This window comes from Lampetra fluviatilis, chromosome 27 (assembly GCF_964198595.1).
Source record: "Lampetra fluviatilis chromosome 27, kcLamFluv1.1, whole genome shotgun sequence".
NCBI classification, from domain to species: Eukaryota; Metazoa; Chordata; class Hyperoartia; order Petromyzontiformes; family Petromyzontidae; genus Lampetra; species Lampetra fluviatilis.
In genome coordinates this window covers 4,852,354-4,988,153 of record NC_136301.1, presented here as the reverse complement: position 1 = coordinate 4,988,153, position 135,800 = coordinate 4,852,354, and the positions used below count along the sequence as shown (strand labels likewise).

Here is a 135,800-nt window from a genome sequence, read left to right as displayed (position 1 = left end):
CGATCCGCGCGTCATTTACGGGAGTACTGTCCACGTTTTTGCCCGCCCTGTCACTTGCAGCCTGCCTGTATTCCTCATTGAGCTTCGGGTTTAATACCTCGGCGGGTGGGGCGCGTGTTGGCCGCTCGCTCGCGCTCACTGTGGGTTGTTTATCATGTCTTTGGACCGCATTCTGTGTTATTCCTCTATTCCCTCCTGGTATAGCCGGTGGAGGAATTGGTCGGAATTGGATCGATTGTGTTTGACCTCCCATCCTGCGATTCCTCTGAATGTTCGCATCCATACCTCCGCGGTCTGTGTAACACCTTCCCGCTAGGTGGTTATCTTGCCATCTCTCTGCGTAATTTGAACCTGGCGTGTGTCGTGGGATGGGGTGTTGGTATGGTTCTGTTCCGAACCTCCCCCTCCTGCGATTCCTCTGAATGTCCGGCTTTATGCCGCTCTCATTCTCGTGCCAACCTCTCTCTGGGTTATTTTGCCATGTGTGCGTGCGTGTTTGCTCCGTCCTGCATTGTGGGACTGCTCGGTGATTTTTATTCCTCTCTGAGAGGCTGGGTTCTTTATCCCTCTCCTTGTGTTCTGGATCCGAATTATGATTCTTAGCTCTGTATAACCATGCCATGTACGCCTTGCTCTCTATGCGGCGTAAGGATGCGGTTTCTGGATTCAAAACCATTCTCACCCTTTCTGTAATCTCTGGGCTCAAGGATTCAAAAAACATAATTTTGAACATTTTATCTCCTTCGTGGTATTGATTCACATCGCCTGCGTAATACGCTCTTTTAAATTGTACGAGGTAGTCACGTGGATCTTGGTCCATGCCCTGGGTCATCGATTTTACAGCATAAAACCCCTCAGTGAGTGTCGAATATTCTCCAAACTTCCGAATCACTGCCAGGCTCAGTTGTTTGAAATCATTTCTAACCTTGTGTGGTAGTGACTTTACCCATGGGATAGAATCTTTATTTAAGCTTCGTTTCAACAAACTCGCTTTTTCATCCCGTCTCATCAACCCTCTAATCATTGCCTCCTCTTCCACTGTCGCGATATGTGTGTGGATATCCATAGTCTTATTGTGGGGGTCAAAATTGGGAATTCTGACTAGAGCCTTGTCCATCAATTTAAGGGTTTTACTGTTGAATCAGTATTCCGAAAGTTGATCGCCGTCAGCGTCATCATCAAACAAGTTATCATCAGGCAATCTGTCACTTTTATCTGTTCTGTGTGGGGCGTGATTAAGCGGTGTGCATTTTCTGTGTGCGCGCCCAATGCCGTGTCGCTCGTGTTGCCATTTCCCTTCAGTTTTTGCCTCTGCCCTTAATGGAGCACGTCCTGTCGACTTTACTTTAACATTTTGCTTCCCTCTATCTGTGAAGTTGTCAATCTCACATGTTTTTGTTTGCATATGTATCTCTCCATCCCTTCTCTCGAATGAGTGTGATTTAATGTTACTTCCATATTTATTCTGTGGATCCACGTCTGTGAGTTCCGCTGGTGTCGCGAGCCCTGATTTCTCCTCCCTTACGATGGTGTGAGGACATTTTTCCTCGTTTATTAGAGACGATTTCTCTCCTGTTTCCTTTCCAAATTTTCCTTTATTCCACCATCCCTGTCTGTATGCCTGTGTGAGGAGGAATGAGTCCTGTCCTGCCTTCTCTGCAGCTTTTGCATCGTGTTCGCCTTTGTTACATTTTATCCAGTCAATTAGTTTCCCCCGAGGTGTGTTCGTGTTATCGATACAGCTCCCTTCCCATATGTCTCTCTGACTGTACTGCTTTGTAACAGATTGGTCGGTACGTTTTAATACGAGTTCCCCGTACACCGTCACCCATTCAAAAATTATTCTTAATCCTATCATCTCAAGTGGCAGGAGTTACTTTGACATTCCTTTTCAGAGTACTTATACACAATTGTATCACAGGATGCGTCAGTTCAACTCGAGCAAATAATCTCAGCCCAGCTGTCTTTGTTATACTCTGCTACTCTGGTATTTCCCTTCAGAGCGCGTGTATACCCCCGTTTATAATCACAAGGCAACGTTAGTTCACAACACTTTGATTAACACAACAGTGATTCGTTCCTGAATTCATGCACAAACTGTCTGCGAGAGATCCCGGACCCGAGCCCCCATTATGTTGTATATGTTGGGTATGAAAATTTTGATATGTTGTATGCGTGCGTGGGTGAAATTATTATGTTGTATGTGTGGGTTATGAATATTCAGTGAAAATAATAATAATCAATTGAAATTTGGCCAAATGTGTAATTATCCGGAAATATTTTAATTTATGTAATTATGCACATTTAATTATGCTAATTCGAGAGGTAATTGTAGTAATTATGCGAGTGGGTGTAATTATGATAATGCAAGTCGTTATGATAACCAGACCCCGCCTCGGTGACGAGGGTGGGTTATCGATCGGAATAAGGCAATTAATCGTATGCAGTTATGCAGGTGTGGTGTAAGTATGCAAGATTAACTTAGATTAACTCGGCATCGTTGTCTAGGTTCGTCTCATTCTCGCTTATATTTTTAGGTCCCCGGTTCACCCCGTTATCGCTTTAACATTTACTGAGTATGTATGTGTGTTTATTAAGGTCACCAAGTTCAGATCTCAACGCAGAAGCAGATCTTATGCATAGACTTCAGGAAAGAATCACACAACCACTTCTGTATTAATCAATTTATTACTAATTCAACCTCAACTATGATATAGTATGCGAACTCTCAATCCCGGAACGTCAACACGGCATCAATACAGTATCATCAATGATTGTCTGATTTCACTTTGACAACGGCACATGGATCCTGCATAACGCGATGGTTGTTAGTGAGAGAGAGAGTCGTTAAAACATGCAAATATTATGCTAAGAAAAACCTTAACTTTAATGAATGATTATACTCAATATTGTTCACGCAGTACCGCCCTCCTTATTGATCATACGCAACCCTTATCACGTTGTTAGCACCTTGGGTCACGGGACAGTTGAATATTCTGTAGAGGATGCGAGTACGTGCGGCGATTATGACTGAAAGATACTTGAAAGATTATACGGCGATAAAAAAAACACAATCAAAAACAGTTATTATTCTTAAAGGCACCAATCTCAACAGATACATCGGCAGGTTATCTGACAACAGAATGGCTCGGAGTAAGGGCCTGCGACGGTGCTCCTTTTCCGAAGATCGTTATCTTATATCAAATTTACTAATTGGGGACCAGATCACCTGATAAGGATCTGGTGGGCCACCACTCCCCACGTGAGCGTGGCTCGGCGGAAGGAGGTGCCAAGAATCAATTCGTATTGATGGATCTGTTGGGAATTTATGCGATTAAGAGTACAGCCCACTAAATATTAAAGATAAAATTACGAATACTCTTATAAACGACGGATGGCCATCACTCGGTCTCGAGTGTTCTCTTCACAGCCACGGATGGCTTATGGGTTCGAGTGTGTTTGAGTGGTAAGAGTGGTCTTGAATAGTCAATGTTCGGAGTCGGTTCTTTATGTCAAACAGACGCCTGGTGGTCGTGTGGTGAGGGGGCGGTGCGCGTCATACGTATTAGTCGCTCCTCTGTCACCGTGGTGAATTGGTTGGATGCCTGTTGATACGCTGTCGTAGTTCGGAACCCGGTCGGTAGGTGGCGCCCACAGCTCGCTCGCAGCGCGCAGTGTTGGGTCGTCGCCTCGTCGCCAAAACCGCGATTATCAGCTGCAGCAGAGACCTCCGACTCGGCAGAGGTTGACCCACGCAGGCCGAGTTGAGCTGTCAAGCGGGTCTTGCCCGCCTGCAGAGGAGATGGGGAGCCGCTTGAGTCGAGCCCCGAGAGCCGGCTGGACTCGGCTGAGTCCCAGAAGCTGAAGAGTCGAGCCGACCCGTTGGTCGCAGCTCGCTCCTGAGTCGACCCGCTCGGTCGAGCTGAAGATGAGTCGAGCCGACCCGCTGGTCGCAGCTCGCTCCTGAGTCGACCCGCTGGTCGAACTCCTGAGCCGACCCACTGGTCGAACTCGGCTGATGAGTTGACACTCCTGGTCGAACTGGTTTCCAATGCTCAGGGTCCTTTCTTTTATGCCGAAAAATCCCTTTGGGTCCTGCCCACAAGGCGGGGTTTCTTTCGATTTTTGCTGTGTCAGGATCTGTCCGTAGGTAGGTGTGTCCATGTGTGTGTCCGCACGTCCGTGTCCTTGTGTGCATCACCCACGGTATATTCCGTTGTCATACTCCCTCCATAAAATCCATGAGCAAACAATCAGATGTTACAAATTGCCTCGAAATCGTCTCTCTGTCTGGGTGCAATATTATCTCTTGTCTGGCCTTCTTCATGAACCAAAACACAGACGTTACAAATCGTCTCACAGGCGTCTCTGTCCGTGTTGCACGACCTGGAGGGAGGGGCACACTCCCTCCGATCCTCACAGCACACAAAGACATGGTTAAAAAGTTTTAAATTAACATTTGTCCCTTACCATTTCCCAGTTATGATTCTGTATGTAACCTCAGGTGTGTCGTTTCCCATCGTGGTGCTTGACCCAAGTGGAGGTGCCTCCCCGAGCACATACACACTCCCATCCCGCGCTGCGGGGATACAAAGACGGCCGGGATCTCTCTTTCTCTCCGACCCTGGGTTTAACATCGCTCTTTTATTATGTATTTTATTTCGACCTGGTGGTGATTTATCCCGCTATCCTGGCTCTTCATAAGTTTTACTTTTGTCTTTTCATGCATAGGCTTATTATTATTAATTTATTTCCGATATCTTAGGTTAAGGGGTAAGTTTCTTGATCCTAGGAATTCGTATTCCTTGGTGTCTGCATGGTTATATAAGCGGAATATAGTTTACGGTGAATAGCGTTAACATTGATGTTATGTACGATATTATGTATTGTGATGTCTTTAACTTAACTTGTTGGTCAGGGCTTCACTGACATGAAGTTGCATTTCATAGCCTCGCAGGTTTTTGCCTCACTCTGTCTCTGCTCGCCGTTGTTGTTGCTGTCCAGCTGACGCCGTTAACTCAAGGCCTCATTAATTTCCGTCACTCCTTGTAGGTGAGGGCGGTTGAACCTTGGAGTCAGTTCTGGTTTTTGTCTGCTTGCTTCTTCTGATGTCCCCTGACCCCGGGAGTTATTATTTCTACTTTTATGGCCTGTCGAAGCCCGACTCGCTGTTGCTGGGCTGGTGGGTCGCTGGGTTGGTGTGTTGTTCCCGGCTTTTTGCTTACGTTTGCAGTCCGCCGTGCTCTTAATTTCCTTCCCTCTTCAACCTTATATCGACTATTCGCTCCTGTCTGGGTGCGATTCAATTTTGACTTAGGAAGGTTCTGATTGTCATATGCTTTGGGTCGAGTTGTATAAAAAGTATTAAAGTATGGAAATAACATTTCATATTGACTTAATGATGGTGATGGTTCAGTAGGCGTAACTTGTGGCCTGGTTTAATTGGAGTGGGTGTGAATATCGATAACTTTAGCCTACCCTGTTGTTAAATTCTGACTTTAACGTTACTTTAATAGCAATACAGAATAATTGAGCTTTTCGTCTTAACTAGGCGAACGCGAACTTCTGGTGACCTCCGCTTCTGGTGACCTCCGCAGCCTTGTTATTCAGCTGAGTCTGCATCCTTGAGATATACAACGCTCTTATTCGTCTCACTGTGGCCATCCAACCTTCTGCTCTGGGAGTGTTATTCTTAATTTCAGGTCAAAGGCCCCCTCACGTTCAGCCGTGCAGGGTTGTTAATCAGCTCCCCCCCCTGTGTACACAACCTTGAGCTGACCCACTTCGTTTGACCACTCACCCTGGATTTATCTTTCCTTGAGGCAAGGTTGCAAATTCTGTCATCCCAGCCCTCCTCCAGTTCATCACTTAACAACACCTGGTGTTTTGCAATTTGCTGCGCTTTGGGGTGTTTTCATTCATTATATATCAATGATGGAAGAAGGCTAGAATACAACACCACTCACCCTCCCCACTCACCACTCACCCTTCCTACTCACCACTCAACCTCACCACTGACCACTCACCCTTACCCTCACCACTCACTCTCACCACTCACCCTTACTATTCACCACTCACCCTCAACATCAACACTTGCCCTCACCACTCACCATCATCACAAATCCTAACCACTCACCCTCACCACTCACCCTCACCACTCACTCTCACCACACCCTCAGCACTCACCCTCCCCACTCACCCTCACCACTTAACCTCACCACTCAACCTCACCCCTCTCCCTCGCCACTCTCCCTCACCACTCACCATCACCACTCACCCTCACCACTCACCCCTCACCATCACCACTCACCCTCACCACTAACCCTGATCCCTCACCACTGACCACTCACCACTCACCCTCACCACTAACCCTCACCATCACCACTCACCCTTACTACTCACCACTCAACCTCACCACTCATCCTCACCACTCACCCCTCACCTCTCACCCTCACCACTCACCCTCACCCCTCACCATCACCACTCACCCTCACCACTCACCACTCACTCTCACCATTCACCCTGACCATTCAGCCTCACCACTCACCCTCACCACTCACCCTCTGCCTCACCACTCACGCTTACCACTCACCCTCACCACCACCACTCACCCTCACCACTCACGCTCACCACTCACTCTCTCCCTCTCCACTCACCCTCACTACACACTAATCACCCTCACCACTCACCATTCATCCTCACTACTTACTACTCACCTTCACCACTCACCTTCACCACTGCCCCTCACCACTCACCCTCACCACTCATCCCCACCACTCACCCCTAACCACTCACCCTCACTACTCACCATCACCACTTACCCTCACCACTCACCACTCACCCTCACCACTCACCCTCACCACTCATCCTCACCACTCACCATCACCATAAACCCTAACCACTCACCACTCACCCTCACCACTAACCCTCACCCTCACGACTCACCCTTACTACTCACCATTCAACGTCACCACTCTTCGTCACCACTCACCCATCACCATCACCACTCACCATCACCACTCACCCTCACTACTCACCCTCACTACTCACCATCACCACTCACCCTCACCACTCACCCTCACCACCACCAATCACCCCTCACCACTAACCCTCACCACTCACCCTCACCACTCACCCTCACCACTAACCCCTCCCTCACCACTGACCACTCACCCTCCCCACTCACCCTTCCTACTCACCACTCAACCTCACCACTAACCCTCACCCCTGAACACTCACCCTCCCCACTCACCACTCACCCTTCCTACTCACCACTCAACCTCACCACTGACCACTCACCACTCACCCTTACCCTCACCACTCACTCTCACCACTCACCCTTACTATTCACCACTCACCCTCAACATCAACACTTGCCCTCACCACTCACCATCATCACAAATCCTAACCACTCACCCTCACCACTCAACCTCACCACTCACTCTCACCACACCCTCAGCACTCACCCTCCCCACTCACCCTCACCACTTAACCTCACCACTCAACCTCACCCCTCTCCCTCGCCACTCTCCCTCACCACTCACCGTCACCACTCACCCTCACCACTCACCCCTCACCATCACCACTCACCCTCACCACTAACCCTGATCCCTCACCACTGACCACTCACCACTCACCCTCACCACTAACCCTCACCATTACCACTCACCCTTACTACTCACCACTCAACCTCACCACTCATCCTCACCACTCACCCCTCACCACTCACCCTCACCCCTCACCATCACCACTCACCCTCACCACTCACCACTCACTCTCACCATTCACCCTCACCATTCTGCCTCACCACTCACCCTCACCACTCTCCCTCACCACTCACTCTCACCATTCACCCTCACCATTCTGCCTCACCACTCACCCTCACCACTCACCCTCACCACCACCAATCACCCCTCACCACTAACCCTCACCACTCACCCTCACCACTAACCCTGACCCCTCCCTCACCACTGACCACTCACCCTCCCCACTCACCCTTCCTACTCACCACTCAACCTCACCACTAACCCTCACCCCTGACCACTCACCCACCCCACTCACCACTCACCCTTCCTACTCACCACTCAACCTCACCACTGACCACTCACCACTCACCCTTACCCTCACCACTCACTCTCACCACTCACCCTTACTATTCACCACTCACCCTCAACATCAACACTTGCCCTCACCACTCACCATCATCACAAATCCTAACCACTCACCCTCACCACTCACCCTCACCACTCACTCTCACCACACCCTCAGCACTCACCCTCCCCACTCACCCTCACCACTTAACCTCACCACTCAACCTCACCCCTCTCCCTCGCCACTCTCCCTTACCACTCACCGTCACCACTCACCATCACCACTCACCCCTCACCATTACCACTCACCCTCACCACTAACCCTGATCCCTCACCACTGACCACTCACCACTCACCCTCACCACTAACCCTCACCATCACCACTCAACCTCACCACTCATCCTCACCACTCACCCCTCACCACTCACCACTCACTCTCACCATTCACCCTCACCATTCTGCCTCACCACTCACCACTCACCCTCACCACTCACCGTCATAACCACCACTCACCCTCACCACTCAACCTCACCCTCACTACTCACCATTCATCCTGACCAATCACCACTGACCAATCACCACTCACCACTCTCCACTAACCCTCACCACTCAACCTCACCACTCACCCTCACCACCCACCCTCACCACTAACCCTGACCCCTCCCTCACCACTGACCACTCACCCTCCCCACTCACCCTTCCTACTCACCACTCAACCTCACCACTCACCCTCACCACCCACCACTCACCCTCACCACTCACCCTTCCTACTCACCACTCAACCTCACCACTGACCACTCACCCTTACCCTCACCACTCACTCTCACCACTCACCCTTACTATTCACCACACACCCTCACCACTCACCCTCAACATCAACACTCGCCCTCACCACTCACCATCATCACAAATCCTAACCACTCACCCTGACCACTCACTCTCACCACACCCTCAGCACTCACCCTCCCCACTCACCCTCACCACTCACCCCTCACCATCACCACTCACCCTCACCACTAACCCTGATCCCTCACCACTGACAACTCACCACTCACCCTCACCACTAACCCTCACCATCACCACTCACCCTTACTACTCACCACTCAACCTCACCACTCATCCTCACCCCTCACCCTCACCACTCACCCTCACCACTCACCCTCACCCCTCACCATCACCACTCACCCTCACCACTCACCACTCACTCTCACCATTCACCCTCACCATTCTGCCTCACCACTCACCATCACCACTCACCCTCACCACTCACCACTCACCGTCATAACCACCACTCACCCTCACCACTCAACCTCACCCTCACTACTTACCATTCATCCTGACCAATCACCACTCACCACTCTCCACTAACCCTCACCACTCAAACTCACCACTCACCCTCACCACCCACCCTCACCACTCACCCTTCCTACTCACCACTCAACCTCACCACTGACTACTCACCACTCACCCTTACCCTCACCACTCACTCTCACCACTCACCCTTACTATTCACCACACACCCTCACCACTCACCCTCAACATCAACACTCGCCCTCACCACTCACCATCATCACAAATCCTAACCACTCACCCTCACCACTCACCCTCACCACTCACTCTCACCACACCCTCAGCACTCACCCTCCCCACTCACCCTCACCACTTAACCTCACCACTCAAACTCACCACTCACCCTCACCACTCACCCTCCCATTCACCCTCAACACTCACCCTCACCCCTCTCCCTCACCACTCTCCCTCACCACTCACCGTCACCACTCACCACTCACCCTCACCACTCACCCCTCACCATCACCACTCACCCTCACCACTAACCCTGATCCCTCACCACTGACCACTCACCACTCACCTTCACCACTAACCCTCACCATCACCACTCACCCTTACTACTCACCACTCAACCTCACCACTCTTCGTCATCACTCACCCTCACCACTCACCCCTCACCCTCACCACTCACCCTCACCACTCACCCCTCACCATCACCACTCACCCTCACCACTCTCCCTCACCACTCACTCTCACCATTCACCCTCACCATTCTGCCTCACCACTCACCCTCACCACTCACCCTCACCACTCACAACTCACCGTCATAACCACCACTCACCCTCACCACTCAACCTCACCACTCAACCTCACCCTCACTACTCACCATTCATCCTGACCAATCACCACTGACCAATCACCACTCACCACTCTCCACTAACCCTCACCACTCACCCTTCCTACTCACCAGTCAACCTCACCACTGACCACTCACCACTCACCCTTACCCTCACCACTCACTCTCACCACTCACCCTTACTATTCACCACACACCCTCACCACTCACCCTCAACATCAACACTCGCCCTCACCACTCACCATCATCACAAATCCTAACCACTCACCCTCACCACTCACCCTCACCACTCACTCTCACCACACCCTCAGCACTCACCCTCCCCACTTACCCTCACCACTTAACCTCACCACTCAACCTCACCACTCACCCTCACCACTCACCCTCCCATTCACCCTCAACACTCACCCTCACCCCTCTCCCTCACCACTCTCCCTCACCACTAACCCTGACCCCTCACCACTGACCACTCAACACTCACCCTCACCACTAACCCTCACCATCACCACTCACCCTTACTACTCACCACTCAACCTCACCACTCTTCGTCATCACTCACCCTCACCACTCACCCCTCACCACTCACCCCTCACCCTCACCACTCACCCTCACCACTCACCCTCACCACTCACCCCTCACCATCACCACTCACCCTCACCACTCACTCTCACCATTCACCCTCACCATTCTGCCTCACCACTCACCCTCACCACTCACCCTCACCACTCACCACTCACCGTCACAACCACCACTCACCCTCACCACTCAACCTCACCACTCAACCTCACCCTCACTACTCACCATTCATCCTGACCAATCACCACTGACCAATAACCACTCACCACTCTCCACTAACCCTCACCACACAACCTCACCACTCACCCTCACCACCCACCACTCACTCTCACCACTCACCCTTACTATTGACCACACACCCTCACCACTCACCCTCAACATCAACACTCACCCTCACCACTCACCATCATCACAAATCCTAACCACTCACCCTCACCACTCACTCTCACCACACCCTCAGCACTCACCCTCCCCACTCACCCTCACCACTTAACCTGACCACTCAACCTCACCACTCACCCTCACCACTCACCCTCACCATTCACCCTCAACACTCACCCTCACCCCTCTCCCTCACCACTCTCCCTCACCACTCACCGTCACCACTCACCCTCACCACTCACCACTCACCCCTCACCATCACCACTCACCCTCACCACTAACCCTGACCGCTCACCACTGACCACTCACCACTTACCCTCGCCACTAACCCTCACCATCACCACTCACCCTTACTACTCACCACTCAACCTCACCACTCTTCGTCATCACTCACCCTCACCACTCACCCCTCACCCTCACCACTCGCCCTCACCACTCACCCTCACCACTCACCCTCACCATTCACCCTCACCACTCATGCTCACCACTAACCCTCACCACTCACTAATCACCTCTCACAACCGTCACTCACCCTCACCACTCACTCTTACCACTCACCCTCATCACTCACCCTCACCACTCACCCTCACAACAACCACTCACCCTCACTATTTATCCTCACCAATCGCACCCTCACCAATCACCACTCACCCTCACTGCTCACCCTCACCGCTCACCACTCAACCTCACCCTCACCACTCACGCTCACCCTCACCACTCACCTCTCACGAATCACCACTCACAACTGCCACTCACCCTCCCCACTCACCCTCACCACTCACCCTCACCAATCACCACTCACCCTCACCACTCACCCTCACTATTCACCCTCACCACTCACCCTCACCATTCACCCTCACCACTTTCCCTCACCACTCTCCCTCACCACTCACCCTCACCACTCACCAATCACGCTCACCACTCACCCTCACTACTCACCACTCACCCTCACCGCTCACCACTCACCCTCAACACTCACCCTCACCGCTCACCACTCACCCTGACCACTCACCACTCATCCTCACCAATCACATCCTCACCAATCACCACTCACCCTCACTGCTCACCCTCACCGCTCACCCTCACCACTCACCCTCACCACTCACGCTCACCCTCACCACTGACCCCTCACTAATCACCACTCACAACCGCCACTCACCCTCACCACTAACCCTCACCACTCACCCTCACCACTCACCCCTCACCACTCACCCTCACCACTAACCCTGATCCCTCACCACTGACCACTCACCACTCACCCTCACCACTAACCCTCACCATCACCACTCACCCTTACTACTCACCACTCAACCTCACCACTCATCCTCACCACTCACCCCTCACCACTCACCCTCACCACTCACCCTCACCCCTCACCATCACCACTCACTCTCACCACTCACCACTCACTCTCACCATTCACCCTCACCATTCTGCCTCACCACTCACCACTCACCCTCACCACTCACCGTCATAACCACCACTCACCCTCACCACTCAACCTCACCCTCACTACTCACCATTCATCCTGACCAATCACCACTGACCAATCACCACTCACCACTCTCCACTAACCCTCACCACTCAACCTCACCACTCACCCTCACCACCCACCCTCACCACTAACCCTGACCCCTCCCTCACCACTGACCACTCACCCTCCCCACTCACCCTTCCTACTCACCACTCAACCTCACCACTCACCCTCACCACCCACCACTCACCCTCACCACTCACCCTTCCTACTCACCACTCAACCTCACCACTGACCACTCACCACTCACCCTTACCCTCACCACTCACTCTCACCACTCACCCTTACTATTCACCACACACCCTCACCACTCACCCTCAACATCAACACTCGCCCTCACCACTCACCATCATCACAAATCCTAACCACTCACCCTCACCACTCACTCTCACCACACCCTCAGCACTCACCCTCCCCACTCACCCTCACCACTCACCACTCACCCCTCACCATCACCACTCACCCTCACCACTAACCCTGATCCCTCACCACTGACAACTCACCACTCACCCTCACCACTAACCCTCACCATCACCACTCACCCTTACTACTCACCACTCAACCTCACCACTCATCCTCACCCCTCACCCTCACCACTCACCCTCACCACTCACCCTCACCCCTCACCATCACCACTCACCCTCACCACTCACCACTCACTCTCACCATTCACCCTCACCATTCTGCCTCACCACTCACCATCACCACTCACCCTCACCACTCACCACTCACCGTCATAACCACCACTCACCCTCACCACTCAACCTCACCCTCACTACTCACCATTCATCCTGACCAATCAACACTGACCAATCACCACTCACCACTCTCCACTAACCCTCACCACTCAACCTCACCACTCACCCTCACCACCCACCACTCACCCTCACCACTCACCCTTCCTACTCACCACTCAACCTCACCAATGACTACTCACCACTCACCCTTACCCTCACCACTCACTCTCACCACTCACCCTTACTATTCACCACACACCCTCACCACTCACCCTCAACATCAACACTCGCCCTCACCACTCACCATCATCACAAATCCTAACCACTCACCCTCACCACTCACCCTCACCACTCACTCTCACCACACCCTCAGCACTCACCCTCCCCACTCACCCTCACCACTTAACCTCACCACTCAAACTCACCACTCACCCTCACCACTCACCCTCCCATTCACCCTCAACACTCACCCTCACCCCTCTCCCTCACCACTCTCCCTCACCACTCACCGTCACCACTCACCCTCACCACTCACCCTCACCACTAACCCTGATCCCTCACCACTGACCACTCACCACTCACCTTCACCACTAACCCTCACCATCACCACTCACCCTTACTACTCACCACTCAACCTCACCACTCTTCGTCATCACTCACCCTCACCACTCACCCCTCACCCTCACCACTCACCCTCACCACTCACCCCTCACCATCACCACTCACCCTCACCACTCTCCCTCACCACTCACTCTCACCATTCACCCTCACCATTCTGCCTCACCACTCACCCTCACCACTCACCCTCACCACTCACAACTCACCGTCATAACCACCACTCACCCTCACCACTCAACCTCACCACTCAACCTCACCCTCACTACTCACCATTCATCCTGACCAATCACCACTGACCAATCACCACTCACCACTCTCCACTAACCCTCACCACTCACCCTTCCTACTCACCAGTCAACCTCACCACTGACCACTCACCACTCACCCTTACCCTCACCACTCACTCTCACCACTCACCCTTACTATTCACCACACACCCTCACCACTCACCCTCAACATCAACACTCGCCCTCACCACTCACCATCATCACAAATCCTAACCACTCACCCTCACCACTCACCCTCACCACTCACTCTCACCACACCCTCAGCACTCACCCTCCCCACTTACCCTCACCACTTAACCTCACCACTCAACCTCACCACTCACCCTCACCACTCACCCTCCCATTCACCCTCAACACTCACCCTCACCCCTCTCCCTCACCACTCTCCCTCACCACTCACCATCACCACTCAACCTCACCACTCACCATCACCACTCACCCTCACCACTAACCCTGACCCCTCACCACTGACCACTCAACACTCACCCTCACCACTAACCCTCACCATCACCACTCACCCTTACTACTCACCACTCAACCTCACCACTCTTCGTCATCACTCACCCTCACCACTCACCCCTCACCACTCACCCCTCACCCTCACCACTCACCCTCACCACTCACCCTCACCACTCACCCCTCACCATCACCACTCACCCTCACCACTCACTCTCACCATTCACCCTCACCATTCTGCCTCACCACTCACCCTCACCACTCACCCTCACCACTCACCACTCACCGTCACAACCACCACTCACCCTCACCACTCAACCTCACCACTCAACCTCACCCTCACTACTCACCATTCATCCTGACCAATCACCACTGACCAATAACCACTCACCACTCTCCACTAACCCTCACCACACAACCTCACCACTCACCCTCACCACCCACCACTCACTCTCACCACTCACCCTTACTATTGACCACACACCCTCACCACTCACCCTCAACATCAACACTCACCCTCACCACTCACCATCATCACAAATCCTAACCACTCACCCTCACCACTCACTCTCACCACACCCTCAGCACTCACCCTCCCCACTCACCCTCACCACTTAACCTGACCACTCAACCTCACCACTCACCCTCACCACTCACCCTCACCATTCACCCTCAACACTCACCCTCACCCCTCTCCCTCACCACTCTCCCTCACCACTCACCGTCACCACTCACCACTCACCCTCACCACTCACCACTCACCACTCACCCCTCACCATCACCACTCACCCTCACCACTAACCCTGACCGCTCACCACTGACCACTCACCACTTACCCTCGCCACTAACCCTCACCATCACCACTCACCCTTACTACTCACCACTCAACCTCACCACTCTTCGTCATCACTCACCCTCACCACTCACCCTCACCACTCGCCCTCACCACTCACCCTCACCACTCACCCTCACCATTCACCCTCACCACTCATGCTCACCACTAACCCTCACCACTCACTAATCACCTCTCACAACCGTCACTCACCCTCACCACTCACTCTTACCACTCACCCTCATCACTCACCCTCACCACTCACCCTCACAACAACCACTCACCCTCACTATTTATCCTCACCAATCGCACCCTCACCAATCACCACTCACCCTCACTGCTCACCCTCACCGCTCACCACTCAACCTCACCCTCACCACTCACGCTCACCCTCACCACTCACCTCTCACTAATCACCACTCACAACTGCCACTCACCCTCCCCACTCACCCTCACCACTCACCCTCACCAATCACCACTCACCCTCACCACTCACCCTCACTATTCACCCTCACCACTCACCCTCACCATTCACCCTCACCACTTTCCCTCACCACTCTCCCTCACCACTCACCAATCACGCTCACCACTCACCCTCACTACTCACCACTCACCCTCAACACTCACCCTCACCGCTCACCACTCACCCTCAACACTCACCCTCACCGCTCACCACTCACCACTCATCCTCACCAATCACATCCTCACCAATCACCACTCACCGCTCACCCTCACCGCTCACCCTCACCACTCACCCTCACCACTCACGCTCACCCTCACCACTGACCCCTCACTAATCACCACTCACAACCGCCACTCACCCTCACCACTAACCCTCACCACTCACCCTCACCACTCACTAATCACCTCTCACAACCGTCACTCACCCTCACCACTCACTCTTACCACTCACCCTCACCACGCACCCTCACAACAACCACTCACCCTCACAACAACCACTCACCCTCACTACTCACCCTAACCACTCATCCTCACCAATCACACCCTCACCAATCACCACTCACCCTCACTGCTCACCACTCAACCTCACCACTCACGCTCACCCTCACCACTCACCCCTCACTAATCACCACTAACAACCGCCACTCACCCTCCCCACTCACCCTCACCACTCACCCTCACCACTCACCCTCACCACTCACTACTCACCCTCACCACTCTCCCTCACCACTCTCCCTCACCACTCTCCCTCACCACTCTCCCTCACCACTCACCACTCACGCTCACCACTCACCCTCACTACTCACCCTAACCACTCACCACTCACCCTCAACACTCACCCTCACCGCTCACCACTCACCCTCACCACTCACCCTGACCACTCACCACTCATCCTCACCAATCACACCCTCACCAATCACCACTCACCCTCACTGCTCACCCTCACCACTCACCCTAACCACTCACGCTCACCCTCACCCCTCACTAATCACCACTCACAACCGCCACTCACCCTCACCACTCACCCTCACCACTCACCCTCACTACTCACCACTCATCCTCACCAATCACACCCTCAACAATCACCACTCACCCTCACCACTCACGCTCAACACTCACCCTCACCACTCATGCTCACCACTAACCCTCACCACTCACCCCTCACTAATCACCACTAACAACCGCCACTCACCCTCCCCACTCACCCTCACCAATCACCACTCACCCTCACCACTCACCACCCTCACCACTCACTCACCACTCTCCCCCTCACTCACCACTCTCCCCCTCACTCACCACTCTCCCCCTCACTCACCACTCTCCCCCTCACTCACCACTCTCCCCCTCACTCACCACTCTCCCCCTCACTCACCCCCTCACTCACCACTCTCCCCCTCACTCACCACTCTCCCCCTCACACACCACTCTCCCCCTCACTCACCACTCTCCCCCTCACTCACCACTCTCCCCCTCACTCACCACTCTCCCCCTCACTCACCACTCTCCCCCTCACTCACCACTCTCCCCCTCACTCACCACTCTCCCCCTCACTCACCACTCTCCCCCTCACTCACCACTCTCCCCCTCACTCACCACTCTCCCCCTCACTCACCACTCTCCCCCTCACTCACCACTCTCCCCCTCACCACATGTTAATGGCGCTCCTAAAGGAATCTACAACCTTCGATGATTCCTTTGCGCGATTCAAAGAATCGATTCCTGGCATGTTGGGGGTTTACATTTTGAATGACAGAGTTTTATTTTCATTGATATGTTATGTTTTAATGTTTTCAGGAGTTTTTAATAACATTTTTGCCCCGGTCAACGCCGGATATTTCCTGTTCGTAGCAGTTTATATCGACTTTAACCAACTTATAGTAAACGGGAATCGTCCGAATCTAAAGGAATCTACAACCTTCGATTCCTTTGCGCGATTCAGAGAATCGATTCTTGGCGCGTCGGGTTTAAAAGTAATTACACACTTGTATTTTCATTGGTATGTAATGTTTTAAAGTTTTCAGAAGATTTTAAATGTATTTCCCCCCCGGACAACGCCGGGTATATCGAGTTTATACCACAAAGTCGTCGCTTGACACGGGTGGGGTGTCGAGGCCTAGTACCGTGCAGAGCCTCCGGCCTTGCCTAGATTGCCTACCCAGCTGAGGCTGGGTACTGGGGCCGTTAACCCCCCCCCCCCCCCGCGCTACAATAATACTGTCTAATCGCTATAATTGTGTTATCTACCGACCCTATAATAGTAATTGCACACATTGGGGTGGGGGGGGAGTGAAGAGGACGTGAAACTTTGATGAATTTACCTCAGAATCGCGTGTTAATGCGTGCGCATATTTTTAATGGTATGTCAAAATGGCGTCCACCCCGCAGCGAATGCGTCTCTACCCGTTGCCAGGGGCAACCGCCGTGGTCCGCGCCAGCCGGCAAGAGTAAATAAATAAATAAAGCGTTAAATAAATAAATAAAGATAAATCGCACTAAATCGATAATCGGTCCGATTTAAAGTTTAGAGACGAAAAATCGGAAATGCCTAAGTTTACCGCGGGGCCGGGGGCGTGCCCACCTGCAAAATGTAATCTCGCCGAACCCCACGGTCCGAGAGCTAAATCCCCCGGTAGGGAGCGTACGCGGACGGACGGACGGACGGACAAAAAATTAATTATATAGGTTAGATGTTTCGGCGTGGGTCTAATTGTCCACGCTCAACTAACGTTGGCTGTAAATGACCACGGTTCCTTATGTTATGGCAAGCTTCGGGGCCACTTCCTGGAGTCGTGAAATTCTGCCATTACTCGTACGGTACATTTCATTAAAGCGTGTTTAAAAAAAAGTTTTTTAAAAATATTACTTATTTTAATTCGAAGGCTCAGTATTTCAAGAGCCCTAATGCACACGTGGTGAATACGAGACGGTGGTCGTCCTGAGTCAAGAACGTCACGGAGCAGTGCTTAAAGAGCCAGGCTCTAAACTCTTGTGGGTATACGTTGTGATGTTCTGACCTGCCCCTACTGGACCTTTGTAAAAACAAATAGCTTTTTAGATCATCGGATTTCCCCAGGATAAATGAAGACTTTGATTCTATCACGTCCAAAGGACGTGCGGTCTGCTCGTACTTTTTTGGAAATTCAAAGTTATTCTCAACATTGGAACACTTTTTCGTCATTCTCTACTAAGGGAGAGGGGGGGTCAAAATAACGTGTTGATACATTCTTGGTAATGTGGCTCCAATTTGCGTTTCTTATGCAGTGTTGAATACGGACGAATAAACTTATTTATGAGGCACACACTGTTTATTGTATTTTCTTCGACACAGTCCCTAACACACAAGGAGTATACGGTCCCCTTACCCGATACCTAGGGAGGTATGGCCTCCGGACTCGACGGGAGCAAACTCACAAGTTACCCGGTCACACTGAGCCCCGTCCCTTAGAAGGGCTGCAAGGCTTGGTCCAGGATCCTATCTATCTTCAGCCCGGGCTTCGGGCTTCGGTCTTCGTGTGGGGAGAACTGACTCGAGCTCTCAGCGCTCTCCCTTTTATTAAATCCTTTATATTAAGTTCACTTGCTTGCTTGCGCGCTTACGACCGTGCAAATATTTCGGTCGTTTTTTAACCCACTTCCCGTGATCCAATCGAGCTGACATTGTGCACACAGACTCGTTGTGCGTGACAATTTATTTTCGTGAAAAAAAATTCCAAAATTTTTTACTTTTTAGGAAAAATAAAATTTCATATTTAATTTAAAATACCAATGTGATAAAAATGAAACTCTTACTCAAGAAAAACAGAAATGAATAATAAAATAAAACCGATGCCACGCATATAAAGGATTTATAGTGAAAAACTTTGTTTTTACGGGTTAATTTTACAGGTTCGTGGCTGACTCTGCTTTCTCGTGGTACCTTCTGATTGGTCCTTCCCAATCGGCTTGGTACCTTCTAATTGGTCCATCTCAAATGGTCGTTCTAATCTGCCTTCACCTTTACCTGACCTCGGGAATTTCCCCGAGCAGGAACTGTCGTTTTGATCCACTCTCACCTCGACCTGACCCCGGGAATTTCCCCGAGCAGGAACTGTCGTTTTGATCCACTCTCACCTTTACCTGACCCCGGGAATTTCCCCGAGTAGGAACTGTCGTTTTGATCCACTCTCACCTCGACCTGACCCCGGGAATTTCCCCGAGCAGGAACTGTCGTTTTGATCCACTCTCACCTTTACCTGACCCCGGGAATTTCCCCGAGCAGGAACTGTCGTTTTGATCCACTCTCACCTTTACCTGACCCCGGGAATTTCCCCGAACAGGAACTGTCGTTTTGATCCACTCTCACCTTTACCTGACCCCGGGAATTTCCCCGAGCAGGAACTGTCGTTTTGATCCACTCTCACCTTTACCTGACCCCGGGAATTTCCCCGAGCAGGAACTGTCGTTTTGATCCACTCTCACCTTTACCTGACCCCGGGAATTTCCCCGAGCAGGAACTGTCGTTTTGATCCACTCTCACCTTTACCTGACCCCGGGAATTTCCCCGAGCAGGAACTGTCGTTTTGATCCACTCTCACCTTTACCTGACCCCGGGAATTTCCCCGAGCAGGAACTGTCGTTTTGATCCACTCTCACCTTTACCTGACCCCGGGAATTTCCCCGAGCAGGAACTGTCGTTTTGATCCACTCTCACCTTTACCTGACCCCGGGAATTTCCCCGAGCAGGAACTGTCGTTTTGATCCACTCTCACCTTTACCTGACCCCGGGAATTTCCCCGAGTAGGAACTGTCGTTTTGATCCACTCTCACCTTTACCTGACCCCGGGAATTTCCCCGAGCAGGAACTGTCGTTTTGATCCACTCTCACCTTTACCTGACCCCGGGAATTTCCCCGAGTAGGAACTGTCGTTTTGATCCACTCTCACCTCGACCTGACCCCGGGAATTTCCCCGAGTAGGAACTGTCGTTTTGATCCACTCTCACCTTTACCTGACCCCGGGAATTTCCCCGAGCAGGAACTGTCGTTTTGATCCACTCTCACCTTTACCTGACCCCGGGAATTTCCCCGAGCAGGAACTGTCGTTTTGATCCACTCTCACCTTTACCTGACCCCGGGAATTTCCCCGAGTAGGAACTGTCGTTTTGATCCACTCTCACCTCGACCTGACCCCGGGAATTTCCCCGAGTAGGAACTGTCGTTTTGATCCACTCTCACCTTTACCTGACCCCGGGAATTTCCCCGAGCAGGAACTGTCGTTTTGATCCACTCTCACCTTTACCTGACCCCGGGAATTTCCCCGAGCAGGAACTGTCGTTTTGATCCACTCTCACCTTTACCTGACCCCGGGAATTTCCCCGAGTAGGAACTGTCGTTTTGATCCACTCTCACCTTTACCTGACCCCGGGAATTTCCCCGAGCAGGAACTGTCGTTTTGATCCACTCTCACCTCGACCTGACCCCGGGAATTTCCCCGAGTAGGAACTGTCGTTTTGATCCACTCTCACCTCGACCTGACCCCGGGAATTTCCCCGAGCAGGAACTGTCGTTTTGATCCACTCTCACCTTTACCTGACCCCGGGAATTTCCCCGAGGAGGAACTGTCGTTTTGATCCACTCTCACCTTTACCTGACCCCGGGAATTTCCCCGAGCAGGAACTGTCGTTTTGATCCACTCTCACCTCGACCTGACCCCGGGAATTTCCCCGAGTAGGAACTGTCGTTTTGATCCACTCTCACCTTTACCTGACCCCGGGAATTTCCCCGAGCAGGAACTGTCGTTTTGATCCACTCTCACCTTTACCTGACCCCGGGAATTTTCCCGAGCAGGAACTGTCGTTTTGATCCACTCTCACCTCGACCTGACCCCGGGAATTTCCCCGAGCAGGAACTGTCGTTTTGATCCACTCTCACCTCGACCTGACCCCGGGAATTTCCCCGAGTAGGAACTGTCGTTTTGATCCACTCTCACCTCGACCTGACCCCGGGAATTTCCCCGAGTAGGAACTGTCGTTTTGATCCATTCTCACCTTTACCTGACCCCGGGAATTTCCCCGAGCAGGAACTGTCGTTTTGATCCACTCTCACCTCGACCTGACCCCGGGAATTTCCCCGAGCAGGAACTGTCGTTTTGATCCACTCTCACCTTTACCTGACCCCGGGAATTCCCCATAGCAGGAACTGTCGTTTTGATCCACTCTCACCTTTACCTGACCCCGGGAATTTCCCCGAGCAGGAACTGTCGTTTTGATCCACTCTCACCTTTACCTGACCCCGGGAATTTCCCCGAGCAGGAACTGTCGTTTTGATCCACTCTCACCTCGACCTGACCCCGGGAATTTCCCCGAGTAGGAACTGTCGTTTTGATCCACTCTCACCTCGACCTGACCCCGGGAATTTCCCCGAGCAGGAACTGTCGTTTTGATCCACTCTCACCTTTACCTGACCCCGGGAATTTCCCCGAGTAGGAACTGTCGTTTTGATCCACTCTCACCTTTACCTGACCCCGGGAATTTCCCCGGGGAGGTACTGTCGTTTTGATCCACTCTCACATTTACCTGACCCCGGGAATTTCCCCGAGCAGGAACTGTCGTTTTGATCCACTCTCACCTCGACCTGACCCCGGGAATTTCCCCGAGTAGGAACTGTCGTTTTGATCCACTCTCACCTTTACCTGACCCCGGGAATTTCCCCGAGTAGGAACTGTCGTTTTGATCCACTCTCACCTTTACCTGACCCCGGGAATTTCCCCGGGGTCAGGTAACGCTGCTGCATCCCGTTGACACTTAGTGTTACTGCAGGCTACTGACTGGTGAGTGGCGATCACCTCTACACTTACAAAAACAGAAAATTATCGGAGCTGTATCGTTTGGGAGTTGATGTTTTGTTTCAACCACTAACATCCCACACAATATTTGTACGTAACAGTCCGTCCCCTCCAGCCAGCCAGCGGAACAATCAATTTCTAATATACGGTAGTTATGGTAGAAAATTGCCTCAATTTATACCAGACAAAAAGTTAAACTTTTAAAGTCAAGTTTACATGGTTTTAACATCAGATTTCTGTTCATCATAAACAATGGAATTTAAATAAATCCATTATCACAGAACACAGCAACAAAGTGACTTAAAGATCTAGCAATGGAGCATAAATGTAGCCCAAAGGGAGGTTGATGATTTACAGTTCACAAATGGTAGGAGCCCTTGGGAAAAATATGTTGGAACCGTAGCTCAAAATAGAGGTAACTATGCAGATAGGCAGACGGTATGTCTCCATAATTATATCTGTCTGCATAATTAAATCTTATAGTTATAACCCATGGGCTCGACAACCTTCCAAGAGTGCATAATATCAACAGTATTGATCAAGACGAGCAAAACTCTGGACCGGTTTTGACAAGCGGCGTCTTGTCAGCAGAGTGACGGTCGTCTTGAATCAATGTTTGGTGAACTGTCTAAATCGCTTTTAACTGAATTTATAATACTGGTAGGAACCCACTGGTTCCACCAGCCCACAGGGGATTATTGTGTCCGTCCGTCGTGCAGGGAGGGGCTGGGTGGGGAGGGAGGGGCGGGGCTGGGTGGGGAGGGTGGGGCTGGGTGGGGAGGGGAGGGTGGGGAGGGGCTGGGTGGGGAGGGTGGGGAGGGGCTGGGTGGGGAGAGTGGGGCTGGGTGGGGGGTGGGAGGGGTGGGGCTGGGTGGGGAGGGGCTGGTCACCCCGTGGTGCCCTTATAAAACTCAACGTTTAACCTACTCACGCCGGCTTGTGCCCGCCCTCACAGTCGGGCATATTTGCGGAATACACAACGCCGCCGTTGACCCTGGCCATTGAAGGAGCAACCCAATGCTCCTACCAGCTTCCTCCGAAGGAATGTGTTTCAACCGGATTCTCAGGTGTCGAGTCACCACTGACTAAAACCGCAAACAGAAATGTGGTTTTGCGGTTAATTTGGCTAAAATTCGTTCTTGTTTTTGCAGCTACGCAACAAACATCATGCAACAAACAGCAGGGCAGGTGGGAAAGTGAACTTAGAGGTCACTTGAATGGATATCAGGAGCAGTTATTTGATATCTGCTTCTGTGAGCCATAACCTCATGTGAAAGATTGCACTGGTCTGCAAAATATATGAATGGATTTTTCGTCTCGTAACATAATGCCGATAGCACAACAGGAGGTAAAACTTGAGATTTTTTGTTACAACAAAAAAACGCCTCAGGGGTTGTATGTTGTATCACAAGTCAATATTGTAAAATTAGGTAAAATTTTTGTTTTACAAATAGGATAAGTTCACATTCATCAAATTATTACAACGTTCCTGCATGCTACAAGCTCAGATGAGTACCAAATTCCACGTTGACGTTATATCAGAATGAAATGTATTCTGCAATGAGAACACCATTTAATTTGGGCGAGGGGGGCTGAGTAAAAATTATTGGAGGCGGTTGGGCAAAACACAAAAATTAATTCAATTAGGCGGTGGCCCTCTCAGCCTCTCCTCATAAACACGGTGGCCGTGAGCTCGAGCAGAATGCATACCAGACAAATGCAGATCACATCAGTTACTCGTTTTTGTTTTGGCGCTCAACATTTGTTTAACATACATTGTGTCATATTCTTAGTTCTTTCGGTAAAGTCACGTAAAAGGGAAATAATAAAATAATACAAATATAAAACAATAAAAATTCTCACGACGTTTCGACTGCAACACAAGCAATCATCATTTATTGTTTAATATTTTTCTTATTTTATTATTTCCCTTCTACGTGACTTTACCGAAAGAACCAAGAATATGAATCCCTGCAGTCACGAAAGCTTTAAATCTAAATATACATTGTGTCATCACCCCCCCACCCCCCCCCCCCCGATTATAGTCGCATCATAGGCTTGTTGCCATTAAGTGTAACTCAACGTGTCTCCCAACTGAAAATGTGGAGCGGCTGTAATCTGCATTGGCAGCCCTGAACCAGCGGTGAAAATGATGGAAGTTCCACTTTCCCTAGGCCAAGTGGCCAGTCTATCTAAAGGACGACCATTGTTGAGATGGCAAAAGCCTGTGGGTGTTAATTTAAACTCAACATTCCATCGTGTCTGCTTTACAGTCCAGGAAACTCTTGCGCAACTCTACAACTATTGAACGCGTGTTTCAGCTACACGCGGTGTACCTATTGCGGTCTGTTTTCCGGAACACGAAGGCGACGTTGCGGCTCAACGCGGTTTCACGCTGCTAAGACTTTCACCTCCACGTTGAAACAGTAGTGCACAGTGAGAGTGCTGCATCCGTTGGAAGGTGCGAATTAATCGACTGTGAGAATGATTTACTTGCCGTGGAGGTTTTTTGTGTGATAATGTAACACTCAACCCACACAACAGCACGAGGCCAATGTTAATACATTATGCGTGCATCTAGCCGGCCAGTATTTGACGTTAGTCGTTCGCGTTCAAGTGTTATGGGTGACCGTGGGGCTGGGACTTCAGTGTGAGGGGCGAGCATTGGGCATGAGTGCAGAGGTGTGGGAAGGAGTGAAGATGGGAGTTTTGTGTTGAAGTGAAGTTGAAAACTAAAAAGTGTACGCACACACAAGGAACGGAGATTGACTCAGCATCCTTTAGTACAATAACAAGGGCGTAAATCATGTAGAATTCGTTAAACAAAGAGGGAGGTGATCATTTTGGACCCCGGAAAGCAACTCTATTTTTCCCATGAGGTCTACTAATTTTCAAATACGGCTTTGCCCATCACGGAATTTTCCAGGTCTGCCTGTATCGTGTTTGAGGTTGAATATAAATCTAAGCATTTTGTAATGGTCGACAATTTTTACGTAGGTTCGTACATATTTTGTTAAAGCAATTATGTTTATGCATAATAGATTTTTTCAAAAATTTAAACGTTAAATGATTGTGCACATCCAGTATTGATCATTGAGTCAAATAATAATGCAAAGGTGAAACATTTAAAAAGATTGACATGAACATTAAAATGTTACTTAATACTTCCCATGTAGACTTGTCACATCAAGATGACATCGACTAAGTAACTAAGCCATGACAGATCCCATGTGGGCATGCTGAAAATGATCTTTGTTGCAAAGAGCACTCATCATTTTATAAAAAACATTTTGTGATATTTTCACAAATCCTTTTATCATATCCCAAAGTGTATTCGCAACCTTCTTGAATACGCTGCCTGTGAATTCCGAAACATTTTTAAAAAGTGAAGTGATTGCTGTTATACCTCGTTTTGCAAAAGACACCACAACATTGCAAGCAAAGTAGACAAAGGCTTCCTTTACATATTCTGCAAATGGCATTAAGATTACCAAATTGCAGGTGTTGTATATCTTGAAGAGGCATCTGTAGATTGCATCTTTGATAGGCTGAAAACAGGAGTGGCCATCAGACTGTGTCGTCCCATCTTCATCTCCTGTAATTGTGTTGGCACCCTCATTACCTCCTGCCTCATTTTCTGGAGGAGAAATTCTTCGTCGCACATTTGGACTGCTCTCAATGACTTGGTCATCTTGTTCATTGTAGTTTGTGAATTGTTCTGCAATTTCTTCAGCGCCATCCTTCACTGAAAAACAATTTTAAATAATGAACACATTACAAAACCACATTGCATTATACCTGATCCACAGTCTTTTGTAACTCTCGTCTTTTAGGAGAAGTCTGCCCAACTTACCCTCTTGTGCCAGTCTAAATCTTCATGACCTACAATTTGGGAAATGTGACTATTAAATAATGATAATTGTGTACATTCAAAATGCATTTCATAATTAGTTTTCAAGTCTTTAAAAATAAAATGCACTGAAATGCAATACTTACTCATGGCACGCATTTCCTCTATTTTTATTTTTTTCAATTTCTCGCATTCTTCTCTTGAGCGTCGCAATTCCTCCTTCAATGACTATTAAAAAAGAGTAAATGCTTGATTAAAATTATCACAAAACAAATCTGCCGGTTATGAGCATTTTGTCACTTGAGAAAAAATATGTCATGGTCAAAATGTAAATGCACAAGTCCCGATGTGAACCTGTTCGTGCTGCAGCTCATGTTCACCGACAAGCATGTAAACATACTAATACACACGCACTGCCAATTCCCCGCTGGGGAAACATCGTGTAGAGTAATAGTTTACACGTGTAATGACAGTAGAGTCTACATGCGGTGTGAATGCACTAGTGGCCACGGGAGGTAATGACAGGCGAGTCAGCTATAGGTGTGAAGGGACTGGTGGCTACGGGAATGATCGAAAAGGGAGCGTGGTCAGGTGACGGAAGAGGACGGTGGAGTCTGCCGGTGGAGCGAGCGTCCAGAGTCAGCGAGAAGGATCGAGAAGGGGGGCGTGGCCTCGTGTTGGTATATAAAAGGGGGAGATGCGTGGGAGACTCGGGGCTGTTGCGGTGGGGTCTCCGCCTGTGTCAAGTAAACGTGTCTTCAATAAAGTGCCGTCTCAAGAGAAATGTGTGAAGTCGTCATTACATTTGTTTGGTGATCTGGCATACCGGCATATTTCGATCACTGTACAGACTATTTCGACCACTGTACAGAACATGTCAGTGCATTGAGTTGTGAATTTGACAACCTGAGTTCGGTTCGTGACCACGGCTAACTTCAGTGGTGAGTGATATCTGAACCAGTCCCATCAACCCACAATGACCATCGTGATGAGGAATGATCAAACAACTCCACAGATGAACAAGGTGTTGGAAGGCTTTAGTATAATAGTGGACTGACAAAACTCTGCGAATTATTATATTGATTATTATTATTATATCGGTTGTGAAAGTCTACGTGTTAAACTAACGTTCCCGTATTATTGGAATACAGTGCAATGCTTTATGGTTACAGAAAAAATTATGTTTTAAGAGCACATACCTCATTGGTTGAGTCACCTCTATGTCTACCAGTTTCTGTAAATTAAAATGAAAGGAAGTGTCATATTTAGAGGGTATATATTATATTGTAACACATACTGCATTACTGGAATTCCGATTTGGAGTTCAGCACCCGAGTTCCTACTCACTGCACATGGTACACTCAACTTCAAGTAGTCGAGGCGATTGATGATCCAGCACCCACTGTATACCTCGTGGCTCTCTCACTGGCAGTCATCATCTTAACACATTCCTCCTGTGGAGGGAGCTGGTAGGAACGTTGGGTTGCTCGGTCAATGGCCAGGGTCAACGGCGGCGTGGTGTATTCCGCGTGAGTAGGTTAAACGTTGAGTTTTATAAGGGCGCCACGGGGTGACCAGCCCCTCCCCACCCAGCCCCACCCCTCTCACCCCCCACCCAGCCCCACGCTCCCCTCCCCACCCTCCCCACCCAGCCCCTCCCCACCCAGCCCCACCCCCCACCCAGCCCCTCCCCACCCAGCCCCTCCCTCCCCACTCAGCCCCTCCCTGCACGACGGACACAATAATTCCCTGTGGGCCTGTGTAACCAGAGGTTCCTACCAGTATTACTCTTCTGTGGTTACTGAATCAAGTGGTTACTGAATCAAGAAGACATTTACATTGGGCCCTGTTCATACATAAAATCCTTTCTGGCAAATCTGCGCTATACTTATCTAATTAATTATCCTTACCAATCCCAAGAACCCTAGAACGTCCATCTACTTGCCTTTTAACTATCGCAAGAACAAGAGTTGAAATGGGTGACAAAGCCTTTGCCGTTGCAGCACAAACTATTTGGAACCTTTTTTCTCCCTTAATATTGTAAATCTTCCTTTAAAAAAAGTATCCTGAAGCAGAAGATTATTGCTGGACAGATCTTTCTCAATTGCAGCACCACAACCTCTGGGCCAACCTCCCTAAAGCAATCCGCACACTCGACTCCATCAATACCAATACAATACCCGCCATTCCCCACGAAGTTACGTTGACGTCACCATAGCGCCTGTGCCAGGTTAGGTGCACTGAGGTCACGACTCCATCAACACTACATTCACAGTCACAACTCAACAACACACCTGGTTGCACTTGCATACAACTACCTCATCCACAACTGGATTGTATTTATTATATTTTAAACAACTGTAGATAGTATGTGAATATATTTTCTCATTGCTTATAATTTAGTAATTTTATGTTTAGTGTTAATGTGATAATGGCGCTTTGAGTGAAAGATTTGTGCCTAGAAAAGCACCACGTGTGTAAACAAAACTAAAATTAACTTGACAATTTGTCGATGTCTCTTAGGAAACATAGCCATTACAAACCTGTTGATGTTTTCGCCAGGAGTTCATATTCCGACAAGCCCATCTAAAATAAATTAAACGTAACATTTCACTTTCATCCATTTACTTTTGTTTAACTTAAAAGCAATAGCAAATATCAAAATATTATACACCACTTTCACTGTTACTCGCGATTAAGAATATTAATTGAACCATACATTACCATGGTTTATGGATGGATTATTTATTGAGTAGGTGAACTGACACTGGGTGTATTTTGTTTGTCAGTACCATATATCGGAAGCAATGCTGTGTATGTGTGTTGTGAACTGTTTTTCCACCGTACATAGCCAACATTACTAATCGGAGGGACTGTGCCACTCATGGCCATGTCTTCGTGACTCATCCGCTTCCAAAACAGTCAAGACATTTGTCGATAACACTGCCTTTTAAAGAAAAAAATATATAGGTGACGTTTCGGGGAATGACCCTTCATAGCCCATTTGATCTGGATGTTTGTAGCCCCTCCCCCTTCTTAGGATTGTTTCTGTTAACGGAAAGGCTCTGTCAATTACATGGGAAACAATATTAATACTGTACAGTATAACGAAATATTCTTACTTTACTTTCAAACAACTGTACTTGTTATTTGATAGCTTTATCAACGATTCTGGACTAAGTTTGTCACGATTTGTCTTAAAATGAAAACTTATATCATCATATGTAAGTTGTGGATCTTTCCGAATATTTATCAGTGTTTTATGACTTACATTTTACTCCGTAGGAAGGCCAGATTTCTGAGAAGTCTGTAGGGGAAAACCCTCTGATGTGTTGCAGGTATTAATCTTTGATTATTTTTGGTGTTTTAAATTAATGAATCCGGTAAATGTAATTAAAACAATCAAGTCACAGTACTTCGGCAAATTCAGTATCAGAGTCCCTGGTTACAGTGTTTTGACAGAAGACAATCAGTATTGTTGCTTGCAAGAGAGAGATAAGCCAGATTGCTGTGAGGTTTTAGTTATGGAAACGTCTGTTGTGTTGTAGACTACTAGGGAGCACAATATAATAATGGAATTCAAACATTACCACCAATGTTACAATGTTCGCACAAATAATACATCACAATCATTGACGCAAAGTTGTCAAGAACATCAACAAGAACATTAATGGGAGTTTGTAAGCCGGATGTGGACAAGGATCGATCACGTGGCTTAAATTACCGGTGCAAAAAAAGTGAAAATTTGCTGTGATCTAACCAAAGTGTTTTATACAATACAATTAATAAATAAAAAGTATTAGATGTCCTCTAAGCATGTTGGATTGAGGCACTCGTCGTCTGAGTAGTGTGAATAGGTTTTTAATCGAAAGTGTAAGAAAATTCTGTACCACATTGTGTGAACTTCATCTTTAAATTGTAAATGCTCAATATAATTTAAGTAACAAACTAATAAAGTCGTGTGCGTGGCCACATATCTCCTTCTATTACCGCCAAACTGAACATCGATTTTGAGTAACGGACCTTTTATGATGTTTTCTCGTTGCTTGGAAGCAGGGAGTGCTTTCAGCGTTGAAGAAAAAGAGTGTGGTTAACGTGCAGAGTGCAGGTGTTTTTTATAGCTCATTAAGCCTTGGGAATTTCCATCTGTCTCAAAATGAAACTAATGCTATGGTCTCGGACTTCCACTTTTTAAATCCTTTATATTAAGTTCGCTTGCTTGCTTGCTTGCGTGCTTGCTTGCTTGCGTGCTTGCTTGCTTACGACCGTGCAAATCTTTCGGTCGTTTTTTAACCCACTTCCCGTGATCCAATCGAGCTGACATTTTCCACACAGACTCGTTGTACGAGACAATTAATGTTCGTGAAAAAAAATCCCAAAATTTTACACTGTTTAGGGCAAACAAATTAAATATTTAATTACCAATTGCTTAATACTGGCAGACAATCATCTGACCCATAGGTGGCAGCCATCTCAAGCCAGCCAGAGGACGAGAAGACTCTAGCCGCCACGCATATAAAGGATTTATAGTGACAAACTTTGTTTTTACGGGTTTACTTGTTTAGTCGTGGGGTATGTTATTGAGCTAGATCACTGAAAACCACACTCGTTGTCAGTCGCAAAGCTGCAACAGGTTGTCACAATCAGAAATGTTTGACTCTAATGAGCTAATGTGACGTGCATCTCAACAGCATGGCGGCATCCACCCCAAATCTGACTTTGGAGTCTGCCCCGTACTCTGCTATACACGTGGGTTTCGTGGTCCTATCTCTGATCATCATTGCCTTAACTTCAAATAAAAAGCCGGACCTGGCTATCCTTGGCCTTTATCTAATTACAAATAAGGTCCTTCAGAGTGGGCAGGTAGAACTTGGTTGGACAGCGCATTCGTGCACGACAGCCAGACAAATAATCCCTGGTGGGCAGTGTGGAAGCTGTTACTACTTGTGTCGTGTATCCTGTCGTGTATAGTGTAGTGTGTAGGTTAAACGTTGAGTTTTATATGGGCACCACGGGGTGACCCACCCAGCCTCACCCTCGCCCCCCCCACCCAGCCCCACCCTCACCCTCGCCCTCCCCACCCAGCCCCACCCTCACCCTCCCCACCCAGCCCTCACCCTCACCACCCAGCCCCACCCTCACCCTCACCGCCCAGCCCCACCCTCACCACCCAGCCCCACCCTCAACCTCACCACCCAGCCCCACCCTCACCACCCAGCCCCACCCTCACCGCCCAGCCCCACCCTCACCGCCCAGCCCCACCCTCACCCCTCCCACCCCCAACTGAATCACCTTAGGGCTGGGAATGTTGAAAGAAACACGAGGCAAAAAGATCCGATATTTTCTTTTCAAGGCTTCCATTTTATGAATGGAGCCACCCTCCCCCAGTTCCATTTTGTGAATGAAACATCGCCCGTCTCCTGATTGGCCCGAGTCGCGGCGGTGCCCCCCCCGACCACCACTAACCCCCCCCTCTATCAACCCCAACCCACCGCTCCCATTGGTCGGCACCCCCGAGCCAATGGGAGGGCTCTGGTGGGGCGGGGCCATGCACGACAGACAGACAAATAATCCCTGGTGGGCAGTGTGGAACCTGTTGTTCCTACCTGTATTATGCGTGCCATGCATCACAGGCACACCGGCTACGCTAGCATACGTGAAAATAAATAAGTAGCTGAACATTTATGACACTGGAGTACATAGGGTCCAGCAATTGTAAACTGTTCATTGTCACCACGCGTACATTTTCACGTCTCTAATCGAACGGCATGTAGTGACCTCGATAAAAACAATTAGGGAAACCACTATTGTATACAAATAGTATTTTAATGGATAATAGCTATTTATTTACAACTCGATCATGTGCCGAGTGAGGTGGACACGTGTTTGCTGGACACGTTTTTTGAAAATTGTGTCCAGGGTGACCCACTCCGAGATGTAAACCCCACCATAGCATACATGACACCTAATAAGGACCTGCCTTTATGAATGACACTGGAATGTAGAGTCCAGCCATTGTATGCAGTTATCACCATGGGTACATTTTCACTTCTCAAAACGAACCTCATGCAGTGACCTCGTCGAAACCTCTCCTGTTTCAGGGAAAGCACCGAACAGCGCCTGCTGGGTGTTTGTCGGCGATCTCAAATTACTTTCCGTTGCACCGACTGTATGAATATTATTTCTCAGTTCAGAACGATCTGCCTCCTCCCAAGCTAACAATTATATCAAGAAATGAAATGCAATACACTTATCGACGTTTTTAACTTTCAACGTATTTGCTCGTAAAATACGATGTTAATAATTTCTGGAATCTATTCCCATTGTTCTTGAACGGTGAATACAAAATAATAATAATCATCATGAGAAACTCTTTCAAAACAAATAACACGTAAAACATCCCAAGGTGCTTATCATACGTAGTGAAATTAAAAAGTTTATAGAAATAACAACACTGAATATAAATATATGCATATAAAGTTGTTTAGGTGAGTTGCGTGGTGAGTTTAGAACTTGTGTTGGAGAGCTGAGTGGTGAGTTTAGTATCGATGCGCTGTGTGGGTGACTTTTAATACTGGTGCTTTGTGTAGGGAGTTGAGTAGTGTTGAGCTACGTGGTGAGTTTGGCTGTGCTGTAGGTGAGCCAAGGGCATCCCACTGGGGAGATCTTGCCCAGTTAAGGAACGCACAGACTCGAACTGTGGCGGTGATAACATGCTGAGTTGTGCAGCAGCAGTACCATGTGCCCGGTGAGGTGCACACGTGTTTGTTGGACACATGTTTGAAAAATGTGTCCGGGGGGAACTCACTCGAAGGTGTAAACCCGCCCTAGCATACTTGACAATAAATGACAAGGAGTTTAACACGTAGGCTTGCGCGACCAATATCATCCATAATACAGGGTTTATTTTAGGTTAGATCGCTTATAAATATATAAAATGTGTCGTTAAACCCACCACCACCCGACACAGCCAATTCGTAAGGGTTGTCAAGTAAACAACATGCCAATTCGTTTCTAGTACAGCAAACCGGTGTGTTGGGAGAGCAAAGCCACAACATTATGTTTACGTGACAAACCTTACTAATTGGCTGTGTCGGGTGGTGGTGGGTTTAACGACACATATTTACGCGATCTAACAAAAAAATATGTTAGAAATAATAAATAGGTGACCTTTTACTGGTAGGAACGAAGTGGACCAGACCACCAATAGATTAATGTGTCCGTCCGTCCGTCCGTCTGTCCGACAAGATGGCCGCCCGCTCCCCCTGCGATCTGTGAACTAAACAAGATGGCCGTCGCTTCCGACGCCTCACGGCGAAACTTTAAACTTCGCTTCAAATTTACTTTACTGAAACGCAGCACGTTTTTTTAACACAGAGACAAGATACATTTATTAACACAGAGACGAGATACATTTAATCGCCTTATTTGTGCACGAAAAGCACGGCGCGAGGCCTAGTGCGGCAGGCTTCGCGAGGCCTAGTGCGGCAGGCTTTGCGAGGCCTACTGCAGAAAAGGCATCGCAAGGCCTACTGCAGAGAAGGCTTCGCGAGGCCTACTGCAGGGAAGGCTTCGCGAGGCCTACTGCAGAGGCTTCGCGAGGCCTAGTGCAGAAGGCTTCGCTAAGTCTACTGCAGAGAAGGTTTCGCGAGGCCTAGTGCAGCAGGCTTCGCGAGGCCTAGTGCAGAAGGTGGTGGTCAATTAATCTCAGATGTGATCGTTTGGAAATGAAAGACTACGAGTCTTTAAATCTCACAGCGTTTCTTGTCAAAACAAACACTTTTAATTAACGTTACACTAGAATACAGTATTTTTTTCTTTAACTCCTCTATACCCGGTCGATATCCCTGTACCGGTACTAAGTATTATTCCTACCAGCCCACCCCGCAGGGTCCTGTTAAATAACACTCGGGGACACAGAGTCCAGCCATTGTACATAGTGCATTGTCACCATGTACACTTTCACGTCTTTAAAACGAACCTCGTGTAGTCACCTCGAAACTTCCACTTTTTTAGGGAAACCACCTTACAGCACCAGCTGGGTGTCCGTGTCCGTGATGTTAAATTACTTTTCGTTGCATTGATTCTCTGGATATTATTTCTCAAATGAGAATGAGCTGCCACCTCCCACAAAAAAAGAATTATATTCACCAAGAAGTGAAATATAATACACTTTTTTATTTGCTCGTAAAATGCAAATTATTTTGTAATCTGTTCCCCATGATGTTATTGAACGGTTAATATAATAATCATGAAAAAATTTTATTCCTAAAACAATTCATGTAAAACATCCCAAGATGCTTATCAAACATAATGAAATTACAAAATTCATCAAAGTAACAACAATACTATGAATATAAAGACACAGACTGGTGTAGGTGAGCTGTGGTGAGTTTAGTGTTGGTGTAGGTGAGCTGTGGTGAGTTTAGTATTGGTGTAGGTGAGTTTAGTGTTGGTGTAAGTGAGCTGTGGTGAGTTTAGTGTTGGTGTAGGTGAGCTGTGGTGAGTTTAGTATTGGTGTAGGTGAGTTTAGTGTTGGTGTAGGTGAGCTGTGGTGAGTTTAGTATTGTGTAGGTGAGCTGTGGTGAGTTTAGTATTGTGTAGGTGAGTTTAGTTTTGGTGTAGGTGAGCTGTGGTGAATTTAGTGTTGGTGTAGGTGAGCTGTGGTGAGTTTAGTGTTGGTGTAGGTGAGCTGTGGTGAGTTTAGTATTGGTGTAGGTGAGTTTAGTGTTGGTGTAAGTGAGCTGTGGTGAGTTTAGTATTGGGCAGGTGAGCTGTGGTGAGTTTAGTGTTGGTGTAGGTGAGCTGTGGTGAGTTTAGTAGTGGTGTTTTGTGTGGTGAGTTCAGTAGTGGTGTGCTGTGTGGGTGACTTTAATGTTGGTAGTATCACAAAGGCTATGGCACGTATCTGGTTACAGGGAATTTCCATTCTCGGAGAGAGTATAAATAGCCTTCGAGATTACGCAGACGGTCCAGACTCCTCAGCTGCATTTGTTCGTCTTCCAAGCCTCGAGACAATTCCAACACGAGGTAAAATACTTCCACGTACATTTATCTTAACATTTTTTTACTTTAATTACAATAGTTAAAAAAATATATACTTATCACCTACTTTGTCATTGCTTGATTTTCCCCGTTTCTAGCATTATTATTGGAATGTATCAATATCAATAACAATGCATGGGTTTGTTTCTGAGTCTTTGTTAATGAAAAGTGTACCTGACGATTTTACTGAATAGCATTAAAGGCTAAATAAATATTTAAGAAATTACATATTTCCACCAGAGATGTGTGGAAATGTAACCAATTACTCAAGATATACATTGCACCCTACACCGTTTAGGAGAGGCCACTTTGTCTTTATCTTATAATTATATTCTTGCATGTGGAAATATTTTCAAGAGCTAAATGCCAATGTCGAGGAGATTTGCTAGCCACGAGAGGGGTTCAGGAGAGTTTTTGTAGTATTGTTGGTTAGTATAATGGAATTTAAATCTACAGATCCCAGTTTGTGCTTCCAAGCCCGGCATTTAAAAGTGGGCACGTTTCTTAAGTCCTTTACTGGGCATCTGTGAAAAAAGCGTCATAGCTCATGGGATTCCTCCAGTCAAAAAAGATCCCGATTCTGATTTTAAAAAATCCTCACTGCCTGTGGTCCACCCAGCAGTACAAATCGATACAGCACAGTTAGTCGATCAGCTGGTCGGGTGCGGTGGGGTAAAGTGTGGGTACGTTACTCCAATCTATTCCAAGAAATCTGGTCAACGTGGAAGAATAGGCCAAAACCACCCAAGTAGGGTTCTCTGGAGCTTTCTCTAGCACCTTATATGCTTGTCCGCGAGCAGTAACATTGGCAAGCCAATGCAGGGCTGCACCACCTTTATCTTGTATTACACACAATTGTGTTCCTTTAAAGGATATTTATTTGTTGTATTAATGAAAGGTGTAACCAGATGCAATTCATTATACTTTTCAGATGTCTACCAACGAATGTCGGAAGCGGGCATCTCCGGGTTTGTAATCACATATATTTACGGCTCTATGCATTTTTATTTACACGGGAGGAGATATATTACTGGGGGAAAAACAGCATTTTTCTTTAAGGTGCTTTTTTTTTATTAAAAACAGAAGTTGGCCTCTGTCATTACTTTAATTTCACATTCATGCTCATGCTGTTGGACAGCCTTACAAGTGGGAGCTCTAGAGCGCCACCCTAGAGGGCACTTTACTCTGAGACTGGCCAGCCGTCTTGCAAGAACAATCTATGAGATAGCTTTTACTGAATGTAATGTATATGTGTTGAACTTCTGCGCCGTACGTAGCCAACCGTGTTAATCGGAGGTGCATGGGAGGGACAACAAACTAAATACAAAAAGCAGTTCTAAAGATATTCGTTTTCAATCTAGATGGTTTAAAAGTGCATAGCTCCGTTCCGTTGGCTTCCTAATCTTGGAAGGAAGAGCGTTCCAGATGGCCGCATAAGTACATCTGAAAGCGTGTGATGCAGTGTCCAAATAATTACGACCTCTCGGCACGAGTATGAGGTACACGTGACACAGATTTAAGTAAAACGGTGGCACAACTCAAATACCTAAATTCGATTATTGGGCCACGGCTAACATTGGTGGTAAATTATATATCTGAACCGGTCATGGCAGCCTGCTTTATACCAATCCGCACTGATTTAAAAAAAAAACATGACTGACACAACATGGGAAGTCCTTCATCCAACACTGGATTCCAATGTTGGATGTACCGCACCTCCGATTAGCACGGTTTTTAAGGTACGGTGTGAAAGAAGTTCAACATAAATACCAAAAGAAAATGACATGTGCCATACACATTTGTTTTATTTGCAGACGGTTCTGAGGATGAAAAAACATACAGTGAAAAAGAATTCAAGGAGGTAAGCGCTTCATTTTAATTAATGTTTTTTTTTATTCCTGACAAAATACATCATGCCTGATTTTAGCTTTTATTTGTAAACGTGGGTTTTGGTATTTAACTCAATATCGTACAGTGAAATGTCGCATATCCCATTTAGTTGGGGACTGAGGTAAAGGCAGATAGGTGAAAATGTCGGATATGTGAAAATGTAATGACAGCTTTTTGACACCATAACATAAAAAAGCGGTTTATTTACTTATTATTTATTTTATTCACCACGTACATGTTTTATTATTTATATTTTGTTGTGTGCGGTTGCACTTTGTTTTGCTCAGTCGGTGTTAGCCGCTGAGGTCGTAACGGGTCAGTTTAACAGTACACAAAATCCGTGATCTAATCCCATCTGTGAAGGATGTCATTCCTGACTTGCAATACCCGGGAGTCTACAAACTAAGTTGCATCTGTGGTGATTGTTACATTGGGGAAACGAAACGTCATGTCTCTGACCGTGTCCGCGAGCACAAGTCAGATTTGAAACACGGCAGAACTAATTCCTCCACCGTTGCCGACCATTGCCATAACGCTGTGGGCTCATGATATTGTTTTCTCTGAGACCAAGGTGCTCTGCAAGCCGTCTGGCTACTATCAAAGGTTAGTTCATGAAGCCATCCAGATATATAAACATAGACATAACTTCAACCGAGAAGATGGATACAAATTGAGCAATCATTGGAAGTATGTATTAATCTGGTAAAACCTTAACTACTTTATAGTTTGCCTTCATATCCGCATCTCCAGTTTCTTACTCCCAGCCCTGTTCACTCGGAAATTTGCTGTGCATGTCGAGTTTGCAGCACGCCACCTTTTCCCCCACCCTCTCTATCCTTGGCCCCTCCCCCCCTCCCTCATCTATATCAACCCTTGTTATTAGTAGCTCTTTTGCCTACTGCTGTAATTTCCACTGATGCCGACTTTATTGAGGGTGATATTGGCACAAAATAAAGACTGATTGGGCATGTGCGTTATTTACATAGACTAGCAATAAGCCGTAGAAACGTCTGTCATAAAAGGATGGAGAATATGTACGTTTTAGCATGTGGTATTTATATTTGATACAATTTAATATTTTTTTTAATCTTAATTCATGTAAACGTGTTGGAAAATTACATTTGATTTATTGACATTATTTTAGTAATATTTTTGAAATTAATGTTTTCCACTACCGCTTCTCTTGACATCTCTCCACCTCACCAGTGTCGCGTGACTTCATCATCCCTATCCTCCACCTTCCCAGTGTCTCTTGACGTCATCACACCTCTGCCTCACCTCCCCAGTGTCGCTTGAGGTCTTCACAACTCTCCTTCACCTCACACTCTAGGTGTCGTGACGTCATCACGCCCACTCACCCCTCTCCTAAATACCTCAGTGTCTCTGAGGTAATCAGCCCCTTGTAACGGTGCGTCCTTTTGCGACATGAGCTTTTGCTCTCAGTACTCGCACCGCTGTGGTTTAGTTTATGGTGGGACCCCTGTTTCACGGGACGCACCCAATGACCACGTGTGGAATATAACAAGGATCAATGCCAGTATATTGCAAAATAATGGCGTTTATTTTGAATTCAATTTGTAATAGTTATTGAATTCTTGAATGGTGACAAGTTTGCTACTTCCCCGGGGGAATGAAAATCACCAGCATGTTATAGCAACCCAAATCACCATCATAACAACAGCAACAACAAGCAACACAATCCTACAACAACCTGACAATACCGATTTCACGGATTTCTTCAAATACGAACGCTGACGGGTGACAACTGCAGAGCAACCATCCAGGGTACGTATTAAGTGTTCCCCCAGTTCTTGAACAGATTAAATAAAACGTTCCAACGACAACTTCACAGCACTCAGGTGGCCACCTCCCTTCTTACCCGCGAGTTTCCCAGCTGTCGAGGTCCCACAGTCTTCAGCATTTTGGAGAGCTACTTTCACGGCAGTGGCAGGTGGTTTTCTGTGACGATCCAATACCGGGTGGCGAACAGGTGAACAGAACTGCTGTCCACAGTAAGACTCCAGGTGGTTGTGCTCGCAAGCCAGCAATTTGCCATCACCAACACTCCTGGCTCCAAGGCAATGGTTGCTGGGATGACACACTGGTGAGCAGACCAGTAGTCAACAGCAGAACCCCAGTCGATCGCTCTCACAGGCCAGCAAGTTGTTGTAACCACCACTCCAGGCTCCAACTTCAGACTGTACTCTTCAAGATGGCCGCCTCGTCCAAAAATTAACCAGCGAAATTTCACTTCCACGACAAAATGGCCGCCTCATCAATACACCCGGCACACCACGGCCGTGACGCGTCTTGAAGATCTGACACCCTACGCTATGATAATTGGTTTTGTACCATTATATCTGGCAACAAAACTGACACCTTTTTTTATGAGTCATGTTTACATAGACCACAATACCTGCAGTCATAATGCAAACAAAAAACATAACTCTGATAATGTGCACTGTCCTTGAAGTTGATTGGTCCACACCCGAGACAGCTTTCCTTAGAGCCTAGACTCAAATGGGTTGGACCAGATGATGCCAAAAGGCGCACAACTCAAAGATAATGCACCATCAGAGTATGAGAGCTCGGGGTAAGCATTTACACCATTGGAACCTCATTTGCCAGTAAAAAATATGATAATTGTTTTTTTACCCTTCTATCTGTCAGTTTTGTTGTCAGATAGAAGGGTAAAAAAACAATTATCATATTTTTTACTGGCAAATGATGTTATAATGGTGTAAACCCTACGCTATGTTTCTTTTTAACCTGACACTTTGCTCCACTCCCGAAACTTTCCTCTGTCACTACTTGGCTTATTACAGGCCCCTCTGGCCCTCAATACAGCAAACCAAATGTTTAAACTCATACTCACTATGCCGCATGGCAGCCCCGCGCGTCCCTTATGCCTCCTCTTCTCATTCCTCCCCTGTCACCTGGTTCCGCTTACCCAAGCTCCACCATATTTGGTTGCCAGGATGCATTTACACAGTTTTCAAAATAGAGACCTGAAACCTTCGCAGGGTGGAACGGCCTCAGGGGAACCTGATACCGCACCTGTTTCTGCCCACACTGTTGACAAGCGCGGCAGCCCTCTACACAGGCGGCCACGTCTTGCGTCAGTTTGGGCCAGAGATACTGGCGACACAGGGTCTGCCGAGTGCGCTGTTCCCCATCATGGCCCCCGAGCGGGTGGTCGTGCAACAGCCGTAGCAGCTGGGGCCGCACCTGGGCGGGAACACAGATGCACCCCGGCTGCCCGTCTTCGGTTAGTTCCCGCACCACCCCCATTCTTTACAAACCACTCCAGGGTCCCTGTATGGCGACCCTTTCCTCCCGCAGGGCTGCCTCCACCGCCGCCAGGTCCGGGTCCAGCTGCTGGGCCTGTCGCAGTTGCTCGTCGTCCAGGCCCGGGAATGCACAGCCGACGTCCTCGTGGATCCGAGCGGCCCATCGGGCTCCCCGGCTCCTTCCGCAGGGACCTCTGTGGCAGACACGGCACTTTCTCGCAACGGAGGGGGGTTAGTCTCAGGACGTTCCAGGGGGACCATTGCCTGTCGGCAGTGTCCCCCCATGAAGCACGGGCAGGACTCCTCTGCCCACGTGTCGGCGCACACTGCTGGTCACCTTGACAATGCGTCCGCATTTGCATGCGTCCATCCGGCCCTGTACTCAATCTGCATGTTATACTCCTGCAGCTGCGTCAGCCACCAGGCCATCTGCCCCCGTGGATCCTTGAATGTGAGGAGAAACTGCAGAGCATAATGGTCAGTGCACACGCGACATTTCCTGTTATACAGATACGGCCGGAACTGCTTACACGCGAAAATCACGGCATACAGTTCCTGATGGGTCACGCAATAATTACGTTCGGCCCCACGCAGGGTCCGGCTGGCGTATGCGATGACCCGCTCCATCCCATCCTGCACCTGTGACAACACAGCGCCCATCCCACTGCTGCAGGCATCGGTATCCAGGAAAAAAATCTGTGGAGAAGTCAGGGAAATCCAGGGTGGGAGTATGGAAGCCTGCCGTCTGACCCCTAGCACTGGCTTCCGTCCAGTGATAGGGGTTCTTAGGGTAAGTGAGTTGCATGAGGGGGGCGTGCAATCTCACTGAATCCCTTTACAAATCGACAATAATAAGTGGCTAGCCCCAAAAATGACCTGATCTCCATCAGATTCCTCGGCCGTGGCCATTCCACTACGGCGCGTACCTTTTCCGGGTCAGTTCGCACCCCTGCCTCGCTGACACGGTGTCCAAGGTACCCAATCTCTCGCTGTGCAATATGACACTAACGCAGCTTGAGCTTGTGATGGGCTTCTCGCAGTTGTTGGAACACCTCCCGTAACCTGAACCAGTGCTCAGACAGGGACCTACTGAACACTATCACGTCATCCAGGTAAATTAGGCGCTGTTCCCATTGCAAGCCGCGCATCACCAACTCCATTAACCGCTGGAATGTCGCAAGCACATTAGTGAGTCCGATCGGAAGTACTCGGAAATCGAACAGTCCCATCGGGGTGGTAAATGTGGTCTTTGGCCGATCCTCCTCCGCCATTTCCACCTGCCAGTACCCAGACACTAGATTTAGGGTGGAAAAATACCGTGCCCCCACGAGGCTATCAAAGGTGTCGTCGATGCGGGGGATGGGGAAGACGTCGCCGAGGATAACCGCGTTCAACTTTAGATAATCAACACAAAACCGGGTCGACCCATCCTTTTTCATCACCAGTACAACAGGGGCAGACCAGGGGCTCGCTGAGGGCTGTATTATGTTATCATGGAGCATATCCGCGACCGCCTCTTTAATCTGGGCCCGTTCGGGTGTGCCCATTCAGTATGCAGAGAGTTTAATGGGTCGGGCTGCACCTGTCAATTTGGTGCTTAACGAGTTCTGTTCGGCCCACATCCAAATCGTGCTCACTAAACACGTCGGCGTACTCCCGCAGTAGCCCTCGCAGCTGATCAGCCTCCCCCTTAAGTAAATCTGCCCAGGGTACCTGCAGCGCATCAAGCAGGGGAACGACCTCTGCTCTGGGGGTCGGACCGACCCACCATGCCAGGTCCTTGTTGTCCTCGGGGCGGCAGGGGTCCTCAGCCCAGAGGGCGAACATCGAGCTGCTAGAGTGGCGTGCGTGCAGGGGGTACACTGTGGCTACCGTGGTGCACCATCGCAGCATTGCTGGGATACTGTGGGGGTTAAAAACTCGCAAAAACAGCCTGCCCCCGTCAGCGTTTACCAACGTAGCAAACCCTACAACCCCAAACCGTGCCGCCAAATCCAGGTGAGGAGTCAACATTACCTCACCCGATGGTCAGTGAGAGGGATCGGTGGGGGGCATTGCTATTGGCAACAGCATCTCCGTGAGGGGGCCAATGGTAATGGCCGATGCCAGGATAGCGGCCACGGGCTCGAAGAAGGGGTGACCTGGCTCCTGTCCCAAGAACGGAATCCGCTCCCCGCTGCCCTCCACATTGGTGCATCGCTGGCGGGGCTGCACGTTGAGCCCCAACTTATCTAGGAGGTCGGTACCTGCAATACGCTTGTGGCATAACACGCTCAACACACAGAACTCCTGGGTACACACCTGGTGTCTGAGACGGACCTCAAGGGTGATGCTCCCCAGCAATCCCATCCCAGCTCCACCTGCAGTGTGCAGCATGCGATCCGGGGCCTGTAGGCAGCCCATGTAAACCCCGACCACGCTGCAGTGTGTTGCGCTCACGAGTGAGGCATCCGCCCCCGTGTCCAGCAGAATCCAGGTACGCCGCCTATTCACGTGCCCTTCCACAAGCAACGTGGTCCCCGTGATTACTGCCATCAGCTCCTGCAGCCAGTAGCCCGAAGTCGCCGCGTTCTTGGGTGTTGTTGCCGGCATCTGTGTGGGGGTCACTCGCTCGCCATTATCATTACAATTTAACACGTAGGCTTTAGCGACCAATATTATTCATAATCAACGTTTTTGGGTTTAGATCGCGTTATTTATAAATGTGTCGTAACCCTCCACCACCCGACAAGGCCAATCAGTAAAAAAGTGTCACGTTGACAAAAGACAAATAGTTCACTGCTTTAGCCCACCGGTGTGTTGAAGCGTGAAACCACAACATTTACAATTTTTGAGTACGACGTTTCGCTGGTAATTGCATCCAGCATCATCGGGCAATTCGCCAGAATGGTGAGGCTCTGATCTGTCTCCCGTTCTTATATAGAGCAGCAGCAGGGTGACGTCATTAACTCATCAACTCATCAGGTGCAACGATTTGAGGCGGGGGGGGGGGGTTTATTGTAATTATATATGGGGAAGGACGGTGGCCCCATTAGAGGCCCATTGCTCACTCTCCCTTCCCCTCCCAGTGCGCATTTGTTCGAGTTCTGCCTCTAGTTGAGCCACTCGCCCGGTTATCCCCCCCTACCTCGGCCTGGACTGTCTCCGCTATAGACCACAGCTTGTCCATATTTCAATTCGCCTCCCCGCGTACTTGGGTCACCTCCTCGTGTGCTTGGGTCACCTGCTCGCTTACGTGGGTCACCCGGCCTGCTATATCCCCTATGCCGGTCTGTAGTCCTGCCACCCATTCTGGGGTTGTCTCACGGGGTCCCTGAGGATCCCTTGCCCTCCCCCCTCACCATCCTGGCGAGCTCCTTCTTCTCCTCTTCCTCCTCTAGAAGAAGGCTTGCGATGGCGCACTCCCGTCCCAGCCTTCGGAACTGCGCGCGCTCATTAGCGAGTTTAACGCATGCATGTGCGCGCTCAACAAGGGCCTGGCTGCCACCACGAGGTGCCAGTCAGATATTGCTGGATCTTCTCGGCGGCGAGATCCTCAATGATTTCGGCAGCGTACCACGGGTGTGCGCTCTGCGTTAGCAAGGGCACGTCCTCGGCGTAGTTGCAGAGGTCCTCGCCTGGCTGGCGGTGGCACACATTTAATGCCGCCTTTGCCTCCTCAAGGTCATATGCACAGAAGCATTGGCCAAGGGGGTGCATTACCTCTCCCCAATGCGCTTGTGCACTTGTGGGTAGTGTTTCCACAAAGTCGGCTGCCCTCCAATCCAAATTATGCTGCGAGTGGCTCGAGGAGGCAGGATGGCAGGGAGTGGGTCTTGACAGACCGGAGGTTGAGGACAACTGCCCGAAAATCGTCCGGGGCCACTTTTTTTATTCTCTAAACTTCAAAGGCCCAGGGTGACGTCGTACCACGCAGACAATCGCGTGCTTACCTGCGCCGTCTACATGGAGTGCCACGAGTCTGCTGCTGCTGCTCTGCTCACCCATTGTTCTCCCGTGCTCATTAATTCTAACCTACGGGTCTGCCCTTCTTGCCAAATATTACACCCTCCACCTCTCCATCGTGAATAACTTATTGTGGTTGGCCCAGTGAACCTTTTCCTCCTGCGCCCATAACAATATAAAGCCAATTTAGGGGCACCATAATGTAACCTGTCCTGTGAGGGTCGGACAATCTCCTGGCACCGGGAAACCATGGGACTTCCCTTCTAGGGGCCCTTCGGAATAAAACCCGATGTGCCAGGCAATCCCCAGCCAGGACACTATGTGGGTGCGCTAAAAAACAACGTGTGGCAATGGTGATGGTAGTCTGTGAAGCTGGGGGCAACAGACTGGGAATATGGATATGTCTATGAAAACAAATCTAAACTGGCTGTCTAGCAGTAAACTGCACGGCAGCAGTTGTTTTTTAGCTTGTGCATTTCTAATTTGCCCCCCGGCAGCATAATAAAAGGCTGCTTAGCCTTAGCTTGCTTATCTGCTTCTGCCATCTGCATCACAAAGCTTCAGTTTGAGCTCCATGCGTTGCCTCCCAGCGCACCCTCGGTGTTCACAACGTTACCTCCCAGCCCACACCCCGCCCCCACACTCACCATGGCCCCTCCCCTCCCTCCATCCCCCGCGACTATATAATTCCTCGTCACAGCCATCTCTTAGACACACTTGAGCGGTTGTGCTTTTGCTACGTTGTCCCCACCTGAAGAAGGACGCTTGTGTTGCGCCCGAAACGTCGTGATATAATTTAGTTGTTTTCATTTATTTTATTTTTTACCTACGTGACTTTACCGAAAAAACCGAAGAGTATGAATCCTTGCAGTCACGAAAACTTAAAATCTAGAAGTATGGCAAATTATTAGTTAAAGTTTAAGTCGACCACAACATTGTCTCCCTGCTTGCTGCCTCTTCCCAATTATCAGCACAAGTTCCTAAAAATGTACTTCATGGGAGGCACAGGAATAGGCGAGACAGCGACAGCAAAATTCCAGACCTAATTTTTGATGTGGGCATGGCTCTGCAGGACATGTTGCATGAAAATAATCCCTATCTCAAACAGTTCAAAACAGCCAATGAAAACATGACCACAGATAAGTACAAAGTTGTCATCAGAACAGACAGGACACCTGCTGGTGTGCATGAGCCTCGCTTAAATGCCCCGACTACAAATTAGGTTGCAATTCTTATAGTTAACAATGAATTCCAGAATTGGAATATTGTATTGCATAAGATAACTCATGCAGGTGAATATTCTTTCCAAAGCATCGCAGAGGATTCTGGAGTTTCCAATTCATGGGCAGTACCCCGCAGTTACACACTTAAGTGTCCACTTGGAAAAAGGTCAACGTGTCTTCTTCAATGGTAGAAATGCCCAAAAAAAAGCACAAAATCCTTCCACTACAACTCTAACTGCGTTTTTTAGCTTTGTCAGCAATGTGAATTTGCACGGACACTTGTTTTGGCAGGTGCCCAGATACTACATCTGGCAGCCAAACAAAATATTGCAGAGACGAAAACGTGGCATAACGATTCCTGATCCTGGAATCTTCTGTCATGCAGCACTAGGCCGCATTTACACAGTCCATCCCAGTTTTTATCTCCGCTTACTTTTGCACTCGGTAACAGACCAAACCTTCCAGGACCTGAGAACTGTTAATGACATCCTGTTTGGAGCATTTCATGAGGCATGCCAGAGAAAATGATGACCACTGGAACGCTAGCCTGGAAGAAGCAGCAGCAACCAAATCTGCCCTCAAATTGAGAAATCTGGTTGCTGTTCCTATAACAACCTGCTCTCCCTCACATCCCAGGCTGTTGTGGGAAACTCACAAGCACTATATAGCTGAGGACATTCTGCAAAGGGCTAGACAAGACAGCTCTAATGTAAATTTGCAGTACTAATGTTTATTGACAAGGTCATGTCTATGGTCGGAACATATGTGCAGCATTTGCAACTTGGACTTCCTGTGCCACAAAGAGGTGATGCAAGAGGCCTTGCAGCGAAATTTTTCAAGTAACATGCTACATTGCCACCCAGTTGGCACAGAAGATTTCCAAAACTGTACTTCTGTTGTCACAGGATCAGACTAGCCTACAACAGAATTGTGAATATGGTTGACAGAGATACTGGTAGAATTAGCTTTCTGGATGCTCCAGGAGGAACTGGCAAAACTTTCTGATCAATTTACTTCTTGCCAAGATTTGGTATGAAAAGCACATCGCCATTGCTGTCGCCTCTTCAGGAATTGCTGCTACTCTTCTGACTGATGGAAGAACATCCCACTCAGCTTTTAAGTTGCCCTTGGATCTGAACTGATCAGATAATCTGGTGTGTAACATCAGCAAGGGCACAGGTTTAGCTCAGATCCTGCAGAGCTGCAAACTAATTGTTTGGGATGAATGGACGATGTCCAATAAAGCAGCTCTTGAAGCACTGTATCTCACTCTGCAGGACCTGAAAGACAATAACAGATGTGTAGAGGTGCTAGACACTCTATTCGGTAACCTGCGGGGCCACTATGTATCAGAGGGGCAATGCAGTGTTACCGCTCTGGGACCAACGGCCGGGGTCAGGGAGAGGTGAGAGCGGAACGTAAACACGGATTCCCGCCAGACCAACGGCCAGGGGTCAGATGAGGTGAAAGAGGATCGAAACGACGGAATGTAAATAACCAATCAGAGGGTTCCACGAGGGAGTGTGGGATTGGATAAGGACCGTTACAAACGGGTATAAAAGGGTGAGCGCGGGGAGCGTCCACCAGTGCTCCTCACACGAAGACCGAAGCCCGGCTGAAGAAGCTAGGATCCTGGACCAAGCCTTGCAGCTCTTGTAAGAGCTAAGGCTCAGTGTTCCAGCGGTCAAGGGGAGAATAGGTCCTGGCAGGCAGGACCCTGGCTCCCAGCCTTCCAGCTCTTGTGAGAGCTAAGGCTCTACGCGACCAGTGGTCAGGGGACCCACCGAGCCAGCGGTGGGTCAAGCTAGCCTCCCCTAGGTCCCAGCCGGAGGACGCTAGGGTAGCGAGTATAAGAGTTGTTGTAGAGAGTTGTAATTGAAGAAATAGCCACACTACACAGTGTGTTGAGACTGACTTTGTAGAGGTTTGTTTTCCAAATGTTTTTTTTTATGTATATAACGCACGAGGTAAGTTTCTCATCCCACCTGGGTCATTGCAACAGCACAAAAAACAAGACAATAACATTGCTAAGTACAATTACGTCGTGGGGAACTGATATTGCGATAGTTATAAATTGGAGTGAAATAGTATGTAATGTGCAAATTACAGGGATTAGCGAATTATGGGATCGCGGATTATTTGAGTCATGTATTGCATTGTAAAAAAAAAATATCTCGGCAACCCGACACTTAACAGCTATTAATCATGATTTGCATTTGTTTTGGTTTTGCTTTCAGGTGGAGGGAAAAAATCAAGAATTGCAAAGTGAAATTGAAAAAATTTAAAATATTAAAGTCGGCAAATTGGTCAAAGAACGTAAGCATCGATATTTTACAGCACCACTTTTTTTTATGAAAATGTATCCTATGTGTATTGGATTTTTCAATAAACGCATATATTAACTGTACAAAAACGTAGCTAAAGCTGGACTCTTTGCTGCTGTAGGATACCGTAACACAGCACTAGCGCTTTTGTCCCAAGTATTTCCCCCCCCCTGTCTTTGCAGTTGAAGCTGGAGTCAAAGTCGTTGCAAGAAACATCGCAGAATCGGTGAAAGATAAGGGAATAAACAGCTTCAAAGCCGTTGGCAATTTGATTTCCCAAGCTATTAAAGATATTTATCATGGAAAAGGGCTGTCGGTTCTCATGACCCTTGTTGAGTTCACGGCCCGCATATTCTTCTATTTTGTGTACAATGTCATCTTTTACATTATATCTCTCGGGATTTCCGCATTGTTTTTGGTGGTCGCTACCCCCGTGGTGCTGTTGGGCAGTGCATTGAAAAGCATCGTGAGTGCCATTTGGGATCGAATCAAATCAATGGGAAACGTCAAATACTCGTTTGTGGAGATGTTTGTGAGCAATGTGTGTGAAGGTCAGACCTTCGGCGATGTTTCTCATGCACTGAAAATGATCAATTCAGCTGCTTAAGCTTGAGTTGTTGAACACAGCGTACCTGCAACAGCTACTACTAAACATTCATATACAACAGCATCTAACCCATCGCTACAACGGTGATTAAATATCCATACTATTTGTTTAATTAACTACTAGACTTCAGATGGCTTTGTTAAGAAAACTGCAGTACAGACTGCATCATAAATATCTTATTCAGGCGCTATTACATGATTGACCAAGCATGAGCACAGTACGGTATTCCAATATCGGATGCGCAATGTTGCTGTAATTTGAATGCTGGACTAATTTGTGAGATGCGCTTTTGACCAAGAAATATGTACTTTTAAATAACCGTTCTGAAAAATTTATTTATCCTTAAATACAATGCCTGAAATATCGCAGCATGGTTACTATCTAGTTTCATACTCATTTTCCATTTCATAACTGATAGACCCTTTTCGTCATTGGCGATCTTAAAGCTTCTGCCATGGAATCCCGCCTGATTGCTCACATCCCATTAACTGCTCAGTTTTGTTTCCCCTTTACTCTCGTACTTTGCATTTTCCCTTTTTCAGACTCAACTGTGTCATATAACCTGCTGGCCCTGTTAGGATATGATCGGCAAAATTCCACCTTATCATCAGACTTCTCCATTAGTCCCATTCGTAGCCACTCTCGCTCAGCACATCTTTAATTCTTTCTCACAAGCTCACCATTTCCATTCTTCTGTGACATCACATCTCCAACACGTTCAGTCTTTTTGCCTCATCCTTCTACCGTGTCAATATTTCACTGGAATATACGAATTGCACTCCACACTGAAGCTTCCGATATCGTCATCCTGTTCTGTGAAGTTTAAAACTTGTTACAGGCCCTCTTACCTGTTTACGAAAACGGTCTTGGGCAATGCACCTCTTCTATCCTCTTGTCCACTCTTTGCAATCTTCAGCGACTGTGCTTCACAGATAATAAAATTTTCACAATTGCTCCAACAGTTCCCATGATTGTAAATGCCTTTACTTTAGATATTGCCATTGTGTTTGTCTTTTTCATGTCGATATGCACGCCATGTTACCATTATGTGATTGGGATAATAACATAATTATAATAGGTTCGTGAAATAGTAATTAAGTTTACTGTGCTATAATGGCTTTACAATACTCGCATACATCTGTGATTGAAATACTGTACTGTACTATGTAAATGTTGCAGTCACAAAGATAAACTAAAGTAAATTTAATGGCCGATTAACAATTGGTATTCCAGTTTAATACTTTTGGTTATATAATTTATAACAATAACATTACAGACACAATAGGCAATCGCTGACATTTTAAAACATTAATTTAACCTTAAAATTCAATTATCTTGAAATTTCTAGTTTTAATGCATAGTTCTACAACAGTGGAGAAAACCCATATTGCTGATAACACGAACTTTTAAATGTTTTTGATACAGTCTAGGTAACATTATCGAAGGTTATTGATCACGTCTACCACAACCACCACCATTCCACAATATCGAAAACAACATGATTGATCCTCCTTCCTCCGCTGAACGCTTCCCACCTAACCTCTAATGAAGAGCGCTGCTGTGCTGTGTAATCGATGCAAGTTTAGTTTTTAGAAATAAATGTTTTATTTGCGCAGCTACACTGTGCCATTTCTTTATTGTGTATCCATTTTCATTTTCTGAGGGTTTATTGCTTGGTAAGTGGTATATAGGATTTGGTACTTGTATATTAGCATGTGACCGTATATATAACATGACATTATTTAGATTTTGGAACATAGTTAAGGCTACGATTTTGCTACTTATAAACAAAAACAAACAGAGGTGCAGGAATACAAATATCGAATCCAATAATAACTCGCTGATATGTCATGGAAAAAAGGTGGGCGGGGGGGGGTAAACCATATAATTAACTTTAAAAACTGCTAAAACAACCGGTTAATATTTTTTAAAAGCATACACTTGGTGCATAATACAAGTAGTATAAGTTGTGGTATTTTAAATTGATAAAAAAAACTAATGCAATATGGGGTACCCGGTGTGCATAGGTAGAAGCCTATGATGCACCTCATCTTCCCCCCCCTCCTCCACTTTGCCCCGACCACGGCCACTGCGGTGCTGGCTGGTTCCGCCCCGTATCGTGTGCTGGAAATGCAAATATGACATTGGTGTTGCATATAAAGGAAGCACTGTAACAAATTATTTTAGTTCAGACTTTACTCGTGGTTTCCATGACCTCCCTGACCTCTGTGCCAAAGTTTTAGCATTGAGTTCATGAAAAAAACTATTACCGTTATGCATGAAAGCACCACAATGACATTTGCGGTACAATGGATACAACAACGTGATGTTTTCGCTTCTCTTTAGGTGCGAAATGGTGACCTGTAAAACGTGAAATTTCAAACGCATGCAATGAATCAAAATGTTTTAGTCTGACAATTATTACATGGGACGTTTTCAATCTACAATTTACAAGACACCAACTAAATGGTGCTTGGTGTTTTCATGTTATTGGGTTACTGATTGGTAAACTGGTTGAATAAATTACCCATCGATCACTGTGTGTCTCGAGTGACTCGCGTGTATTTTTAAATCCTTTATATTAAGTTCGCTTGCTTGCTTGCGTGCTTGCTTGCGTGCTTGCTTGCTTGCTTGCGTGCTTGCTTGTTTGCTTGCGTGATTGCTTGCTTGCTTGCGTGCTTGCTTGCTTGCGTGCTTGCTTGCTTACGACCGTGCAAATATTTCGGTCGTTTTTTAACCCACTTCCCGTGATCCAATCGAGCTGACATTTTCCACACAGACTCGTTGTGAGAGACAATTAATGTTCGTGAAAAAAAATTCCCAAAATTTTACACTGTTTAGGGAAAACAAATTAAATATTTAATTACCAATTGCTTAATACTGGCAGACAATCATCTGACCCATAGGTGGCAGCCATCTCAAGCCAGAGGACGAGAAGACTCTAGCCGCCACGCATATAAAGGATTTAAAGTGAAAAACTTAGTTTTTACGGGTTTACTTGTTAAATATGAAGCTGGCAGAGACGTGTGGTTCCACGCAGTTATCTACGTGTGTATCAGAACTTGGAATAGCCTCCAGAGGCCCCTCTAGAGCGCTCTAGTGGAGACCCTTGTGCTATCAGTGGCGTGAGCACGAAATTGCAGTGCTACGCCTTTATCTTCATTGGTTACCTTTAGTAAGAAAAAAACATAAACAGTACAGTAAAACCTTAGATTGCGAGTACATTTTTCAAATAAATATTAATTTGATAAACGAGCGAGGTCTTGCAATACGAGTAGTACGTATATACCACGGGTCGGCAACCTACGGCTCCGGAGCCGCATGCGGCTCTTTACGGGCTGCTTCTTGACGATATGTACGTATGTACAGTATGTACTCAGATGCATTGCGGCTCTTGAAATACTGAATTTTGTACCGAATTGGAAAGAAATGGCTCTTCTTGTTATTTTGGTTGCCGACCCCTGGTATATACGCTTTTTCTGCCGAGCGTCACGTGATCACAACTGATATACGAGTGCTTTGGATTACAAACACGTTTCCGGAACGAATTATGCTCGCAATCCAAGGTTTTACTGTATATATATTTAGTTCATGTCCTTACATTAACTTTTATATAGATGTAGTGGATTAACGCGCGCAAAAGGGGGGATTGTAAACACGTGCGAGTTACGGAAAGTGAGGTCGCATCAGGACGAACAGGTGCGGCAGGAGGATAATGGCCAAAAGGAGACGGCTCATTAAGCCTCTATAAGATGCTTGGCGGTGATTGGCAGGCTGCAAATGCAGGCGCGGAGTGGCGCCAGGCAGACGGGAGATTGGAACGATAACGACGGAGGCGTCGGTGGGGACGCCGCTTAATGAATTGGTAGTTAACGAGGACGGGGATATATACGGGAGCGTGAGAGAGGGAGTTGAATTATTGCTGGGGGCTGGTCGGAGCTGGTCAGAGAGAAGATGGGGAGTCGCCTGGAGGATGGAGAGAAGACATGAGAGATAGAACAGGCTAGCAGTGGAAACTGGGAACTATGAAAGATAGAAGCGGCTGAGAGCGGGGGTCGGAGAGAGTCGGAGAGTTGTAGAGAGAGCGGAGAGAGAGCAGGGAGAGATGGAGAGTGGCGGAGTGTGGGAAGACACGCCGGAGTCACGGGTGATGAACGGGAGGAAGTTTGTATAATAAAAAGTGGCACCGGAGGAAAAGAAGTTGTCTTCGTGAAATGATTGCAACCGTACAAATATGTAATCTGTGCTTGGCAGTGTTAACCGTGTGCCTGGCTAAGTCTGAAGTGGTTGGTGTCACCTTAATGTGAGTCGTGCATTCCCCATTGCCAGGTGAGAGCATCTTGGGGAGACATTCCTCCACCAGCAGTGAATTGATCATGACCGGTGGTCGTGTTAGTATAGATATTGCTTTCAACAGTTAGATGTCATCATGCCCTGCTGCATGCACATCTCAGGCGGGGGTAGCACCACCTGTAACGTGTGTGCTGTAACACAGGAACATGTCTTGCTTTGTACTTGCAGGACATTGCAAACTTTTGACAGACGAACTGACGTCAACACAATTAAACTCCTTATATTGCTGTATTTCTCTTTTTTTATTGTTATGATTACATCTGTTTCAATGTGCTATGAAGAAGCCACATTGCCCGAAACGTCGCCTGTTCCATATTTTCCCTTTCAAGGCCACCGTGTTATTGATGAATGTTTTGAGCTTTTCAGGAGGGTCCAGCTCCGTTTTGCAGTCAGGGGTGGTGTTGCTTTGTGTCTTCCCAGTTGATGGAATCTGTGGCTCGTTTTTCAAATGTGCACCTTGACGTCGGCATACATGTCCGACTCGTCGAATAACATCACGGGACCCTCAACGTCCACTGTCGGTGAGACAGGCAAGCGCATATTTACAGGCTGATACGCACACCGCAGTATTAACCAGGGTGGCCGATGGGCAATTTAAAAAAAACACTCGTTCATTTCGCCGCCACCAAAAATAAAACAACAAACGGAAGACACAATCCGAAATAAACAACTTGCTGAAGTTTTCTAGGAGTGTAACCCCATGTTGTGTGCAATGGGCTGTCGTGTACGAGCTAGCAAACATTTAAATAAAAAATGTACTTCATTGAAAACAACACAACAGCATCTTGGGTGACCCAGGCGACTCTTGCACGGTGAGACTTCTGTGTTCCTGGTCTCCTGGGTACCTTCGCCTGATGTTCGCAAAATAAACTTGAAACGGTTTCGCGAGTCGTGGTGAGAGAGGAAGATTTAGGCTATCCCAGAGTTGAACAATAAATTGTAAATGAACGAGACTCGCGTTGCTTTATTTTTGTCCCGTTGCTTTAGCGCCCTCTAGCCACATCACTGCCGACGAGCACGGTGCCGTGCTGCATTACATCACGCACGGCGTACGACGGGGTACGCCGTGCGTAATACGTCATCGTTGTTTACGCCGTGCGTAATGACGTATTTACGCACGCATGACACGACGGGTAACGCCGTGCGTAATGACGCCATCGCGCCGTGCGTAAAAATGTAAGCACGGCGCTGCGCCGTTCGTAGTGACGTCATCACGCACGCATTGTCAGGCGAGTTACGTCGTGCGTAATGACGTCATCGCGCCGTGCGTAAAAATGTAAGCACGGCGCTGCGCCGTTCGTAGTGACGTCATCACGCACGCATTGTCAGGCGAGTTACGTCGTGCGTAATGACGTCATCGCGCCGTGCGTAAAAATGTAAGCACGGCGCTGCGCCGCTCGTAGTGACGTCATCACGCACGCATTGTTAGACGGGTTACGTCGTGCGTAATGACGTCATCGCGCCGTGCGTAAAAATGTAAGCACGGCGCTGCGCCGTTCGTAGTGACGTCATCACGCGCGCATTGTCAGGCGGGTTACGTCGTGCGTAATGACGTCATCGCGTCGTGCGTAAAAATGTAAGCACGGCGCTGCGCCGCTCGTAGCGACGTCATCACGCACGCATTGTCAGACGGGTTACGTCGTGCGTATTGACGTCATCGCGCCGTGCGTAAAAATGTAAGCACGGCGCTGCGCCGCTCGTAGCGACGTCATCACGCACGCATTGTCAGACGGGTTACGCCGTGCGTAATGACGTCATCACGCACGCATTGTCAGACGGGTTACGCCGTGCGTAATGACGTCATCACGCACGCATTGTCAGACGGGTTACGCCATGCGTAATGACGTCATTGAGCACGCTCTGCATCTAAATTCACACGCAACGAGGTACGTGGCGCGCGGAATAACATTTAAACACATTTGTGTTTAGATATATGTAGCAAAAAAATATATATCTAAACTACACATCGTAACCTGGCAAGTCGTGAGCCACAAAGACTAAAGTATTGTCAGGATACGATTCGCAAATGTTTGAAGCGGGAATAGAAATTAACAAGTTGGACAATATCACCGCTGGCAACTGCCGCGAAACCTAAGAATCTCGCCGCGCGTGTTTTTTTTTTAAGATTATTATTATGTTCCTGGCGCCTTACATTTACGCGACGAAATGTACACAATTACTTCACGGCGAGGAGCTTTATACGACTGTGCATTCGTTCGCGGCGATGCATTGGCCGTGGTGCACGAGGGCCACCGACCGACAGAGACGCATCGATCTGCCATTGCAGCAGGGCCGTTGCTCGCAAAAGGTCGCCAAAATCGAACTGTTGCGAGGGTTATTTTTATTATTATTGTATCGAGGATCAACAAATGCGTTAGAGTTTCTTTGTTGAGAGGGTTGATGATAAAACACCCGCGTTGAGTTTAAATGAGAACTGAAAAATTTTGAGAGGGAAATTCTGCGTACAGTGCATTATTCGGTGGTTTACACCATTGGAGAGCCTCATTTGCCAGTAGAAAAATACGATAATTGTTGTTTTGCAAACATGACTCCTTGTAAAAAAAAGGTGTCAGTTTTGTTGCCAGATAAAAGGGTAAAAAAAAACAATTATCATATTCGGTGGTTGTTGAGGGGTGGTTTTGGGTCAAGGCGCAGCACTGCAATAGCCTGGCTCGTGCCACTGCCTCCCGAAGGGGCATCGTGGTATCACACGGAACTTAAGGACCGTGTTTGTATTTTTGGCCTACTCTTCCACGCCGGCAAGGTGTCTTGAAAGAACCTTAACTTGACAGTACGTCTCTACGTTGGTGTGCTGTGTTTTTTCTGCAATATTTTGCTGTCTTTCCTTGGATTTTCTGTTTGCTCTTAGTCACATAGTCACTTTAAGATGTTTTCTTGTTCATGTTTTTTGCTTGTTGCGGTTGCACCCGATTCAAGAGCCGAATGGCTCACCGGGCTATACCTAATACATGAAACTTGAACTTATTAAATACAGCAGCGAGTGCACCTGTTTAGGCTGTTTGTAATGTGATGTTGCTGTTGAATACCGGGTGTGTTAACAGTATCAAGACACTGTTGTCGTGGTAGTTGCAGACTACCGTGTTAGTATTTCTGTAGACTTTTGTCGAGACTCAATATTCATTTCTGACGACTGCCTGCGGCCAAAGGCGTCACCCTGAATGCCCTCCCCCGGTTTCGTCAGATCTCTGAATTCCAAGAAGCAGAGTGCGCCTCGTGTTGGGATGATGGGTCAGGGGTAGGGAACGTCCGGCCCGCGGGCCGTATGAGGCCCCGCGAAATCATTTGGTGTGGCCCTGCCAAGGCAACCGCAGGCGGGACTCGAAATTCAATAAATCTAGGAGCAAACCTGCAAAAGCAGTTGCGAGTAGCAGCAACATCATCAATAGCCAGCTAACATCACACGCCTCGCCAAAGAGAAGCAGTTCCAGCCATCGCATTAGGGGTGAGTTCATTAAATGTTTGGCCAAATATAACAGGCTAATTTTGAAGTTGATAATTTTGTATGGCCCGCGAATGATGCTATAAATATCCAAATGGCCCTTGGCAGGAAAAAGGTTCCCCACCCCTCGCCGATGGGTCATTAACCACGCTTTGCCAAGCGGGTTGGTTATATGGTAATGCCGCGCGATTTTCCGTGGTGGGAAACGCCAAAAGGCAGTGGGTATGAAATCCATTGTTGGTGCTGTGCTTTACACCCCCCCCCCCCAGCATTTATAGAAACGTGCCTTTAGAATGTTTAGATGACTATTTAGATTTTTGTTGGTGCCATAAATTGCCACGTGATAAGCCGCTTCGTTGAGCTTATCATATGTGGCCAGGTCGTTTCTGAAAAAGAGCTACTGTATATAACTCAGTGGGGGTTACCTGATAAGATAAAACATAGTTTAGTTGTATTTGTATATTTTAAGTGAGTTGTTTACCATTCCAATACTTGGCATTCCGATCGTGTTTTTGTATTGTTCGATGTTGTTACGTTCTGACCTGCCCCGACTGGACATCTGTGAAAAGTATAAATAAATATTCAGATTCAGATTTCTGTGCTTTCCCACTGTCACACTCGCCCCCACTGCTCAGCTTAATGAAGTATGATCAAATAACCCCCTCCCTCCACACGGCCACACAATCCGTACGGTGCGGGGAGCTACAGTGGATTGACAAAGGGTGCTGATCTACGTGGAGTGTGGTCCGTATGGGTTGGTGGAGGAGGCAATGGATCCTCGTACTTGTATGTTATGTATGCTGAACTTATTTCGCACCGGACGTAGCCAACCATGCTAATCGGATTTGGACAACAAACTAAAAACAAATATCCGTTCTCAAGAAATGAGTTTTAATTTTAGATTTAAAAGAGCATAGCTCCAGTGGCTTCCTAATATTGGAAGGAAGAGCGTTCGAGACCGTCGCAAAAGCGCATCTGAAAGCGCGTGATGTGGTGACCATCATTTTTCGATGGTTAGCCCAAAGCCGTTTTGAGGATGACTTGACTTTGCGTGACTGTACTACTATATGGGAACCTCATTTGCCAGTAAAAATATGATAATTGGTTCTTTACCCTTCTATCTGGCAACAAAACTGACACCTTTTTTTACAAGGAGTCATGTTTGCATAGACCGCAATACCTGCAGTCATAATACAAACAAAAGAACATAACTCTGATAATGTGCACTGTCCTTAAAGTTGATTGATCCACACCCGAGACAGCTTTCCTTAGAGCCTAGTCTCATATGGGTTGGATCAGATGACGCCAAAAGGCGCACAACTCAAAGACAATGCACCATCAGAGTATGAGAGCTCGGGGCAAGCATCTACACTATGGGAACCTCATTTGCCAGTAAAAATATGATAATTGGTTCTTTACCCTTCTATCTGGCAACAAAACTGACACCTTTTTTACAAGGAGTCATGTTTGCATAGACCGCAATACCTGCAGTCATAATACAAACAAAAGAACAAACATGACTCCTTGTAAAAAAAAAAAGGTGTCAGTTTTGTTGCCAGATAGAAGGGTAAAGAACCAATTATCATATTTTTACTGGCAAATGAGGTTCCCATAGTGTAGATGCTTGCCCCGAGCTCTCATACTCTGATGGTGCATTGTCTTTGAGTTGTGCGCCTTTTGGCGTCATCTGATCCAACCAATATGAGACTAGGCTCTAAGGAAAGCTGTCTCGGGTGTGGATCAATCAACTTTAAGGACAGTGCACATTATCAGAGTTATGTTCTTTTGTTTGTATTATGACTGCAGGTATTGCGGTCTATGCAAACATGACTCCTTGTAAAAAAGGTGTCAGTTTTGTTGCCAGATAGAAGGGTAAAGAACCAATTATCATATTTTTACTGGCAAATGAGGTTCCCATAGTGTAGATGCTTGCCCCGAGCTCTCATACTCTGATGGTGCATTGTCTTTGAGTTGTGCGCCTTTTGGCGTCATCTGATCCAACCCATATGAGACTAGGCTCTAAGGAAAGCTGTCTCGGGTGTGGATCAATCAACTTTAAGGACAGTGCACATTATCAGAGTTATGTTCTTTTGTTTGTATTATGACTGCAGGTATTGCGGTCTATGCAAACATGACTCCTTGTAAAAAAGGTGTCAGTTTTGTTGCCAGATAGAAGGGTAAAGAACCAATTATTTGCGTGACTGTTTATGCTCCTTGACGAGATCCTTTGTGGCAAGCACATTGTGTGTAATGAGCACGACCTTATAATATATACGTTCATCAACCGGAAGCCAATACAACTCGGTGAGCACCGGACAGACATGGGCAGATCTTGCAGTACCCGTCACAACACGTACCAAATAATTTTGTACACGCTGCAGCTTGCTAATGTTTTTTTGCCAGACGTCCCGTAGAGTAGCGAGTTGCAATAATCGAGCCTTTTTGATACTCCGCTACACGCCACCGTGTTGGCTATTTCACGACTCAATAGTGGCCAAATGTGTCGTAGAGCCCTGATCTGAAAATTGCAGTCCCCGACTTTAATGTGCACGTGGTGATCAAACGACATTCTGGTCAAAAATGGTGCCGATACTCTTTACATGAGTTGAAAACTGAATCCTGGAGTCTGCGATCGTCATACCTTATTCACAAATTTTTACACCTGAGTCCGAGTGCCATATAGTAGAACCTCCCCATTTTCCTGGATTGAGCTGAATTTCGTTTCATTTAAACTGAACGTGCGCCACCCGTGTGCCATCTTCCAGGTTATCGAGGCTCTCTATATTTGAATTCGTTGCAGAGTACAATAATACATTTTGCTGCACCTCCCTTTGCTGACCTCGTAGGCCCACGGCAGCAGCCTATAGCACCTGTTTTTATCCGTGGTGGTCTCCTACTCAAGCAGTGTCCGACGTTGACCCTGCTTGGCTTCTGAGCTCTTGAGCAGATTGGGAAAATTTTCGGTGATTTTGTCATCGTCTCCCAAACTGTGAGGTTGCCTAATTTGTGGGACCGCCCCCTGGATAATAATAGCCGGTGGGCTGTGTGGTAAAAGATCTTGACTCGTTTGGGGCTTGACTCAGCCCATCATTTCTCCCAAGTACTACAATAAAAAAACTGCAAGTCACTCGTAGTACTTATTAGGATAAACTGCCCCCCCCCCCAATCCATAGGAATTTCCACAACTGGAGATGAGCATCACTTGTCTTAGTTCGTACAGATACTGATCTTGTGTGTTAACCAATTCCGCATACTGTACTAAGACTGCATGTTGTGCTGTAGTACGTCACCCGTCTCTGTACATGCGCATATTCAGGCCCTTTGCCTATACATTGCTGGATGAGGGCCTCCCCATGCCGTGTGGTTCATATGGTTCGTACTTCACCACCCAGGTCATTGAAGGGTGGTGAAGATGTTAGCTATTCGAGGGTGACCTAATACTGTGCAGCACATTACGCTGTCTTTCCGACAGCCCTGTTCTTCACCTGAGGACGGCTGCTTGCGTTGTGGCCGAAACGTCGTGAGAATTTAATTTTATTATGTTTTATTTTTATTATTTTATTATTTCCCTTCTACGTGACTTTACCGAAAGAACCAAAAAGATTACATACACGTTGAAATAATAAACTGCGGATAGCTCACGTTCAGTTTAAATGTGTTTGAAAGGGATCGGCAAATTTATAAACAAATATATTTGAACTCTGTGTTTGTGTGTACAGCTTGATGGTGTGTATGTCAGGGCAGTGAGTAAGTGTGTGTCTGTGGGACATCTTATTATAGTTTCTCCCACGTGGAAGATGCTTCTAAACTCGGTTACATGTATGCAGTGCATGTGGCTTGTAGACACCTAGTTCTGTTGTGAGGCTAAATAAAACACAAACCACCCCCTTGTTTTTGTGAAATCTTCACGCCTGCATTTACATGACCATTTTGCAGTTTCTAAAAGCCAACGTGACATTGCCAATATCGTTTAATACCATTCTTAGAATTCCTCCGCCTCTGCCCACCCAGCAGGAGACTGTTTACAACCACAGTGAGTAAATCGGCAGATCGCTTCTGGTGGTGTAAAGTCGTCTAGCCAGCATGGAAGAGTAGGCCATATACCCACTAGAAGGCGGGGGCCCTTCCACCAGCACTGGCATGAGAAAGTCATTGCGGGGCTGTATCTTTCATTTTTTGTCTTTTTTTCTTTCTCGAACCTTCATGTAAATTAACTTCACTTCCCCCATTCCGTTTACAGGGACTTGCATCCGCATGACTTCCCGGTGTCAGCACACGCATGCCTGTGTGTCTGTGCGGGTTGCTTGCATGTGCCTGGTACGCGTGTGTCTGAACGGAGCATAACTGGTGAGCTTGGCCCACTCAGCAACTTGTAACAGCGATCCCCACCACTCTCCCAATAACATTTTTTTTTGCAAGTAGAAGTCCGTATCTGAACATGGAGTGTCCCTCTCAAAGGTCATCTAGGCTTAAATTAGCTTCTGGGAGAGTCGAGTGAACTTTTATTTCACAACATGAAAAACGGCTAGTCTGACGGAGAAGCAATTTGGTAATACTACACTAGCAATGGTAAACAAACACGAATAACTCAAACGTATTCGTCAACACTGCCCTAGTAAAAAAAACACATTTTCAATCGGCGATGTTACAGGAAATTGGCCTATGAGCAGAAAAGAAGAGTCATTTCCTGAACCGCCACCTATTAAAAATTAAAACAAATAGACATCTTCAACTATATTTGTTTCTACACCCACAATGCTCCATTGGAACGCATAATGAGTTTGTGTACGGTCTTGTCTTTTTTTCTTTGAACGATGTCCCATAGTTTATATTGATTGCCCTTACCAATATCATGTCAGTCAGCATTTGTTTAACAAGCCTGACTGCTGATGAGACCCAGAAGGCCAAAACCGGTGCAAAATTCACTCGATCAAACACATTTTCCTTGACAATATCGGACTGGAAAACCAATAGGCTGATGGACTAAGCATATTATTTTATTTAAATGTGAAGACTGAATGGAGCTCTGAATATATATTTTTTAGGATTTCGTTCTCAGAGGGTTTGGAGGGAGTAGAGTGGCAGGGCACACAGCCTCATTCATTGCGGATCGTGGGGGAAAGGGCCCAGCGATACCGCTGGGATGGTGGCATGGCTGAGCGGTAGCACCTCTGACGCTTTTTACAGAGGATGGTGGTTCGAACCCCGTGGCAGCCCTGGTTATTACCAAGGGGGGAGGGGAGCAGGGGGTGGCATGATTACCATTGGGCTTAATTGTGGGGCTGCAATTCCAAAATTGTTGAGACCCAGAAAGTTGTAACTGGCCCAGCGTTTACTTGCTTGAACAAATACTGGCTGGATAATGTCAGTCTGGAATGCCATAATTTGTATGCATGTGTGCAGACTGAACAGAGTTCTGCGTACGTTTGCTTTTTTATCCGCAGTGCTTCACAGCAACGCGTTATAAAATAAGCCCGTGCAAAGTTTATATTTTTTGGTTGTATAACGTGCACAGACTCGCAGCTCTAGAACATCTCATCACCTCCTTTTGGGAGGAAATGAGCATAAACAAATGCATCTGGCGTCCCTCCCTAGCAGCCAACTGTCTCTCTCCAGGCTGGTGGAATATTTTTATGTCTCTTTACTCTGGTTATATAATTTTAATGAAGAGCGATGGCACGGAGATAAAAAAAAATCGTTGTCATCCACGATCAATGCGTTGCTGGATGAAAGCCCACCAAAAAAACCGCCACCTGGCACTCGCGCACGCACGAGCTAATACAATGTTCTGCCGGACTCGTTCATTGTCAGCCAGAATCTATCCACCGCTGGACGAAGGCCTCCTCCGCAAGCCCGCCGCCTACCCTCGTGGTCGCGCTGCTGCGAGTTTCTCACGTGCCAGGCCTACCACCACCGTATACAGGGGGAACACCGGAGTTGTTAGTCCATTGGCAGGTCGCGTGTGGTGGGGTAAAATGTGGATACGCCAGAGGTCGCAACCGGGTACCCGATACCCGTACCCTACCCGATACCCGGCTACCCGTACCCGCCCGGGTACGGGTACTACGGGTAGCCGTTTGCGACCCTGGTGCGGTCGGGTACGGGTACGTGTAGGCCGTGAGTCACTGGTGAGTAACCGTTTGTCACTCATTTCGGGTAGGGTACGGGTACGGGTAGGGAACGGGTACCCGTACCCGCCCGGGTACGGGTACGGGTAGCCGTTTGCGACCCTGGTGCGGTCGGGTACGGGTACGTGTAGGCCGTGAGTCACTGGTGAGTAACCGTTTGTCACTCATTTCGGGTAGGGTACGGGTACGGGTAGGGAACGGGTACCCGTACCCGGCCGGGTACGGGAACGGGTACCCATTTGCGACCCTGGTGCGGCCGGGTACGGGTACGGGTAAGGAATCAAAACCCGTTTGCGACCTCTGGGATACGCCCGCCTACTACAAGACGTCTGGCCAGTGTGGAGGAGTAGGCTAAAGTGCTGTCTAGAGGGGCACTGCGGTTTTCTGCAGTGGAGGCTCTTCTGCCAGCAGCGGTGTGAGCAATAAATATCAGGGCCGCACCTTTTTTTAATTAGAGTATTTAAAGTGGCATTAAATCACGCAGGTGTTACTGCATGTTAACGTGAACCCTGGTGTGACTGCCTATTAACCCGAACATGCTCGTGTGCTTGCATGCCCATCAATCATTAAAATCAACCCAAACGTCCACTTATGGAATGTTACCGCTTGTTTGATTGAAATATCCTGTGTTTGTGCCGCACAAATTATGTCCTGTAAGCACTGTACACACAACAAGGCAGCCACCCAGCCATGCTTGGAACACTTCTACCGACACTCTTCGAATCCTTAGTAGGTTGCCTTACTTTTGCGCCGTATTGAACGATACCATATTCTTCGAAAGTCAGACACACCCTAAAGTTGTGCCCTAGGGCAATGAAGTCGTACACAATCTGATGACAAGACAAAGATCCCCCGTGTAGCCTTAACAGACTGCTGGGGCAAGTGCTGTTAGTGAGCACCTATGAAGGCCGGCACGGCACACGAAGGAGGTGGCTGGCCAGCACCCCGCCTGACCACCTTTGTCTCCCCAGTGGCGATGTTTACACCAGGTACTCATTTGAGGTCGAGTCAACCTAGGGGAGGCCCAAAACCGGTTTAAACAAACACACAGCTACCGGCTTATAAGACGCACTCCGCAAAAAAGCTTTCTTTTCAATGCAGTGGAGGGGGAAATGGTGTGTTTTGTAATCCGAGGAATATGGAAATACATCTGTCTTCATTGTGGCATGGTTTTGCCCGGGCTGTTTGTGGCAACGCGTCTCTTCAGAGAAGCGTGGTGGCAGGGAATGTGACGACGCGTTGATTGGTGGAGCAAGCCTCTAATCCAGCACTGTGGAGGCAGCGGGGGTTGGTGAATTGCCGCACACATGTTGAGAAACTCCCCTCCTCCCGTGAGAAGCCATACCCTGGCTCATCAGGAGAACGCAGCAGAGCAATTGTGGACTCCACCTATTCCATCTGTGGGATATCGCGTTACCCCCTCACACGCGTGGGTTTTCTCCGGGTGCTCCGGTAACCCCCCCCCCCCCCCAGACATGGAAACTCTCATTAATTGCCCAATAGCTCTTTAATGTACAGGGACTCTTCTACTTACGAACGAGTTAGGTTCCAAAGGTATGTTCGTAAGTCGATTTGTTCATAAGTCCAACTTTACTCCTGTCGATTTCAAACATGTATGGTGTGTACACTAAACACGAGGAATGGCTTTAAAGTTGTATAATCTCCTGTAGATGTAGATGCCACTGGTTCTTCATGTTCTGCAGGTGTAGATGTCACTGGTTCTTCATGTTCTGCAGATGTAGATGCCACTGGTTCTTCATGTTCTGCAAATGTAGATGCCCCTGGTTATTTATGTTCTACAGATGTAGATGTCACTGGTTCTTCATGTTCTGCAGATGTAGATGCAACTAGTTCTTCATGTTCTGCAGATGTAGATGCCACTGGTTTTTCATGTTCTGCAGATGTAGATGCTAATTCCCTTTGGTGCTCGTGTTTCCTCTCTACTCTTGAAAACTCGGCCCGAACAGGCAACTGGACATACGGGCAGATTTGTTCATAGCTCTGAAAGTTTGTAAGTCGAGTGTTCGTAAGCAGATGAGTCTCTGTACAGAGGATTTCAGAGATTGTTGGTGCTGACTCGCCGGCTGGCTGCTGCCTTACCACTTTGTGGTTCCTCGCGCCTCCGAGTCATTCTCACTGTTCGAGGGCGAGCGAATACTGTGCGACAAGATTAAATCATTATTATTCGAATACAATGTTTTGGCTCACAATACATGCCAGTGCATTGTGTGTGTGTATGAATCATTTACTGACAGTGCTAGCATGTGAGTCACTCAGGGCACGTCTCCGTCATGGATTGAATGCAACTGTACAAACGAAGAGACTTTTCAAAACAAGTAACCATGTGAATGAGGAAGTCAAAACTAAATTAAAATGCAATGAACAGAATCGGTTCTTGAATTTCATCAAATTAGAATCGAGTGAGGAAATGCGGCACACATGTGACAGTGGTATCAACGAGGCAGTACAGATGAGACAAAGCGTTTTTATTTAAATTTCGATTTAAAGCTCTCGTGACTGCAGGGATTCATATTCTTGGTTCTTTCGGCAAAGTCACGTATTTTATTGTTTTTATTTAAATTGTGACAATCTAATCGTGGTGAGCTTTGGGAAGTTAATTGCTCGGTCCCAAGTTTCAGGCAATGGTTCTTCAGAAAGGAGAGTTGTTTAACAGCTGGACTATCTGTTTATCTAACTGATTGACAACTGTGCTGTATTAGCCATGCGGGTTGTTTGACTGTACTTCACCAGCCTGGTTCGTGTGGGAAGCCCGGGACCGGTTTGGGTATCGCTCACCGCCCATGTTAAATTATCGTAAAAAAACACATTCATAGTCGTAAAATTGAGTTGCAGAAACATCGAATTGGATTTAGGGGTCATTATTGCCCTCCTATGTAAACACAGACAAGGTTGTACGTGTCAGGGTGGTGACCTTTCAAGTTAACAAAATATGGAAAACCTGACCTTTCAGCTTCACAAAATATGGAAAACCTAAACACACATGTTACGCCCTCCCCTCCCGTCTTGTGTGTACAGTGTACTGTTGGCATCGCTCTTGTTCCTGCTACGGTGATACATCTTTTCTCGAATGTTTCCGAGAAAAAAAAATCTGCAGGTTTCAGCAGCTCCTCTGTTGATTTAAATAGCCGCTAAGTGTCCACTTGTTATTGTTGTTGCTCTGCAGTGACTCCGAATTAAGTTCAGGATTTTCTTTTTACTGGTAGGAACCTCCTGGTTACACAAGCCCACAGGGGACTATTGTGCCCGTCCATCGTGCAGGGAGGGGCTGGGTGGGGAGGGAAGGGCTGGGTGGGGAGGAGCTGGGTGGGGAGGGTGAGGCTGGGTGGGGAGGGGCTGGTCACCCCGTGGTGCCCTTATAAAACTCAACGTTTAACCTACTCACGCCGGCTTGTGCCCGCCCTCACAGTCGGGCATATTTGCGGAATACACCACGCCGCCGTTGACCCTGGCCATTGACCGAGCAACCCAACGTTCCTACCAGCTCCCTCTGCAGGAATGTGTTTTAGGGTCTGCGCTTGAGGCGCAGGTTATACTATGCACGCTGCACTTATTTCGCACCGTATGTAGCAAGAATCTGAATATTTGTTCATAGTGGAGGAATCCGATGAGCTATGAAGCTGTTTTTTTCACAGTTGTCCAGTATTGATTTGAAGCTTTTGTGACTGCAGGAATCCATACTCTTTGGTTCTTTCGGTAAAGTCACGTGGGTAGGAAAATAAAAAAATATATCACGACGTTTCGATCGCAACACAAGCAGTTCCACTGCTGGATTATTATTTCCGCCTGAGGATGACCGCTTGTGTTGCGATCGAAACGTCGTGATCTATTATTTTGTTTTGTTATTCTACCTACGTGACTTTACCAAAAGAACCAAAGAGTATGGATGTCCAGTAGTTCACAGATGTCCAATCGCACACCAACCCCCCCCCCCCAGCTGATGGTGGCTGGGGGTGCAGTTCTCCATCGAAACAAACGCCGTTCCCGGTGGCTTGACCCTCCTTTGATCGGGCGCTCGCCAGCAGGACACTTCGCCCCCGCCATAGGAACGTGGAATTTCCACCACTGGCTCAGGGCTGTAAACAAGGAGATGAGTAGCGAGGCGCCCCCTTTGCTCGATTGCGCAGGGAATCATTTTGAGCAGCGCACTTGCACAACATTTGCAACTTTCACGGCTTTCAGAACATTCTGTGCCAAGCGGACGTGTGAACCGTGTGTTGTTCATGTGTGTTAGACTGTGGGGTGATGTCCGTGCGCCCTGCCGTGGCTCTCTTGTGCCTGTTCTCATCTGTTTATACGTCAACATATAGCATTTGACGTTGTATAATCGTATACAGTGTGTGTGTTGTAGATTCAAACGCGTTTGTGTGCATGCCACTGGAGGTGTTTGCCGCGGTGTCACAGCAAATAGACTCAAATGTTTTTTGTTATTTCTGAAAATATCTTACCTGCGAGATGGAACGTTTCATCTGCAAGGGTGTCCAACTGATATGTTCCATCCCAAGGGAATTGGTATGGTCACGAGGCCGTGTGCCTCCAGGATAACGGGGTTTTAAGTAGTACTTACTACCTCCTATGGCCTGTGGCTCAGAAACATGGTCATGAATGAAACAAATATAATAAATAATAATATAGAAGAAGAGTATGTAAACAGGCGTAGAGTGAGGCATGCTGGGAGTTAGTTTGGGAGACAGAAAGACGAACACGTGGATTAGGTATACACGGGTTAATGACATCATCTATTAAGAAATATAAACCAATACTAAGCTAAACTATTATTATTTTTTCACGTCAGGGCCACTTAGCTATACTGTATAGCTCTTATTCAGAAGCGACCTGGCCACAGATGATAGCCCAACAAAGTGGCTTATCGTGTGGAAATTCATAGCAGCCGAATACTCTAAACGCGTGTTCCTAAATGTGGAGGGAAAAACCGCAGGGCCCGGAGAAAAATCAATACGACCACGAGGAGAGAGAGGTTGAGACGCAAACTCCACATATACAGCAGGCGTCAGTGTCGAGATCGAACCCATGGCCTCTTGTCTACCGGACGAAGTAGTTAACATCTCGCCACTGTGGCGCCTGCCTCAAATCTAAAGGGGCGATGGTCAAGAATAATAACGGAGCAGTAGAGCGAGCGGCTCGCGATCTAAAGGTTGCGAATTGGAAACCTGACTGCAGGGATTCATCTTCTTGGTTCTTTCGGTAAAGTCACGTAGAAGGGAAATAATAAAATAATAAAAATAAAACATAATAAAATAATTCTCACGACGTTTCGGCCACAACGCAAGCAGCCGTCCTCAGGTCTGTCGGAAAGACTGCGTCTGAAACTTGCGTTGTGGCCGAAACGTCGTGAGAATTATTTTATTATGTTTTATTTGTATTATTTTATTATTTCCCTTATACGTGACTTTACCGAAAGAACCAAGAAGATGAATTGGAATCCTGTTTGAGGGGGGTGGATTTAGTCTCTCCATCATCCATCCTCCCTCCGGGGTGTCGATGCAATTGGTACCACTTCGTGGGGGAACGTCGACAGTTGTTGTCTTGTGGAAAGATTCGCCCCTGCCATAGTTATGTGGAATTACCACCACTAGCTCAGGGCTGTCAATGGGAGATGAGCACCGCCTCTGTGCTCGTTTGAGCAGAAATCACTGTGAATTTTGATTCGCGGTTGTGATGGAGTTGGCCCTTGGCCTTGTGTCCAGGCCCCAGAGTCAACAGAGCATTGTCTGACACGGGAGATGAGTCAACACAACACATTATGCTATTCCTAGGATGATGTCACCCTATGTCCCGAGCACAATAGAGCGGTGGCACTGCGGTTTGGCGCTGCGCTACGGAGACCCGAGTTTGGTTCCCGCTCATGACCAACGCCAGTGACGCTTATCTGAACCGGTCCTGGGTCTCCCCTATGTCGACTCGGCCTCAACTGAGTACCTGATGTGGTGTGTAAACATCAGAAATTGGGAGATAAAGGCGGTCGGGCGTGGTGCTGGGAGTGCCGTGGGGTTGGTGGTGAGCTGCAGATGGCAGTGCAATTGTTATACTTCTATGCTTACACATGTATAATGCTCCCCGCACGAACCCATGGAGGGTGGTGAAATATGGTCAAATAACCCTTCGCGGCCTGCACAGGTGTGGGGAGGAGGCCCACGTTGCCATCTAGCAGTGGAGTGACACAAGGGCTCTTGAATGTGGTAGGGACTCGCAAGCCAAGCCGCGTCTTCTTGACCGACACGCTGCAGTGTAATACAAGATACCTTTGGCCGACTCAGTGAATCATCCAGAAAGTTCCCGTGACCAAAATACAAACATTCAGAACCCATGGAGGTTCAGTGTGGGTTTTTTTTTCCTTAAATATATTGCAGCAAATTGACGGTCGTATTTCACGATGCACCGAATTTATAGTTACAGAAAGGTCAGAAAGGAGACGTTTATTAAGCAAATTGGCATCGTCCCCAGGGTTTAATGATGCTGCGGTGAAATTTTGATTTAAAGCTTTCGTGACTGCAGGGATTCATATTCTTGGTTCTTTCGGTAAAGTCACGTAGAAAGGAAATAATAAAATAATACAAATATTAAACAATACAAATTCTCACGACGTTTCGACTGCAACACAAGCAATCTGATGATGATTATTTTGTATTTCCCTTCAACGTGACTTTACCGAAAGAACCAAGAATATGATGCTGCAGTAGTTTAATGGTTTGAAAAACTGGGGTGTGCAAACCCGGCGGTTCGGTTCAATCTCTCAGCAGCGGCAGTTGAAGCAACGGTGCGAGTTTCAAAAATCTTCGCCCAACGCCTCTGTCCACCCAGCAGTATAAGACGTCCGTAGGCCACAGTTAGTCGATCGGCAAGGCAGCCGTGTGGTGGGGCAAAATGTGCAGCGGTGCTCCGAGCTCTTTCAAGACGTCTGGCCGGCGTGTAAGAGCAGGCCAAAATACGCCCGTCTAGATCGGCGCGTGTGGAGTTCCCTCTCGTGGGAGGCCCTAGCGCCAGCAGTGGCGTGAGCCGGCAATTGCTGGGCTGCGCCTTTGCCCAGCTTTCGTAAAACTTGGTGAGCTGGCCAGGCCCTCTAGGTGTGTCGCGTTGGGAGTGCTGTTCTGACTCAGCCCAACTGCGTGAGGCATAGCTGTCTGCTGAGTAACTGCGAGCATATTATTCTTAATCTTATGCCTAGAATGACTTCATCGGTCTGTGCGATGTGTGTGTGTGGTTTTGGCATTGTGTAGCTTAAATGGTTGCACGATGAGTAGTGGTCATGTTTAACACGTAAGCTTTCGCGACCAATGTTCATAATAAAGGTTTTTGGGTGAGATCGCGTAAGTATGTGTCGTAACCCTCTACTAACCCGACACAGCCAATTAGTAAGTGGTTATGTGTGTTTAAAAAGCCGAAGTAAAGAGGTTGTGGTCAGGTCTAAAATATAAATTAAATTTAGCCATTTCTCAATCCACCAATGGATGAGGGCCTCTTCATGCCGTGTCGCCGTATGTTTTTTTTTACCGAACTTCACCACGCTGACACCATTGGAACCTCCTTTGCAAGTAGCAATATATGATAATAGTTTTTTTTACCCATTTATCTGGCAACAAAACGGACACTTTTTTTTACAAGGAGTCATGTTTGCATTGACCACAATACCTGCGGTCGGAATGCAAACACAAAACACACAACTCTGATAATTCACCACGCTGGTCAGTGCGGATTGGTGGTGAAGGTTGGAGCAGGTAGGGTAAGGACCGGTTTTGATATCACTCGCCACTGATGTTAATCGCCCGCTGGTGGCCTGGCATCAAACTCGGGTTGCCAGGGTCTCTAGCGCAGCGTGCCAACCAACTACTGCGCTACCTCTCCACCGCTGCCGTGGTTTATAATCGACAAAAAAAAAACGTGAACTGATGCGCGAAAAAATCCGATCACATGTGCACGGGTGGGCCAGACATTGGGAGATTAATAACATTCGCGTGAAACGCCAATTCCAAACAAAAATAATAGAGCCGGGCAGAGAAAACAAAAGATATTGTCCACTTTGTATATTTCAACAACTAAAAATTTCTGACCCCCCCCAAAAAAAGCCGGAAGAAGGAACGGGGGAGCGGAGTTCACGATTGGGAGGAAAACACGGTGGGGGGGGGTTGCGCGTGCGTCTCTGCGTGTCTCCGCGAGGCATTTGCAGCGGGCATCTGTCACCGTCGCTCCCGGCGGGAACGTTTATTTCAGGGAGGGGAAAAAACAGGCGGAAGAGCACGTCATGCTCGAACGTTCATTGCGTCGTTACCCCCTCCTCCCCCCCCCCCTCGATAAAAGCTGAGCGAATGCACGTGGATGACGATGGCGATAGTTAAAGCGAGAGGAATACACGTCCTGAGAAGAATCATATTTAAAAAAAAATCGGGAAAAATATAGCGCCAGGGGAGAATCGTTTGCGTGCGCGCGTGTTGGTTCGGACTTGGTCGCGGTCTCTTAGCCACCCGTTAACGTGGTTTCTAAGGGGCCGTGGTATCGCTTTACATGATCGTTGTGGTTGACGGCGGTGAGTAAAGTCTGTATTTGTGTTACTATCGAATGCAAAAGTAATTGTATTTGACCGTATTCTCTGGATTATGAGATGCCCCCTTTCCTCACCACATGTAATTTAAAGCAATAGTTGATGGTGCGTCTTTTAATCCGGTAGATGTGCGTGCACGTGCGCGTGTGTCTGTGTTTGAGACCAAATTCGTGATGCTTTATTTGACCCCAGCACAAGCGTGCGTTGAGGTCTTACTTTCCGGAGCGTCTTATATTCTGTAGAATGTGGTAATTCCCTCCGTGCCATAATTTGATGAACCCATAACATTTTTGAAATTTTTACTTCATTTGTGTAGTCTCTTGTCCGTTGTGTGTCACTTGTACCGACTCGTCTTGTTAATTAGCTTTAATTTAACACGTGCTTAGTTTGCACAATATATATGCTGCATTCCTCGCACTGTTCCCACTGTTGAACTCCATCCCCATCGTCTCTTTTCCCAAACTCTCATCGTGACCTCGCTCAATTCAAGCAACTCGTTGCACTCGATCTGTTGCAACTTCTGTTTTATTTTTATTATTTTATTATTTCCCTTCTACGTGACTTTACCAAAAGAACCAAGAAGATGAATCCCTGCAGTCACGAAAGCTTTAAATCGAACATTTTTCTCACGGTGCTGTTTGTTGCTGGCCCGCTGGCCGTTGTGGCAACCGTGTGAAGTTTTAAAAAAAATCTAAATAATCTATTCTTGTCACAGATTGCATTACTGCATTGTAGTCTACAGTATATGTTATTATTTGTTTACCCAAGACAGGTCTCCCTTGAGTCTCAAGACTCGTATTGGGAGAGGGTCCTATCAGCTTCAGCTTATGTTGAAGTACCCTGTGAGCTAATAAGCTCTTAAGTCTGGTGTCATCAATACAATCACTCCATTTCCGTGACGGTTATAACACATCAGATATAAAATAAATGAATCGTACAAATTAATAAATGAAAAAAAGTAAGAAAGCATATAAGTTCAAATATAAAATGTATCTTTTGAAAGTTTTGAGCTTAGTAAGAATAAAAAAGTGCAAGATTCGGCATATAAGTGCCAGTGGTAAAACACACCGTTTCCCAAGAAACACTGAATTTAAATCTACAATTTAACAAAAATTAAAACTGTGCCATCACTGACAACGACGTTGCACTGAGTAAAAAACAGCATCGTTACAACAACAAAAAAGAGTAGTGCGGACAAGGCACAGGAAGACGAAAGAGGTCACTTACAGGCAAACGATGTCTGCACCTCGCCTCGTTTCTCACATTGTAGGTGACGACGTTGCCATCGTCCCAGTCGAATCACATCCTGGCGCTGTTACATTTCCAGCGTTGACATTTTTTGGCCAATGGCAGCCGCACGCTACATTTCGCCAAAATGTATTTTAATTGAAAACTAATTTTGTTGTTGCGTTTAGTTTTGTTGTCCTTACCCCGCACATCCGTTTAGCACGGTTGGCTACGTACGGTGCGAAAGAAGTTCTGCCTACATACATACACGTACTACGATCATCTCTTTAATCAACCCACACTGACCACACTACACGTACAGCAGCACCCTTTGTCAATCCACTGTTAGACAAGGCCATGAATAAGGCTGTCTCTGGTGTAGGCCAGTCAAGTTTCAAAGACAATGACACATTTAAGCGGTTGTGCTTTTGCTACGTTGTCCCCACCTGAAGAAGGACGCTTGTGTTGCGCCCGAAACGTCGTGATTTAATTTATTTTTATTTATTTTTTACCTACGTGACTTTACCGAAAAAACCAAAGAGAGTGCATATATTCTAATTATAATCAGAGCATGTTTATTTGCATGTTTTGCCACAAGCACTGTGTGTCAGAGGTCGCAACCGGGTACCCGATACCCGTACCCTACCCGATACCCGGCTACCCGTACCCAGCTGGGTACGGGTACCCATTTGCGACCCTGGTGCGGCCGGATATGGGTAAGGAATCAAAACCCGTTTGCGACCTCTGCTGTGAGTGGTTAGTGCAGACGGAATGCCTTGCAAAATGTATCTATTTGGTGTTTTAACATCTTAACGCCTGTTTTATTGCCACGAAGGGTAAAACCTATTTTACACGCTTTTATTTAGCTCACTCTGTCTGTTGTTGTTGTTGTCGTCGTATCCTCAAATCTTGTAACTCAATTTTAACCCACTTCCCAATGTGGTATCGACTGCAAACTTGGTATACTTATGTCATACTGATGACAATACTATATTCAATCATTTAAAATAAAAATAAAAATTATAAACCATTTTTTTTATATGTTATATTTCGCCTTGGCTCTAATTGTCCACGCTCAACTCACGTTGGCTGTAAATCACCACGGTCCCTTACGTTATGGCAAGCCTCGGGGCCACTTCCTGGAGTCGTGGAGTTCTGCCATTACTCGTACGGTACATTTCATTAAAGCGTGTTTTTAAAAAAGTATTTTTAAATATTACTTATTTATTTCACTGTTGCTCCCCGCACCGTACGGATCGTGTGGGCGTGCGGAGGGAGGGGGTTACTTGACCATACTACATCAAGCTGCGCAGTGCGGGCGGGTGTGACAGTGGCAAAGCGCAGAAGTCAGAATCAGAATATTTGTTTATACTGGAGGAATCCGATGAGCTATCAAGCTCTTTTTCACAGATGTCTAGTCGGGGCAGGTCAGACCGAACAACAAACAATATAAAAACACGATAAGAGTGCAAAGTATAGGAATGATAAATCACTTAAAATAAACAAAGACAACTAAACTATTCAAGTTCAACATGCATACGCACGCAATCGATGAATCGTCCCGTTGCGTGCGTGTTGCAGGAGGCGCGAGCTCATCATCTGTCCGATTCCGCCGCGTCGGAGCGGAGATCGCGGAGTGACGGCGTGAACTCTCCTGCGACGGCGCTAGCGGCGGCGGCGACTGCAGTGTACGACGCGATGGCGACGCGCACGCTCGTGCTGGTGCGGCACGGCGAGGGCTCGTGGACGCGCGAAAACCGCTTCTGCAGCTGGGTGGACCAGCCGCTGAGCGCCGAGGGCGAGGCGGAGGCGCGCCGCTGTTCGCGCCTCCTCACGGCCGCAGGGATCCGCTTCGACGCCGCCTTCTCCTCGCTGCTGACGCGCGCCATCAAGACCGCCTGGCTCATCCTGGAGGGCGTCGGCCAGGCCTGGGTGCCGCTGGCGCACAGCTGGCGCCTCAACGAGCGCCACTACGGCGCCCTCGTCGGCCTGAACCGCGCGCAGCTGGCGCTGAACCACGGCGAGGAGCAGGTGAAGGCGTGGCGGCGCGCCTACGACGTGCGGCCCCCGCCCATCGACGAGGGGCACCCCTACTTCGACGAGATCCACGGCGACCGGCGCTACGCGAGCTGCGACGTGCCGCGGGGGAAGATCCCGCGCGGCGAGTCGCTTCGCGACGTGCTCGAGCGCCTGCTGCCCTACTGGGAGGGCAGCATCGTGCCCGAGCTGCGCGCCGGCAAGAACGTGCTGGTGTCCGCGCACGGCAACAGCGTCCGCGCCATCATCAAGCACTTGGAAGGTGGGGGGGGGGTTGGGCGATGGGCGGCTTTTGGGGGTTGGTAGGGTGTCAGTTTGTTCAGGGTTCTCGCGCGCAAAAAAGGGGGCCCCGCAATGGGCCTGTGCGTGCGTGCGTGCTTTTGTCAAAGTGCACCTGGCCTGGCACAGGCGCCGTGTAAACATCACCCGTCACTTAGTGGCGAATGGCGGCTGTTGATTTTGTTGTCTCGATGAATCAGGAGGCGCGCACGTGGGATTCGGCCTCGAGCTCCCGGGGAGCCCTCTGTAGGCAGACGTTTGGGGTTGCTCCCAATTTTTTTAAATTAATCTGAATATCGGGCCTAGATAGAACATTTTGGATGATCCGAAAAAATGTTTAGCTTCGGATTGATCGGAAAACTAGACGTCACTAATTTGACATCACTTCCATGCTTTTCTCACCAATAGGTATTTACATATCCTTCGTATTAGAATCCGGAGAATACAGAAATTGTATTTTCCTAACTTCCACCATTCTCCACTCGCGTTTCTCCCTCCCTGCCTCCCTCCCCTGATGGACAAGCGCCTAACCGCTTGTCCATCTCCCCTCCTAGGGAAGAATTCCCGCTCCCTACCACAACACACATTTCCCTGATTTTTCTGTCGACAAGCTGCACTGGTTGGAAACCTGGCAGATGTGCGGCTATTGTGCGGGACAAAAACTTGTTTTCGTGCGATTTCAATCTGGACAAAAAACTCGCGCCAGGCAGCTGCCTCCCGTGAAAACACGCATGACCTCGAGTAAATCATTGGCTCATCGCCGTCTGCAATTTCATCCGTGTCCATGTGACCCACTTACGTGTGTTCGGGTTTTAGCGCTTCGCAGCGAAGGCTGAGAGCGTTTATGCACGAGCTCTGGCCGTCAATTCCCTCCGTGAATAACACCGAAGGGGTGGTGGGGGGAGGGGTACTATAACTTTTGCGGAGTCGATCTGATGTTTATGGAGTTTTAGTGCAGAGTCACATTGCTGTTAAGTGAGTTGCCCAATGGACGACGGAGTCGATCTGATGTTTATGGAGTTTTAGTGCAGAGTCACGTTGCTGTTAAGTGAGTTGCCCAATTTGACAACCGGCCACATCGATAAAAAGCGTTACCCAAAGTTTGCAGGACGCGAACCAGAACAATAGGGAGACTGCATGCAAATTGGATGACTCCCACCCCGTCACGAGCCTCTCGCTCCACCTAAAGTCGCGAGCCTTCACTTCGTCATCACCGCCATCTGAACCCCGGCCCCTGTCGCGAGTTGTGTGTGCGCGTCACAAAAACGGCGCACCATCGCCGCTTGCCGTTGCTGCCCGGGCGCAGGCATCAGCGACGCGGACATCCTGCACCTGACCATCCCCACGGGCGTCCCTGTCGTGCTGCAGCTCGACGACGAGCTGGCGCCGGTAGGCGAGCGCCGCTACCTGGGCGACACGGCCGAGATCGCCGCCGCCATCAAGCGCATCGAGGACCAGGGCAAGGCCCCCAAGGGGGCCACCGCGTCGCCTGATCCCCGTGGCGCCGTAGTCGCCGCCACTGCCACCACGGCCGCCGCCTGCCCCACTCCCTAAGCCGTTTGTATCGTATCCTGGAATATTGTTTGTTCCTTTCTTCGGAACTATGCGTCGTGGAGAATGGCTCTTCTTGTTAAGTTATGTAATATTTTATTTCGTCTCGCCCGGCCCAGCCCAGCACGCCACCTTCGTTCATGGGTATGGTGGGGGGAGGCGTGTGTTTAGTGCTGTTTTGTTATTTTGTTATATCGTTACTGTTACAGGTGACTCTGTTACAACAACCGGCTTTGCCGTTTTCTCCGGAATATAAGACTGCTCTGGAAAATAAGACGTATCCCCCAAAAACTTGTGCCCAGTGTCACTAAAGTTGAACGAACACAACACACACATCTATCGGGTGATGAGACGCACCCCCAACTTTTTCTTTAATATGCAGGGACGAAAAGCGCGTCTTATTATCCGAATAATGCGGTATTGTCCAACTCTTGCAATGCATGTAATTCTGGAAATGTACACATTTTGAATCTGTGCCCGAAATACAAAAATTGGACCTCGAGACCAAATTTCCGGTCCGACTAGTAAAATATATTCGGATCGATACAAATACGACAAGTTGCGTGGAGTGACGTCGCGTTTAATGACGCCGCTTGCGGCTCTCTCCCTGCCAAGGGTGGCGTCACACAGCATCGAGCTACATCACTTTATTACACTTTATTAGCACAAAGTCGCGGTTTTATACTTACTATTTTATTTACCAGGTAAAGCCCACTGAGCTATGAGTGTTAAATTATCACGGCATGCGAATGATACGAATGCATGAAGAAAATAATTCAATCTGAAATTATCTTTAAAAAATTACAACTTCTTGAATATGAAGCTCATCCCGAACTGTTAGCGCTATCAGAGGTGAGCGAGTGTGTTGTGGTGGTCATCTGTACCATCTGCTGATGTGTGGTGTTGAAGCTGAACACGCCAGCAAGGTGAGCGACCCAGCCCAGAGTTGGTAACAATCGGTGTATTTCCGTTTCCGGTAAAAACCGAATGATAAAAACCCAGTAAACACCGCCTACCAGTTTGCCGCACATACAGAGCTGTCCCGAGAAATACAAATAACACGTTTACCTTTTTTCACTGGGAAACGTAGAGAGCTGGCCACAGTGGTGTAACGATCGGCACACTGGAATTGCAATCCGGGGGTCACCGCTTTGATCATCCAACCTCATAAATCCCCTGGCACCTTTCCACCCAGCGGTATATAAAAAACGTTGCACCGTGGTTAGTTGATCAATAGCTTGCATGTGGTGGGTACTCTCACATCTTCCAAAACATCTGGCCAATATGGAAGAGTTCAGCACGTAGGCTTTTTCAACCAATATTGTCCATAAAGAGAGGTGTTTTTTTATTTAAGACCGAAACAGGAGGATTTCTCCACAACTCTGGCTGTAGCCTGATGATGCTGGTTGTAGTTACTGGCGAAACGTCGTACTCGAATTGTAAATGTTTTTAGTTTACTCTCTAACACACCGGTGTGCTGTACTAGTAACGACACCTCGAGGCAAAGCTGTGGCCTCTCCCTAATAGTCCCTGCCCTGCAGACATGCGAAGATGCCACCATGTACCAAAAGGTTCCATCGAAAGTACCAGTAGGCAGTCCAAAATTATGTTTACAACTTAAAAATTCCATCTATTTTTATATCTTATATACACTAGCTTTACGGTCTCGAATAAGTAGTCATTATCGTCTCTCTTTGGCTGCCCTAAGTCTGCTGAGGCTAGGTCTTGGAGGTCACTGTGTGTCTCCAATGCGGCAGCGGTGGCATCTTGCGGAGAGGGTTGATGGCGTTTCGCGAGGTTCGCTGGCAACTGGATAGACTCTAAACGTATTGGTATTTTTTTTTACCTATTAGCATTTTTATGATCTCTTCAAATATAATAAACTAAACTAAAAACTATTTTAATTTTACCAGGTAAAACCCACTGAGCTTTCTAGCTCTCTTTTTCATGAGCGACCTGGCCACAAATGATAGCTCAACGAAGTGGCATATCATCAGGGTTGGGATCGAACACACGACCTTCTGTTACCAGGCGAGGTAGTTAACATCTCGCCACCGCAAGATGTAATAACGTCATGCAGATTTTTTTATGTCGTTTAAAACCCTTCATTTGCAGTTGTGAAGAGTTAGAGGTAGTGGCGGCAGCATCGGCAGGCCTTCGTTCATCTAGCAGCGGACTGATCATGGCTGATGATGCTGGCGATATCTTTGAACTTGGCATCAAAGGGAATATTATATGCGGTAGACCCCTTCTATCCACCAGTTGTTGTAACAGAGTTTTAATATTTCATGCAGGTGTTGACGTAACACGTCAAAAAATCGTTATTTAAGGAAGTTTTTTTTTACTTAAAATGTTTTCGCCTAGTTTTATACTGATTTTGTGCTATTGGCGTAATAGATCCCTTGGTGTTAAGAGAACAGGCCCACGGAAGTGGATATTGCAGAGCTACCTCTGAGATCGCTTCAAGTGACGTCTGGTCCACACGTTAAGCGGGGGGCGGGGGGGGGCCCAGCACTTTCCCCGCTCTGCCACTGCGCGTCATTTAAATTTCGCAAATCGTCAACAACAGTTGCGCGATCGTAAATGGTGGCGCGCGATTGGCCACGTTCCCCTCGTGACTTGGTCTCACGCTGATCAGCTGATGGTCTCAGGATATTTCGAGTCGACTGCTGGCAAACTTTTGACAGGGCACGCGTCGTGCGCTTTAACTGTGCGTGAGGTTTCTACAAGGAACTCTCACCACAGGGCACTTGAGCCTGAATTGAGAGCACTTAGGGATGATCGGTGTAAGCAGGGAAGGACACATCAGAGATTTTGCTCCACGTAGGAAAAAGGAGCAGCCCTCCTGTAGCTTCTCTGGTGTCAGGTCAGAGGTTTGGTACCTCTTAGATCTGGTGTCAGGTCAGAGCTTTTACCTCTGGATATCTTTTATCCTCTTGGTCGCAATCTGTCACCTTGCCAGATTGATCAATCCCCCGACCCCCCAGTCCCCTCTCCCGTGGTCCCCCTAGCCCCCCCCCCCCCATCCACAGCCCCCCCTCAACCTGCGGCTCCGGATCCGCACACGGCTCCTTTTAAGGACCCCGCTTCGTGACGTTATTCACGCGCGGCGATTGCGGCTCTTGAAATTCGGGGGAAAAAAAATCTAAAGTAGCTCCCTTGTTATTTTGGATCCTGAACCCCTTGCCACACACACAAAACCGCCTCCCCCCTCGTTTTTGCCGGTGGAACAGACCCCCCCCGGCAAAATAAATGCAACCTTCTCTGTGTCGTGTGCACACCGATAGTTTTGCGGGAGCACGCGACGCTGCTCACCGTGACGGCCGCGGTGAGATTGCGCCGTTGCGCCCAAGGTCATCTTCTCAAGCGGGATGTTTTAACGCTTCAAGTTTTTTCTTCCCCCTTCGTCCGAAAATCCCAGAGCTTTTGAATGTATACAGTTTGTATGCATTTACGTGTAGTTGTGTAGGTGTGTTTTATACGTACGTATGTTGATTGCATGGGTATTCGCTACGATATAGCTGATAAGTCTGTTACTAGCTGTCTCGCGGTATATATATCATGTAGTCCATGATGTCCTGGAAGTTTCAAATTGCATTGGATAGACGTATCATCCACTGTGTTGTGTACGTGCGTGTGTGCCACAATACATTTCCGTAGCAGAGTGACGTTCACGAATTTCATTTACGGTCAACATTGTAGGAAGTCTTATCGTAAACAATATGGTTTGTGTCTTAGCCTTGCTGACATGATTCGCAGCTACGTGGGTGAATGTGAATTCAAGCATTTAGAGCGACAGCGGAGTTTTCATATTCTTAAGTGTCTTTGCGATGAATTCAGTTCATGTGCAGTTGCGAGGTGGTTTCGTTTCACGGGATTGTAAGAGGCGGCAGTGGCTTGGTGAGGCCTTCATCCAGCAGTGGATTGACCGTGGCTGATGATTGCTGACCCGCCCTTGATGGACATTTGTGAAAAAGAGCTCTGTAGCTCGTCGGTTTTCCTCCTGAAGTCTCAATAAAGATTCTAAATTCTGATGATTTCCGCTAGAATTGGCGGTTAAAATTTCGGGGGGGGGGGAAGAAAAATCCCCGAGGGAATGATCTAAATTATCATCAGGACAATGCGTGGGCAGCAATTGCAGCGCTGCACCTTTGCATATATTTTTTTAGGATTCCGTTTAACAGCGAGTGTGTCAGTGAAGCTGAATTCAAATTTACGTGGAGATTAAAACGAGCTTGGAGCCAATACTTGAGAAGATAATTGGTCGGTTTTTCATCCCGTAACGAGCCATTTGCATTTCGTTACTAGTGTTATTTTGGAGATGTTACATAAACTGAAACATTGTGTGGAGACTTCTGAAATGGGATGTATACTTAGCCAAAGGAAGGCAATGTGTTATTAAGACGTTTTTACGAAGATTTTGCCCTTTCAAAACTACCATTTGGAAAAGTGTGAATGATTAATGATTTAATGTTTATCATCATTGTTTGGAGAATGAGTTCCGTCTTCACCCGAATCCAACAATATAAGTTTCACAATTCACTACTTATATCACTCAATAAAACCTGTGCCGAAACGTTTATGGCATTGCGATTATGTTTTCCCTGCTCTTGAACAGCATGGTGTGTTTCTGCCCATTGCGAATAGGTGTAACCAGCCTTCATCCAGCAGTTGATTGACCATGACTGATGATGACGACGACGACGATGATGTGAAGAGGTCTTCCTACGTCTCAGAGTGACGACCCCCATCGCCATGCTCGCGTTCAGATTCTTTCGAGTACAGCCGGGACGAGTCCTTGATGAGTACTACTGATCGACTAAGATTTTTAATCGGCTACTTTTTTAGTGGCGGCCGCCCCACATCCTGCCTTCCGAAGGAGGGAAACCCCCTACAAGCCCCGCCCAGCATGACGCTGCTGAGGATGATGATGACGTCACTGAGGCCCGCCCATCTCACCTCCCGTCCAGCTGTACACGTGAGAACACAGCCTCCTCAAACGAAAGTAGCACACCGTAATACGCACAGGTTTGATGTGTTCAAAGCAACGCATTTTTCGTTTCCGCACGCTTTTTTTATTTGTATTTTTTTCCCCTCGCCTTCGTGTATATACAGTACAACTTATAAATACAACTCCGATCTCTTTTTGTTGTTGTTGTTAAATCTCGCATTTTTTAAACCAATTATTTCACAATTTGTGCTGTCAGCATCTAGGCACAAAGTGAAGTTTTAGATTTTATTGAAAAATAAGACAACCCCCCCCCCCTCACATTGCATTGTGGATTGATCTAGAAGTGACCAAGGCCTATATTCAATATCCTCCAGCCTTGTTCGTCCGCTCGCACCGCACCCTTCTGCCCTCATGCGCGTCGACCACCAGCACCGCCTCCCTCTTCTTCAAGCTAACCAAAGAAAAAGATCGTGTAGCCTCAACAGACTGTTGGGGAAAGTGCTGCTGTTAGCGGGCACCTATGAAGACCGGCACTGTGGCACACGAGACGGGGCGGGTGGCCAACACCACGCCCGGCCGCCTTTGTCTCCCCAGCGGTGATGTTCACACACCGCACCAGGTGCTCATTTGAGGCTGAGTCGAACTAGGGGAGGTCCATGACCGGTTCAGATAACCGTTACTGGTGTTGGTGTGAACTCGGGTCGCCGGGTTCGTAGCGCAACGTGCCAACCGCTACAAAACACCGCTCCCCTAAGTTGACCACCACCACTTATCACCGCCGCTATCCTTCCTCCAGTATAAATAAATATTCTGATTCTCCTGCCCCTCGTTCATTAAGCCCTCAAAACTGGCCATTCGTCACTAAATAAATTACCACCTCCTTCCCACAATCCATTGGCCACATGGCGGCCTTGTGGGAGTGCATCTTTATCAGCAGCCACGACATTCATATCGTCCGGATTTTCACGATTATCGTCACGCCGTGATTGTCGCTGCTCGATTTAAAATAATACTTTTTTTTTACGGACAAGATACACCAAATAATGTCACAATTAATAAATTACGCTTTTCCAGAGTAAATGACGAGGTAAGGCTTACCCAGGGCTGTCCATGGGGTTGGTGGGGTGTGCGGGGCCCCCCCCAGATGCCTTCAAACTACACCAAAAGTATTACGTCTGACGCCGTGATGTCGAAGCGCGAGGGGGGGCCCCAAAGTGCAGGGCCTGGGGCAGTCGCCCCGATTCGCCCTGTACCCTCGGGACGGCTCTGGGCATGCCCACACTTTTCCAGATCGCACGCGACCTGCCGACGGACTAACTGCGGCGTAGAAGTTTTAAACCACTGGGTGGACGGACACAGCGGAAGGGGGATCCCAGCAACGATTTCCCGCTCTTTCAACTGCCGCGCCGGGAGATTGAATCGAACCGGCGACCTCTGGCTTGCGCGTCCGGTGTGCGACCCGAGGCAGCGCCACTGTGGCAGCTTTTCTCCAAATGGCTCGCACGACGGTCGAATTTGACACTCGTAGAATTGATGTACGCTCGGGGTTTAAAGCGGCAGCCTAAGTTAACCGAATGTGTAAATGGCGAGACAACCCCCGTTGTTGCAGAAATGTAGCGCAGACTGGAAAACCGTGTGCGTTCGCGTGCGTGCAGCGACGTCTACAAAAAGCACTCGGCCTTTGTGCTTTATGCAAAAACTTTCAGCAGTTCCTGAAGTACTGCGGTGTAGTCCTCTCGTAGAATCAGCAGCAACCGTAGGAGCAGCAGCAGCTGTATGAGGACTAGGAGCAGCAGAAGCTGTAGGCACAGCTATAGGAGCAGCAGCAGCAAATATCTGAGCAGCTGTAGAAGCAGCAGCAGCTGTAGAAGCAGCAGCAGCTGTAGAAGCAGCAGCAGCTGTAGGAGCAACTGCAGGCGCCGCAGCTATAGAGCACCAGCAACTGTAGGAGAAGCAGCTGCAGGAGCAGATGTAGAGCAGCAGCAACTGTAGGAGCAGCTGTAGGAGCAGGAGCAGCAGCTCTAGGCGCAGCAGCTGTAGAGCACCAACAACTGTAGGTGCAGCAGCTGCAGGAGCAGATGTAGAGCAGCAGAAACTGTAGAGCACCAACAACAGTAGGAGCAGCAACTGCAGGATCGGCCGTAGAGCAGCAGCAACTGTAGGTGCAGCAGCAGCTGAAGAAGCGACTGTAGCAGCAGCAGCTTCAGGAGCAGCAGCAACTGTGGGAGCAATTGCAGGAGCAGCAGAAGCAGCAGCTGCTGTCTTCACAGCGGCCAGGGCAAGTCGCTGAAGTCCACGGGACCCCCGAGGCCGGCATCGGCCTCCAGCAGGCTCATGATGACCGCCATGGCCGCCTCGTCGTTGCTGGGACTGCTCGAGCCGTCCATGAGGTACAGGTCCAGCGAGGGGTTGTCACCTGCGAGCAACAGAGATCGTGGTCATCGTCATAATCTTTCACCAACGTGGACTCAATCGGTCAATTCGGAAGAGGAAGAACAGCTGGGTTGGGCAGGTGAGGGAGGTGATTGGGCAGGTGGTAGGTGGGATCTGTGGGATCTGTGGGGTAGGTGGGGTCTGTGGGTTTGGTGGGGACGGTGGGTTCAGTGGGGTAGGTGGGGTCAGGGTCGGTGGGGTCAGTGGAGTCGGTGGGGTCGGGTCGCACTCACTGATGGGGCCACCACTGTAAGGGTTGCTGCTGTCGGCTCCATTCATCGAGTCTGAAGGAGACTGCATGGCCAGTGCTGAACCCTGAATGCACACACAGACAAAGATCCCCCGTGTAGCCTTTTACAGGCCGTTGGGGCAAGTGCCGACAGCCTGCTAGTAGCGGGCGTGATGATCGCTGCGCTGTACGTACGCTTAACTTCTTTCGCACCGTATGTAGCCCACCGTGCTAAGCGGTGGGACGGTACATCCCAATTGTGTAATCCCAATTGAGCAATTTGCGATTCACTCGTCAAATTCATCAAATTTGCACCGTGACGCCAGCACGCAGCGGGCCCCGCTCCTTTCCAACGGCATCGTTGGACCCGGAACGCCCCACCGCACGGCGGACGGCGAGCGGCGTCGCCCGCATTAACCAGGGCGGCCAGCCGGGCTCGGAACCGCAAACCACCGAGGACAAGCGGCAAACGCGCCGACCCGCCGGGCCGCCCGCGTCACCGCCGCACGTGCCGTGTTTACGCCGTGCAGCTGCGGCGTTGCTGCCGGGTGGCGCGCCGGAAGAGGCTGACCTTGCGGTTCCCGGGTGACATGGCATCGGACGGCGGAGGGGTGGTGAGCTGCAGGGGACTGGAGCCGCAGCTGGACGGAGAGGATCGCGACCTGGACGTGCGCACGCACACGTGTCACGCACACACACGCGTGTTTGCGTGTTACACAGACAGACCCCCCCCCCCCCCTATAGGCTAGCGGCCCCGGTTAATACCGCAGGCGCGTTAACGTCGGCACCGCGGAGACAAAGGCGGTCGGGCGTGGTGCTGGCCACCCACCCCCTCGTGTACAGTTCCGGCCTTCATAGGTGCTCGCTAACAGCACTTGCCCCAACAGTCTGTTTAGGCTATACGGGGATCTTTGTCTTTGTGCATTGCATGCCACGGTTGGCACGGTAGGGAGCGCGGCTGGTGCATCTGCCAGTCGTCTCCGTCGGCCAACCCACGGCCCCTGGGTCCATCCTGTGAACTCCTGCCAGCGGCGAGCCTTCAACACTTCACTTGCCTTACACGGTGCACTTAGCGTGGCACAAGCGGTGCTATGGTGGCGAGATGTTAACTCCCTCGCCTGGTACACAGGAGGTCGTGAGTTCGATCCCGACCCTGAGGCCTGTATATTTGGAGTTTGCATGTTCTCCTTGTGGTCACGTGGATTTCTCTCCAGCTCCTCTGGTTTCTCCCTCCACAGTTAGAAAAACGCGTTAAGAGTATATTTGGCTGCTATAAATTTCCACACGATGATGATAAGCCACTTCGTTGAGCGATCATTTGTGGCCCAGTCGCTTCTGAAAAAGAGCTATAAAGCTCGGTGGGCCTTACCTGGTAAAATAAAAAGAGTTAATATTGACGTCACTGCCACTTAGTGGTGAACGGCGGCTGTTGTTCGTTGTTGTTGTGACCCTCACCTGTGGGTAGTCTCCATGAACTCGTCGGCGATGATCCGGCCAAGTTTTCCGGCTCCGGGCCTGGTGCCGCCCGGCAAGCCCGGAATCCCTGGAATGCTGCGTTTAATTCCTGGTTATGGAATGGAAAAGTTACGGAAACATTCGTTAATCACCTCTGTTGAACCGCTCATTCGCAAGGGTAAAGGCAAAGGTGCAGGCCTGCAATTTTCTGCTCAACCCCACCGCTGGCGGAAGGGATATTCTGGCCTAGTCTTTCACGCTGGCCAGATGTCTTGGGAGAGGTGGGAGTGCCCCACCACAGCAGACCTGCCGATTATAAACCAATTGTGGTGTTCCAATTTCTACTGCTGGGTGGACACAGGCCACGGTGGGTTTAAGAAGCGCGCACCATTGTTTCAATGGCCATGCCTTAGTGGACATCTGTGAAAAATAACTTCATAGCTCACCGAGCTGTGTAGCTCTTTTTCAGAAGCGACCTGGCCACAAATGATCGCCCAACGAAGTGGCCTTATCACGCAGTAGCGTCAGGGTCGGGATCGACCCCATGACCTCCTGCGTACCAGGCGAGGTATTAAACATCTCGCCACGGTGGCGCCCCCACGGAAAGAAACTGGTGAGAGGATTAGGAAGATGTCGCGGCAGCAGCAGCAGCTGCATCACCAGGCCCGGCTCACCCACGGAGGAGGAGGAGCGAGCGGCAACCGGGCGGCTGGCGGAGGAGCCGCAGCCGCCGTTGCCCGGACTGAGCCCCGCGAGCGGCGCGAACCCCGGCACCACGGACGCGGGGCCCGGGCGGCCACCCCCGGTGCCGCCCCCGGTGGACCCCTCCGCCCGGTCGTCCCCGCCGCCACGGCGCTGGGAGCCCAGCGTGGAGGTGGGGCTCAGCTGGGCCAAGCCGGGGCTCGCCGAGCCCATTTCTGACAAACTCACGCTCGGGTGGGACGCGGAGCGTACGCGCGCGCGCACACACGCACGCGTACGCGCACACACGAGCGCACGCACGCGAACGCACGCGTACAAGCACACGCATGGGCGTGCACACGTATGGACACGGGATCGTATGCACATGCGCGGGGAACACGCGCAGTTTCGCACACGCGCGCGTTCATGGGGGAGAATACACGCACAGGCACGTGCAGACGTATACACAAAGTTCACACGCGCAAGCGTGTACCAAACACAGGTGCACGAACGCGCACACGTTCACAGACACGTGCAGCACACACATTGCACCATGCCACACACACAAACACAGTCACACACGCACGCACCCACCAATATACACAAACACATACATTCAAGCAGGCACACACACACACACGTGTTAATTGTTTTGTACGAAGAAGTACATCTCACAGCCACTGCACGGCATTGCCGTGCCCTGACGCTGTGTCTGGGCGTGCCCTCATTCATGTGTTTTGCAGCAGAAGGTCATTGTCATCCAGCGGAACGAATTGTTACATCGACATCGCCGTCATCGGCCGTGGTCAATCCACTAATGGATGAACGCCTCCTCCCCCCCACCTCCCCCAGCCGCCGCCACCACCTTCCATGACCCTGCGATGTGACCGCTCCGTCCAGCGCCGTGCGTACAACGAGGACGCTGTCTTTGTTTTTCTAGCGTGCTGCACTGCCCTCTGCTGCCCACGCCCCTACAGTCTCTGCTGCCTCAGCAGCAGTAACAACAGCAGCAGCAGCCTACAGCACATCCTGCTTCAATGTCCCAGTTTGCGACCGAGATCGCGGCCCCCTTGGCTACATCGCTCAACGTCGGGGCCCGGCCGGTGAGGCGACGTGCGGAGACTCTGTCCCCGACAACTCGGCCCATTGGCGGATGGCCGGGTCAGCCGCTTAACCGACCGACAAACTGTCCCACCGACCGACTAGCTGACCGGTTGACCAATCGACCGACTGACCAATCAACCGATTGACCGACTGACCGACCGACGGACCGACCGACTGATTTACCGATCAATCGACCGATTGACCAACCCACCTAACAGCGAGCGAGGGAGCCACTTACGCGATGAGCGTGTTGGTGGACACGATGTACTCCACGTCCTTGGTCCACGGGTTCATGAAGCTGAACCAGAGGCTGCGCAGCGTGGCGAAGAAGCCGTCCTTGCAGCGGAAGCGGTACAGGTTGGTGGCGATGCGGTCTCCGGACTGCAGCACTGGGAGCGTGAAGCGGTGGCGGTCACCGGAGGGGAGAGAGAGGGCGGGGGGGGGGCAAATTGAGACGCGGGGTGGAGGTGGTGACAAGTGAGGAGCATTGGGGTTGAGGGTAAAGATGCCAAACGACCCGACTTGGCTGGGGACAGCCCCAGTGGTGTTGGAGAGGAAGTGGTGGTGGTGTTGCTGGAGCTGCTGCTGAAGGCGATGGTTTTGTTGGTCGTGCTGATGGAGGCGATTGTGCTGATGCTGCTGATGGTGGCGGTGCTGCTGCTAGTGCTGGCTGACGGTGGTTCTGATGGATTTGATGATGATGATTGTGATGGTGCTGATGGATTTGATGATTGATGGTGCTGGTGGATTTGATGATGGTGATGATGGTGATGCTGGTGAATGCAGCTGCTGGTGGCGGTGATGACGAGAAGTCCCCACCCAGGCGGTGAGACTCGGCCAGGTGCACGAGGTCGTCCTGGTGGAAGTACTCGTAGCACGAGGTGCCCAGCAGCTCCTGTGGCAGGTAGCCCAGGATCGCCGTCGCCCTGCACCGCGACAACAACAACAACAAACAAACAAAAATCAACGCCGCTACGAAATGCCGCCGACGCCACTTCGAACCGGACCACAGGCGTTTGTTTCAAAACAGTCATAAACTGTACACGTACTTTTCTATTTAAAGCTTTCGTGACTGCGGGATTCATCTTCTTGGTTACTTCGGTAAAGTCACGTAGAAGGGAAATAATAAAATAATAAAAATAAAACATAATAAAATACAATTCATTCAGACGCTGTTTTTCCGACAGCCCTGTTCTTCACCTGAGGACGGCTGCTTGTGTTGTGGCCAAAACGTCGTGAGAATTGTATTTTATTGTTGTATTTTTATTATTTTTTTATTTCCCTTCTACGTGACTTTACCGAAAGAACCCAGAAGACTCTTTGGTTCTTTCAGTAAAGTCACGTAGGTAGAAATAAAATCATATAAAACAAATCACGACATTTCGATCGCAACACAAGCAATCCTCATCAGGTGGGAACACCACAGCAAGAAAAAATGCTGAAGTGGGCGAGAGAGCTGCCGTGGCAAGAGGTTTTATAGGTGGAGCAAGGGGGGAGAGCGGGGGGGGGGAACTGATCCATTCTCGAATCGAATTGCAACCGGCAGGATCGTAAACCATTCATAGAATCGCCAGAGAGCGGAGTGCCGGGTGTGTGTGGAGCGGGGGCCGGTGAGTCAAGGCGAGATGTGAACACTCTTCTGGTATCAGAGTCATTCATACTGGAGAAGTCCAGGAGGGGCACGGGGTCAGGACGTAACAACAACAACAAACAATACACAAACACGACACGAGTGCAAAGTATAGAAAATGTAAACAAATCACTTTGAACTTCTGTCGCGCCGTACGTAGCCAACAGCGCTAATCGGAGGTGCGCGGAAGGACAACAAACAAAACACGAAAAACGGTTTTCAACTGAGATTGTTTAAAATTGCATAGCTCCCAGTGGCTTCCGAATATCGCAAGGAAGAGCGTTCCAGACACCCGCAGAAGCGAACCCGATAGCGCCGCGCGATGAAGCGACCACCACCGTCTTTGTCCGACGGCCGAGCCAAAAGCCGCCTCCGCCGCTGCGAGGACAGTGACCGGAGTTCGCGCCTTTGCCGGTTTACGCTCCCTGGACGAGAGATTCGGTGTCGCGGCTCATTCTCGGCGAGCGCTTTGCGTGCGACGGGCGCATCGGCGGCGCAGCATCAGCACCGACCTCTGGTCGACGAAGGTGAACTTGCCGTCGACGGCGTGGCGCGACACGAACTCGGCGGGACGCACGCGGATGTGGTTCTGCTGGTGCTGGTGGTGCTGGTGGTGCTGGTGGTGTTGGTGGTGCTGAGCGGAGGCGGGGTTCAGGGTCCCCGCGCCCAGCTGGTGCGACGGTGGCGCCACGCCTCCGGTGCCCGCGGCGGCCAAGGCGGGAGGGGCGTGCGCCGTCACGTGCGGGTGCAGGCGGCCGATCGCCACGAGGCAGCTGAGGTTGCAGCCCTCGTTGTCCGAGCTCTCGCCCTCCTCCTCCAGGCCCATCTTGGTGGGCGGCCAGCTCTTGAGGTAGCCCGTGCAGTGGATCGTGCAGAAGTTCTTGCGGTCTACGCCGGGTCGGAGGGGCGAGAGGGCAGGACGGTTCACGTTTGGACGAGAGAGTGGCGGTCGCGGGTCGGAGGTTATTTTAGTTTTTTTGGTTCACGAGGTTCAGTTTTGGGAACTTTACGCGACGACGGAAATGTTCAATTGCGCTGGAGCCTGATGCCGGCGCACGGGTTGCAGAAATAATGGCCCCAGACCAATAACCCCCAGGTCACTCTCGAGTTCTCAGCTGGTTCAAACCGAATCGTCTCAACGAAGCGAACTGAACCTGCAATGAAAACGGACAAACCGGCCACAACCCCCCCCCCCACTTCCAGCCCCTCCACGACCCCGGAGTCCCCGTGGGACTGTACCGACCGTTCTTCTTCTTGGAGCAGCTGGAGGAGAAATCCTTCTCCTCCGACTTGACGAGCGCCGGCTGGTTGCTCTTCATGCGGCAGAAGAAGGCGCGCCGGGCGCCCGAGCACAAGCGGCTGGGCCTCGCCATCACGTCCGTCTTCACCGGCAAGCCCGCTGCGCCCACACGCAAGAGGCAAAGGGGTCCCCCCCCCCGTTATAGCCTTTGCCGGGGTGGTGGGGCAAGTGCTGCCGAAGGTGGCCCGGTCGCGGCGTGGAGCGCCGTGTCCCGGGTGGAATTGACAAAAAAACGTCGCCCCCCCCCCCCCCGCGCGCCAGGTAACTCGTTTAAGGCTGAGTCGACCTAAGGGAGGCCCCTGGGGGTCGCTTGAGATATTCGCTGATGATGAGTTCGTAACGCAGCGAGCGTGCACACACGGGCCCGGAGATATACATACACACAGATATACAGATATACATACACACATATACAGATATACATACACACAGATAAAACATACAGATATACATACACACAGATATACATACACAGGTATAGATATACATACACATATATACATACACGCACGCACGGGGTCACACAATGCTCTGTGAGATTTCCGAATGGATTCCCTCATGATGTGAACACCGGTAGCTCCCCGTGACTTAAACTGGGCGGCATGGCAGAGCTGATAACGTGCGTATGTACGCTGAACTTCCTTCGCACCGTACGTAGCCAACTGTGCTAATCGGAACTACGGTAATAAACAACACGGACACCGTTGTATTCTCCATAATGATAAACTTTTTTCCCACCACCCCCCGTATAGATATTTTTTTCAAACTGACCCCACATTTGTGGGGTGCGTCTTACTCTCCGTGGTGCCCTCCAATCCGACGACGATGGTGTTTTGATAGTCGCCCTCCTTCACGCCGCCGCGTCTCAGAGAGCTTTAAGCGCGACGAGCAACTTGCATACCAACCCAGCGCATTCGCAAGGACACCCCCCCCTCCCCCCCCCCCCAGTGGCACAAGGTGACATCTGCACCTGGTCTGCGAGCGGACATTGCTCTGCCGGCAGGGGGCGACGATTGCTGCCATGTGTAATCCCAGTTGAGTAATGATGAAGATGCTACCCCGCACTCACTCTTAGCGTCTATAAGCCTCTCCCTAGGAGCCGTGTCTGACGAGGACAGCTGTTCCTTCACCTTGGCAATGTCCTTGGGATGAAGGTAGTCAAAGAGACTTTGCCCAATCAGGTCATTCTGCACACACACGACATTGCACAGCAGGCAAACCAGTAACACAATAATTATTATAATAATATTCTTGGCACTTACATGGCGATTGCTTTACAAGCCTCGGCTCATTCAAAGCGCATCGCATCATTCTAAAGGGGGCACCCCCATCGGCAGCCGTCCCCATGCAGCACAAGGCCAGCGAGAGAGCATTCTTCCGCCAGTGGGTGGACGATGATTGCTGCTCCGTGTGTCTGTGTGTGATGCCGGTTGAGTCATTTGTGGTGTGATTTTTAGAATTTGGTACGTTTGGCCCACGATGCCGGCACGTGATGGCCGTCTCGTGAAGTCGACGGGCGCGGGGTTTTGTGGTTGATGCACGCGCAGTATTGACCGGGGCGGCCTGCCGGATTGGAACCGAGAAGAACGGTGTCAATTACTTACCCTGCCAAGCCTCGTTGAGTCTCAAGACACACTGCCTTGCAGGAGGATCCTGCTTTGGGATTTTTTTGGCCATTTCTAAAGCGGCTTGATCTCCCGCGCCCGTCCACGGTAAATACGGCGATGATGTTTGGCAAAGCCACATCAAGGCAGTGGCACAGAGGTTCACAACCACTTGGATGGCATCGCTGAGATCCTGGAGTTCAGTTTAATTTATTAGGTATAGCCCTGTGAGCCATTCGGCTCTTGAATCGGGTGCAACCGCAACAAACAAAAACAGTTCGAAGCCAGGCAGCTGCTTGTGATTAAACCGGGTTCTCAGGTCGAGTGATTTGGTGGTCTCAGCGCGGTCACCAATAAGTAAGAACATTTGATATTGCGCACTCTTATGAGTCCGGTCCATCGCTGCACACAACAACAACAATAAGACGAGCATCACAATTCAAGTTGTTTCTGCATAATTTGCCAGAAGATAGTGGCTCTGAGAATGAAAGCAAGCGGGCCCCACCGCCGCTCTCGCACGGCAGAGGCGGGTGCCAAACTTGTACCCCCTGGAGGTGTCTCTGCGACATTCACTTCCGCGGGCCGTTCCCTCGCACCAAAGTTGCGCCGCGCCTCTCCGTGAGAGCGCTCCGAATGGATTCTCCGTCTCGTAATGACGCGTCCTGCCGCTAGCGCGATGGGGGATGAAGCTGGGGTGGTAACAAACCAAAAAAACGTCAAGGAAATGTCCAGCGCGAGCTTTACCTGGCCGAAGTTGAGGATCTTGGAGACCGACTCTGAGACGAAGAGGATTTTCCCACGATCACATCCGACCACGAAGAGGAACCCCTCGGAGGCCTGCGGGGCAAAGACGCAACAAGTCACCCGTCGACTCGGAGTTGACTTTTCCTGGTCGGGTCACCTGACGATCTGGCGTGTTGAGACGTTAATAAGTGCACATTATCGTTGTTGTTGTTGTTATTATTGAACACGTAGAGCGATTGCCGATTCTCGGCTATTCCTTCCCACGGCGTTGGCAGCAGCAGCAGCACGGCCACTCACCCGCAGGATCAGATTCTTGAGCTCGTCGTCGGACAGAAACGCCGGTTTGTAGTTGGCCTCCGTGTACACGTTGGTGGCGCCTGCGAATGAAGAGCACGCGGCCATCGGTGGGAAATTTTAGTGCGAGAAGGGAAATAAACTGAAGAGTGGGCGCAAAGATGCGGGCTTGGAATTAAACTATTATAAACTAAAGTATATATTTTTTATAAACCAGACTTAAGCTCTCCAGGTCTCATTAAGTCAGACCTAAGCCCCCCGTGTCTCACTAAGCCAGACTTCAGCTCCCCCGTGCGTCACTAAGCCAGACTTAAGCTCCCCCGTGCCTCTCCAAACCAGACTTAAGCTCCCCCCGTGTCTCACTAAGCCAGACTTCAGCTCCCCCGTGTCTCACTAAGCCAGACTTAAGCTCCCCCGTGCCTCTCCAAACCAGACTTCAGCTCCCCCCGTGTCTCTCTAAACCAGACTTAAGCTCCCCCCGTGCCTCTCCAAACCAGACTTCAGCTCCCCCGTGCCTCTCCAAACCAGACTTCAGCTCCCCCCGTGTCTCTCTAAACCAGACTTAAGCTCCCCCCGTGTCTCACTAAGCCAGACTTCAGCTCCCCCGTGTCTCACTAAGCCAGACTTAAGCTCCCCCGTGCCTCTCCAAACCAGACTTCAGCTCCCCCCGTGTCTCTCTAAACCAGACTTAAGCTCCCCCCGTGTCTCACTAAGCCAGACTTAAGCTCCCCCGTGCCTCTCCAAACCAGACTTCAGCTCCCCCCGTGTCTCTCTAAACCAGACTTAAGCTCCCCCCGTGCCTCTCCAAACCAGACTTCAGCTCCCCCGTGCCTCTCCAAACCAGACTTCAGCTCCGCCCGTGTCTCTCTAAACCAGACTTCAGCTCCCCCCGTGCCTCTCCAAACCAGACTTCAGCTCCCCGCGTGTCTCTCTAAACCAGACTTCAGCTCCCCCGTGTCTCACTAAACCAGACTTCAGCTCCCCCGTGTCTCACTAAACCAGACTTACGCTCCCCCGTGCCTCTCCAAACCAGACTTCAGCTCCCCGCGTGTCTCTAAAACCGGGCTTAAGGCGACCGCGGTTTTAGTGACGCACGCGCCGCCACCGCCGCGTCCCGGTGCCTCACCGCGCAGCGTCTTCATGTGCTGCACTGCCATGCGCAGCACCGTGAGCTTGTCCAGCTTGCGCGACATGGCGCTGCACGTGGGCACCATGGACGCCAGCTCGTCGATGTAGCTGTTCATCTTGTCCCGCCGCCGCTTCTCGATCTGACTGTGAGCCTCCCTGGCGGGGCACACAGCGCGAGCAGGGCACGCACGCACAGACACGCGCGGGCAAAGGTCCACCGTTGCAGCCTCAACTGGCTGTTGAGGGCAAGCGCCGCCAGCGAGTAGCACGCTGAAAGCATGGTTGGAGCACGGCTGATATCACACGAGGGTGATATCCGAAACCGGTCCTGGGCCCGCACCTTCCACTCCCTGAGCCGCACACCCAACCGGCGTGGTGATAACGACAGAGGGCCCAGTCGCTGTCGGGCACTTGTTAGTGGCTGCACTGGCAGTGCCAGTGGGGGGGGGGGGGATGGCACGTGCCCCCCCCCCAATGATCCGAAATCCCTAATTTCGATCGGATCATTGGGGTTTATGAGTAATAAATCGGCATTTTGCGACCCCCACTGCCACTGTGTAGCATATGATTACGTGCCAGGGACTCTATGAGATGACAGGACAATAGTCTGAGTCAATAATTGGCAATAAGTAACGGCAAAGCGGTTATAAGTGACTCACAGAATTGTGCGCAGTTGCGTCTACAGCACACGACTTCCCTGAAGGCATCAACACCTTCAGCGAGCGCGATGCCGATCACACAACGCGGTCCGAATTCGACCCTCGATCGATGGCCGCGCCATCGCCGCACACGCGTCGAATAAAAAAGCAAGGGACAAGTCCTGACTTACTAACAACTCCTTACTCACTAACAACTCCTCTATCATTTCTCATTTCCGGAGGGGTTTCCCCCCCCTCCCATCTACCTGAAAATCCTGGCTCCGCCATTGAGTGGCTGACAATGAACGCGCTCACCGATGGCCGGGCACGGTATCGACGTCGTCGTTCAATTTCGCCCTCCGTAGCTCGACGCGAGTTTCCAGCGCTCCAACGAGCGGTCAACGCCCGGGACGAGAGTCGCTCGCCGTCCGCGCGCTGCCCACAGCGACGGCGAGCGCCTCTCTCTCCCCGTGTCGATTGCATCGGGAGGGCTGCCCGAGTCGAGCTTTCGGAAGTGGTTGCGCCACGCAAGGCGGTGCCGACCGTCTCGCGACGATGACCGCAAGTCGGGGAAGCCGCGCTTCGAATCTGCAACACCGCTCCGCGTTGACGCAGCTCAAGGGGCCATCCATTGAGTCCATACGCATGGAGGGGGGGGGGGGGGTTAACTCAAATGCGTACGCTTGCGTACGGGGGGTCTACTGACAATGTACGTATAGGAAACGAGGGGGGGGGGGCGGTGAAACCTCGATAATAATTTGTCTACATTGGCCTTCAAATGAGCCACAGTTCAGTTTCTCCAGCTGTCAGACAACAAGTACTAGCGGGAGAAGTGGGACTGTGGGAGAGGTGTCACTCGTGTGCCACCGTGCCCCTGACTGCAGCTATCACGCAGCTCGGCAAAACAAGTGGCCAAGGTACGCGACTTAATTATTTAATGCAGCCGGCGGTGGGCTATCTGTTTGTTTAAACACGTTAATATTATCCATTCTTGATCGTTTCTGCGTGGATTAAATATCGGACGTTCTTTAGGATTCGGGGAGGAGGGAGTGTAAAAAGTCCGCGTGCGTACAGGGAGGGGGGGGAGGGGTCTTGAGTTTTGACAGATGTTTGTGTACCTACTCAATGGATGGCCCCCAAGGGGAGCGAAACGACTCGGCGGCAACCACTCCCAGTAGCGTTGCCTGCGTGTGGTTCGCGTTTTCCCAAGAGGTAAATGCGTCTCTACCCCCCCATCACCACCACCTCCGCACAACGAGCTGGAGTTTACATCAGAATCAGAATATTTCGTGACACTGGAGGAATCCGATAATCTGCGAGGCTCTGTCTCGTGGGCAGCAGTGACACGAAGAGACGCCCTTCTTACTTGGAGTACTTGTTTCTGCACTGCTGATCCGTGCCTTCCACTCTGAGAATAAAGAAAGAAAAAACACGCGCGCGGCGTGAATACAACAAATAAAAACAAAGCAAAATGTTTAACACACTTGTCAACAACGCCTACTTAATAGAAATAGAATCGACAGTGCCGCTGTTTACGAGTGTGTTGAGCTTTTTTTTCCGTGTTAACTGGGCCGCATCAGCAACAGCGGCAGCGCCGCACAATAACGGTACCTGTTAACACTCTTTGCTTCTTTCGGTAAAGTCACGTAGGTATCGATTTAAAGCTTTCGTGACTGCAGGGATTCATCTTCTTGGTTATTTCGGTAAAGTCACTTAGAAGGGAAAAAATAAAATAATAAAAATAGAACATTATAAAATAATTTTCACGACGTTTCGGCCACAACGCAAGCAGCCGTCCTCAGATGAAGAACAGGGCTGTTGGAAAGACAGCGTCTGAATGGGCACCACCAGGCTTGGCAGCGTATAATTAAGCTGGGTTGGAGGGGGGAAGGGGCGCCTTGACAAAGGAATTTGCATATCAAGAGGAATTCAGCATATTTATGGTAAAGCATATTTATGGGAAATCCAACCCAGCTTAAATATACGCTGCCAAGCCTGGTGGTGCCCATTCAGACGCTGTCTATCCGACAGACCTGTTCTTCACCTGAGGACGGCTGCTTGCGTTGTGGCCGAAACGTCGTGAGAATTATTTTATTATGTTTTATTTTGATTATTTTATTATTTCCCTTCTACGTGACTTTACCGAAAGAACCAAGAAGATCACGTAGGTATATAAAATAAATCACGACGTTTCGATCGTAACACAAGCGGTCGTCCTCGGGTGGAAAAAATATATGAACCAGCAGTGGAACTGCTGAACCAGCGAGAGAGCTGTTAGAACAAGAGGCTATACATGTGGCGATGGGCAAGCAAGAGGGGTCCTCCTACGCCCACGTGACTTTACCGAAAGAGCCAAAGTGGATGGATTCCTGCAGTCACGAAAGCTTCAAATCAAGAATGGTACCTATACTCTTAGTTTTTTCGGTAAAGTCACGTAGGTAAAAAATGAAATTAAAATTAATAAAAATAAAATAATAAAAATCACGACCTTTCGGAGGCAACACAAGTTTCCGTCATCAGGTGGGACCGTCAGCCAGATTTGCTGTATCAAGTGAGGCAGGGATTCCAAGATGTGATACGTTCCATTCATTGGCTACCACATTCTGATAAGCCCCCCCCCCCCTCCCCCTTAACTTGTATTTAAGAACTTGCATCTTGGAATCCCTGCCTCACTTGATACAGCAAGTCTGGCTGTGACGGTCCCACCTGATGACGGAGACTTGTATTGCCTCCGAAACGTCGTTATTTTTATTATTTTATTTTTATTAATTTTTATTTCATTTTTTACCTACGTGACTTTACCGAAAAAACTAAGAGTATGAATCCTTGCAGTCACGAAAGCTTCAAATCTATAAAGAATGGTACCTGTTGAGTTGGTCGTCTCTGTCCGTGTCCATGCAGTCCCTGCCAACAAGCCAGGTGTACACACAAATACAGAGATCCCCCGTATCGTATTAACAGACTGTTGGGGGCACGTGCTGTTAGCGAGCGTCACCTGTGAAGGCCGGCACGGCACACGAAGGGGTGGGTGGCCAACACCACGCCCGGCCGCCTTTGTCTCCTCAGCGGCGATATATATTTTTTTACACACCGCACCAGGTACTCATTTTGAGGCCGAGTCGACCTTAAAGAGGCCCCAGCACCGGTTCAGATAATCACCGCCCGGTGTTGGCCGCGAGCGGGAATCGAACTCGGCACTGCCGGGTTCGCGGCGCAGCGCTAACCGCTGCACCACCGCTCCCAACACGCGCGGGGCGGGGGTGCTGCGTGGTTTGGGGTGCGAGTAGAGCGGGCTGAGTGGTGAGAGGTTTCGACGCAGAGGTCGCAAACGGGTTTTGATTCCTTACCCGTACCCGGCCGTACCCGTACCCTACCCGAAATGAGTGACAAACGGTTACTCACCAGTGACTCATGGCCTACCCGTACCCGGCCGCACCAGGGTCGCAAACGGGTACCCGTACCCGGCCGGGTACGGGTAGCCGGGTATCGGGTAGGGTACGGGTATCGGGTACCCGGTTGCGACCTCCGCTGCGCCGCCATTCCCCAACGCGACGGCGTTCGCTCCTCGCTCGCGTTGAGAGAGAGCGAGAGGCTCGGAGGCACCACGGATGAACGGAGAAGGTAGCGGCCACACGGTGAGATGGCAATTATCCAAGCTCTGCAATCCTCTGCGTGTTAAGATGTTTTCAGCCAATTGACGAGCGTTTATACATGCCGGGGGGGGGGGGGGGGTGGGGGAATCCAGAGTGTCCGGAGAAATCCCACGGTGCGTGCGAGAGGGCACTGCCATATCCCATCCACGCAGATGGCGGTCAGTCAAGAGTTTACCGCACGGCCTTCCGATACGGCTCGCCCTCGACGCCCGCGGGAAGTGATTCTCACGACGACATCTGAGGATAACGACGACGACGAGTGACAGGAGGAGGAAGAGAGAGAGAGAGGTGAGTGTGGCGAGCGGTGTTAGCGGTGAGAAGGGAGCTACTCACTCGAATGAAAAGCCATCCAGGCTGGGCGCGACGTGAGAAGGGGAGAGACAGGAGAACAGGGCGTTTCAGTCGTTACGACGCGACAACATCGGGACGGTGCGCTCTCGTGCTCGAACGGACCGTTTGTTGTTTCCTTTCACGGAGAAAATATCAATCGACTGGCATCGCGGTGCGTTTTTATCCGCCTCTCGATGCGTCCTCGGGCGAGTCCTGTCGCCTCGGGACGCTGCGTCCAGCTTTCTCACCTTACCGCGGCGCAGAGGTCGCAAACGGGTTTTGATTCCTTACCCGTATCCGGCCGCGCCAGGGTCGCAAACGGGTACCCGTACCCGGCCGGGTGCGGGTACACGTTCCCTACCCGTACCCGTACCCTACCCGAAATGAGTGACAAACGGTTACTCACCAGTGACTCATGGTCTACCCGTACCCGGCCGCACCAGGATCGCAAACGGCTACCCGGCTACCCGTACCCAGCCGGGTACGGGTAGCCAGGTATCGGGTAGGGTACGGGTATCGGGTACCCGGTTGCGACCTCTGCCGCGGTGGTTACTAATCCGCCAAAGCCTCGCCGGGTCAAAGTAGGAGCGTTGTTGTTATTATTATTCGAGAGGGTCACCACTACATTGGAATGTTTGGCCAATTTGATTGACGTGCCAGTGGATAGCGCCGCCACACACGGATGGACTCAATAATCCAGTGCTGCACCGCCGCCTCCTGGCCACCTCGGGCTACTGACCAGCTGCGGGAATTGAACCGTTGCCGTGTGGTCTCCGGGTAAATGAGAAACACTTCCAACCCTCACCATCCCGCCCCCCCGTATTTTAAAACAAATGTTGTGGGTGCGTCTCACAATTTCGGAGGATACGGTAACATACTCTTAGTTCTTTCGGTAAAGTCACGTAGGTAAAAAATGAAATAAAAATTAATGAAAATAAAACAATAAAAATCACGACGTTTCGGAGGCAACACAAGTCTCCGTCATCAGGTGGGACCGTCACAGCCAGATTTGCTGCATCAAGTGAGGGAGGGATTCAAGATGTAAGATACGGTAACAGTCATGCACACACCCGCGCAGCGGAGAGCAGCTGCGAACGCCAACACCACGTGTGCAAACTCCGGCTGGACAGAGCTGTTATAACCGGTCACCGCTGTGAGCCGCTAACCGTTTGCCCGAATCGTCAAAATGACGCCGGCGCAATCGGTTACACCGGGGTGTAGCGGATGTCATTTTGGTAACAAGTTCACCGATGATCCAACCGCCGCGCCTGGACACGGAAGGGAAGAGGCCTCCGCTGGATGGCCACTCTGTGTTCATGTCGGGGCGCCGCGGTGGCGAGACGTGAACTACCTCGTGGCTTCCATCCCGACCCTGACGCTGCCTGCCGCTGTAAATTTGGAGTTTGCGTGTCTCTCTCTCTCTCACAATCATCACGGTAGCTAGGAGATGTTAACTACCTCGCCTGGTGTGCAGGAGATCGTGGGTTCGATGTCGAACCCTGATGCCTGCTGCTGTATATTTGGAGTTTGCGTGTCTCTCTCTCTCCCCGTGGTCGCGTGGATTTTTCTCTGGGTCCTCCGGTTTTTCCCTCCGCGTTCAGAATCGTCAATGGTTTTGAGTATTTTGCGGCTATAAATTTCCACGTGATAAGCCACTTCGTTGAGATATCATTTGTGGCAAAGTCACTTCTGAAAAAAAACTGCATAGCTCAGTGGGCCTTACCTTGTAAAATAAACAAAAAATGTTTAGATTCGACGGCGCGCGTTTAGAGTATTTAGATCAGTTGGCTGCTGTAAATGTCCACGTGATAAGCCGCTTCGTTGAGCGATCATTTCTAATCGCCAGGTCGCTTCTGAAAAAGAGCTGCATAGCTCAGTGGGCCTTACCTGGTAAAAAAAAAAGATATAAAAAAAATAGTTTAGTTCAGTATATCGGTGAAGAATAATCGTGTGTCCGAAGCCTGACTTTGCGTGTTTTTGTTTTATGCGGGCCGTGTGATCCCACACTCCGCTCCCCTCTTATTTTCCCGGATGATCGAGAGCTGATTGTGCGTCGGAAATGTATTTTCCAGGCATTGTTCGCCAATGACATTTCGGGAATTTTAAGGGGGGAGGAAGAAAAAAAAAGGTAATTCCGTGTAGGCGCTGAGCTCGGTCATTTGTGTGGCTTCAAGAAAGCCTTTTTATATTTCCGCATTAATTTCTAGGTCACAGCGCCCGTGTGGGTTTTTATATATTTATATATAATATCATTCATTGTTACTATTTTTTTGTATTACTCCATTGACGCCGCTGTATTCATGTCCTCGTTGTTTGTCTTCAAGCCATTCTCGCACAATGCCTTTCACAGCGTTCTCATCCATTTCAATGCCACGTGTGACGTACACATTACGTGACGCCGAAATGTATTTTTTTTAATAAGCCGGCTTCCCGGTCATTTAAATGTAGGACACCATCCGATTTAAATGTCGCGTGAAATAGCCGAATTAAATGACCGATTTTAAATAAACTAGATATTTTTTTTTATTTTACCAGATTAGGCCCACTGAGCTACGTAGCTGTTTTTTTTTCAGAAGCGACCTGGCCACAAATGATAGCCCAACGAAGTGGCTCATCTTCTTGGTTCTTTCGGTAAAGTCACGTAGAATGGGAAATAATAAAATAATAAAAATAAAACATAATAAACTAATTCTCACGACGTTTCGGCCACAACGCAAGCAGCCGTCCTCAGGTGAAGACCAGGTCTGTCGGGGAGACAGCGTCTGACGCTCATGTGAAGACCAGGTCTGTCGGGGTGACGCTGTCTCCCCGACAGACCTGTTCTTCACCTGAGGACGGCTGCTTGCGTTGTGGCCGATACGTCATGAGAATTATTTTATAATGTTTTATTTTATTATTTCATTATTTCCCTTCTACGTGACTTTACCAAAAGAACCAAGAAGATGAATCCCTGCAGTCACGAAAGCTTTAAATCGAAAAGAAGTGGCTCATGATCGTGTGGACATTAATAGCGGCCAAATGCTCTGAACGCGTGTTGTTGATTCCAAACGTGGAGGGGAAAATCGGAGAGAAATCCACGCGTCCACGGGGAGAAGACGCAAACAGAATCGACCTCGCCGTCACAAGTGATAGCTCAATAAAAGTGGCTCATCGTCGTCGTGTTGAGATTTAGAGAAATTCATAGCGGCGGCCAAGTGCTCTAAACGCGCGATCTCGAGTCGTAAATGTGGAGGTGAAACCCGGAGGACCCGCAGAAAAATCCACCGCGACCACGGGGGAGAACGTTAACAAAAAAAATAACCCGTAAAAACAAAGTTTTTCACTATAAATCCTTTATATGCGTGGCATCGGTTTTATTTTATTATTCATTTCTGTTTTTTTCTTGAGTAAGAGTTTCATTTTTATCACATTGGTATTTTAAATTAAATATAATTATTTTTTTCCCTAAAAAGTGGAACATTTTGGGGAAAAAATTTCACGAAAATAAATTGTCACGCACAACGAGTCTGTGTGCAAAATGTCAGCTCGATTGGACCACGGGAAGTGGGTTAAAAAACTACCGAAAGATTTGCACGGTCGTAAGCCCGCAAGCAAGCAAGCAAGTGAACTTAATATAAAGGATTTAAAAATACAGCATGCCTCAAGGGTTAGGGATCGAACCCACGTGGCCTCCCGCGTGCCAGGCGGCGTTGTCGCCATTTTTGTTGTTTTGTTTCGCCGTCTCCGTTTCGTTGCCCCTCGGACGCCGGCGATGACGAGCGACGACTTAGCCACTGCCGGGCGAAGGAATTCCTCGACGCGCGCAGCGATCCGACCGGCCGCCTGCCTGGCACGCGCCCCGGAGCGGGATTTTCATTGCTCCGTCTCCCTCGGCTGGGCGTTCGCTCAGGTGGCATTCGCTCTGTTGGAGTGATTTTCCCCTCCTATGCCACTTTTTTTTACGATCAGAGGAAACAAGAAGATGCTCGGTGTAGTCGGCACTTTGCTTCGTTCATCATTTCGTTTTTGTTTTTTTTAATGCTTTGCTTTATGTACCCCCCCCCCTTTTTTTGCCCCCCTCTCTCTTTACCCCCTCTCGCTCGTTCATTCTCGCTCACTCTCTCGCTCACTCTCGTTCACTCTCTCGTTCACTCTCTCGCTCACTCTCTCGTTCACTCTCTCGCTCACTCTCTCGCTCACTCTCTCGTTCACCCTCTCGCTCACCCTCTCGCTCACTCTCTCGCTCACTCTCGCTCACTCTCTACTCTCTCGCTCACTCTCGTTCACTCTCTACTCTCTCGCTCACTCTCGCTCACTCTCTCGTTCACTCTCTCGCTCACTCTCTCGTTCACTCTCTACTCTCTCGCTCACTCTCGTTCACTCTCTACTCTCTCGCTCACTCTCGTTCACTCTCTACTCTCTCGCTCACTCTCGTTCACTCTCTCGTTCACTCTCTCGCTCACTCTCTACTCTCTCGCTCACTCTCGTTCACTCTCTCGTTCACTCTCTACTCTCTCGCTCACTCTCGCTCACTCTCTACTCTCTCGCTCACTCTCGCTCACTCTCTACTCTCTCGCTCACTCTCGTTCACTCTCTCGTTCACTCTCTCGCTCACTCTCGCTCACTCTCTACTCTCTCGCTCACTCTCGTTCACTCTCTCGTTCACTCTCTACTCTCTCGCTCACTCTCGCTCACTCTCTACTCTCTCGCTCACTCTCGTTCACTCTCTCGTTCACTCTCTCGCTCACTCTCGCTCACTCTCTACTCTCTCGCTCACTCTCGTTCACTCTCTACTCTCTCGCTCACTCTCGTTCACTCTCTCGCTCACTCTCGTTCACTCTCGCTCACTCTCTACTCTCTCGCTCCTCTCTCGCTCACTCTCGTTCACTCTCTACTCTCTCGCTAACTCTCGTTCACTCTCTCGCTCACTCTCGCTCACTCTCGCTCACTCTCGCTCACTCTCGCTCACTCTCGCTCACTCTCGCTCACTCTCGCTCACTCTCGCTCACTCTCGCTCACTCTCGCTCACTCTCGCTCACTCTCGCTCACTCTCGCTCACTCTCGCTCACTCTCGCTCACTCTCGCTCACTCTCGCTCACTCTCGCTCACTCTCGCTCACTCTCGCTCACTCTCGTTCACTCTCTACTCTCTCGCTCACTCTCGTTCACTCTCTCGTTCACTCTCTCGCTCACTCTCTCGCTCACTCTCGCTTACTCTCTCGCTCACTCTCGCTCACTCTCGCTCACTCTCGTTCACTCTCTACTCTCTCGCTCACTCTCGCTCACTCTCTACTCTCTCGCTCACTCTCGCTCACTCTCGTTCACTCTCGTTCACTCTCTACTCTCTCGCTCACTCTCGCTCACTCTCTACTCTCTCGCTCACTCTCGCTCACTCTCGTTCACTCTCTACTCTCTCGCTCACTCTCGCTCACTCTCGTTCACTCTCGCTCACTCTCTACTCTCTCGCTCACTCTCGCTCACTCTCTACTCTCTCGCTCACTCTCGTTCTCCCTCTCGCTCTTTTTTTTTACTTTGCCTCTCCCTCCGTCGCCTCTCCCTCCATCGGCTCTGCCTCCCCCGCCTTCCGACAGCAGGGAAGCCACCTCGCGCTATTTCCCCACGGCTTTCTCCTGTCTCCTCCCATCGTAAAAAAAACGGAACCAAACAACACGGCTGGTATCGGCCAAACATCCCAATGTTTTTTCGATTTAAAGCTTTCGTGACTGCAGGGATTCATCTTCTTGGTTCTTTCGGTAAAGTCACGTAGAAGACCTGTTCTTCACCTGAGGACGGCTGCTTGCGTTGTGGCCGAAACGTCATGAGAATTGTATTTTATTATGTTTTATTTTTATTATTTTATTATTTCCCTTCTACGTGACTTTACCGAAAGAACCAAGAAGATGAATCCCAATGCTTAAAAATAACCTGGGAAAAATCGCTCAATCCTGATCACACGCAGCAGCAGCGGCAACAACATCACCGCCCCGAACATGGCGAGTTTCCCTCCTTTAAAATGAGTCTCGTAACGATAATCACGACGACGGTAATAACAACGACGCGGCGTGCGCTCTCTCGCGCGGGCACCGTCTCGCGTACTCGTAGTCGGGGGAGCTGCCACGCCGCTTGCGGTTAAAGTCGAGGGCGGCGCTGTTGAGCGTGCGAGGCATCAGCCCCGAGGAGCCAGGCGCCAGGAACTCGCTCATCGTCGAGCTGATGTCCATGCGCTGGTCCGCCATCGCTTCATCTGCACGCGGCACACGTACGGCATGCGCAGGGGACATGGGCACCAGGGCAGCTTTAGAGAGACCAGTACCAGGACAATGCCAACTCGATGTCTCTACACCGTGCTTTAGAGACGCCAATACCAGGACAATGCCATCTCGATGTCTCTACACCGTGCTTTCGAGACGGCCAATACCAGGGCAATGCCATCTCAATGTCTCTACACAGTGCTTTAGAGACGCCAATACCAGGGCAATGCCATCTCGATGTCTCTACACCGTGCTTTAGAGACGCCAATACCAGGACAATGCCATCTCAATGTCTCTACACCGTGCTTTAGAGACGCCAATACCAGGACAATGCCATCTCGATGTCTCTACACCGTGCTTTAGAGACGCCAATACCAGGACAATGCCATCTCAATGTCTCTACACCGTGCTTTAGAGACGCCAATACCAGGACAATGCCATCTCGATGTCTCTACACCGTGCTTTAGAGACGCCAATACCAGGGCAATGCCATCTCAATGTCTCTACACCGTGCTTTAGAGACGCCAATACCAGGGCAATGCCATCTCAATGTCTCTACACCGTGCTTTAGAGACGCCAATACCAGGACAATGCCATATCAATGTCTCTACACCGTGCTTTAGAGACGCCAATACCAGGGCAATGCCATCTCAATGTCTCTACACCGTGCTTTAGAGACGCCACTACCAGGGCAATGCCATCTCAATGTCTCTACACCGTGCTTTAGAGACGCCAATACCAGGACAATGCCATCTCGATGTCTCTACACCGTGCTTTAGAGACGCCAATACCAGGGCAATGCCATCTCAATGTCTCTACACCGTGCTTTAGAGACGCCAATACCAGGACAATGCCATCTCAATGTCTCTACACCGTGCTTTAGAGACGCCAATACCAGGACAATGCCATATCAATGTCTCTACACCGTGCTTTAGAGACGCCACTACCAGGGCAATGCCATCTCAATGTCTCTACACCGTGCTTTAGAGACGCCAATACCAGGACAATGCCATCTCGATGTCTCTACACCGTGCTTTAGAGACACCAATACCAGGACAATGCCATCTCGATGTCTCTACACCGTGCTTTAGAGACGCCAATACCAGGGCAATGCCATCTCGATGTCTCTACACCGTGCTTTAGAGACGCCAATACCAGGGCAATGCCATCTCGATGTCTCTACACCGTGCTTTAGAGACGCCAATACCAGGACAATGCCATCTCGATGTCTCTACACCGTGCTTTAGAGACGCCAATACCAGGACAATGCCATCTCAATGTCTCTACACCGTGCTTTAGAGACGCCAATACCAGGACAATGCCATCTCGATGTCTCTACACCGTGCTTTAGAGACGCCAATACCAGGGCAATGCCATCTCAATGTCTCTACACCGTGCTTTAGAGACGCCAATACCAGGGCAATGCCATCTCAATGTCTCTACACCGTGCTTTAGAGACGCCAATACCAGGGCAATGCCATCTCAATGTCTCTACACCGTGCTTTAGAGACGCCACTACCAGGGCAATGCCATCTCAATGTCTCTACACCGTGCTTTAGAGACGCCAATACCAGGACAATGCCATCTCGATGTCTCTACACCGTGCTTTAGAGACGCCAATACCAGGGCAATGCCATCTCAATGTCTCTACACCGTGCTTTAGAGACGCCAATACCAGGACAATGCCATCTCAATGTCTCTACACCGTGCTTTAGAGACGCCAATACCAGGACAATGCCATATCAATGTCTCTACACCGTGCTTTAGAGACGCCACTACCAGGGCAATGCCATCTCAATGTCTCTACACCGTGCTTTAGAGACGCCAATACCAGGACAATGCCATCTCGATGTCTCTACACCGTGCTTTAGAGACGCCAATACCAGGACAATGCCATCTCGATGTCTCTACACCGTGCTTTAGAGACGCCAATACCAGGGCAATGCCATCTCGATGTCTCTACACCGTGCTTTAGAGACGCCAATACCAGGGCAATGCCATCTCGATGTCTCTACACCGTGCTTTAGAGACGCCAATACCAGGGCAATGCCATCTCGATGTCTCTACACCGTGCTTTAGAGACGCCAATACCAGGGCAATGCCATCTCGATGTCTCTACACCGTGCTTTAGAGACGCCAATACCAGGGAAATGCCATCTCAATGTCTCTACACCGTGCTTTAGAGACGCCACTACCAGGGCAATGCCATCTCGATGTCTCTACACCGTGCTTTAGAGACGCCAATACCAGGGCAATGCCATCTCGATGTCTCTACACCGTGCTTTAGAGACGCCAATACCAGGACAATGCCATCTCGATGTCTCTACACCGTGCTTTAGAGACGCCAATACCAGGGCAATGCCATCTCGATGTCTCTACACCGTGCTTTAGAGACGCCAATACCAGGGCAATGCCATCTCGATGTCTCTACACCGTGCTTTAGAGACGCCAATACCAGGGCAATGCCATCTCGATGTCTCTACACCGTGCTTTAGAGACGCCAATACCAGGGCAATGCCATCTCGATGTCTCTACACCGTGCTTTAGAGACGCCAATACCAGGGAAATGCCATCTCAATGTCTCTACACCGTGCTTTAGAGACGCCACTACCAGGGCAATGCCATCTCGATGTCTCTACACCGTGCTTTAGAGACGCCAATACCAGGGCAATGCCATCTCGATGTCTCTACACCGTGCTTTAGAGACGCCAATACCAGGGAAATGCCATCTCAATGTCTCTACACCGTGCTTTAGAGACGCCACTACCAGGGCAATGCCATCTCAATGTCTCTACACCGTGCTTTAGAGACGCCAATACCAGGACAATGCCATCTCGATGTCTGTTCGTCGTGCTTCGGACAGCTTCAGAGGGACACATGAACATTAGGACAAAGCCATCTCAACGTTTCTCTTGACCCGGTTACCGATTCGCAAGTCAAAGCATCGATAATGGAATCCGGTGCAGAGCATCGACAATAGAGTCCACGCGTGCACGTGGTGCAGACGTGATCCAAAAGTCAGCAAATCAACATATCGCATCGGGTTATTTAAAAAAAATGTGTAGCAAATGTTGAAACTGTCTTCCATTGACATTTCATGCACGAATTCTCTTTTGAAACGAATTTAAGACTTTTCTAAGATCACCGCTACGTAATCTTTGAGCATTCATCAATAGTGTTTTGTAGTCTTCATTAATTCGGGGTCTTGGTCGAGTTTGTTAACCACGGATTTGAGGTGACCCTCCACAGGAAGACGAAGAACCATCGATATATTAATACTGATAATATACGCAATATTCTTGGTTCTTTCGGTAAAGCCACGTAGAAGGGAAATAATAAAATAATAAAAATATAAAACAATAAAATTATCAGGACGTTTCGACTGCAACACAATCAATCATCATCAGGTGTGAAATACACAGCAAGAACATTTTTTCTTCAAATTTTCTTGCTGTGGATTTCACACCTGATGATGATTGCTTGTGTTGCAGTCGAAACGTCGTGAGAATTTTTATTGTTTTATATTTATATTATTTTTTATTATTTCCCTTCTACGTGACTTTACCGAAATAACCAATAATATGACTCCCTGCAGTCACGAAAGCTTTAAATCAAAATATATACAATGTTAACTTAAAGAATAAGCAATTAAATTGTGTAATGCCAGTGTTAAAATGAATGAATTAACCCAATGCGTTCTGACTTTTGGGCCCTCCTGTATATATTTTTCATTTTAAAGCCACACAGTGTCATTCACGAATTTGTTGAGTTGTTGCTGTTATTGTTATTATTTGTCCTTGTGCACCACTGCCAACGCAGCAGCAGCATCACCAAATTGTTGGTTTAATGTTGGCGGCACGTGGAACACCGCTGCCTCTTTGTAAACGGCGGTGACCTCCCGTTACGTAAAGACGTAAAAGTGCGCTGACTATTTACATGCAATTAAAGTTGCACGAATCCAGGCTGAATCCGCTCAACTATTCAATACGGCGTCAAGAAAAGGCCAAGTAAAAATTTCAAATTGCCGCTTTGGGAAAATTGTAAATGCACAAGAGTTATTATGTCATTTCTGGAAAGGAAGTGTCTAGACCGTTCGGCTAGCAAGAGGCCAACGGGCGAAGATAGATTACGTAACAAAATAAATGTCATCCATAAGAGTTTTTGTTTGGGTTAGATCGCGTAAATATATAAATGTGTCGTTAAAACCCGCCACCACCCGACACAGCCAACTAGTGAGGGTTGTCACGTAAACAGAACGTGACCAATTCGTCACTAGTACAGCACTAACCGGTGTGTTGGAAATTGAATACTGTAATAACTGGCGAAACGTCGTACTCAGAGTGTAAATGTTGTGGCTTGGCTCTCCAACACACCGGTGTTGCTGTTACTAGTGACGAATTGGCCACGTTCTGTTTAGGTGACAACCCTTACTAGTTGGCTGTGTCGGGTGGTGGCGGGTTTTAACGACACATTTATATATTTACGCGATCTAACCCCAAAAAACTCTATTATGCGTGACATTGCTCGCGAAAGCCTACGCGCTAAACCAAAATAAATATGCTTCAAACGTTAAAAAAAAACACACCGACGAGATGAAACTGCCCTTAAAACAATCAACCGCACGCCAAAACCACCCTCGCGGTCAGTTCCCGTTCACGTGCGCGACGACGATCGCATTCGAACTGTTCCGGAAAAAACCGAACCAAATCAAAATCACCGTTGAGACCGCCGAAACAAAAAAATGTAAAAAAAAAAATCGAAAAAAAAAACACATTTGCACAAACCTTCGTGAAACGAGTCGGGGATGAACGCCGGCTGCGTTGCGAAGGACATCGCGTGCGTGCGCGCGCTACTGCAACCACCTTCGCAGCCAAAGCCACTGCGTTCTCCTCTCTGTCAGCCGCTGTTAAATGCCCCCGCAAGCGGCAGCAACGGCAGCCACTGCTCGGTTTGGGTGGGTGGGTGGAGGGTTGTGGAGTTGTAATTTTTATAGCCGGAGCGAAAACAAGGAGCGAGTTTGCGCGCCGATGGTGCCAATAGGGTGCGCGCTATGTGCCGTGACGCACGGCCCTACGGGTAAAATTAGACGCGCAAAGCAGCGAGAGAGAGAGAGAGGATCGAGTGAGCGAGCGAGAGACGGGATAGTGGGTTGCGGTGGGGGTGTGCAGGCTGGGTTTGGGAGGGAGGCGCTCGCCGACTCGCAGGGATGGATTTGACCTACTTGTATGTGGGGCAGGGCTTAGCGCGACGTGTCAACACTTCAATGTGGCGGTGGCGGTAGCAGCGGGGCCGGCGTGCCGAGCGAGGAATCGACGACGGTTTAAAGGCCCCCCCCCCCCCTCTCGCAGGAGTTCATCCACGCGTTCATCGCAGGCAGTTAGCCCAACGTGAGGCCTTTTCATCGTCGACTGCGTCGTCATCGCGCCCTTTCAGACGCGCTTCTGTGGTCGTCTGGTATCTCTGAAGCGCGGTGTAGAGACGTTGAGATGGCATTGCCCTGGTGCTGGTATCTCTGAAGCGCGGTGTAGAGACGTTGAGATGGCATTGCCCTGGTGCTGGTATCTCTGCAGCGCGGTGTAGAGACGTTGAGATGGCATTGCCCTGGTGCTGGTATCTCTGAAGCGCGGTGTAGAGACATTGAGATGGCATTGCCCTGGTGCTGGTATCTTTGCAGCGCGGTGTACTAGAGACGTTGAGATGGCATTGCCCTGGTGCTGGTATCTCTGCAGCGCGGTGTAGAGACATTGAGATGGCATTGCCCTGGTGCTGGTATCTCTGCAGCGCGGTGTAGAGACATTGAGATGGCATTGCCCTGGTGCTGGTATCTCTGCAGCGCGGTGTAGAGACATTGAGATGGCATCGCCCTGGTGCTGGTATCTCTGCAGCGTGGTGTAGAGACGTTGAGATGGCATCGCCCTGGTGCTGGTATCTCTGCAGCGCGGTGTAGAGACATTGAGATGGCATTGCCCTGGTGCTGGTATCTCTGCAGCGCGGTGTAGAGACATTGAGATGGCATTGCCCTGGTGCTGGTATCTCTGCAGCGTGGTGTAGAGACGTTGAGATGGCATCGCCCTGGTGCTGGTATCTCTGCAGCGCGGTGTAGAGACATTGAGATGGCATTGCCCTGGTGCTGGTATCTCTGCAGCGCGGTGTAGAGACATTGAGATGGCATCGCCCTGGTGCTGGTATCTCTGCAGCGTGGTGTAGAGACGTTGAGATGGCATCGCCCTGGTGCTGGTATCTCTGCAGCGCGGTGTAGAGACATTGAGATGGCATTGCCCTGGTGCTGGTATCTCTGCAGCGCGGTGTAGAGACATTGAGATGGCATTGCCCTGGTGCTGGTATCTCTGCAGCGTGGTGTAGAGACGTTGAGATGGCATCGCCCTGGTGCTGGTATCTCTGCAGCGCGGTGTAGAGACATTGAGATGGCATTGCCCTGGTGCTGGTATCTCTGAAGCACGGTGTAGAGACACTGAGCTGGCATTGCCCTGGTGCTGGTATCTCTGCAGGGCGGTGTAGAGACATTGAGATGGCATTGCCCTGGTGCTGGTATCTCTGCAGCGCGGTGTAGAGACATTGAGATGGCATTGCCCTGGTGCTGGTATCTCTGCAGCGCGGTGTAGAGACGTTGAGATGGCATTGCCCTGGTGCTGGTATCTCTGCAGCGCGGTGTAGAGACGTTGAGATGGCATTGCCCTGGTGCTGGTATCTTTGCAGCACGGTGTAGAGACGTTGAGATGGCATTGCCCTGGTGCTGGTATCTCTGCAGCGTGGTGTAGAGACGTTGAGATGGCATTGCCCTGGTGCTGGTATCTCTGAAGCGCGGTGTAGAGACATTGAGATGGCATTGCCCTGGTGCTGGTATCTCTGAAGCGCGGTGTAGAGACGTTGAGATGGCATTGCCCTGGTGCTGGTATCTCTGCAGCGCGGTGTAGAGACATTGAGATGGCTTTGTCCTGGTGCTGGTATCTCTGAAACGCGGTGTAGAGACATTGAGATGGCTTTGTCCTGGTGCTGGTATCTCTGAAGCGCGGTGTAGAGACGTTGAGATGGCATTGCCCTGGTGCTGGTATCTCTGCAGCGCGGTGTAGAGACATTGAGATGGCTTTGTCCTGGTGCTGGTATCTCTTCCTTCCGATATTAGGAAGCCACTGTAGCGATGCACTTTTAAACAATCCAGATTGAAAACTAAATTCTACAGAGCTGCTATTTGTGTTTAATTTGTTGTCCTTTACGGGTAGTTTAAAAAAAAGTATTTATATACCCAGCGTCGAGGTCGCAGTGCGTCTTTAAGCCAGGTTTCTGACGTCCAACGTGGACATCCAATCGGCTGATGGACCCCCAGCTCGCGTTCACGAAATGTCCATGAAGACGGCATGGAGTGCTGCCCCGCATCTCTCTCCGCCTTTGACATTCGCAGGGGCGCTGTCATTCGCTGCAACGCGCGTTCTGCGTCGCGAAATCACGCGCACCTTGAATATTACGGCTGAATTATACGATGTTATTATTATTATAGAATGTTATTAAAATAAAATTTTGTTATTATACAACGTTGTTATGATTATTTAATGTCATTATTATCGAATGTTATTATGATAGAATGCTATTATCATAGAATGTTATTAAACAATGTTATTATCATAGCACGTTTTTATCCTAAAATTGTTTTAGTCTACAATATTATTTTCATAAAATGTTATTATCATTATCGAATGTTATTATTGGAAGGGTTTTTTTTTCCCTTCCCAGCGCCAAACGTTTTGCGGGGAAGTACTTATGCGGGATAAACGTGTCCGTGTAATTCAATTATTTACGTAACTTCTAATCTGCACTTTGCGTAATTGAACAATTTTGCGCGTGCTTAGCGACGGGTCTCTGTGCCCTCTTGTCCCCCGGCGCCTGCCTATGAACAACGCTTCTCCGGTGTCCTCTCTTGGACAAGGGGATTTGGCGTTTGCTGCTTCTTTCGCCGAGACAAAAGTCCCATCATTAGTTGCGGGGTTGGTTGCGCGAAGGTTCGCTCCGCACGGACTGCACATCTTCCTCCGATTTCGCACCTCCGATCGGCACGGTTGGCTACGTACGGTGCGAAAGAAGTTCAACGTATCTTCTTGGTTCTTTCGGTAAAGTCACGTAGAAGGGAAGTAATAAAATAATAAAAATAAAACATACTAAAATAATTCTCACGACGTTTCGGCCACAACGCAAGCAGCCGTCCTCAGGTGAGGTGCTTGCGTTGTGGCCGAAACGTCGTGAGAATTATTTTATTATGTTTTATTTTTATTATTTTATTACTTCCCTTCTACGTAACTTTACCGAAAGAACCAAGAAGATGAATCCCTGCAGTCACGAAAGCTTTAAACCGAAGTTCAACGTACAAACGTACACAAATCCCGTCACTCTACGCTGGGCGCATCCACTGTCCATACCTGTCAACCCACACGGTTTGCTCCGTATTCTTGTACAGGAATATTGCGTTTTCAGCTCCATACGGCGTACAGCCGTTTCAATACGGGCAGAAAAATTGTCTATTTGTTTGTATTTCTCCGTTGTGATGGGACTTTGTAGGATGAACGTTGAGATGGATAAGGGGCACGGGTGACCAATGAGGTCTGAATTGGTCTGCAATAAGGTGGGGCACTGATAAAGGGTTGACAGATATGACTGACCTTCACGCCATGATCCACAGACTCACACACACACACACGTACACTTACAATAATTAATTGTTTAGCCAGGAAGCGACCAGCGTTATTCATAGACTTCAACTGAAGTTCACCAGTTCAATTCCCCCGTCAGGAGAAACCCTAGCCCATCATCCCCACGGGGGTGGATAAAACAAGTACCACGTTGAGACGTCACCATTGTTGTCCTGTGGAAAGACTTTCTGAACGATTAATCGATTTCAAATCGAAATCGCAATTTGAAACAATGCGGTTAGTCAATCGCAAAGGCTGCGATTATTTGCATTTGAAAAGTCTTATTGGATTTTATTATTATTATAACTTCATTTATTTAACTTAACAATTGTTATATGTTTGATTGTTCTATTTCAATAAAACATTTGCATAAATACATGTTGGAAGCAAGTTCTCATCCTTGCATTAGAATATATAGAGAAGTTCATATTTTGATGGTATCATGTGGTAATGCTCCATCACATGTTTTAAATCTATTACACGGTGAATATTTAACCGAAGCTTCACTTTAAAAAAATGTAATCGCGAATCAAATCGCAACATCTGTCAGAAAAATCGCAATTAGATATTTTCCCCAAATCGTTCAGCCCTAGAATGCCGAATTCCCACGACTCAATCAACAAATGCAAATCGATGATTGGCACGCAAAAAAGACCCCCTACGTGCGTTTGACCAGGAAAACAAAAGCACGCGTACCGTATTCCCTCTTACAAGCCACTTAGAAATGTAGCAAGAAACCCGAGGCTTCAAGCTCAGTGTCAATAAAGTTATACGGATCTGGAGAGAGACAAATATCTCCCGTATAGCCTCAACAGACTGTTGGGGCAAGTGCTGTTAGCGAGCACCTATGAAGGCCGGCACGGCACACGAGGGGGTGGGCGGCCAACACCACGCCCGGCCGCCTTTGTCTCCCCAGTGGCGATGTTTACACACCGCACCAGGTACTCATTTGAGGCTGAGTCGACCGAGGGGAGGCCCAGGACCGGTTCCGATTATAATCGTCACCGGTGTTGGCCGTGGCCGGGAATCGAACTCGAGCATCCAGGTTCGTAGCGCTAACCGCTGCACCACCGCTCCCCAAAAAACACACGCGCGCATCTCCACGTCTCACCGCGAGGTTCGTAGCATCTTCGTGATGCGGTTGCAAACAAACATCTCAACCGAACATCGAACGTCCGGTCAATTGCACAAATGCGAGCAAGCGGTGCTTCGCTGCAACTTCTGGTCCACGGTAGGGCTGAACGATGAATCGATTTCAAATCGATTAATCGCAATTTGAAACAATGCGATTAGCAAATCGCAAAGGCTGCCATTTGAAAAGTCCTATTAATTTCTAGATTTGAAGCTTTCGTGACTGCAAGGATTCATATTCTTGGGTTTTTTTTCGGTAAAGTCACGTAGGTAAAAAATAAAATAAAAATCACGACGTTTCGGAGGCAACACAAGCCTCCGTCTTCAGGTGGAACCGTCACAGCACGCTCGCTGTACTTGATACACTTGATACAGCGAGCGTGCTGTGACGGTTCCACCTGAAAACGGAGGCTTGTGTTGCCTCCGAAACGTCGTGATTTTAATTTATTTTTTATTTTTATTTTTTTCTCCCTATTACTTTCTTATTGGAATTGTTTTATTTTTGCATTATTATTATAACTTTTTTTTTTATTTAACTTAACAATTGCTCTATGTTTGATTGTTCTATTTCAATTTAAAGTTTCAAATAAATTCATGTTGGAAGCAATTCATATCTTTTAAGTTCTCATCCTTGCATTCAAATATATAGAGCGGCTCATATTTTGATGGTATCACGTGGTAATGCTACATCACATGTTTTAAATCTATTACAGAGTGAATATTGAACTGAAGCTTTACTTTAAACATTTTAATCGCAAATCGCAGTCGCAATATCTGTCAGAAAAATCGCAATTAGATATTTTCCCCAAATCGTTCAGCCCGAGACCACGTGGGTCGGCAAACGTGCAGCTCTGTTCATGAACTGGCTTCGTGTGACCGTTACTTACCAAGGACCCACCACCAACACCACCACTACCACCACCACTACCACCAACACTACCATCACCAACACTACCACCACCACCACCAACACTACCACCACCAACACTACCACCGCCACCACCACTACCACCACCACTACCACCACCACCACTACCACCACCACTACCACCACCACCGCCACCACCACTACCACCACCACCACCACCACCGCCACCACCACCAACACCACTACCACCACCACCACCGACCTCTCTCTCGTGTTCACCACGCAGTAGCACTGCGGCACCTTGGAATGTTGAGTCGTCTTTTTTTTTGTTTTTACCGAATTTGAACAAAATTTATTTTTGCCTCTTCTTGTCATGTTGGTTGGCGATCCCTGCCCTGGGCGAATACAACTAAACTAAAACTATTAAACAATGTTTTATTTAACCAGGTAGGGCCCACTGAGCTATATAACTCTCTTTGTTTTCAAGAGCGACCTGGTTATCACAAATGACAGCTCAACGAAAGTGGCTTATCACGTGGAAGTGTACAGCAGCCACATGCTCGAAACGCGCGATGTGCAAATGTGGAGGAGAAAAAACCGGAGGATCTGGAGAAAAATCCACGCTACCACGGGGAGAAAGTGAGAGAGAGAGAGACACGCAGACTCCAAATATACAGCAGCAGGCATCGTCAGGGTCGTGGTCGAACCCACGACCTCCTGTATACCAGGCGAGGTATTTAACATCCCCTAGCCACTGTGATGATGAGAGAGAGAGAGACACGCAGACTCCAAATAAACAGCAGCAGGCATCGTCAGGATCGCGGTCGAACCCACGACCTGCATACCAGGCGAGGTATTTAACATCTCCTAGCCACCGTGATGATGAGAGAGAGATACACGCAGACTCCAAATATACAGCAGCAGGCATCGTCAGGGTCGCGGTCGAATCCACGACATCCTGTATACCAGGCGAGGGAGTTAACATCTCCTAGCCACCGTGGCACCCGAATGAAGGACGTTTGACGAAAACAACAACAACAACAACGAGCGGCCCTAGAAAAGCGCTGTTCCCTGTCGTGTTCACGTTGCACGGGGCTTGAAAATAAACCCACTCATCGCTAATTGATTGCTCGAGCCCCCTTAGGGCGTCTGACCCGACTCGCTGACGCAACCGGCAGCAGAGTGAATGCCTTAGCCCTGACCCAGATTTTTCTTTTGTGTGTGGGGGGGGAGAGTGCGTTGGGGGTAAGCAGGAGTTTCATGTCAGCGTTCTATTTAACCCACATTTCCCTGGCAGGGACAAATGAATAAATAAGCGTGAGGCGTCGACTCACATTTGCCGAATAAAAAGAAAATCAACTCGTGGCCATCGATAGTTTATCGGTGTTTCGCGAGCGTCCGTGGAAACGCGGTTATCGACGAGGCTAAACAAATAAACGCGGGTTGCTTCGTTGCCGGTGACACGGGAGGGCACAGGTGGCTCTTACTCATTGCGATTCTGTTCGCGAATTTGCAACGATTCCTCCTCCCAAGATGAAGGTGCGACTCTGCAATGTCGTGCTCACGTGGAGACGAGAGAGGATAGGTGGGAGAGTGCGTGGAGGGGAGTGAGATGAGAGGGGAGAGGTGGGAGATGAGAGGTGGGCGAGTGCGGGGAGGGGAGTGAGATGAGAGGGGAGAGGTGGGAGATGAGAGGTGGGAGAGTGCGTGGAGGGGAGTGGAGTGAGGTGAGAGGGGAGAGGTGGGAGATGAGAGGTGGGAGAGTGCGTGGAGGGGAGTGGAGTGAGGTGAGAGGGGAAAGGTAGGAGAGTGCGTGGAGGGGAGTGAGATGAGAGGGGAGAGGTGGGAGATGAGAGGTGGGAGAGTGCGTGGAGGGGAGTGAGATGAGAGGGGAGAGGTGGGAGAGGTGGGAGATGAGAGGTAGGAGAGTGCGTGGAGGGGAGTGAGATGAGAGGGGAGAGGTGGGAAATGAGAGGTGGGAGAGTGCGTGGAGGGGAGTGAGATGAGAGGGGAGAGGTGGGAGATGAGAGGTGGGAGAGTGCGTGGAGGGGAGTGAGATGAGAGGGGAGAGGTGGGAGATGAGAGGTGGGAGAGTGCGTGGAGGGGAGTGGAGTGAGGTGAGAGGGGAAAGGTAGGAGAGTGCGTGGAGGGGAGTGAGATGAGAGGGGAGAGGTGGGAGATGAGAGGTGGGAGAGTGCGTGGAGGGGAGTGAGATGAGAGGGGAGAGGTGGGAGAGGTGGGAGATGAGAGGTAGGAGAGTGCATGGAGGGGAGTGAGATGAGAGGGGAGAGGTGGGAAATGAGAGGTGGGAGAGTGCGTGGAGGGGAGTGAGATGAGAGGGGAGAGGTGGGAAATGAGAGGTGGGAGAGTGCGTGGAGGGGAGTGAGATGAGAGGGGAGAGGTGGGAGATGAGAGGTGGGCGAGTGCGGGGAGGGGAGTGAGATGAGAGGGGAGAGGTGGGAGATGAGAGGTGGGAGAGTGCATGGAGGGGAGTGAGATGAGAGGGGAGAGGTGGGAGATGAGAGGTGGGAGAGTGCGTGGAGGGGAGTGAGATGAGAGGGGAGAGGTGGGAGATGAGAGGTGGGAGAGTGCGTGGAGGGGAGTGAGATGAGAGGGGAGAGGTGGGAGATGAGAGGTGGGAGAGTGCGTGGAGGGGAGTGGAGTGAGGTGAGAGGGGAGAGGTAGGAGAGTGCGTGGAGGGGAGTGAGATGAGAGGTGGGAGATGAGAGGTGGGAGAGTGCGTGGAGGGGAGTGGAGTGAGGGGAGAGGTAGGAGAGTGCGTGGAGGGGAGTGAGATGAGAGGGGAGAGGTGGGAGATGAGAGGTGGGAGAGTGCGTGGAGGGGAGTGAGATGAGAGGGGAGAGGTGGGAGATGAGAGGTGGGAGAGTGCGTGGAGGGGAGTGGAGTGAGGTGAGAGGGGAAAGGTAGGAGAGTGCGTGGAGGGGAGTGAGATGAGAGGGGAGAGGTGGGAGATGAGAGGTGGGAGAGTGCGTGGAGGGGAGTGAGATGAGAGGGGAGAGGTGGGAGAGGTGGGAGATGAGAGGTAGGAGAGTGCGTGGAGGGGAGTGAGATGAGAGGGGAGAGGTGGGAAATGAGAGGTGGGAGAGTGCGTGGAGGGGAGTGAGATGAGAGGGGAGAGGTGGGAGATGAGAGGTGGGAGAGTGCGTGGAGGGGAGTGAGATGAGAGGGGAGAGGTGGGAGATGAGAGGTGGGAGAGTGCGTGGAGGGGAGTGGAGTGAGGTGAGAGGGGAAAGGTAGGAGAGTGCGTGGAGGGGAGTGAGATGAGAGGGGAGAGGTGGGAGAGGTGGGAGATGAGAGGTAGGAGAGTGCATGGAGGGGAGTGAGATGAGAGGGGAGAGGTGGGAGATGAGAGGTGGGAGAGTGCGTGGAGGGGAGTGAGATGAGAGGGGAGAGGTGGGAGAGGTGGGAGATGAGAGGTAGGAGAGTGCATGGAGGGGAGTGAGATGAGAGGGGAGAGGTGGGAAATGAGAGGTGGGAGAGTGCGTGGAGGGGAGTGAGATGAGAGGGGAGAGGTGGGAAATGAGAGGTGGGAGAGTGCGTGGAGGGGAGTGAGATGAGAGGGGAGAGGTGGGAGATGAGAGGTGGGCGAGTGCGGGGAGGGGAGTGAGATGAGAGGGGAGAGGTGGGAGATGAGAGGTGGGAGAGTGCATGGAGGGGAGTGAGATGAGAGGGGAGAGGTGGGAGATGAGCAGTGGGAGAGTGCGTGGAGGGGAGTAGAGTGAGGTGAGAGGTAGGAGAGTGCGTGGAGGGGAGTGGAGTGAGGTGAGAGGGGAGAGGTAGGAGAGTGCGTGGAGGGGAGTGGAGCGAGATGAGAGGGGAGAGGTAGGAGAGTGCGTGGAGGGGAGTGGAGTGAGATGAGAGGGGAGTGGCAGCCAAGGAATGAAACGCATCTGAGATGGCGTCTGTCGGGGAGATGGAGCGATGAAATCAGCTGGTGTGCAGATGCTACATGGATCGACGCATCGCTGGATCGTGAATGCTGGTATTCGTTTGGGAAGGCCTTCATCCAGCAGTCGATTGCCCATGGCGGCTGACTATCACGTGATGGTGGTGGTTGAACACCGTGGATGAGATGAAACGGTCAGTCTGGTGGACCAAGTCCTCTCAAAATGGAAGCGAGGGATCAGTAAGCAAAGTTTCACGGAACGGTAACCATGGTAGGACTGATGGAGAGTGAGTGGGTGGGTGAGTCAGTGAGTGGGTGAGTTAGCGGATGGATGGATGAATGAGTGGGCGGATGGGTCAGCGAGTGAATGAGTCGGTGGCATTCAAAAGAGAGAGAGAGAGCACGCTGCAGAGGACGTCCAGTGCGGAGATGGAGCAATGAAACCAGCTCGCGCGCAGGGACCGTGAGAGAGGTGGCTCACTGGGTTACATAACGTCAGCCTCTGTTTTTTTTTTAATCCTTTATATTAAGTTCACTTGCTTGCTTGCTTGCGCGCTTACGACCGTGCAAATCTTTCGGTCGTTTTTTAACCCACTTCCCGTGATTCAATCGAGCTGACATTTTCCACACAGACTCGTTGTGGGTGACAATTTATTTTCGTGAAAATTTTTTTTCCATAACTTTACACTTTTTAGGAAATTTGTTTAAATATTTAATTACCAATTGCTTAATGGTGGCAGGCAATCATCTGACCCATAGGTGGCAGCCATCTCAAGCCAGAGGACGAGAGGACTCTAGCCGCCACGCATATAAAGGATTTATAGTGAAAAACTTTGTTTTTACGGGTTAATTTTTTTAGTTCTTCCAACAGCGCTGTCTCTCTGCCACTGCTACATTTGAACACATTTACCCCCCCAAAAAACATCTAAATTCACTGACAACAACAACAACAGCCGAACATGGATTTGCCCTCGCAGCAGCGTGCGGAGATTAACGATGTGAGGATGAGAGAGAGGAGAGAGAGTGAAGAGAGAGATAGAGTGGAGAGAGAGACATTTGACTTTTAAAGAACTTTTATTGCCGCCAGCAGTAACAGCACTGGAGGCGATTCTGATACGAAAAACACAAAGTCACCAGCAAACAAATGACAAACGCTATAAATCCACGCGTTGTGGCGCTAAATGCAGCGCGCACAACACGAAAGAAAAGTCACGTGGTGGTGGTGGTGGTCATCGCACACGCCACGGTGACGAGCGAGCGCTTCAGAAGGTGAACACGAGGGTGCCGTCCACGCTGGTACAGAGGGCTTTTCGGGCTCCCCGGCGTTCGAAGAAGACGTGCACATCACCGACATGTGTGTGGTACATGGCGTGCTCCAGCCGGAGCCGCGCCTTGAGCAGGCCCCTGAACACTGGAAGCACAGAGCAGCCGTCAGTGTCACCTTCCAGCATCTTTTTTCTCGTTTTGTACACCGCCATCTTTGCCTGAGCACAGGCGAAGTTGGCGAGGTCATGGCGCTTGTTAGCCAGGTAAGGCACCACCCCATATACAAAGCTGCTGTTGTAGAAGGGCACCCCCAGTTTCCTGAAGATGTCCCCGAAAAGGCGGAACATTGGTTTGAGCCGCTGGCAGCGTAAGTACTGGTGGGGCAGATCCTCCCTGGCACCGCAGGAAGTCTGAGATTCGGCTGATCCACACGGCCGATGGCAACGTGCAGTGTGCCAACCTCCACTGGAGGTCACCACAGCGTTTGGCTACGGGGGAGACTTGTACATTTGTTTCCACTGGGTGGCGGCCACAATGAGGGGAGAGAAATGGTCTCTCCATTTTGTGTCCGGTAGGTCGGCCAGGTCCCAGGAATGCAGCGCCTTGACACAGCACGTGTAGAGCGCCATGACACAGCACGTGTAGAGCGCCTTGACACAGTCACGTGTAGAGCGCCTTGACACAACACGTGTAGAGCGCCTTGACACAACACGTGTAGAGCGCCTTGACGCAGCACGTGTAGAGCGCCTTGACGCAGCACGTGTAGAGCGCCTTGACACAACACGTGTAGAGCGCCTTGACGCAGCACGTGTAGAGCGCCTTGACGCAGCACGTGTAGAGCGCCTTGACACAGCACGTGTAGAGCGCCTTGACACAGTCACGTGTAGAGCGCTGTGTTTGTGGCGCTCTTCAGGGGCACGTTCCTGCAGCCTCGGAGCTTCAGTAGCTTGCCGGAGTCACTGTGGCCAGGGGGGTGCGCGCAGGAGACGTACAACTCCAGGAAGGAGGAGGAAGGAGGGGGAGGGCCGCCACCGCCCCCCGGCGCCTCCAGCTTCAGGCGCAGCTCCTTCATGGCGCGGAGCACGTCCCAACAGATTCTCCCCGGCGAGCATGGAGCGGAGTCCCCTAGCGGTGCTGGCGATCTCAGCTGCGGTCTTCCACTTGGGCTGGTGGGCCTGCACGAGGTGGAAGACTGTCCGCAGCCCTGCTGATGTGAGGCGTAGAGCCAGGGTCCTCTCCCCTCTGATACCCTGGAAGAGGCCGTTGCAGAACAAGGGCTCGTTCAGGAACTGCGCGAGGTCGTAGTGCGCCGTGCGCGTTCTGCTCCACTCGAAGCTCCGCCACGCGTCCAAGAGGCTCTGGTGATAACCTGGCAGCCTCGTGTAGTCGACCAGGCTCAGGTCCCTCAGGAAGAGCTCCTGACCGTACCCCAGGCACCCCCCTGCATTCCGCAGCAGGGCGAGGGCCGGCGACTTCCAGGGTAGCTCCTCCCGGTCGTACAGCAGCCGCCTGACTGCCATGAGCCTGAAACTCATGACCCTGGCGGCGACGTCCACCAGACCCTGGCCGCCCTCTCCCACCGGCAGGCAGAGAACGCCCGGCCTGAGCCAGTGCTTCCCATGCCAGACGAAGTGCGCGAGTGAGCGGTTGACTCGGGTGAGTTGCCAGGCAAGAGGCTGGAGGGCCTTGACAGAGAGAGAGTGAAGAGAGAGTGAGTGAAGAGAGAGAGTGAGTGAAGAGAGAGAGAGAGAGAGGATGAGAAATAGTGAGGAGAGAGAGAGTGAGGAGAGAGAGTGACGAGAGAGAGAGTGCGCGCGTTTGAAGGAGCTGCGGGCGTGGGTTGGGAGCGTAGGTGGGCGATGAGAGAGGTTAAAGAATTAGCGAGGGCCATCGGTGGGGGTAGAAGGTTCTGGCAACATAAAAACCACAACTGCTCAGCCCATGGTGTGTGTCTGGGGGGGGGGGTGTCGATAACGTGGCGCGAAGTACGCACGCGAAGAACACAGAAAGACATCGTGTATGGAGGGCCATCCATTTAGAACGTACACACAGAGGGGGGAGTGGGGGTTAACCCAAATGCGTTCACTTGCATATGGGGGGTCTGCTGACAATGTACGCACGCATAGAAAACGGGGGGTGGGGGGGGGTGATGCCTCGATAATAATTAGTCGAAATTGGCCTTCAAATGAGTTAGATCGTCCGGCGGTGGACTATCTGTTTTCTGAAACACGTTAATGTTATAAATCGTTGATCGTTTCTGCGTGGATTAAATATCGGCCGTTCTATAGGTTTCGGGGGGAGGGGGGTGTAAAAAATCCACGTGTGTACAGGGAGTGGGGTAGGGGTCAGGGTTTGACAGATTTTTGCGTACCTACTAAATGGATGGCCCCGTATTGCCGAGTTGAGGTGGGTGGTGGGTGTTCAAGTTCAAGTTCATTTATTAGGTACAGCCCTGTGAGTCATTCGGCTCTTGAATCGGGTGCAACCGCAACAAACAAAAAACAAAAACATGAACAAAAAAACATCTTCAAGTGAATATGTGACTGAGTGCAAACAGAGAATCCAAGAAAAGACAGCAAAATATTGCATAAAAAAACACCTTGTACACCAACGCTGTGTGCAAAAATCCCAGTGGGTGAACGTGAGTGGATAGCCACTGCTCGGAACACACTCAAAGACTAAGATGCCTTCCCCCCCCTCAAAAAAAAAATCCCAGGATAGCGCCGATGTGAAAGCCTGTGCCGTGGCAAACGCGAGGGGATGGCGGGTGGCTAACACCACACCCGGCCGCCTTTGTCTCCCCATCGCTGGCGTTTCGTGCGCCGGGTAACTCGCTCGAGGCCGAGTCGACCTAGGGAGAGGCCCCAGGACCGGTTCTTATATGATTCGTCATTGGTCGTGAGCGTGTGGGGGGGGGGGGTGGGGGTGGGGATCCGAAACGTCGGCGTAGTCCGTTTCGTAGCGCATTGCGGCGCTAACCGATGCGCCACCGCTCCCGCCCACACACAAAGGCAAAGATCCCCCGTGTAGCCTTTGAACAGAATGATGGGGCAAGTGCTGTTAGCGAGCACCCACAGACAGACAAAGACAAAGATCCCCCGTGTAGCCTTTGAACAGACTGCTCGGGCAAGTGCTGTTAGCGAGCACCCAGACAGACAAAGATCCCCCGGGTAGCCTTTGTACAGACTGCTGGGGCAAGTGCTGCTCACGAGCACCCACATACAGACAAAGACAAAGATCCCCCGGGTAGCCTTTGTACAGACTGCTGGGGCAAGTGATGTTAGCGAGCAGCCACAGACAAAGACAAAGATCCCCCGTATAGACTTTGTACAGACTGCTGGGGCAAGTGCTGTTGGCGAGCACCCACAGACAAAGACAAAGATCCCCCGTGTAGCCTTTGAACAGACTGCTGGGGCAAGTGCTGTTGGCGAGCACCCACAGACAAAGATCCCCCGTATAGCCTTTGAACAGACTGCTGGGGCAAGTGTTCTTAGCGAGCACCCACAGACAAATACAAAGATCCCCCGGGTAGCCTTTGAACAGAATGCTGGGGCAAGTGCTCTTAGCGAGCACCCACAGATAGACAAAGACAAAGATCCCCCGGGTAGCCTTTGTACAGACTGCTTGGGCAAGTGCTGTTAGTGAGCACCCACAGACAGACAAAGACAAAGATCCCCCGGGTAGCCTTTGTACAGACTGCTGGGGCAAGTGCTGCTAGCGAGCACCCACAGACAGACAAAGATCCCCCGGGTAGCCTTTGTACAGACTGCTGGGGCAAGTGCTGCTAGCGAGCACCCACAGACAGACAAAGACAAAGATCCCCCGGGTAGCCTTTGAACAGACTGCTGGGGCAAGTGCTATTAGCGAGCACCCAGACAAAGACAAAGATCCCCCGTATAGCCTTTGTACAGACTGCTGGGGCAAGTGCTGTTGGCGAGCACCCACAGACAGACAAAGACAAATATGCCCCGGGTAGCATTTGAACAGACTGCTGGGGCAAGTGCTGTTAGCGAGCACCCACAGACAGACAAAGATCCCCCGGGTAGCCTTTGTACAGACTGCTGGGGCAAGTGCTGCTAGCGATCACCCACAGACAGACAAAGACAAAGATGCCCCGTGTAGCCTTTGTACAGACTGCTGGGGCAAGTGCTGTTAGCGAGCACCCACGCACAGACAGACAGACACACAGACGGGACCGCACTTACGTAAGCGCGCATCCGCACAGGCCGTCACTTGCTTGGCTTGTTCCACTCGATCACTTGCACCTCCCCCCGTTTCGTCTTAGAACCGTTCGCTGTCGTTGCTGCTGTTGCTAATAATGATGATGATGTCGCCGGTTGTTGTTATTGTTGTTGTTGTGTGTGTGTGCGTTCATTCGATGGGGAATGAAGATCGGGCAAAAACGAGGATGGAGTCGTTCCTCGAAGGGGAGGGGGGCGCGGGGGGGGGGAGGGACGCGGAGGGGGATTTTTAGAATCCGTGGGCTCCGGCGTGCGGCTCGCCAGCCTGGGCGTCTGACCCACTTTCTCTGGCAGGCGGCGGCAACCGGATTGACCCGAATAGACGCGCACTAAACACAGATCCACCACCACCAGTACCGTGTCCACCACCACTACACACAGTGTTCACCACCACCACTACATTGTCCACCACCACCACTACAGTGTCCACCACCACCACTACAGTATCCACCACCACCACCACTACATTGTCCACCACCACCACCACTACAGTGTCCACCACCACCACTAATTGTCCACCACCACTACAGTGTCCACCACCACTACATTGTCCACCACCACCACTACAGTGTCCACCACCACCACTACATTGTCCACCACCACCACCACTACAGTGTCCACCACCACCACTACATTGTCCACCACCACCACCACCACCACTACAGTGTCCACCACCACCACTACATTGTCCACCACCACTACTACAGTGTCCACCACCACTACACACAGTGTCCACTCGACTCCCGTTCCCGTAGCGTGCCCATGCGTCAACAATCGCGAGTGAAGCCTTCCACCATCAACACGTTCGTCAACGACAGAAACCTGCCACAGTTATAACGCACACGGGACCAACTACAAATGTGAACGTCTCATGCGGAACACGAATTATCTGGGGCGATGTGTGAAATTCTCAAACCCCGCCACGCCGTCCATGATTGCGCACAATCTTTTGCAAGAATTTGTTTTAAGGGTGACAGATACTTTATCGATTTAAAGCTTTCGTGACTGCAGGGATTCATCTTCTTGGTTCTTTCGGTAAAGTCACGTAGAAGGGAAATAATAAAATAATAAAAATTAAACATAATAAAATACAATTCTCACGACGTTTCGGCCACAACGCAAGCAGCCGTTCTCAGGTGAAGAACAGGTCTGTCGGACGCTGTCTTTCAGACAGCCCTGTTCTTCACCTGAGGACGGCTGCTTGCGTTGTGGCCGAAACGTCGTGAGAATTGTATTTTACTATGTTTAATTCTTTTTATTTTATTATTTCCCTTCTACGTGACTTTACCGAAAGAACCAAGAAGGTGACAGATACTCTTTGGTTCTTTCGGTGAAGTCACGTGGGTAGAAATAAAAGAAAATAAATCACGACGTTTCGGGCGCAACACAAACATCCATCATCAGGTGGGAAAGCAAAGTTCTGGAACACATGTGTTCACCGGCGTGGGTGGTAGCGATCTCTGCTCTAGCCCCAGTACTGCAACTCATTTTCATATTTACTCACTTTTAATGTTCATAGGGTCTCGTCTCATGCAGATTTGAATCTCAAAACGCGGCACATTTTCCCACCTGATGACGGACGCTTGTGTTGCGCCCGAAACGTCGTGATGTATTTTATTTTATTTCTACCCACGTGACTTTACCGAAAGAACCAAAGAGCATGGATTCCTGCAGTCACGAACGCTTCAAATCAAGATTGGTGAACAGAGATAGTCACCGAACAGCCCCCACGTATCGTGCTCGCCGTACCACATTGTTTTTCGATTTAAAGCTTTCGTGACTGCAGGGATTCATCTTCTTGGTTCTTTCGGTAAAGTCACGTAAGAACCACCTGAAGACGGCTGCTTGCGTTGTGGCCGAAACGTCGTGAGAATTATTTTATTATGATTTATTTTTATTATTTTCCTTCTACGTGACTTTACCGAAAGAACCAAGAGGACACATTGTTTTTGTTGTTGTTGCCAAAATATAAAAAAATGATCTCCAAATTTGTGAAGCCGCCCTATCGAGAAATATCGATTGGACCCCATTTACTCCCCCCGCAATTAATTTCGGACAACTTTAAAGGCAACTGGCGACTTTAAAGGGAACTTCTCTCCGATAGCGAACCCGAGAAGAGTTTCAACGCGCTCCACGTTTCGTTCCCCATTCGTTGTGCATGCTCCCCCGAGTAAAACGTGCAACGTCGTGCCAACGTATGTGGCATGACGTTGGACCCAGAGCCGTCGTCCCTAGGGGGTACACGGCGAAACGGGGCGAGAGGAACCCTGGCCACGTGCTTTGGGGGGGGGCTCCGTGCTTTGGGGGGGGGGGCCCCCACAACACCTTCCCACAACACCCCCCCCATGGACTGCCCTGGTTGGACCTGTTGGGCCACCACCAGCCCAGAGTTGGGCTCAACATTCCACGTTTAGATTATTTTGCTGATGTAAAACGTCCGCACTTCGTTGAGCTTTCGTTTGTGGCCAGGTCGCTTCTGAAGAAGCTAATAGCTCGGTGGGCTTCGCCTGGTAATAATACAACAAAAGTGTTTAATTAATTTTTAAAAAAAGTTATTATACTTTACACTCCTACCGTGTATTGTATAGTTGTGGTAACGGTCTGACCTGCCCCGAACTGTATATCTGTGAAGAACAGCTTCATAGCTCATAGGATTCCTCGAGTATAAATAAACATTCTGATCTAGATTTGAAGTTTTCGTGACTGCAGGGATCCATACTCTTTGGTTCTTTCGGTAAAGTCACGTGGGTATAAAATAAAATAAATTAATTCACGACGTTTCGGGCGCAACACAAGCCCGTGTTGCGCCCGAAACGTCGTGATTTAAAACATTCTGATGTCTAGTTTCATTGTTTTTTTGACACATTGCATTTGGTCGGCAATCACTTCAAACCTTCCGATTGCGAGCTGCACTCTCTCCCTCTACCGGTGAGCCATGTGCTCTACCCGGCTATTGCAGACAGCGAAAATCGATGGGACATGGACCCGCCCGCTTTAGCGCCAGGCCCTGGCAAGCCAGGAGGTTGGCAACTCGTCGGGAGAGAGTTTCACAAATTTGTGTGTGCGGGTAAGAGCTTTATAGTTCATCGGATTCCACCAGTGTAAATAAGTATTCTGATTCGGTTTGATCCACCAATCCCAACCCTCCCCCAAAGTTCTGGAACACAGGCGTTCACCGGCGTGGGTGGTAGCGATCTCTGCTCTGGCCCCAGCACTGCAACTCATTTACATATTTATTCACTTTTAATGTTCATACGGTCTCGTCTCATGCAGATTTGAATCTCAAAACGCGGCACAATTTGTAACGCACGCACGAGGTGCGAGAAACCAGAGACAAGCATCCAGCACCGGCGCTACCAACAAATGCCCAAGCTTTGCGGTCCTATGTTTGGATGTTTGGCCAACTCCATATGTTTGAGTGATTATACACGTGGGAGGAAACCAGAGTACCTGGAGAAAACACACCAAAGTAAATGTTAACTATGTTTTTTTTTGTTTACCAGGTAAGCCTCACTGACCTATATAAGCGACTTGGCCACAAATGTTAGCACAACGAAGTGGCTTATCATCACCTGGGAATGTGTAGCAGTAGCCAAAAACTTTAAACGCGCGTTGTTGACTCTAAATGTGGAGGGAACACCCGGAGGACCCGGAGGAAAATCCACGCGACCACGGGGAGAGAAAAAGATCGACACGCAAACTCCAAATATACAGCAGGCGTCACACACTCACTCAATCTACAACAATTCCCCAAGCTATGTTATCCTATATTTGGATGGTTTCCCAACTTCCAATACCCATCAATTGGGGGGGGGCGAGAGGGGGCCTCCCAACCAATCGGCAGACAACTCGGCAAGACACACACACACTCACTCACTCTCCAACAATTTCCCAAGCTCTGTGATCCTATATTTGGATGCTTCCCCAACTCCCAAACAACCGCAACGGCAAAACACACAAACGCACACACTCCAAATTGGCGCCCGACTCTATCCGTTAAAGCAAAACGCTCTGGGGGCACAACGCGGCGTCCCTCTCCCGTTACGTAATCGACGCTCCCGTACCACGCGGCTCCCTGGGGGCGTCTCGAGCACCCCAAAGTTGTTGGCGACCAGAGCAGGAAGTTGTTGTGGTTGGCGAGTGGTGGTGGTTGGTGGCGGTGGTGAAGATGCAATCGCGAAGCGGCGTGCGGGGGGGGGGGTGAATTAATGATCAAAGTTTGAGTCGTGGTTGCGTGGTGTGTTGGTGGTGGTGGTGGTGGTAGTGGTGGTGGTGGTGGAGGGGTTGAGCCATACTTCACCCGGTGGGGAGAGGCTTAAGACGGCGGTTTCGATGTCGTGGGTGGACACCGCCTGCCAAGCAGCAACCCGGGTGTGACGGTACAGTAACGACACCACCACCACAACAACCACAACATAACAACCACAACAACAACAGTAGCAGCAGCAACGATTATACCAATAGCACACAAGGAGCGTGTGTGTGTAATGATGATGATGATACGTGATCGTATTTACCTGGTCGACTATAAGAATCGCACCGCCAAAACTTTGTGTTGTTGTTGTGGACGAAATCTGATCACGGCACTCGCTCGCACCGGATTATAAGACGCGGCCTCGGACTCTATTTTTCTTCCGATAGATACAAATCAATAGATTTGTGGTGGGGGTTCCCCCTGAAATAGATATATACGTGTTTAAAACGTCGTATTTTGTGTTTACTTCTGTGCGCCAAAGTCGACGGCGAGTCAAACAAAAACCCACTAAAATCACCACCAACATCATCATCATCATCCTCATCATCATCCTGGCTGCGTCTGATGACCCAGTGCCAGGCGACGTTTCGGGCAATGCCCCTTCGTCGTTTATAGTTTTGAATAGTTTGATAAGTGAGGAGACACAGTCGGGGTGGGTGGTGGAGGCTTTTGTTCGCTGCAGCATCTATCTCGGCCTACCAACTCACCAGAGCAGTGTGGTGGGTTTTGTTTCGTTACGAATGTACTCTGAATTAAGGGTCATTGCCCGAAACGTCGCTCTTATATATTATTTTAAAGACATTGTTATTGAAGTAACTTGTTGAGTTGTTGTTGGTTTTTTTCCCTGCACCGCTACCCAACTTGCAAGTCGCTTTTACCGACTTATATTTGTGTGCTGTGAGGCAGGGTCGTTGCCCGAAACGTCGCTCTTATATATTCTTTTAAAGACATCATTATTGGCGTAACTTGTTGAGTTGTTTCTAGATTTGAAGCTTTCGTGACTGCAAGGATTCATACTCTTAGGTTTTTTTCGGTAAAGTCACGTAGGAAATTTTAAAAATAAATAATAGAAATAATAATAGAAATTAAATAATAAATCACGACGTTTCGGAGGCAACACAAGTCTCCGTCATCAGGTGGGACCGTCACAGCTGAATTTACTGTCTTAAGGTTGAGTTGTTGATTTGTTTTTCCCGGTACCGCTACCCAACTCGTTTTTGTCGACTGTAATATTTGTGTGTCTGTCTGCGTGTGTGCTGTGAGGCAGGGTCGTTGCCCGAAACGTCGCCTAATTTTTTCACTTATTTTTCTCTCTCGAGACCACCGCAGTGTTATTGACATAATGCGTTGAGTTTTGTGTTTGTTGCTGTTAATTTTGCTTGTTGCAAACAAATTTGCCGGTGCAGTCGTGGCATCACCACGTCACTTGTTTTAGCCACAGAACTTGAATCGTGCTGTTTGTTGCAGACCTCTTGGCGTTAGGAGGTGGGATGGAGGTGCTACCTGCCTGTCCCCTGTAACAATGTATAGTTGTTGTTGTTTTTAAATATCGCAAACGGTTGTTTTGCATCGTGAACGTATTGACGGTCGCTGTTGCGATGTTATTAATGGGCGTGGGAAATATAGTTAGTCCCCGACTTACGATATTTCGATCTTACGATATTTTCGACTTACGACGGGGTCGTCGTAACGCATCTCCATCGTAAGTCGAGGACTACCTGTATTGACAAACGACAGGTCAATGATTTGTGGTCGACGTTGTAGTTGGAGGGAACGATCTCGTTTCTTTCTGTGGTTGTCAAGATGACGCGCGGGCTGCACTCGCAATCCAGAGGTGGGCGGCCCTCCACTCGAGGGAGAGACAGACGCCTTGAGGGTGTTTGGCCTACTCTTCCACACAAGCCGGGACCGTCTGGGAAGCAAGCAGTGGGAGCGTGGTGCTGGGGTCAAGTGTGGGACCATTCGCACGATATTTAGCGGATTGGCAGGTGGTGTTTGGTGTGCCATGGGGTAAACTAGATTGTTACTAAACTATTTAAAAACTAACAATTTTTTTTCCAGGTAAGGCTCACTGAGCTATGTAGCTCTTTTTCAGAAGCGACCTCGCCACAAATGATAGCCCAACGAAGTGGCTCATCATCGCGTGGAAATGTATAGCAGCCAAATACCCTAAAACGCGCGATGTTGATTCTAAATGTGGAGGGGAAAAACCGGAGGACCCGGAGAAAAAGCCACACGACCAAATATACAGCAGGTGTCAGGACCGGGATCAAACCCACGACATCCTGCATGCTAGGCGAGGGAGTTAACATCTCGCCACCACGACGCCCATGGTGGGTAGACCCCCACAATTAATCCCAGCAACACGCCACCGTTCGTAGATTGGCTGGTGTAGCTACTCCCACACTTTACCCCACCACATATCACCTGCCAGTCGACTAACTGCGTGGTGCCAATCTACATTGCTGTTGGACAGAGGCAGCTTAAAGGGTGGCAGGGAATTTAAGAAACTTTTCTCTTGTTTCAACTTCCCTCGGCGGGAGATCGAACCAGTGACCCCCCCGCATTGCGAGTCCAGTGCGATTAACCATTTACACCGTCCGCTATCTACAGTTCTGCATAGCCCGGAGCAAAGGTTTGTGTTTATGACGATACATGGCTGGCAAACAACGCTCGCCCCACACAGTATGACGTGAAAAGGGGGAACTTGGCATTTTCTGCGTGGTTTCGCGTGTGAAATGTGGAACGCGCACCGAGACAAGTTCACCAAGGAGATGGAGTGATTAAATCAGCCCGTGTGCAGGTGCGAGGTGAATTATTATTGTTATTATCGTGAGTGGTGGTGGCGGCTTGGGAAGCCATTCATCCGGCAGTTGGATTGACCATGATGATGATGATGATGTGTGTGTGTCTTTGTATCACCAGGTCGATTCAGCCTTAAAATGAGTACCTGGTGTGGTGTGTAAAAACATCAGCACTGGGGAGACACAGGGGGGCCGGGCGTGGTGCTGGCCACCCCCCACCCCCTTTGTGTGCCGTGCTGGCCTTCATAGGTGCTGCTCGCTAACAGCACTGGTCCCAACAGCATGTCAAAAGGCACCGGGGGATCTTTGTACGATTTAGTGATTCTGCGATATATATCGTACAATATGAGATCCACTACAATCGTAACGTCTGCTTTTTCTAAATTTCGTGATATCTTCACGATCGTTGCTGCATGCCTTTCGCTTTTGTCCATCCCTGATGGAACCTATATAAGGTGACAGGCTCAGGGCATAGAGCTCCCTCGAAAACGCCGCCAAATGGTGGCTTGCTACGAAATTCATCAGGGAGACACCAGAAGTCGTTTTGTGGTGTCATCACCCTCTTCCAGTGCCCTGATAGAGACGTTATTCTGCTGTTAGCAGGTGTTTATTGGAATTATAATAATAATCATAATTATTCATACAAATGTGTTGGCTATATACATACAGCTTTGTTAATCCCAATTGCATTTCCTCACTCTCTCAGGAACCACAGACGAGAGCTGGAAGGCAGCAGCCAGGTGGTGAACCGGCGGCAACAATTGCCCGAGCTCTGCAGTCCTCTGTATATTGAGATGTTTTTTTCTGATTGAGTGGAGTGAAATTGGAGCACCTGCCTAAAACCCACGTGTGTGTGCGGGGGGGGGGGGGGGAGGCAGCGCTGTATTCCATACTGCATTCTCCTTGAAAGCCAGGGTATATTGCACCTCGAAGTCCACATGGGTAGGGAGTTTCACAACATTTATGCGATCCGCCGAGCGTCGCCTCCACAGTGCTGGATTACAGGTGTGCTCCTCCACGGCCCCAGCAGGGGATGAATGTGGCCAGCGTGTGATCCAACTTCGATAGCAGCTAGTGGAATCGTTACGGCGCTTCTTGGCAAAGACGTAAAAATTAACGTACGGCTCGGTGATTAATCACCCTTCCTTTCTTTCTCAGGTGCTGCTAAATCGCAAAGGCTTGAATATTACCACGATGGCGGCAGCGTGAATGTGGCGAAAACGCGCAAAATGCTCCGAATGTAATTTTACGCACTCTATTTCAATAAACGCCAGTAAAAAGAAAAAAACAATCGTACAACAGCAACATGGCAGAAGCGAGTAAGGGGGGAGGAAGTCCCGCCAGGGTAAGACCCCCACGGCCGCCCCCCCCATCCTGCGCGAAGCAGTCCTCGCCCTCGCCCGGTGCGCAGTCAAAGACGGCGAGAACATCGACCCCGAGAGACGAGGACAGCTCGCAAACGACAACGTCGAAACCGCACGAACAGGAGGAGACTCCTTCAAGAGAGCGGGGCGATGAACTCTCAAGGCCACAAGAGGAGCTTTGCGCCGGAGACATCGGCAGAGTCGAGCCTTCCTGTTCAGGCCTGCCGCCTGCCATGGTCAGGCCTGTCCCAGCCCCCAGGTCCACCCTCGCTGCGTCACGTGCGAACGCGGCCGCCGCCTGCGACGACTCGTCGTCCTGGGACGACTCGTTCATGTTCGTGGACGCGAGCGACAGCTTCGGGCAGGCGGAGGCGACCAATCCCGACGGGAGCTTTTGGAATTCCTACGTTCTGAGGCAACCTCCCTCGCCCGAGCGGATGGGAAATACCACCGCCGCAGATATATTCATAGCGTCAATTTTAAAGTCCCAGCAACAGCAGCAGCAACAGCAGCAGCAGCAGGAGCTGCTGTGCGATGTTGAAACATCACCGGAGCAGCGGCATCATCCGCTGCCGCTGCTCCCAATTGGCTGGACGTGTACCGATTCCGCCGGTCCATCGGAGGCCTACGACCCCTCATCTGCGAGCTGCCCGTTGAGTTATTACCGCACGGAGCCGCTGATAGTCGTGACACCCACGCCGAGCCCCAGGCGCTGTCGCAAAACCAAGGAGGAGAATTTAACCGGCGAGTGCAGCGCGACCGTCGCCCTCGCGCCCGGAGCACACGGTCAGGGAGCAGCGGAGGGAGCAGGAGCAGGAGAAGGCGACTCCTTCCAAAGCTGCGCGGGGACGACACCGGGCGGCGACCGCACGTACGACGCGGAGGGTTCGGAGGTCGCCGCGGGCGGCGGCAGAAGCGGCGATGGAGAGCGGACGCCCAAGGCCTCGTTTTCCTCGGACGACGAGGACGACGAGGGCGACGAGATCGACTTCGAGATGGTCGACCTCGACTCGCTGAACATGCGGATGCAGGCTCTCTCCGTGATGGGCAGCACGGAGTCGAACGAGGCAGAGGAGGATGCATATTACACCCCCCCGTCGTTCCGGACTCCCTCCCCCAACCTCCCGGAAGCTCCGTGCGCGGACGAAGCGAGAGCCGTGACGGTGAGTGACGCGGGGAGCGGCGCGGTCGGTGGTGGCGGTGGTGCTGGCTTTGGCGGTGGCTTTGGCGGTGTTGCCGGTGGCTGCGGTGTTGCCGGTGGCTGCGGTGTTGCCGGTGGCTGCGGCGGTGGCGCTGGCTGGGGCGGTGGCGCTGGCTGCAGGGATGGCGCTGGTGTCGATGTCGGCGGCGACGTTGCGGGCGACGCCGGAGCTGCGGACGAGGTGGACGGCTTGAAAATCCTGCCGTTCGCCCAGAAGGTGGTGAAGAAACTGGAGTGGCGGAGTCAGTCGATGGAGGTTCCTAACGGCACGTCGTGGGCCGGTGAAGACAGCACGAAGCGGAGGCACTCGGATATGCCGGCATCCGCTCACAAGGTGAGTCGGTGCGGTTGCTTGAAGGATGGCGCAAGCACAACAACAAAAACGTTCCTGTCTATTTGTTGTCAAAGTAACTCTTAACGCACAGCGGTGAGGCCGTTTCCACCACATACGGTTCACCATTGGAAACCCAGCATTGCCACCTGCCCAAGTGGAGGCCAACCTTTTATCTTGTTAATTATCTCCTTTGCGGGACAAGCCCCGTTGTTCTAACTCGGCCACGGAGTGGCTTAGAGGCCGCAGTGTTGTCAGAGACACTGGGCTGACACGGCTAAGATCCTGGGCTCAAAGCCAGCTTTCGGCCACCGCTGATTAATGCAACATAATTCAACTTGTATTGGTCGAGCAACTGAGTTCAATGGCATCTCAGCAACGGGGAAAATGTCAAAGTGCCCCATGCTCAGACGAGCATTGGACTGTTTTTGTGCTAGAGCTGGTTGGATGATTACGTCGCCTGATCATCACTGAGGACTCTCCCCCAACAGTCTAGATACAAGACTCTGTACATTACCTAGGGTTATCTTAGTTCCTGCGTTAATGGGGGAAAGGTTAGGCATGAATTTAAAACACTTTGCAATGCATGATATTTTAAATGTTTGT

The 135,800-nt window shown here is 49.7% G+C and overlaps 3 protein-coding genes and 1 long non-coding RNA gene across 9 annotated transcripts in view; 3 read left to right on the top strand and 1 right to left on the bottom strand.

The window, feature by feature from the left end:
• The first annotated feature begins 36,774 nt into the window (after window positions 1-36,774).
• On the top strand, window positions 36,775-48,949 carry LOC144942528 (uncharacterized). The gene is made up of 4 exons (XR_013639389.1): window positions 36,775-36,803; window positions 37,650-37,696; window positions 48,421-48,499; window positions 48,690-48,949. It is a non-coding gene; the product is annotated as an uncharacterized LOC144942528 (long non-coding RNA).
• A 6,363-nt stretch (window positions 48,950-55,312) lies between these two features.
• LOC144942326 (bisphosphoglycerate mutase-like) lies at window positions 55,313-81,408 on the top strand. 3 transcript variants are annotated; one of them, XM_078869129.1, is made up of 3 exons: window positions 55,313-55,353; window positions 74,439-75,156; window positions 76,542-81,408. In XM_078869129.1, the coding sequence occupies exons 2-3, from the start codon at window positions 74,556-74,558 to the stop codon at window positions 76,664-76,666; spliced, it is 726 nt and encodes a 241-aa protein (XP_078725255.1). In that variant the 5' UTR covers window positions 55,313-55,353; window positions 74,439-74,555; the 3' UTR covers window positions 76,667-81,408. The 3 variants fall into 3 exon arrangements, with proteins under 3 accessions (XP_078725255.1, XP_078725253.1, XP_078725254.1); XM_078869127.1 differs by having other exon boundaries at window positions 76,480-81,408; XM_078869128.1 differs by lacking the exon at window positions 55,313-55,353 and adding an exon at window positions 71,265-71,615 and having other exon boundaries at window positions 76,480-81,408.
• Window positions 81,409-81,887: 479 nt separating this feature from the next.
• On the bottom strand, window positions 81,888-125,611 carry BMAL1 (basic helix-loop-helix ARNT like 1). Its single transcript, XM_078869125.1, has 19 exons — window positions 125,204-125,611; window positions 109,912-110,068; window positions 104,973-105,120; window positions 98,902-98,922; window positions 97,781-97,819; window positions 96,282-96,323; window positions 94,276-94,433; window positions 93,153-93,232; window positions 92,856-92,948; window positions 91,577-91,694; window positions 90,451-90,606; window positions 89,720-90,095; window positions 88,397-88,503; window positions 87,816-87,966; window positions 86,467-86,723; window positions 85,793-85,901; window positions 84,909-84,999; window positions 84,342-84,423; window positions 81,888-84,091 (listed from the first exon to the last, which is right to left on the bottom strand). Exons 2-19 carry the CDS (start codon window positions 109,958-109,960, stop codon window positions 83,940-83,942), a joined length of 2,229 nt encoding a protein of 742 aa, XP_078725251.1. The 5' UTR covers window positions 109,961-110,068; window positions 125,204-125,611; the 3' UTR covers window positions 81,888-83,939.
• Window positions 125,612-129,493: 3,882 nt separating this feature from the next.
• The window catches only part of LOC144942321 (phosphatidylinositol 4-phosphate 3-kinase C2 domain-containing subunit alpha-like), a 45,733-nt gene continuing 39,426 nt past the window's right edge, over window positions 129,494-135,800 (top strand). For 2 of the 4 annotated variants that reach the window (XM_078869111.1, XM_078869110.1), the window contains exons 1-3: window positions 129,494-129,618; window positions 133,457-134,825; window positions 135,078-135,197. In XM_078869111.1, the coding sequence (XP_078725237.1) occupies window positions 133,605-134,825; window positions 135,078-135,197 (1,341 nt within the window). In that variant the 5' untranslated portion in view covers window positions 129,494-129,618; window positions 133,457-133,604. Of the gene's footprint in view, window positions 129,619-133,456; window positions 135,198-135,800 lie in introns of all 4 variants that reach the window. The other 2 variants (XM_078869109.1, XM_078869108.1) reach the window with 2 other exon arrangements.

What these genes read in the sequence shown, in the direction of transcription:
- LOC144942326 (XM_078869127.1), top strand. Translation starts at nt 74,556, where the DNA reads ATGGCGACGCGCACGCTCGTGCTGGTGCGGCACGGCGAGGGCTCGTGG. An exon ending in CATCATCAAGCACTTGGAAG is followed by an intron (nt 75,157 to 76,479) that starts GTGGGGGGGGGG and finishes GCCCGGGCGCAG; the next exon opens with GCATCAGCGACGCGGACATC.
- BMAL1 (XM_078869125.1), bottom strand. Translation starts at nt 109,960, where the DNA reads ATGTCCTTCGCAACGCAGCCGGCGTTCATCCCCGACTCGTTTCACGAA. An exon ending in GAGGCTTATAGACGCTAAGA is followed by an intron (nt 90,607 to 91,576) that starts GTGAGTGCGGGG and finishes GTGTGGGCGCAG; the next exon opens with CGGGCTTGCCGGTGAAGACG. An exon ending in CTGCTCCAAGAAGAAGAACG is followed by an intron (nt 90,096 to 90,450) that starts GTCGGTACAGTC and finishes GACCCGGCGTAG; the next exon opens with ACCGCAAGAACTTCTGCACG.